Source organism: Eumetopias jubatus, unplaced genomic scaffold (genome assembly GCF_037043125.1).
Source record: "Eumetopias jubatus isolate StellerSeaLion01/CBP00866 unplaced genomic scaffold, mEumJub1_p1.0 scaffold_16, whole genome shotgun sequence".
Classification (NCBI taxonomy): domain Eukaryota; kingdom Metazoa; phylum Chordata; class Mammalia; order Carnivora; family Otariidae; genus Eumetopias; species Eumetopias jubatus.
The window spans coordinates 23,949,157-24,093,335 of NW_028274822.1; the positions used below are offsets into that span (position 1 = coordinate 23,949,157).

The 144,179-nt window shown below is 41.3% G+C and overlaps 2 protein-coding genes and 1 long non-coding RNA gene across 6 annotated transcripts; 2 read left to right on the plus strand and 1 right to left on the minus strand.

Annotated features, from left to right (window-relative positions):
* Positions 1 to 4,429: 4,429 nt before the first annotated feature.
* ME2 (malic enzyme 2) lies at positions 4,430 to 58,189 on the minus strand. Of its 3 annotated transcripts, XM_088019425.1 has the most exons (17): positions 57,995 to 58,189; positions 55,939 to 56,033; positions 50,552 to 50,671; positions 40,733 to 40,866; positions 36,344 to 36,493; positions 34,187 to 34,262; positions 32,940 to 33,101; positions 32,521 to 32,624; positions 30,584 to 30,693; positions 30,187 to 30,284; positions 29,760 to 29,873; positions 27,240 to 27,354; positions 24,813 to 24,955; positions 18,057 to 18,159; positions 9,852 to 9,922; positions 9,079 to 9,177; positions 4,430 to 5,341 (listed from the first exon to the last, which is right to left on the minus strand). In XM_088019425.1, exons 3-17 carry the CDS (start codon positions 50,657 to 50,659, stop codon positions 5,174 to 5,176), a joined length of 1,755 nt encoding a protein of 584 aa, XP_087875551.1. In that variant the 5' UTR covers positions 50,660 to 50,671; positions 55,939 to 56,033; positions 57,995 to 58,189; the 3' UTR covers positions 4,430 to 5,173. The 3 variants fall into 3 exon arrangements, with proteins under 3 accessions (XP_087875551.1, XP_027954215.1, XP_027954216.1); XM_028098414.2 differs by lacking the exon at positions 55,939 to 56,033; XM_028098415.2 differs by lacking the exon at positions 55,939 to 56,033 and having other exon boundaries at positions 57,983 to 58,189.
* Positions 58,190 to 58,626: 437 nt separating this feature from the next.
* Positions 58,627 to 91,633, plus strand: LOC114204938 (uncharacterized). Of its 2 annotated transcripts, XR_003608284.2 has the most exons (7): positions 58,627 to 58,716; positions 61,182 to 61,289; positions 61,715 to 61,804; positions 62,902 to 62,995; positions 65,376 to 65,431; positions 82,836 to 82,952; positions 88,194 to 91,633. It is a non-coding gene; the product is annotated as an uncharacterized LOC114204938 (long non-coding RNA). The 2 variants fall into 2 exon arrangements; XR_015766934.1 differs by lacking the exon at positions 65,376 to 65,431.
* A 1,543-nt stretch (positions 91,634 to 93,176) lies between these two features.
* Positions 93,177 to 117,714, plus strand: MRO (maestro). Its single transcript, XM_028098348.2, has 10 exons — positions 93,177 to 93,809; positions 95,101 to 95,346; positions 98,953 to 99,087; positions 103,460 to 103,569; positions 110,495 to 110,597; positions 112,190 to 112,336; positions 113,392 to 113,574; positions 116,018 to 116,173; positions 116,974 to 117,081; positions 117,441 to 117,714. Exons 5-10 carry the CDS (start codon positions 110,499 to 110,501, stop codon positions 117,492 to 117,494), a joined length of 747 nt encoding a protein of 248 aa, XP_027954149.1. The 5' UTR covers positions 93,177 to 93,809; positions 95,101 to 95,346; positions 98,953 to 99,087; positions 103,460 to 103,569; positions 110,495 to 110,498; the 3' UTR covers positions 117,495 to 117,714.
* The last annotated feature ends 26,465 nt before the right edge of the window (positions 117,715 to 144,179 follow it).

The following is a 144,179-nucleotide window of genomic DNA, read 5'->3' on the forward strand; positions in this document are numbered from 1 at the left end:
ACTCCACACCCAGCTTGGGACTTGAACTCACAATTTGAGATCAAGAGTTGCATGCTCTACCAGCAGCCAGCCAGGCACCCCAACTGTTCTTACTTTTTAATGGAAGAAGTTATATGTATGCATATAATACAAAAGCTATCATTGTATCAGAATATCATTGTATCAAGATAGGGAAATATATCTTACAATTCACATTGACATTGGCAGAGTCACAAGGTGTATAAGCATTATTGAAACTGGTTTGCACAGAAGTGATAGTAGTTGGTGGTTCTGGAAAGATTACCAAATCTAAAGATGTTAATAAACTGACTATTGAGAATCTTTGGTGTCATTTACCAAATTCAAAACCACACCTTTTATGTTTACAATCCAGTACTTAAAATGCTGCAGACTAATGAATAAAATAGGTTTATATTGTATTTGAGTTATAAATGGGAACAAAGTAAAAATCAAACTGCTAAAACACATTAAAAAGGACTTAAGCCTAATCTTAGAATAGGTGAAGACTTTTCATCTGAAATAACAATTCTTTAAGATCCAGAAAAAATCACCTGTCACAGAGGCCCTTCTTCCTTGAGAGGGGCTGAGGTTAAAGCGAGCCCTGGCTTTGCTACTCACCAGCTGGGATCTTGGGCAAAGCATTTAACCTCTCTGTGCCTGTGGTCTTCTCTGTAAAACAGGTGCAGTGACAGAAGGGGATTTGAGAATTAATTATGCTGATGCATATTAGATGCTTAGAACAAGGCCTGGTGCTATCCATAAAGTCTACTTTAGAATTATTTGCTAACTGTACATACCTACTATATTAGTGACAACTCAATGCCTCTCTAGGAATCAATTTACTAGAATATACGCTTAAAATTAGGAAAGGGAAAATAATTTTTCTAGGACATAAAAGGACATACTGAAAACTGGGAAATAGATACCCACAAGTTTTCCCTTTGTCATAAAACTTTAAAAAGTGTTCTGAATGTAGGGATAACTTCCCAAAGATAGAAGTGGCAAATAAGCTTTTATTTGGGAAAAAAACAAGATTAAATAGAAATACGAAAAAGTGTTTATTGGTAAAAACCTGTTACATAAATATACAAACCATCGAAAGTCATCTGACTTAATTCGTATACTTTACGTAACTAAACTATGAACACATTTCCATATTATATCATATCATGTTACTTTTCTCTTTGAGAGGCACAATTTTTCTTTTCCAAGAAAGGGAAAAAAATATTATTTTAAAATCTAATCACCAGTTTACTTGAGAAGCTCCTGGCAATAATTATGCAATAAGTAAGAGCCATGTCCTAATTAGGCCCTGTTGAATTTATTAAAATTTGAAACAAAGCATTGAGCTTTTTCTCTGCTAATATTAAAACATCCTCATTTCAGATGAGGGGGAAGTTTTCTGTACTCAAATTATCTTGAATATTTTAAATATTACTTCATTTAGTTTGGCTGTAGAGAATTTATTTCATTTTAACATTTAGATGCACATTAAAGTGCAAATCACACATTAATTGAGAACCAAAGTAGATAATGAATCTGTGTTTTCTATAAAGTCAGCAATGTGCCTGCACCTGAACATGTGTGGTCTTGTTTTAAATGGAAATATGATATTGGTGCTATTTCATTATTTATAATAGTTCCTTTAAATGGAATCCCAGTAGAGAGCTTTGATATTTACATGAATGTTCTTAAGTGTTATTTATGCTTGGCAGAGCTGATTCCATTTTGGTGAATCCACCAGAACCCTGGAACTGTTCAAGAATATGAAGTTCTCTTTGACGGATACTGAATGGGCTTGGGAAAAAAGCTACAGAACATCTGGATGAAGGCAAGGCTTTCCCACTCCCCTAACCCCTTTGGGCTTTCTCAGTTATCTGAAAGCAGTAAATAATGCTCCATGCCCCTTAATAATTATGCTTTGATCTTAATTCATTAGCAACTCCTTTGCAAAGGAGAATGCAGACTCTTATTTCTTCAGAAGCTGGTAATTTTAGAGAAAGAAAAGACAAAAGATAGGGTAAGTCATATTAAAAGACAACCAATAGAGAAGAAACAATTATCCATTTGATAGCTAACCTTTTCAAAAATGAAAACTGGTTGCTAGGTTTTACTTAATAAGTGAATTTAAAAACTATACTTGAGAACTGAACAGTATTCTAGTCATGTATTTTCAGAGAAATCTGTTTAAAAGTTCTGTATTTTTGTCCCTATAAACATCCCGTAAAAACTAGACATAAGAAAAACAGATGAAACCAATTCTATGTAAGAACATAATTTATCTCTTTCATATAAAGTATATGAGCACTAGACAAACTGCACACCGCACTCAGTACTCAATGCCTTCTCTGTGCAAGTAGCCTGGACACCACCTGGGAGCTGGTAAGAAATATAGACTCTCAGGCTCTACCCCAGACCCACTACATCACCAGGAGTAATCAGCTCTCCGAGTGATTCGGATGTCCACTTTAAGGCAGCGAATGAGAGGCAGGGGAAGTGTGCATCAGAATCCCCTGGGAACTTGCTGAAAATACACCTGCCAGCGCTCTGCTCCTGGGGGCCCAGAGGGCCTGGAAGGACGTAGAGGCATATGCATTTTAAAGAAGCTTCAGGGTGATTCTGAAGCAACTTCCTGGTTCAGAAACCATCCTTTAAAAAAGATTTTAACCAAAATCTTTAACATGTTTACCAAATGTTCAAGTCCATAAACCTTACCCCACAACTCATCCAGTCTCTTTCACACCATGGGTGGTGGTACCAGATGAGGACATGTGTTCTCAATTTCCCCTACTAAATAATTTCTGACAGACTAATCTTACAGAATCTCTTCTCTATTCGAAAGAATGAAAATTTCTCTCCATTGCTGTTTTTAAAAATAATTACCTTCTTGCTCGGTAAAACTTTCCGTAGATCTGAATGTTTGTTTCTTTTCCAATCTGATGCCATAATGCCACCAACCCCTTCCCACCATGCTGGTAGCTCCTGCCTATGTTCTTCAATTTTTTCTTCAATTTACATCCAACAGTTGTTACTTGGTTGGTAAAATACTGGTTGGTAAATAGCACGTGAGAATAGGTAGCTTTTAATAAATATACATTATATATAATATATATTAATAAATATTCTATTTATTATATATCTCATATAGTATGTATAAATATATCTTATTTCTCCAGATAAATATGGATTCATTAAAAGCCACCTATTCTCATGTGTTATTTACCAACCAGTTTATTACTGGTCTTATAAATATATATATATATATATATGATTTCTGTCTTATTTAATAAGCAGGCTATATGCCAGTTGGCTTTGCTTTTTTCCTTAAAATATAATTTCCATAAAGACCGTACCAGACATATTTACTAAGCAAACATCTTAGTAAAATTAACATTAACTCAGCATAAGCAAAAAACAAAATTTGTAATTATTATGCTTGTAATGTTAAACTAAAGTCAAGAGAGTATTTTTGGGGGTGATTTTGTTTTGACAAAGGTAACATGAAAAACATAAACCTTTCACTTTTAATTAAAAGAAACAAATAGCGACCTGATTGCTTATTTTATAAAACAGATTTATATAACAGACTTCTGACTTTACTCATCTGCTAAATGGATTAATCAATTGCATTTTAAAATACTCCAAATGGCAGTGCCATTTCAAGCCTTCTTAAAATGTTAAATTATATTCAAAATTAGTATGAATCAATCTCTACCTATACATAGAAGGACATATGAACATATAAATGATGCCCTTTTTCCCCTACAAAATATCACATCTAACATATCAAGGACTGTGGAGAGAAATACCAAATAATGTGCTTACACGTAGCTATGAATAACTTTTTGTAGTTAATCTTCTAGAATAAGCACTTAAAATAAGTTTTTGTTCCTTCAAAGCAATTATGTTAGGCACATTATCAAGTAATAGTACTAACTTTCCAAATACTTTTGGGTTTTCTTTTAGAACTCTCCAATACATAAGTCATAAGAAAACTGGTCACACTGGCCAATTGTTACCCGTTTTACTGGGATTAAAAATGGCATTTCCTGGTCTGTACACCTACCTTATTCATCCCCACTTAGCTCTAAATTAAATTTGGTGGTTTCAAAAAATTAAATTCATCTTCAGTGGAAAGAGTTGTCACTAATGGTATTCAAAGGAATGTATCATAAAGACATTCCAAAATTATCCAAGTAATAAAGAGCACCACTACTGGAATAGGGGGATAGCCTCTCTTGTTAAATATGCTTCATTCAGATGTGAAACAGGACTAATTTGTTAAAAGTCACATGATGTCAGTTATAATTTATACATTATATCCCCTCCTTTGAATCATCTAGGAATAAATAAAATGAAAATAGGTGTTTTTCATAATAAGCAAACCTAAATTTCTAGTTGGACAATAAAATCGCATTAATTGAAGCAATTAAATTTAAGATATTACCTTTATTAAATAAAAAAGTTACACTATGATTTTTATACACTGTTGAAAACAACGACTATTTTGTTTATTTCTCTAAAGACAGCAGTACTTCCCGTTTCTCTCTCATGATATTATAGTTAAGCCTCAGTTTAGGTCCAGAAAATAAATAACAGGGTAGATTTTTCGCATTTCTCTATATTTATCAACTGGAAAGGAATTTCAGAGCATGAAGATAAAATGAGGCTGAAATAAAAGAACTTTTAGATACTGACAGTTTGTCCTTATAATCTGGTTAAATTTGGCTTCTTAAAATTCTATGCTCATATCCACAGAAGTAAATTTCTATTTTAGTAGCCCTAAAAGAGCTGGGGAGAGAAGATTATTACTGTAGTAGTAAATAGCAAATACTTTGGCAAGCATGAACAATAGCACAAGTAAAGACATTTACAAATACATCTGTAACATCTCTTTGATGTGGTATGAGCTACAAATCAGAAGAAAAGCATTATGGTTATTTGATTGCAGAGTACTGGTGGGCATTCACAATGTAGCCAACATACTGATCCTCTATGGAAGTACAGATTCATGGAAAAAAAAAAAGTCAAGCAAAGCAGTGGGGGAGAACAAAACCGGAAAATACCACGAATTTGAGAACATTATCTCTTTTTTCTGTAAAAAAAAAAAAAAGAAAAGAAAAAAGGAGGGGTTTCCCTGAAGCATGGAAAGTATTTTTCAGTGGGTGTGCCTCTATTCAGTTATCAGGGGAGGGCTTAATGCAGATTCTGGCCAGTCATACACATCTGGCAGCAGGGAATCATATTCACTTCGCCATATTCTTTCTCTAATGTATTTGGCCTTGTCCTCAGGTTCTGGGTATCGGAAAGCCATTTTGTTAGCATACAGGTATTCTGTAACCTGAAAAATAAATAAGATGATTGCGTAGGCTCTGAGTATTGACCTGAGAGAAAAAGTACTATTAAAACCCACGGACATGAATTTAGAAGAATGACATTTTTCTTTTTTCAAATTAAAAAAAAATAACATTACTTTGACTCATTTCAAAACACTTGGAAACTATTAAAACTTGAAAGATAAAATAAAAATAATCTGCAATTTCACCATAAGTTTGATGTATTTTAAAACCCCTCCCCCCCATTATTGGCATTTCCTTAATATTTCAATCTAACAAACAATTTTAAGCTCTACTTTGTGTCAGTCAAATAGCCCTACTTGGGCGACCTGCCTAGCCCATGTCCTTCCCACACTTTCAAGTAGCATGTAGGAGAGTTTATTTCCTACCCACAGATGACTGGACTGGGGTGAAAACCTAACCTAATGTGAGCCAGGTGTTTTTGCTCTAGAATTTGGGTTAAGAGACACAGAAATTATTATAAATCAGGTGTTGGACACCAGAACTATAAGGTCAAGTAAAGTTAGGGCTGGCACCTACACACGGCAACTCGCCACCACCATCATGGAGTGCCAGGTATGTTCCATGTGTTTTACATGTACAGCTCATTTAATCCTCGCACAAATCCTATGAGGTAAGTACTGGTGGTATTATCCTCAGTTTACATAGGAGGACACCAAAGTATGAGAAGTTTAAGTAAGTAACTTGCCCAGAATAGTTAAATGAGAGCTGTGTCTCAAACCCAAAGCATTCAGATTATAGATCCCAGGGGCCGAAACAGTTAAGCCAGATTAATTTCTACTTCATTTGGCTTGAGTGGCTTTCCGATATTTGTAAGCAAGCCACACAAAGCATGACTGGTGATGAGGGTAAACCCTCTCTGAGCCTCAATTTTGATGTAAAATGAGATAGTATGGAAAGCTTCCTCACAGGATAGCAGAGTGCCTATTATATAGTAAATTCTCAAGTTATGATTTCATTTTAACTTAAAAAAAATACTGTAATGCATGATTAAAAAAATTCAAACAATCCTACTCCAATTCCCATTTTTTTTTTGAAGATTTATTTATTTATTTGAGAGCACGAGAATGAGAGAGAGAGAGAGCACATGAGAGGGGGGAGGGTCAGAGGGAGAAGTAGACTCCCCGCCGAGCAGGGAGCCCGACGCGGGACTCGATCCCAGGACCCTGGGATCATGACCTGAGCCGAAGGCAGTCGCCCAACCGACTGAGCCACCCAGGCGCCCCTCCAATTCCCATTTCAACTGGTGACGATTATGAAAGTTTATTTCAGCTTTCTAAGAAAAAATTGAACCAAAAAATGAAGGTTATTAAAAACAACCTTTCATCCCAGGGACTCAACCTTACTGTATTTTGTAATGAAAATGTGTTTCAGTTATTTTCTAGCCTATTAAGAAACATATTTGTACACACAGAAAAGGCTGGGGCAAAGCATGAGATCAGAGATGCTCACTGGCTGTGGGACGGAGTGAGGGACAGAAACAAAGCACCGCCTAGTCTCCTGATCCCTTGCTCTTAAAAAGGAAAACCTTAAGCCAATGAAGAAGGAGCAAATTCTCTACCCTGGGGAAGGGAGAAGAGGCATGATCCTGTGGCTACACTCCTGTACCAACCCCTAAGCACAGGTATCTCCTTCTATTTCATATGACCTTTCATCAGGACACACTGGTAATCTCCTAACTGACTGATATGTTCCAAAATCTGTCCCAAATGTAGTATGATTCTATCTAAGGCTGAGCTCTTTTCATCCTAGCTCTGGGCTCTAAAATCCTCAGCTGTTTTGCAGCAGTAAGGTATTTAGACTCCTTAGCCTGGCATTTGTGTGTCTGTACAAGCTGGCCTTCAGGTAACTTGCAAATCCCGTCTTATGCCATTTTCCTACCTATACTTTGGACTCCAGCTCAACTGGATTGGCTGTTATTTATTTATTTTTTTAAGATGTTATTTTAAAGTAATCTCTACACTCATCATGGGGCTCAAACTCATAACTCCAAGATGAAGAGTCACATGCTCCATTGATTGAGCCAGTCAGGTGCCCCTGGATTGGCTGTTCTTTCTTTCTTTCTTTCTTTTTTTTTTTAAAGATTATTTGAGTGAGAGAGAAAGCACGCAAGAGTGTGTGTGAGGTGGCGGGAGGGGCAGAGGGAGAGAATCTCAAGCAGACTCCCCACCAAGTGCAGGGCCTGATATGGAGCTTGATCTCATGACCCTGAGATCATGACCTGAGCCAAAATTAAGAGTCGGATGCTCAACCAAACTGACTAAGCCACATAGGCGCCCCTGGCTATTACTTCTTAAACATATCATCCTCTAATTCCCAACCTTTATTTAGTTTATGAGTGTTAAAATAATGCAACAATATTTATAGTCAAAGGGGTAAAATTTTATGATCATCAGCATACAGTCGAAAATGTGGTTGATAAATTCTACATCTAATCCTGATGTTTAAGAAAATCTTAGTAAACTAGGGATGAAGATTACTTCTTTAAAAAGATAAAAAAATATTTATTTCAACCAAAAGCCAGTATCACATTTAGTATTAAAATACAAGGATGCCCTTATCAACTCAGTTGCTTAAAACTGCTCTTAAAGGGGAAAAAAAGAGCAATACATAAAAAATGAAGAAAAAAATTATTTGCATATGATTCAAAACTCAAAATTCCAAGAGTTAATTAAAAGAGTTAAGACTGCTCAACAAACTAGTTATCAAGTAAATTCATAAAAATTAATACCTCCCCTATATGCCAGAAATGATAAGTGAGGAAACAGATATGGAAAGAAAAATCTTCATTTATTATAAAGAACAAAAAAATTTTAGAAAACAATGGAGCATGGAACACTACATCAAACACTAATGATGTACTGTATGGTGACTAACATAACATAATAAAATTAAATTAAATTAAAAAAAGATTTTAAATATCTAGGAAAATAAGTATTAAGCAACATAACCATGTTTAGAGAAGAAAACAACAAAATTATATTGAAAGACTTAAAAAAAGAAACAGACTGTGCTGAGTGGGAAGAGGTACTGGTGGGGAGGGAAGAGCCAGTCCCAAAGACTCAATTTCATTAATTTATAAGTCTGATAGTTTCATACATAGATGCAGGGTTTTCTTTGAATTTAAAAAATTGGTAGAAAAATTCATCTTAAAGAATGCACAGTTTAAACATATAAGAAAAAACTGAAAAACCATAATGGGAAACATATAGTTTCAAATAATACACATTATACATACCACAATAATTATTATTTAAGATTTATTTTTGAGTAATCTTTACACCAACTTACAACTCCCAGATCAAGTTGCACTCTCTACTGATTGAACCAGCCAGGCACCCACATACCACAATAATTTTAAAGGGTGTGTGGGTGCCCCCCCAGGGGCACCTGGGTGGCTCAGTCGGTTAAGTGTCTGTATTTGGCTCAGGTCATGATCTTGGGGTCCTGGGATCAAGCCCCGCACTGGGCTCCCTGCTCAGCTGGGAGTCTGCCTGAGATTCTCTCCCTCACCCTCTGCCCCTCCGCCTACTATCTTTCTATCTCTCAAATAAATAAATAAATCTTTAAAAAAATATTGTGGGTTATATTTTAGTAAGAAAATAGGTGATCGAAAATTTCTTTGCACCCTTGAAATGTTTCAAACTTTTCTCTAATAAACTTGTGTTACTTAAGGAAACATCATTAAAATTTATGTGAAAAGGTGTAAATTAATACTTACTTTAATAGCAATGTTAATAGAAACTTCCTGAATATCAGCAAGTGGTGGGTAAAGTCTCCCTTGAGCTAGCTCTTTCTCTGTCAATTGATTTGCCAGAGCCTGAAGAGAAAAACAGCATTTTATTTTTGACTGTTTAAATAACACAGAATAAGGACCTAATAAAATGGAAAAGGGGTTTGGGGAGCAGAAAATAATACAGGTAACATAATTCTTATCTTTAGCAGGAATATGCTTAAAGCACTGCAGAGATTAAAACTGTTCACCACTAAACAAGAAATAACCAGATTGAAAGGTTTATTGACATATTCTACTTAATACCTACAAAGTTTGGCATAATTACATCAGTTACTATGAAAATAAACATTAAAATCTGTATTAATATGAGTTCTTCAAAACTCACATTACAGTCTGGTGCTCAGACCAGCCCACTCCAAATAAACCAGTATTTGTCCATTAAAAAAATGAAGATGTTACATTTTATCTATGCTGTCACAATATATTACCTTCAGATATATATATACACACAACAGACACAGTATGTGTTATATATATGAAAGGATTCAGAGCTTAACATTCAAACATTTGAAAAATCACGATAAAAAATTAATCTTATGTAAAAGTAGACAGCCAAATCAAAAAAGCAACAGATGAATAACTTGCTTTCCATTCATAAGGCAGATTTAACCCCTTTTCTCTCTCTGCTTTTAATTAAAATCCACTCATCTTTATAATTCATCCTGATAAAAGAGCCAAACAACATTTAAAACATTTACCTTTGCAGCTTCTAGGAAAACATGGTCACTAATATGCCGGGTGTTACAGAGAATAACAGCTAAAGCCACACCTAACAAAACATTTTAAATAGTTTATTTAGTAAGGTCACTTTTCAAATTATAAAAGCAACCAAATCAATTCCTAGACTTAAAGCAAGTTAATGGTAACACTACCCCCCAGGCAGCCACCCCCCTCAAACAAAGCAGCCAAGAGAAAACAGAAATCTGAGAGTTAAAATCAAATGATCTTAGTTAACTGTTACAATTCTTATCTCCTAGAATAACTTTAGAAATATGAGATGGTTTTTCTCAATTTAGTCTTTACAATTAGCAAAATTACCATGCATACAATTCATCAACACTTGTTACAAGAAACATCAATTCCCAGCCCACCTTTAACCCTTCCACTTCTTGCTCTATAGATGGGCAGCTACTTTCAATTCTTTTAGCTGATTATTTTTATATTTCTCTCTCTCAAACAGCTTGCTTGTATGTCTCCTGATTGACGTCCTGTAGGAAATAAGTACTTGGCTTTCTTTCACATTTCCAGCCTCGTCCCTTCTTCCAGTATGGTTAGAGCACCATTTTGGCTGAATCAATCAGTAGTCAACGTCTATATTATTATGGCTTCATGAGTGTTACTCACAGCAGTGCCATTATTAACACCCTGTCATGACTAGTTCTCCCCTTCTGCATAACTTTTGGTTTTCCCTGAAGTTACTCTCCTGTCCTTATTTTACTTTTTCAGTACTTAAAATTATTTCACACTGAAACACTCATTCGATTGCCTGAATCATCCGGTATCTCAGTCACCTCATGTACTCTCTTCCTTCATCCTCTAGAAGAAACTCTGCTGCCGCTACAATCTGGTGCAGCTGCTCTCCATCCCAGATCTGGATCAGTCATCCTGGAAAATCCCTTATGTTCATGGGGATTCTCTTTGTTTCTTTCTGAGTTCACTTCCTAAATCCCACCTCTTCCTAGCTTTTTGTTACTCTCTCTTTTTGGTAGGACACGATTTCCTGTAGTGCCCCCCTTTCAGTTCCTTTTCTGAAGATGCCCCCCTTTATCACCACCTCCCCCCTTTTTTTACTACTTTCCACTTATTTGATAGTTTGGGTTTAGAATGCTAGTTTGGAAATAATTTCCCTTCAGAATTGTGAGGCATTATTTCAATACCTTCTAGCTGCCAGCATTGTTGGTAAGAAATCAGTGACAATTTGATTCCAGATCCTTTCCGGTGATTATCTTTTCACTGCATCTCTGTAAGTATTAGGATCCTTTCTCGTACCGAATATTCTGCAGTTTCCCAGTGATGTGCCTTGAGGTGCATGACTTTCACATACCACATCTGGCACTCAGTGGGAGGCCCTTCCTATCTAGAAACTTGGGTCTTTCAGTTTGGGGAAATGTTCATGATGTCTTTGACAGTTTTCTTCCTTTCACTTATCTGTTCTCTCCCTCTACAATTATTTTCTGATATTATACTTTCTGGACTAGTCCTCTAATTTTCTTCTTTTGTTTTCCATCCCTCGTTCTCTGCTTGTTTTTTAGGTGATTTTCCCAGCTTTTTTTTTTTTTTTATAATCCTTCTGCTATCAAACTTTTCATTTTCAAGAGCTCATTTTTGTTTTCTAATTAAAAAAAATTCTGTCTTGTTTCTGGAACATAATATTTTTGTCTCCATGAGGATATTGATAATTTTTAAACTTTCCTTCTCCCCACCTAATCCCTGCTTCTTCCTAAACAGCTTTTTAACTTGTTTATTTTAGTCTCTTTTATGAGATAAATTGTTCACATAAGAGACTTTCCTTTGCTGACCAGTAATCTTTGAGTATTTTTCATATGTAAGGGTTAGGAACTAAAAGAATGATTGGTAGCCATGAGCATGAGGGGGCTTGTCCACTCTGAGCATCACTGTGGTGACTTGGCTTTCCATCAGCCTACTTTTTGGCACCTCCTTCCTCAACTTTGTCTGGTGTCTTCCAGTCCAGAAATTCTCGGTTTTACAGTATTCAAAGAGTATCCCAACAGTCTTTGGCAAGAGTGGGGCAATACAGTTATCCACTTAATCAAGGATGAGAAGGAAATCAGGTGGTTAAGAGATTCCTTATTTTAATCCAGCCTCTAGATAATATATATATATTTCAGAAAACAGAGCATTTGTTCCATCTACAGTTAATATTAATATAGTTGCTTAAATGTTTGGGGCAAAATCTATTGTCCTCTTATATTTGTCTTGTCTATTTCATGTTCCTTCCTTTCCTCTTCATTCTTGACTGTTGGATTTTTTTTTAAAGTCATTTCATTTCCTCCCCCAACATTCTCTCATCACAGTTGGGAAGGTTTTCTAGTTTTCTAGTGGTTATCCTAAAGTTTATAACATGAACCCTTATGAAAACTCCATGGCAATCTCTAATTTACCCCCCCACAAAATCTTTTCACTCTGGCTGCATTCATAGTCTTCTCTTTGTTGTTGTTTGCTGAAGCCTCAGAACGATGTTCCTAAGTGTGGCCTTCCTTTTATTTATCCCACATGGATTTCACTGGGTTTCATGTCAATATTGTGTATTGACGTCACTGATCAGGTTCTAAGAAATACTCAACCGCGAAGCCTACAAATATTGCCTCTGCTTCATTCTCATGCTCATCTTCTGGGACTATACAATAAAGTATATCAATTAAAGGTATGTATCTGTTTTTCTATATTTTTCTCTTTTTTTGGTCTCTGGATCATTTCCTCTGACCTTACAGTTTAATTTCTTTAGTCTAATCTGCTATAAGCCTCATTCACTGAGTTCTTAAATTTATTTTATTTTTCAATTCTACAATTTAGTGTTCCTTGGCTGAATCTTTCAAGCTTGGCTTTTATCTCCATAAACACAATAAGCATATTTGTTTCATAGCATCTGTTTGATATCTAGAATTCCAGAGTTTTCTTGTTGTTTCTGATACTTTTGGCTTCTGCTGTCTTGTCTCTGTATGTGTGTCTTTTTTTTTTTTTAAAGATTTTATTTATTTATTCATGAGAGAGAGAGAGAGAGAGAGAGAGGCAGAGGGAGAAGCAGGCTCCCAGGAGCCCGATGCGGGACTTAATCCCAGGACCCTGGGATCATGACCTGAGCCGAAGGCAGACGCTTAACCATCTGAGCCACCCAGGCGCCCTCTGTATGTGTGTCTTTATCTTTTATTTTTTAACTGGGGGTGTATTTCAAAATTTGTGAAGGTAACTTGAAGAAAAGAATAGTGTTATCTTGTTCCACAGAAGATTTCTGTTTGCTTCTGCAAGTCACTTGTGGATGCTGGTAAGCCAGAACAAAGGCTTGAGGTTTTCTAGATCATCCCCGTGACAGTGCAAACTATACCCATATTCCAAGCTACAGCCTTTAGGGTTTCAGCCCACTAGTGGTTCACATAGCACCCCATTCTTGGCAGATGCCAGACTCTAATGCTTGCCCTCCTTCCAGGAAAAGCATGGTTTTACTGCTCAGCCACTTCTTGCTGAGAATACTTCCAGTGCAAAAGTCCTTCACATGCTGGTTTTCTGAGCTCTAGTCCTCTCCCTACTCTTGATCCAGAATTCCTGAGGATTTTATTAGTCAGTATCTTATTAGCCTTTGGACCCTTTTAAGGCTTTATTTTTGTTGTTACTTCACCCAGTTATAATTGCTGGACCAGGTAATTCAAACATTATCAGAGCCTTACATTTTTTTTTTATCAACAGACTTTTGGCCTCCTGCTTTAAAGTCCATTTTTACCTCTACTACCAAGTCATTTTTACATCTATATTTATAGTGCTGGTAATGGTTAATAATAAAGTTAGGACTTTGTAGTGTTGTATAAAAATAATCAGTTGCCAAGTTCCTTGTTCGTCAAATAAGATACAGAAAATGACTTTGTTAAAATCAGCAGAAAAGTATTCTTTTCCATGCTGTTATGCCTTATGCCACAGAAATATTGCTGGATAGAACAGATTGATTTTGAACATTATCAAGTTCTAGAAAGAGATCACTGGTGATGGGAGAGTTCCTATTACAGACACTAGGTCTCAAGAGCCAAGCATGTCTAGACATGAAACGGCTACATGGGAGGAAAAAGGAAAATTCATACACAAAAGCACTGGGATATTCACAGGCTAAAAGTCTTCTTTACTTTGACAACAGTTATAATGTGCTTGCTTGATGCTAGCCTACGTACACTAAAAATCTACCTGTCATGAAATCTTAGTTAGAGCCTACTGTCAGCTCTTTAGGGAAAGGCCCACAAGAAGACAAAGGAAATTCAGGCCAAATCCAACAGTCTTTCATTAAAATGAATGAATAACTAAGGATCACCAGAAATTTATAGAAAATGAACAGCACAATGGAAGAAATATTTAAAAGAATCTTAGCTCCCAGAAGAAACTCAAAAGAATCCTGCAACCTTTAAAAAAAAATAAAGGTGGCTATGAAAAAAGAGTGGCTTTAGGATAAGATAAAGGTATTGGGAATAAAAAAAATAGTATTTGAGCCTACTGAACTGATGATATGTGATATTAAGCAAATGTTAATTTCATGTGGTATGATACAAGTATTATGGTTATGTTTAATTTAAAAAATTACTTTTTTAGAGATACATACCAAAGTAGTTATGAATGAAATTATATGATGTCTCTGACTTGCTTTAAAATAACCCAGTGAGGAAGGAATGGGTAGGAAAATATGGTTACATGTTGGTAACTGCTGAAATGTGGGAGACTGGAACATGGGACTTCATTCTTTTCTCTGCTTTTGTGTATGTTTGAAAATTTTTATAATTAAGAAAAAGACTTTTTTGTTGTTTCTAGTTTTTATTTAAAGTAGGCTTCACGCTCACATATGGGGCTTGAATTCACAGCCCTAAGATCAAGAGTCGCATATTCTATGGACTGAGCCAGCCAGGCACCGCATAAAAAAAGACTTTTGAAACGTACACTAAAAGTGCTAAAAAACAGAACATATGAATGAATGAATGAATGCCACAGAACTCCCCCACATTACAGAATAAAAAAAGGCAGAATTGAAAGTGTGAAATAAAATTTACAAGTCAAGGACAACAGAGGTATTTGACCATGGTCTAACATAAGTTCCGTAAGAGAAAAACAGAAATAATGGAAGGAAAGAAATGAGAAAAAAAAAAGTTAAAAAAATCCTTTGGAAAAGAAGATATAGTGACCTGGCACCCCAACAGATATGCACAGTAAATGGAAATAAGCCCAAACCTGGATGCATCCTAGTAACCTTTTGGAAATCTAAAGATAAAGAGAAAAATTTAAATATTTTTAGGGAGAAAAAGCTAGTATGGATAAGGAAATGAGAATCTCAATGACATCAGATTTCTCACAGCAACACTAAAAGTGGAGAAATATTTTTAAAGATCTGAGGGAATGGGTTTTCAATCTACAAATCTCTACCCAACCAAACTATCAAGTGAGAAGACAAAATAAAGACATTTTTAAGATATGTGAAAACTCAGGAAGTTTTCATCCATGCTTAATAAAAACACTTTTTCAAAAGATGTGCTCCAGAAAAATGAGACCAAGATAGAGAGGAATAGCACCAAGATAGAAATAGCACATATACATAAGAGAGACCAACAACATGGGTCACAAGAAGTACTCTGCTGTGCGGGGCACCTGGGTGGTTCAGTCGGTTAAGCATGTGACTCTTGGTTTCAGCTCAGGTCACGATCTCAGGGTGATGAGACTGAGCACCGCATCAGGCTCCCTGCTCAGCTGAGAGTCTGCTTGGGATTCTCTCCCTCTGCTCCTCCCCTGATGCACACTTGTGCTCTCTCTCTCCTTCAAATAAATAAATAAATCTTAAAAAAAGAAAAAGTAGTCTGCTGTGGAGCAGGATCCAGAAGAAATGAAGAAATTAAAGAAAGATTCACTATACTTGATACTTGAAAGACTTTTACTTTGAGTTTTAAAAATTTTGTAATATAGAATTACATATTCTACTCTATTTATCAAATCATACTCCTGTTTAGATATAATATATAATCACGTAATTTCAGAATCAATCCATAGACAAAGCACAGAAAATAATAGAGCACAACGTATGTCCAAAATGTCCCAAAAATCCTCTCTACAATGTAGAAATATTGACTAACCAAAATTGAGAGATGGAATAAGAACAGATAAAGCTAAATACCAGATTTTTCAACAGTGGCAAGCTAATAACAACTGTCATAAGTTGCTATCAAAAGTTTTTTAGATATGTTATATAAAAAATAAAGGTACTACTAGGAAAACTAAAAATAGTAACACAAATTGAAAGGTAGAGAAGCAAGGTATTAGGAGGTATGTGTACACTATTATATTTAAAAGTGGGAAGTTCATACATATAGTCTATAGCTAGAATCAAGATAAGGGAAGACAAGTGTATCAGTCATGATGGTAAACCATCAGAAAAACTCAGAGCAAACCACTGACAGTGGTTATAACTGAGAAGTATAATAAGGAGGTACCAAGTGGGACACTTGGGCTGTTTCCATAGTTTGGCTATTGTAGATAATGCTGCTATAAACATCAAGAGGCATGTATCCCTTTGAATTAGTATTTTTGTATTTTTTGGGTAAATACCTAGTAGTGCAATTGCTAAATCATAGGGTAGTTCTATTTTTAACCTTTTGAGGAACCTCCATACTGTTCTCCAGAATGGCTGCACCAGTTTGCATTCCCACCAGCAGTGCAAGAGGGTTCCCCTTTCTCCACATCCTCACCAACACCTACTGTTTCTTGTGTTATTGATTTTAGCCATTCTGATAGGTGTGAGGTGATTATCTCATTATAGTTTTGACTTGTATTTCCCCGATGATCAGTGATGATGACCATCTCTTCACGTATCCATTGGCCATTTGTATGTCTTCTTTGGAAAAATGTCTGATTTATGTCTTTTGCCGATATTTTAATTGGATTATTTGGGTTTGGGGTGTTGAGTTTTATTAAGTTCTTTATATATTTTGGATACTAACCCTTTATCAGATATGTAATTTGCAAATATCTTCTCCCATTCTGTAGGTTGCCTATAGACTAATGAATGGATAAAGATGTGCTATAGGGCACCTGGGTGGCTCAGTCATTAAGCGTCTGCCTTTGGCTCAGGTCATGATCCCAGCATTTTGGGATCTAGCCCCGCATCAGGCTCCCTGCTCAGTGGGGAGCCTGCTTCTCCTTCTCCAGCTCCCCCGTGCTTGTGTTCCTGTTCTCGCTTTCTCTGTCAAATAAATAAAATCTTAAAAAAAAAAAAAGATGTGGTGTACACACACACACACACACACACAATGTAATATTACTCAGCCATAAAAAAAAAAATGAAATCTTGCCATTTGGGACAACATGGATGGAGCTAGAGTATTATCCTCAGCGAAAATAAGTCAGTCAGAGAAAGACAAATACCATATGATTTCACTCATATGTGGAATTTAAGAAATAAAACAAACGAGCAAAGGGAAAAGAGAGGGGCAAACCAAGAAACAGGCTCTTAACTATAGAGAACAAACTGATGGTTCCCAGAGGAGGGGTGGGTGGTGGGGATTAAGGTGGGCACTTGCCCTGATGGGCACTGGGTGTTATATGGAAGTGCTGAATTACTGTATTGTACACCTGAAACTAATATTACACTGTATGTTAACTGGAATTTATTTATTTATTTAAAGATTTTTTAATTTTATTTATTTATTTGACAGAGAGAGAGAGACAGCTGGAGAGGGAACACAAGTGGGGGACTGGGAGAGAGAGGCTGAGCAGGGAGCCCGATGCGGGGCTCGATCCCAGGACCCTGGGATCATGACCTGAGCTGAAGGCAGATGCTTAATGACTGAGCCACCCAGGTGCCCCACTAACTGGAATTTAAATAAAAACTTTAAAGAAAAGGAGGTACTGAAGGTGGAGATAAAGAGAATTAAATAATTTTATAACATTCTGTTCCTTTTATACTTTTATATACCATATACTATGTTATTTCTATAATAAAAACAAGTTTAATGAAAAAGATGAATAAACACATTTATAGGGAAAATAAAGCAAGCTGGATTTGCTGAATTCCTTGAGTTTCCCTAGACATTCGTATCAAAATTCTATAAATACTATTGTTCATTTTAATCTTAAATTCTATGTAATTTCGTTAAGTATTTTAAAGTAATTAACGAATACTCTTTAACATAAATAATGGTGGCACTTACCTGGAAAAATATACACATTGTTTCCTTGGCCTGGTGTAAAGAGTTGCCCGTTACTGAGTTTCACTGGCTCAAATGGACTGCCACTGGCAAACAAACATCTTCCCTGATAAGAAATGAAATAACCTCAATTTGTAACCTTTTTTTTTTTTTTTAAAGATTTTACTTATTTATTTGACAGAGAGAGACACAGCGAGAGAGGGAACACAAGCAGGGGGAGTGGGAGAGGGAGAAGCAGGCCTCCCACTGAGCAGGGAGCCCGATGCAGGGCTCCATCCCAGGACCCTGAGATCATGACCTGAGCTGAAGGCAGACGCCCAACTGACTGAGCCACCCAGGCGCCCCTCAATTTGTAACCTAATGTGGACTAACACTGAGGTGAATCAAAACAAAATTAAATCCTGTACTAAAAAAGACCAATATATTACTTGCAAACAGGCATAATTTACAATATAACATAATCCTTTCATTAAAATTCTTATCAGAATGAGCTTTTATGCATAGCACACAAATAAAATTGAAAACTGTCCATTAATAAACTAAAAAACCTCATGCTTCTAATTCCCTTAAAAAGCTTAAAATGTAGATGGGCCAACAAAAGCATCCCGAATAATAAAGATTGCTGTAAACATCTGTGAATGAAGGGGAACACATCAAAAATTAAACTGTGATCACTGACTATACATCTACTATTTTTGTCTCTGTACACCAGGTGCTTGGTATGTGTTCAGTTTAGCCTGCATAAAAAGTCTTATGAGATTATCATCTCCATCTCACTGATATAAAAAAAAAAATCTCAGAAAACTACAGCTTAGATTTCCAAGTACTCTGTAAAAAGTCACACATTACAATTGTAGAGGTTAAACTTGAATCCAGAATTTTTTTTATAATTCCAAAGCCCATGGTCTTTCTATCATGCTAATAATGCACCCCCGTAGGGCAGTTTACACAACAGATGTATGGTATAACCGCACTATTACCCCAGAAAAATACAGCATGTTGCCTTGTTGAAGAAAAGTAAGTCTCCAAATTTATTGTATCAATGTTAGTACTGTGCTCAACAATGGCATATAATGTTACTAGCATATTAGATATATTTTTTAAAAAAGATTTTATTTATTTATTTGAGAGAGAGAAAACAAGCGAGCACACAAGAGCCGGGGAGGATCAGCAGAAGAAGCAGACTCCCTGCTGAAAAGGGAGCCCCATGCGGGGCTTGATCCCAAGACCTTGAGATCATGACCTGAGCCAAAGGCAGACGCTTAAGCAACTAAGCCACCCAGGTGCTCCCATATTCAATATTTCTAAGAGAATTAGATACCTGTGAAATTGAAGAGGACCTGAAAGTAAATTTATAAATCCTTTATTTTTTTTTTAAAGATTTTATTTATTTGAGAGAGAGAGAGCAAGAGAGTACATAAGCCAGGGGAGCAGCAGAGGGAGAGGGAGAAGCAGGCTCACCGCTGAGCAGGGACCTAGGGCTCAATCCCAGGACCCTGGGATCATGACCTGAGCTGAAGGCAGATGCTTAACCAACTGAGCCACCCAGGTGCCCCTATAAATCCTCTGAATATCATTTCCCCGCCACAAATCTCATCTGTTCCACTCCTCCTTGGCAAAAAAACGCAAAGAGCAAGAAAACAGTAGTTCTCAAATAGGATAATCTATCTTGGAATACTTGAGGTATGACTAAAGTAACTTATGTTTCTTTTATTTTTTAATATTTACTTATTTATTTATTTTTAAAGATTTTATTTATTTATTTGAGAGAGAGAGAATGAGAGATAGAGAGCACGAGAGGGAAGAGGGTCAGAGGGAGAAGCCCCGCCAAGCAGAGAGCCCAATGTGGGACTTGATCCTGGGACTCCAGGATCATGACCTGAGCTGAAGGCAGTCGCTTAACCAACTGAGCCACCCAGGCGCCCTTTATTTATTTTTTTAAAAGATTTATTTATGTATTTTAGAGGGAGAGAGAGAGAGAGAGAGCAAGCGGGGGGAGGGGCAAAGGGAGAGGGAAAGCCAGTCTCAAGCAGACTTCACACTAAGCACAGAGCCCGACACTGGGCCCAATCCCACAACCCTGAGATCATGACCTAAGCTGAAGTCAAGCTTAACCGACCGAGCCACCCAGGCGCCCCAAAAGTAAGTCATGTTTAAACAGGTACCTGGATTAAGTAAGAGATGGTTTACAGAAAACTGAACTATCTCCACACAGTAGGATGGACAAACTGACATAGCATCTGAACACTGGACAGAATAATAATTGTTTAGACAATGCTTTGTCTTCTTTTCTCGAGATCTAAAAATGTGTATTATACCAAGGCTGATTATTCTTTGAAGTATAGTGGATCCTTGGCATTAGTGGATTTAACATTCAACAATGTGACCCTTTGGACCATCTGAAGGTCTACAATGTACATTACTACTTTTACAAGACATACTTTCAGTTTCAAAATGACACAAAGTGTAGAAGCTACCTACCTATGCTAGCGCTGGATCCAGGTGACTCTCCTGAAGCTACAGTGTCAGGTGGCTGTATCATTTTCTACAGAGAGCTCTGATCATTCTCTACCTGTTCTAAGCATAGTTTCACTTGTGATGAAATCGTGTTTCTTTGAAGATTAGAGTCAGTTCATGGTTAATGCCATATATCATTACAATGATAAAGCTTATAATAAGATTATTTTTGTGATACCACTAATTTTAATAGCTTTATAAAATGGCTTATACAATATAAGCTCTTTATAGGAAAAATGTTACATTCTCATGATATCAGTAAATTTGGAGATTTAGAAAGACCTTGGGTATCTTCTCTAGAATGGCAAGATTCTACAGCAGCTCATCTTCTCCAGGCTATTTTTTTTTTATTTTTTTTCTTTCATAGTCAACCTATAGTTTAAATGTGGCTGGATCTCAATTATAACCAAGTGTTCTCATGCTGAAGTTCAAGAATTTAAAAAAATATATATTTTTCTCACTAAGAAGCAGAGGATGTTAGAGTAACACCAAGACTTCTCTCTACTGAAAACAAAAGGGCACTAAAAATTTAAGAGGTGACTGCAAATACATGATTTATGCCATTATCTTATGTAACACTAAGAAGGAATTTATGTAAAATTAAGCTATGACACGATGATTTTTTATCATTTTTAGGAGATAATACAATATTGAGAAAAAATTTGCATATTAGAATTGATGGAATACAACATATCAAACTAGTCTCCTTGGAGGATTTTTATTCATTCCAATAATGCACAGCTCTTATAATAGTATTTATTCAAAAAAAAATTCTTAAATGTTTGGGCAGTCTTCTAGTGATATACTACTACTGCCCAAAACATTTACATTTTTTATATTTCTAAAATGCCAAAACCCACTGATACTTTGAGTATATTTATCAGTCATTGTATAAGACTAAGATTTAATTTGGAGACACAATAACCACTAGTTTTAAGTAGTAAAGACTGGTAAACAGGATACCCTACTTTGTAAAAAGATAAGACAGTATACTGAAGAGACTGATTTTTATTTATTTACTTTTTTGCTATCTGGATGCTGATTTTGTGGATGATTTCAAAGAAAAATATTTCAATAACTATTAGAAGTTTCAGTGATTACTGTAACTGTTGGAAACCAATAGTCGGGAGAATTTATTTTGACTAAACTGAGGGGCAATATGAAGTGAAAGGCATTTAGAAGGCATGTATGTTATCAAAATAAATTTTTTGGCAGTGAGAAAAAAGAATGCTAAAGACATAAGGAGCATGAATACTCAGTCTGGAAAGTTCTGAGAAGGTTCTGCTTTGGCACTCATCTAGGCTGTTTCACACCAATTCTCCCTCTGATAACAATGAGAGAAACTGGATAAAATATATTAAAAATATCTGTTAAGAAAGCAGCAGTGCTATCAAGATAGTGAGAGCTTGGGTGTGGGCGATGCAGAAGAATAGGAAAACAAGGTATGTGAGCCCAGCACTTGAAGCTTTCCCCCTCAAGGTGATTGCGGACTTCAAAAGCAGTATCTGTGCCCGAGAGCCTGAGCAACAAAGCTTTCAGGAGCCTTACAATGACACAGAGAGAAAAGTAAAGTTCAGGGGCTGCTGGGGATGATGGGTGCTAATAAATACCCCAGGACTTTTGATTTATGCCGAAGGGGTACACACTGGGAGAAAGGGTAAACTGTGGAAAAAGAGCAGGCACCCCATGGACTGCATCCTGATTAGATTATGGTGAGCTGCTCCAGACCAATACCCACCAGAGGAAAAGGGAAGAACCCTTCATCCAGAGCCTCAAAATACTGCTACAATTTTTCACCCATACCATCTAGCATTCAACAAGGAAACAAAAAACAAAAATAAAACTAGGCTTACAAAAATACAAAATGGCATAACCAAGAAAAAGAAAGACAGATAATAGAAATGGATTCCCAGAGAGTAAGGTATTTCTTGCTATCAGTCATTAACTTTATTTCTTTTTTAAAGATTTTATTTATTTATTTGAGAGAGAGAGAATGAGAGACAGAGAGCGTGAGAAGGAAGAGGGTCAGAGGGAGAAGCAGACCCCTGCTGAGCAGGAAGCCCGATGTGGGACTCGATCCCGGGACTCCAGGATCATGACCTGAGCTGAAGGCAGTCGCTTAACCAACTGAGCCACCCAGGCGCCCCAGACATTAACTTTAATCATGATTCATATATTTCAGAAATTATATAACAAGATAGAATATTTTAGCAGAGAACTATAAGCTAGGCAGAAAGATGAAATAAGTATTCTAAAAACACTGCTAAAAATTGTGAGGTGTGATAATGATACTGTGATTATATCTTTAAAAGAACTCTTAACTTTTTAGAGATACACTATAATATTTATAATGAAACGATATGATGTCTTGAGATCTGTTTCAAAATAACCCAGGATGGGTAGGATGTAGAAGGAACAAGATTGGTGAGCTGATAATTAGTACACCTGGTACTGGCATATGGGAGTTGATTAGACTCTTCTACCTCTGTATATGTTCAGAATTTTCCATAATAAAAGACGTTTTTAATACAGTGGGGACAAAAACATTTATCATAGATTTGTTACCTATTCTGAAGTACGTGACCTAATAATTATTCCTGCTGGGTATCACTGTAAATGAGCCTTTAAATATTACTTCCTGGGGCCACTTAAAGATCACTTACAAGAACAATAGAGAATGTGGTTACATTGTGGAGATTAAAAATATATCCCTACAGAACGGTAGGAAAAAAACCCACCTGTCCTAATGGTATATGAGCAGATAGTTGTAATTGGTATATAACCCTGTGGCAGTGTCAAAGAATTCAAAAGAAATAAATGTTTGTTTTTTTAAAAGATTTATTTATTTGACAGAGAGAGACAGCGAGAGCAGGAACACAAGCAGGGGGAGTGGGAGAGGGAGAAGCAGGCTTCCCGTGGAGCAGGGAGCCCGATGCGGGGCTCGATCCCAGGACCCTGGGATCATGACCTGAGCCGAAGGCAGATGCTTAACAACTGAGCCACCCAGGCGCCTCAAAAGAACGAAATCTTAAATGATTTGGATGAAAGTAAAAACTTGTTCCTGATAGCTGTCAGATGACTGAAAACAATGACCTTCCTAAAGACAAACACCGATGGTGAAGATATGTTTGAAGAGTAAAAAGAATTGTTTTATTAAATGTGAGGGCAAGGAAGCAGAATCGATTATTTCTATAATATGCCATTTAAGTCTGTGTCACTAATTAGAAAAATAGTCAAATCAAAATTCTACAAATGAAAAGTATAATAAAATTAAGAACCTAGCAATAGATTAGCATAGCTAAAGAGTATATGCAACTGGAAGATAAACCCAAAGAAAATCACCAGATTAAAATCCGGTATGCAGGGGCACCAGGACGGTTCAGTCGGTTAAGCGTCCAACTCTTGATTTCGGCTCAGGTCATGATCTCAGAGTTGTGGAATCAAGCCCTGCGTCAGGCTCTGTGCTCAGCATGGAGTCTGCTTGTCCCTCTCCCTCTGCTCCTCCCCCTGCTCTCTCTCTCTCAAATAAATAAATAAAAATCTTAAAAAAAAACACACACAGTATGCCAATAGGATGGAATATGCAGAAAGTAGTGTAGAGATGCATGAGATATGTGAACACGTCTGACACTCTACAACTGGAGACCCACAAGAGGAAGACAGAGAACGCAGCCAACTCAGGTATTTCCAAACACAGACCACAAAAGAGGGCATCAAGATACAGAGCTCTACAGTCCCAGATGGAATAAATACAAACACAACTATGCCCATTGTAGCAAAACCCAAGACAAAATGATGTATCAAAAGGAAAACAGAAGTCATGGGGCGCCTGGGTGGCTCAGTCGTTAAGTGTCTGCCTTCGGCTCAGGTCATGATCCCAGGGTCCTGGGATGGAGCCCCACATCAGGCTCTCTGCTCTGCAGGAAGCCTGCTTCTCCCTCTCCCACTCCCCTGCTTGTGTTCCTGCTCTCGCTGTGTCTCTCTCTGTCAAATAAATAAATAAGATCTTTAAAAAAATGCACAACAATAGCACACAAGACATGAAGGTGTTAACATGGAGATACAAGGTAATTATTTTCCAGAATCCATACATGCAATAGTTTATATCAGAACTTGATGATCCATGGGTGCATACTGTAATCTCTACAGGTGACCATGAAAAGAATTATGCGAGAATGTATAACTAAGGCTAACAGAAGGAAAACAATAGACACAACCAATTCATATAATTATTATTAGTACCTCTGTAAGTGTATATGCTTCCTCTGCCGTGCATTCAGCCATTGCTGTAGGATTGCTTAATGCAAATATTACAGGCCTTTCATTGATATCAGCCATGGCTTTGATTACACTAGGAGTGAAAAGTCGGCCAGCTCCTGCAACTCCTATAATAATAAGGGGGGAGAAAAGCAACTTCTTTACATGTACCATAAAACAATTCTTATCAACAGCATTTCTACAATAGGTTTAACACAACAAAAGCACAGATTTTGTATTGCTGAAAAAATGCCATGGGAACACAATCTCAAATCTGAAAAAAACAATAAAATGCTAAAAATTTTCACCAAAATATTTACTGTTTACCCCAAACATAGTAAATTGTAGGAAATAAAAAAAAGAGTATGACTATCTCCATCACTGTCTAATTAAGATAAAACTTGCTACAACATGAATGAACCTTGAGGACATTATGCTAAGTAAAATAAGCCTGTCACAAAAGGACAAATACTATATGATTCCATTTATATGAGATACCCAGAGTAGTTAAATTCATAAACACAAAAAGTAGAAGAGTGATAGTGAGGGGCTAGGGGAAAGTATTTGTTTAATGGGTACGGAGTTTCAGTTTTGCAAAATGAGTTTTGGAGACCAGCTGCACAACAATGTGAATGCGCTTAACCCTACCCAATTGTACACTTAAAAAGGGTTATGATATATGCAACTGATGAATTACTGAACTCTACATCTGAAACTAATGATGTACTATATGTTGGCTAATTGAATTTAAATTTTAAAAAAATGGTTATGAGGCAAATTTTATGTATATTTTACCACAATTAAAAATGAATTTTAAAAAGATAAAAACTTGCATCTCAAATGTTAAATTGTTAAACTCTAGTGTTCATTACAAAATAATAGGAATTCAGAAGGGATAAAAAAATCTTGACTAAAGCAATCTACTTTCTTGATGCAATTTAATGACCTTTTCTTAAGCTCCTACAATGCCTCAGACACTGCATTAGGCCATTGGAATATAAACATGAATACAATGCAGCTTATAGTTGAGAGAAAAACAAAGCAGAAAATGAGAAAACCTGTAACAGGTGCCAAGTATGCAGTGTTACAGAAGCATGAAGAATACTTAGCCCATGATGGGAATCTGGGGATAGCCAAGCAATACCTCATTTGAGTACTTTTCCAGTTCATCTAGTAAGAAGACTTATATTCAACAGTCAACATAATTAATTTTCAATTCCACTTTATAAACTGATATGTAATAAAAATACTGATCTAGAGGCTAGAGTTTTAGTGCTTGCTCTGTCACTCCTGGCTGTATGAAATATTCACAAATCTTGGGCAAGCTGTTTAACATCTCTGTGCTTGTTTTTCTTATGTAAAAAAGGAATTTATATTCAGTGTTTCTCCATGTAGAAGTGTGTGGACATATTTTTAGGAGTCTAGGAGTTCTAAAAGAATTAGACATTTTTAATTTTTGTTTCCTTGACCCTCCAGAGATACAATCAATGAGATTCCAAGGTTTTCATATTGAGTTTTGAGAGAAATTGACTGGGTGATCTTCAAGATGTCCTCTTACTACTCTAAGAAATTAAGAGTTCTAATCAATGAAGAAGCTAATGACCATAGAAACTTACTGTTTGTGACGGTTTTACTATTTAGCATTCAATAGGGCTTCTACAAGAAAGTGATAAAATTATTAAAAACTTATGGATTCAAATCTTACAGGTATATAGAAAATGAAATAGCTCCTCTTTTAAAGACTTTTACATTTTCTGGGGCACCTGGGTGGCTCAATTGGTTAAGCATCCGACTCTTGGTTTCAGCTCAGGTCATGATCTCAGGGTCCTGAGACTGAGCCCTGGGTCAGGCTCCGCACTCAGCGCGGAGTCAGCTTGTCCCTCTCTTCTTCCCACCCCTCCTACCTCCCTTACCCCCACCCCCGCACTCGCATGCCCTCTCTGTCTGTAAAATAAATAAATAAAATCTTTAAAAAAAATAAAGACTTTTACATTTTCTAGGGTGAACCCAATGCCATTTTGGCATATTCTGAAGTCAGCTATGCAATGTCTGACTCTCAAAACATACCAAAGCTTTCTGCTTTGTTGCCAATGCAAAGCTTTGACCCTGCATAGGACTTTCTTGGTTCAGTATGTCCTATGACCTTGGTCTTTTTCAGGTTTTGAGCACAGTAGTCACAGCAACTCTAAAAGCAAAGCATGATCAACTGCACACCTTCCCGCACTTAACAGTACAGGCAACATCTGTTAATTGAACTTTACACACTATGACCAAGATGCTATCACAGAAAAACACACTATATGCTGAAAGCTAGATAAAATAGGTCATTTCATTTTTAGTACTCCTGCATGGTAGTTATGACCAGCAACATACAGGTAAGTGATACAACGACTTGTCAACAACTCTACTTACCAATTATAGCTGAAGGCCTGAGTATATTTACTGCATCTTCAAAAGTATCAGGTATATTCCCCGGGGCTGAGTGAGCAAATGGTTCCTGATGACTCTCTATTTTAGCTTTCCGCCCCTGAATTTTTGGGAAAAATACAGTATTTTTTAGCAAATGCTTACTGAGGATTAATTGAAAAGACATCATTATGAGTCACATATTGTTTCTACACTAGGAATATCTTTTCATTCTCATTTACTTTCCTCTTCAGCCTCTATCTTCCAATTCTATCTTGCTGTGTCCACAAAACTCAGATATAAAACATAAATCCCGTCATAAGCAGAAACTTTCTAGTCCCTGTCAAAAACTCATTTGCTTTGTGAAGGGCTTCTAAATCCAATATGGCACAAAGGCTTAGAATCCCTTATCTGGGCTAGATGTAAAATACTTTCATATTTTATAAATGTATTATGGTAATATATCAAATATTATAAATCCCCCCACCATGGCACACCAAACTGAACAAAATTTAGTACACTAAGTACAAAAGGTCGAGACTACAAATACCCTCTCTGGTTTTGCTACCAGATAAGTTCAAGTCAATCAGATCTGTTACCAATTTCAAAAAAACTTTGGGATTTCAGAGCTTTTGGAATTTCTGAATTGAAGACAGACATCATGGACTTGTACTAGCAAGAGTTTTGAAACAAGAGGAACAGGGAATTCTGGTTCAAGATGGCTGAATGAAGAAATGTGCTTTCCTCCCGAAATCCTAAGCCAAAAACTATAAAAATTAAATCTTTATTAGTGTTTCAAGGCCAGGAGACATACCACTGACAAACTAGAACAGTGAAGAATTTCTCAACAATTTAAAGTGGTCAAAAATATATCAAATGCAAAAACCAAGCAGGCTGAGAAATCCATATCCTTATTTTGGCAAAACAGGAGACCCCACAGCAGAGGTGAATTTTTCCATCAGAACTCCAGGATAACCCCAGTTAAGAACTAGCGGGGTCTGGGAAAAGCAGCACACTATCATCAGCTGGATGGGAAGTTAATTAAAGGACTGACATATAGCCACAACAGATCCAGGTTCTCAGGACAGGGGCTTCTTATGCTTGCCCCCAGGAGGATCACAGCTCTCCAATATGCAGGTTCAACAGGAAACTCTAAAAGTCTCAAAAAGGAGGGCAGTGTTTGGGTCAGCAGGAGAGTCTAGACACCTAAAACCCATAGGTCAAGCTATTCACACACCCTAAAAGAAGAAAATACCCTGAACTTGCAGATATACAGGGATTCTCATTTGTGCTAGCCAACAGCACACTCATTCTAGACTTGACTTGTTACAAATATAAAAAAGAAACAAAAAAAAATTTGTGAAAACCAACACCACAAAAAGAAGCACCAAACTGTGTACCAGGAACAATATGTATTCTGCCAATAGCCTTCTAAAAGTACAAAGTTTATAATCTTTGTATCTTATATACAAGCAAATACAGTGGTTATAGCTCACTTGGAAGGCAGCCCAGCTGAATGGCCAAAAGCACAGGCTTCACACTCTGTTTGGATATGACCTTGGAAAAGTCACCTGCCCTTTTAGATCCTCAGTTTCCTTATTTGTAAAACTTCACAGAATTTTTGAGAAGATTAAATGAGATACCTGTAGTCTTATCACAATGGTCTGGTACATTTTAAACTACAATTTTAAATTATGTACAATTTAAGCACTCAAGACTTTTCATGCACACACTTTTTCATTTTATTTTCTGTACCAACAGTTGTGAGTACTAGTTAAGAAGAAAAGATTTCAGAACTGAAACAAAGTACATTGAAATAAGCTTGCTCCAAAGAGGTATATTTCAAGTAACAGCTGTATGTCATTATATACAGCAAAAAGACATCAGCGTTGTGTACTGGATTCAACTATGAAATGGTTTAACTATGAAATGGTTTACCTAACGTGTTACACAGTATAAGATAAAATGCATTTATTAAGCTACTAAAAATGGCAATCAATGCTAGGAAGGCAGGCAGGTGCAAAGGACACTAAATTAATCTGGGCTGGAAGCTCTTTCTTATCCATGAGCAGGCTTCAGGAAAAGGTCCGTGGATTTCTCTCACACTGTTACAAGGGATTAAGATCTCTAAATGGTTAAGGAATTTCTGCTCAAATGTTGGATGTCTTGCTAACGATTCAATTAGAAACTTCTGAGTTCCAATTAAAAACCTAGTTTTAGAAAGGTCAAATACAATCTTATTTATATGGTTACTTGATGTCTTAAGAGTCAGAGAACAAAGCAAGAAAGAATATGACTGGTGCCAACATGGAGATTATGACTTGAATATGAAGCAAGGGTCTATAAAAGACAAAAAGGAGACTGGAGGATTTCTGTTGAGAATATACTGGAAGGTCTCCAACTGATATAATCTAGATAGTTCAGTATGATACAATATTTTAAGAATTGATAATATTTTTAAAAAGTCAAACTAAAAGTATCATTGTAACAACATTCTTTTGCTTCTCCAAGATTTAAATAGCTTACCTTAAATAATAAACCAAACTTGTCAACCATCCAAATTTTCTTTTGTGCCTCTTCTTCTGAGACGCCATTTTCTACCATAGCCATAACTATGAGATTTGCAATTCCAAGAGCAGCCTGTCCAACAAAACATAAATTTAAAAAATAAAGACCAGGGTATAATACAATGCTTGAATTATTTTATATATGAGGATTATACGTTATGAGGAATATTTGGTTTATTCCCTAACAAATCATGCAAAAGTTGATTCTTTGTGATATTCTCTCTAAACATAGTATTATCTTTAAACATATTTTAAATTACCTACTTTACAACAGAGATTTTCACTTCATACAAGATCGCAACAAAATTAGAAGCTCATTATGTTGCATTTTTCCAATTCTAAAGGAGAGTTTTAGTTTTAAATTCTAAAAGCTTACAAAAACTTACCTCTCCTGCTCCAAGGAATAAGATTTTGTGTTCTGAGAATGATTTACCAATAACTTTTTGTGCTGCAAGAAGACCTGCTAGAGCTACTGCAGCTGTTCCTGTAAGAAAAATAATGATTTTTTAAAATGATTTTTTTATTTTGGGGAGAGAAAGAGAGCTCATGAATGGAGAGCAGGGGGAGGGCAGAAGGAAAGAATCTCAAGCAGACTCTCCACTGAGTGCAGAGCCCAATGACCCCAAGATTACGACCTGAGCTGAAATCAAGAGTTGGACGCTCAACCGACTGAGCCACCCAGGTGCCCCCCAAAATAAAGATTTTTTTTAAATAAAAAAAGGGCAGATTAAAAACATTTAAAGAAGGAGAGATAAAAAACCTAAGCTTTTCTTTTTGCTTTACCTTGAATATCATCATTGAAGGTACAATACTTTTCTCGATATTTTCTCAAGAACCTGAATGCATTATGATTTCCAAAGTCTTCAAACTGAATAAGTGTGTTCTGTCCATATCTAAAAACAGCAAAATCCATAATGGCTGTGTTGAAAATACCATTATTAAACAGCTTTCCTGTCTAATATTCCTTATGATCCCATTTAAAAATAATGTATCATGTTAGTCCATTTAAGGCCACCTGGCAATTTTCAGAGCCTGTGAAAACTGGAGTCGAAATGCAGAAATCTACTACTTATTCAGAAAAATTTATGGGGTGAATCTATGGGATATTAATTGGTATAAGCGATTTCCAAGTGCCTACAAGGTTGCCCAGCACATATAAGCATGAAATAACTTCCTAAGAAGAGATTTTTATCTGAGTCTCATAAAGTATATATTTGATATGTGTATTCTTATTATATTAGGAGTTAAACAGCAACACAGGAAAGTATATATTAAATAAGAGGTTAAAAAATAATTTCCGTAGGAGTTCACTGGCATTTTGATGAGCTGGGGTAAGGGAAGGCTTGAAAAGGAGGTAAGACTTTATTTGGGCCCTCAAAGAACAAAAAGTAAAGAGGCAGGAAGAAAAACAAGGTGTATTTTGGTGACCCTAAATTTTCAGCAGTCAGGCTATATATTTCAGGGTTTATATGAAAGGATAAGGAGAAGTTAGTTAAGGTAGGTTGGGGCCAGATACGGTAGACTCTTGAATGCAAAATTAGGGAATAGGGATTTTATTCTGTATCTGATATAGAATCACTGAAGGGCTTCAGGAAAGGAAAGACTCTCTTTAGGAAGGACAGACCTGCCAGTGATAATGCAGCATAGTCTGGTGTGTGGAGAAGCAGCTAGAAGGCTCCTATGGTATGGGAACAAGAAAATCTGAAGGAGAAGCCATGGGAAGTTAAAGGGACAATTATGAGACATTAGAATGAACAAACAGAACTTGATGAGGACCACCTGAGATGTTAAGGGAAAAGCTGTTCAAGTGCCAGGACAATCTGGATGACTAAGAAGATACTATTTGATTGTCCAAGGTAGGAAAGTGAGGGAAGGGAGGAGATGGCAATTTCTGGGAAGATGAAAGTTTAGTTTTAGATATGTCAGCTTTAACTCTGAAAAGGCATTAATTTTCTTAGTATGTTCTATGTACGAGCAATGTAAAAGGTAGGGCTGAGCTGGATCATAAAGAGCTTGGACTTGACCCTATGACAACAGGGAACCACTGAGAGATTTCAAGCAATAGAATGACATGATAAAGTGCACATTTTAAAAAGATTAACATAGAGGTAAAGTGAAGATGAAATGGAGAGGAGAGAAATTAGAGGCAGGTTTAGAAGCATCCCGGAGAAAGAGGATCTGCAGAAAGGCTGTGGCAATGGAAAAGAGATGTATCTCTAAGGCATTTAAGTGGTAGGACCATCTGGGTCTGAGGACTGATGGACTCTGGAGGAGGTTGACAGAGAAGGAGGAAGAGTCAAAGATAATATCAAGAGCAAAAGTTTTGGCCAGAGTGTGAATGTTGCTGCCATTAATAGAGAGGTTGGCTAAACAGAAGATGGGCAGTTTGCTAAGGGAAGGAGTTGTTTTGGACACAAATATGAAGGAACAACAGAATGTCTAGATGGAGGATTCTGCATGTTAGAACTGAATAGTGAGGGTCTGGCAGGAGCAGGGAATGCACACTTGCCACATGAGGTCAGACAACTCAGGAGAGCAAGGCAGAATACAAAGGGTGTCACCAGTCTCAGTACATCTAAGCAGGCAGGACAGAACCCAAGCTCTCAAAAATTTAATCTCCTTCTATGCATCTTCAAAAGAGATAAAAGAAAAACAAAACTCTGGTTCCTTTCTTTTATTAAAGACTCTTTCATTTACTCAAACTTAAAAAAAAAAAATACCTGTCAGTAATGGCTTTCATAAACTCATCAATCAGGTCATCATAACGTTGTGATCGATCTCTTTTCTGATATAAGCCCATGTAAAACGGATCTTTTAAGAGTGCCTATAAAATAGACCAAATGTAAAAATAAAATCATTTTGTTACCTAAGCAGCTTAAATATGTTCTATAGAACAAAAATTGCAAAATAAAAAAATTACTAATGTAATTTTTAAAACCTTACTACATTTCTTCAAGAAACTCTTAAGAGACTTAATTTACTATTATGTGTATAAATATAAAAAGCACAGTTTAAGACAAAGGCTAACTTTAATCACAAAATTTTCCCATCTTATATTATCTTCAAAAGAAGAATGTAGTAAAGCTTTCGTTTTTTAAATATAGGAGGAAGATCCAAGGGGGAAAATAGTTTTACTCACTGGATTATCGGTTCCTACATCAATACACACAGGCAGGCATCTATCAGGCCGTATTCCTGCACAGGCTGTATACAAACAAAGTTTTCCTACTGGGATTCCCATTCCATAGACACCCAGATCTCCAAGACCCAGAATTCTCTCTCCATCAGTCACCACAACAGCCTTAATTACAAAAATATATATATAAATTAAAAGTTGTCAAAAGTGGGGTACTAAAAAGCATTTGAAAAAAGATTGTTTATTTTCACTCTCATTTTTAAAAATAATATTGTTTCTTAACTACCAAAGTAAACCAACCAAGCATATTTAAAATTCTAGGATTTCTAGAATCTAGGTGTAAAATAAAGATGAACTAGATCTGATTTCCCTTTGTCTTTGATTTAGAAACAGAATGTTTCTGACTGGAGGATCAGCTTATATATCTTCACAAAAACTAAACTGGGGAGAGGCAGGCAAACTTCTGATAGAGATTAACCAGAAGAAAAAAACAAGGTTAGAAATGAACAATATGCTGCTCCCACATAATAACCTAGGCCAAACAAGAAACACCTTAACAACAGTGTGGGGAAAAGAGATATAAAATAAAAAAAAACCCTATCTTCAAGGTTTGAAGATGATACTATGAGTTTAATTATCTGGCTAAATTTTTTCTAGATTATTAGAACTCATGATTATTCATCAAAGATTATTTTGGTGAGGAAGACATGTTATAAAGGCAAGTAAGATTACTGCCTGTAACAAGCACTAAAGCCTGTCAAAAGATCTTAATCATTAAATTTTATTTTATGAAAGACAGCCAGATGGACCAGATTTATATTTATTACATTAAGAGTTTTATATTTGCTTAAGGATCTAAATCTATCTGAGATTTAGAAGAAAAAAGGTGTCATAAATCCTCTCACCACCCACCAAAATGAAAGTTTTTATGGCATTTTATTTTCTCTACCTAGAATAATATTAATAGAAACAGAAAAGCAATAGAGAGAAGGTAGGAAACACCAGTGGTATCAACAGTGACAGGTTCACCTGGTGAACTAACTCCCATTTCATTCCCAGAGTCGAACTCTGTACTGGTGACCCATCCTGCAATTATTACTATCATGATCTTCTCAGACCACAAAATCTGCATGTATGCAAGTGCAAAATAAATCAGAGCAACAATGAAAACTATTCTTGGAAATTCAGAGGTAACTTACAAAGAAGGAAAAAAAAGATTATGAAGAGGAAGGTTGTGCTATTAGTAGTACCTTAACATGATTTTCTGGCCAGTTATCCACAATTGATCTAACATGACCTCTGTCTGAGATTGAAATAAATAATCCCCTGCAACAGAACAAAAACACCTTTGCATTTCACAACAGTTTTTTGTTTTCTCCTAAGTTTTTGTTCATAACTGGAATATTTAGATATTTTAATAAAACATCAAGACACAGTATCATTTCAAAGCAGATTTGGCTAAATCACACTGGATTATTTTGAAATATTTTCAACTATTCCAAACTGTAGTTGCATTGCTCACACAGTAGCTGCAACAAAGATCATTATTAAATGACATGATCGTATTACCCAGGAAGAAACTCGATACACCTCCGGTAGAAAGCAGTATAAAAATAAACCACCAATGCAGGACAGCATAATAAAGCTATATAAACTAATATTAAAACTCACTAAAACTGAAAATTTGAAATTTGAAAGAGCAGGAAGGGAAAGAAGTATAGTAACTTCACACAAAAGAGGATGTCCTTGAAGCATTAGGAAAAAGTGAAAAGTTATTTTAAACACACTGTATACTGTTATCCAATTGAGATAAATCATCCAGAATTTTAAAAAGGAAGAGAGGAAGGAAGAAGGGGTGGGAGAGAAACATAGGTTGTAGAAAACAGGTTAGGTAGAGATGAAGGCCAACAGGCCCCCAGTGCCTTCAAACTGGTTCTTAAACTTAACTTTCTGATTGGTATCTCAACTTTGACATTACTATCCTAACTCAAATCAGTTTAAACAGTTTCTCAACCATAGGTGAATAATATAATCATCTGATGGGCTTTTTAAAAAAATGCCAGGAGTCCCATCCCCAAAGATTCTGATTTAACTCACCTGGATTTTAGATCAAGATTTACTGACCATTTTCTACGCAAAAAACACAGTACCTGCCCTCACCCCAAAGCCATGTTCTTTATGCTTCATGTCAGTTCTGAGCGCTGGGTACACATCAGAACTATACCAGGAACTTTTATGAAACACCTACATGGGGGCTCAACTCCAGACTGACTGAATCAGAATCTCTACAGGTGGGGCCCAGGCATAAATATATTTTTAAGTTTCTCCTTGTCCTTTAATCTGGATTGAGAACCACTATTCTGAATGAAAAAGAACTATAAAAGAGCTGAACAGCTGGGTTAACTTAACAAACTGTTTAACACACATTAACTGATGGCAGCACATAGAACAGTGTTCTCAAAGTTCCTTCCACGGAACACCTGCAATACCATCACCAACTGTATTCATTAAAATCCAGACCTCCACAACTTTCTCTTTTTCGTTAGAATCTTGGGAATGGGAAGGAGAGGAAGGTTGGCACGGATCAACATTTTAAGTCCCATAGGTGTTTTGTACACACATTAAAGTCTGTACTGGTGACCCATCTTGCAATGGGCTAGATGAGGGCATAGTGAAGATCAATGCTATAATGCGTTGTCTGAAGGTCTACATTTGTATCGATATGTAAGCAGGACATGGAAAGGTGTGAGGACTGTTGAAAATGCCAATAGGTTAGAGGAACGCAACAAGAAAACACAAATTAATCATAAGTTTACAAAGAATTGTCCCATCAGTTCCTCATCTGCCCTTCTCAGCTGCTCTTTAATAGGTGCTAGCATCCTTATTTTACGAGAAAACAGATTCAGAGGGAGAAAGTGACTTATGGAAAGACTTAAGTAGATGCCCATTCCCATACTCTTTCTATTTAAAATATTTGAGGTGCTAGAACTATTTGAATGAAAATCTGGAGAAGCTCAAAAAAAAGAACAACAGAAATTAAAGCCAACAAAAAAATTAGAATCTTTTAATGTGGGCAGACTGTCAAACTGACATTAATGATAACTCTGGAGAACCTGCCACCAAGATTAATAGTATCCCCCATTTTTGTACAGAAATGCACAGTTCTTCCACCAATCATAATAACTTGCAGAAGATTAGGAATGAATGCTGCCATTTCTACAAAAACAAGATATGAACAAGCTGGGTTTTTATTAACCCCTTTTTGTCCAATTTAAGCTTTTGTTAGGTGGGAAATGTGATTGACATAAGACTGTAATACATAAAGGAGAAATGTAAGAGGTATTAGGGAGTGCTATTTTTCCTATACAATAATCATTTACAAATATTTCTTTAAAAATAAGCCTTACTTAGGTCTTCTAAAGATGTGTCCATATTGGGAACAGGCAAGACCCACTGTTGGTGTATATACAATTGGCATCAGACTTTCAATATCATCTTGCAGAATTCTATAAAACAACTTCTCATTTCTTTCTTGTATTCCCATTATATAGATGTATCTGAAATTAAGCATAGTAAATAATGTCGACATCAGTCAGCATTTACACTCAAAGTTTTGGCCTTTAGAATTAGAAGTTATATGTAAACATCTAAAACTGAGGACTCCCCTTCCTACCAGAAAACAAAACCCTAAATTATCATTATTTAACACCAAGGACAAAAATTAACAAAAATAAAAATGGTCTTAAATGGTAGATGACGATAACAAAGAAGAGGAGGAGGAGGAGAACAGCAGAAACAACAGCTAACATTTACTGAGCCCTTACTGTGAGTCAGGCTCTGTACCAGGCACTAGAAATGCAAAGACTACCAGGAGACCACCCTACTCACAAGGAAATAACCTTTAAGGTGACTGACATGTAAATATGGAAGCAAAATAAAGTGGCATTCAATCAGAAAGGATGAATGCCCAACTTCTGCATCAACATGGATGGGACTGGAGGAGATGATGCTAAGTGAAATAAGCCAAGCAGAGAAAGTCAATTATCATATGGTTTCACTTATTTGTGGAACCTAAGGAATAGCACAGAGGACATTAGGAGAAGGAAGGGAAATATGAAGGGGGGGAATCGGAGGGGGAGATGAACCACGAGAGATGATGGACTCTGAGAAACAAACTGAGGGTTCTAGAGGGGAGGGGCTTGGGGGGTTGGGTATTAAGGAGAGCATGTACTGCATGGAGCACTGGGTGTTATACGAAAACAATGAATCGTGGATCACCACATCAAAAACTAATGATGTATGGTGACTAACATAACATAATAAAAAAACAAAAATGAATAAATAAAGTGGCACTCATTCAAGTATTTACTAAATACTATGTGCCAGGCACTATGTTGGACTCCCAGGATGTAAGAAGTGACCCCTGTCCTTGTGGAGTTAGAATCCAGTAGCTTAAACGCATTAGGTCTATACAGAGTGCAGAGGTACACAAAGGCAATGGTAAATTTGTATACATATATAAATAATGGCTTTTCAAGAAAAAAGTTTAGAAAACTGGGAAATGTTGACTTGAAAAAACCAATGACAGGGTGCCTGGCTGGCTCAGTCAGAAGAGTGTGTGACTCTTGATCTCAGGGTTGTGAGTTTGATGTTGGGTATAGAAAAATAAAATAAAATAAATGAACTTAAAAAAATAAGCTGTAGATGCTTCTACTATTAAAAAAGAAAGAAAGAAAAAGAAAAAAGCCAGTGATCATCCTGAATTAAATATGTGTAAAGCAGACTCATTACTTTTTACTCAAACTTGTCTCTCCTCCTATTATCATCTGACCGAATGGGAATCTGAGATCCCATTCCTGATTTCTTCCTCTCCCACTCTGTCTTACCCTAGTCTAATAAATCAACAAGACCTACAGTGTCCACATGCTAAATAATTTTCCAATATACCTATAACTCCCCTCCACCCTCACTCTGTCCAAGCCAACATCATTTCTCACTTGGGCTACCTCAAGAACTTTCTTTCTTTCTTTTTTTAGAGGTGGGGGCAGAGAGAGGAGAGAGAATCTTCAGCAGGCTCCACGCCAGCATGGAGCCTAACTCAGGGCTCAGTCTCACAACCCTGAGATCAGGAACTGAGCTGAAATCAAGAGGTAGACGCTTTACTGCCTGAGCCACCTAGGCGCCCCACCTTAAGAACTTTGCTCCCCTGCTCCAATCTATTCTTCTCTTAAAAAAATAACTCTGACCATTTCTATTCTCCTTGAATGCCTTCCAAACACCCATTAAATAGGCTTATGCTTCTAAAATAGTTCACAACACCTCTGCCTACTTTCTAGCCTCATCTTCCTACTGAAATTACTTCAGTTTCTCAAATGCACCACATCTCTTACCTTGGTGTTGCTACATACAAGGCACCCCTTGCCTGGAACACTCTCTATCCATGCACAGTCCCATACTTACACTCCCTGAATGAAACACAGGTGGCACACTCTCCCTTTCTGACCGTTCCCCTCCCCCACTACACATATCTACACAGATTTTCCTGTTTTCAGGTCCCTCAGCACCCTACTCTCCTACTACAATTCTCACTCCACTTCCTGACTTTGTCTTCCCTCCAGACTGGATGATACCATGAGCTAGGGACTATTGCCTTATATAAATCTGTATTTCCAGTAACTAGCAAAGTTAATGGAATATAAGTGGTAGGCAAATATTTGGTGAATAAGTAGGGAGAAGTGATTCTATTTATAAGAGGAATAATATTTCCTATGTAGCTACTGCAGGCAGAAATAATACCAGTAGCTTCACTTTCACCTTCATTTCACTTTGGTCACTCTTCTGAATGCTTCCCACTGGATCTTGTCCTCATCTAGGACTGTTACAGCTCAGAAATCTCGAATGCCACTAATGCAGTACTCTGATCATAACCCTCTCCCCTTTGGCTAGCTATACAATGCCCCACTTCACAGTTCTTAGGGAGATCTCTGGCATCTGGATCGCTTCATTTCCTCCTGTTCTATTAGGATCCCTCCTGGCCTCTCTTTTTTCCCCACTCTGGATCCCATGATCAAGCCTCTCACTCTCAACAAATCTTCACCACTGTGGAACACCCCCACACTTTTAGCACTGCACTACCCTGCCACAGCGTCAGTCTTTTCCAGCCATGAACCCCCTGAAGGCAAGGGCTGAATTTCTCATTTTTGTAGTTCTAGAGCTTAAAACAATGCCTGGCACATAAAAGCCCTGAATGAGTATTAGCTGAATGAATTAATGTAGCATCTTTGCCAGCCCAGCAAACCCCAAACCTGAATTACTGTTACATTTCACCTTTTCTGCGGAAAAATAACATTGCTGGGCAGAATGGCATCAATACAAATAAGATTATGCCACTAGGCCTTCCGGGCCTACCCATGCTTTAATCTGTCCTTGTTCAGCTTCACTTTTGGCTAAATGGCTGTTCTAAACATTTATCACTCTCCTTACCAATTCTATTTAACCTTGGTCCTTATAAATCTTAGCCACAAGCTTCATATTCTATATCATAGAGAGAATCAAGGTCATCAGGTGGGATGAGATCTCACAAGCTCTGCTCCACCACCCACATAGTTTACCCTTACCTGTGTCTGTATATTATCTTCAATTTTGCCTCAGAGAATGAGCTGTTCTTTTTTCTTGTTCAAGGCCAGCCTCTACCTCTGCACTCAACCCTATGCCCTGGACCTCTGTACTCAACCCAGTGCTATCTTTGCATTTGACCCTATGAGCTCTACTTTTGCAGTTGACCCTATGTCCCTTTCCATTCTCTGGGATCTTGTTCTATCAGTTACCCTTTCTTCTGGGCTCATTCCTCACAGCGCAAGCTCCTTCAACTTCCTTCTAGCCTGAAAAATACCACTCCCCACAAAATATAGTCCCCAAGCAGGACTATAAACCCAAGGCCTGCTTTACTTACTGTTCAGTGTCTTTCCTATCCCCTTACCTAACTTCTTGAAAAAGTCTGCATTTCCTTTCCTCTCAATCATTTCTCAGTCTATTGTGCTCTCTTCCTTTTGCCTCGACAGATCAAAGAAACCACTCTCACCTGTCATCAAACAATAATTTCCTGTACTTAACAAACCCAAAAGATATTTCTAATTCTGCATTCAGACTGATCCCTCTACACAGAATACCTTGCCCTTCTTTCTCCTTTTACCTGCCACCTGTAACATACTGTTTAAAACTCAGCTCAGGCATCACTTTCTCTAGGAAGCTTTAACGGACTCCCTAAGTTTGGCTAGGGGCTGAACTTTCAGAACATCCTCTGCATGTACCTTTTTGTCATTGTCCTGGCACATTGCAGTATCGAGTACAATGATGATCACAGTATAACTACTGATGAGCTCCTAGAAGGCAGGGCTGTGTGTTACTGGATTGGATGATATACTAAATGGTCACCTATCTTTTACCTACTTTACAACCTCAGTGGTTAGTACAGTGGCACACACAAAGTAGAGGATTAATAAAAGTTGTTGAACAGAAAGGGTACAAATCAGATGATAGCTTTTGCTTCTAACATTCCATTCAAGGCTGAAATGCTCTGTGATTTTAAGCTTAAAAAATAGATTTCTGCTAAATTTTAGAATAGTGAACGCAAGTATTCGGTGAAATAAAGGAAACATAATCATTATAATAGTTAACTGCCTAAAACACAAACTTTATTATAAGACTGCATATTTCTCATACAATAATAACCATTATGCTCCCAATTTTTCTGATCAGAGCATCAATAAATAACTAAACATCTAATCAACTCTTACTTTTCCAAAGGGCCATTCAATTTTTTCACATTTTTATGAAATCGTAAAGCTTGAATATCTTGTGTCTCAATTTTGGGAGGTAGAAGTCCTTGAAGACCAAGCATTTGTCGTTCTTGTAATGTAAATGCCATTCCCTAAAAAGGAGAAAAGGATGAAAAATTATTGCTTACTGAGGTTGCAATGGTGCTATCCTACAAAATGCAATTTAAATGTAAATTTTTTTTAATCAGTAAGGTATCATTTTGCCCAGGCTGTAAAAAATTTGTAAGACTGATCATCTCTAGTGTTGGTAAGGGTGTGGTGAAAGAGTTACTCTCACATACCATTGCTGGAAATGTAAACAGGTTTAAGTTTTTAGAAGACAACTTAAAAATATTCTTAAATTTTAATGTATATACACTACTTCTAGACAGCCATCTTAGAGAAATATTCATACATAAAATAAGGAGGCGTATACAAAAAGATTAGTTATAGTACTGTTTCTAGTTCTCTTGACTATTACAAACTAACTAAAAGTCCATCAATTACGGAACAGTTAAGGAACCTATGGTATTTCCATACCATGACACACCATACACTTAAACACAGATTTCCAATTATGTAGAAGTATCTCCCAGACACATAGTTAAGAAAAAAAAGCAAGCTGCAAATCAAACACACTCAGTGTTGACTATTATGTTCAGAAAACCCCCATAAAATACATATTATACACAGATGCCTGCATACATTAGAAATGAAATTAACAGAATACAGCTTGGAAGAACACAGACCAAACTGATGACAGAAGCTACCCTTAGCTAGAAAGAGGTGACATTGAGGTGAAGAGGGCAAAAGAAGCAATGATACTTAGGAAGAAATTAACATATGTCATAAGAAAATCTTTTCCAATTTCTGATATTCAGTTGTGTGTTTAATTCTTTTCATCCAACTGATGGTAGTGAAAATGCCAGAGTAAGGACTTCCCAAATCTTTTCCTCTATAAAAGCAATAAGAACACTGGCCAAGTGATCAGAATAAACTTCTTCAGAATTCTGGAAACTCACCAAAGGGTTCATTAATCAGGGAACATTCTATTCAAGAAAAACAGCTGAATTCTCAAAAGAACAGCAAGCTTCATGACATTTTTATTTGCCTTATTCCTATGCTTCCTTCCCCAGCTCCATAGTAGCCTAGAAAACAGCAATCACTATGAAGCAATCACTTTGAAAAACAGAGCCTGGCAGCTACTAGAGGGAGGCCAGAGATAATACTAAAGCCCCATACTCAGGAAATTTGTCATTATTTGACCTGTCTGGTGGTTCAGTGGAAGACCCCACTTGCAAGGCTATCTTTATTTAATCTGATTTGGAGTTCACCCAGTGTGAACAGCTTTTTCTCCAGAAGAGCTTGTTGAAAACAATCAGAGGTAATTATTTAACATGGCAGCTGCCTAAGGCAGTGGATAACAGCTGAGGCAAACAATAGACTAACCAAAAAGCTGAAAACGAAAAGCTGAAGAACAAAATGTCCACATGGTGAGTGAGAATTTGAAAAGCTTGACATATTCCTAAGAATCTAGACGGTCACCGTGAGCTATAGGCAAGTCCAGGAAAGATTTGGGAAGGCCCTTAGCTCCCACCTCTGGCTAACCTTGAGCCTCGGTGTAAGCAGGAAGCAAAGGCTGATGTGTAGTTGTAAACTGCCTGAGTCCTAAAGGCATGCCCCAACGTGTACACAGAGCCCTTAGGTATTTAAGTCTCCGTCTAGTCATTAGTTGACCAGTACTAAGCTAACAAAGCAGACTTTCGTGGGCATATCAAAACAAGAATAAAGACTTTAAAGAAGTCGTTCGATTATACTTTACACACATTGAACGAATTAGTTCAGAAATGTCACTAAATAGACAATAGCAATACAACAAACCCTGGAAGGAACATCTGGTTTCCAGAGCAGCCACATTATTGAATATGTCCAGTTTTCAACAAAAAATTGTAAGACATGCAAAAAGACAAAGTCTGGCTCACACACAGGAACAAGGGTAGTTAATAGAAACTGTCCCTGAGGAAGCTCAGACATTGTATTAACTAAGCAAAGACTTTAGTGATTTTAAATATATTCAAAGAACAAAAAGACACCACATCTAAAGAACTAAAGGGAAGTACAAGAATGATATCCCACTAACTACAGCATATCAATGAAAAGAACCAAATATAGAAATTCTGGAATTCAAAGTACAATAACCGAAATAAAAAAATTCAGAGGGGCTTAAGAGCAGATTTGAGCAGGTGGAAGAAAGGATCAGCAAACACAAGAAAAATCAATTGAGATTATCCAGTTTGAGAAACAGAAAGAAAAAGCAATGAGTAAATACGAACAGAGCCTCAGAGACCTGTGGGACACCATCAAGTGTGCCAACATATGCATAACAGGAGTCCCAGAAGGCAAGGAAAGAAAAGGATAGAAGAATATTTGAAGAAATAATGGCCAAAAGCTTCTCAAATTTGATGAGAAACATTACCCCTAGAAGAAACACAACTCCTAGAAGCTCAACAGCTCCAATCAGAAAAAAAACTCGAAGAGATCTACACCTAGGCACATCATATTCAAACTGTTAAAAGACAAAAGAAGAAACTTGAAAGCAGACAGAAGTCACTCATCATGTACAGGGGATCCTCAAAAAGATGAACAGCTAATTTCTTAACAGAAACCACAGAGGCCATAAGGCAATAGGATGACATATTAAAAGTGCTGAAAGAAAAAACTGTCTGCCAGGAATTTCTAAATCCTTACAAAATTATCCAAAAATGAAGAAGAAATTTAGATATTTTCAAATAAAAATAGAGAACTCGTTGTTGGCAGGCCTGTCTTACAAGGAATATCAAAGGGAGTCCTTCAGGCTGAAATAAAAACACTAGATAGTAACTCAAATCTACACGAAGAAATCAAGAACACAGGTAGGATCACCATATAGGTAAATATAAAAGTCGGTATCAATGTATTCTTTTTTGTTTGTGGCTCTTCGTCTCTCCTACCTGACTTAAAAGACAGCTACACACACACAGGCTACCTGGGTGGCTCAGTCATTAAGCGTCTGCCTTCGGCTCAGGTCATGATCCCAGGGTCCTGGGATCGAGCCCCGCATTGGGCTCCCTGTTCAGTGGGGAGCCTGCTTCTCCCTCTCCCACTCCCCCTGCTTGTGTTCCCTCTCTTGCTGTCTCTCTCTGTCAAAAAATAAATAAAATCTTAAAAAAAAAAGACAACTACACAAAGAAATAATTATAAATCTGTATTGATGGTCACACAATGTATAAACGTAATTTTTATGAAAAAGCAGACAAAAGGTTGGAAATATACAGGAACAGTTTTTATTTTTTATTTATTATTATTTTTAAAGATTTTTATTTATTTATTTGACAGAGAGAGACACAGCAAGAGAGGGAACACAAGCAGGGAGAGTGGGAGAGGGAGAAGCAGGCTTCCCGCTGAGCAGGGAGCCCAACGCAGGGCTCGATCCCAGGACCCTGGGATCATGACCTGAGCCAAAGGCAGATGCTTAACGGCTGAGCCACCCAGGCGCCCCTACAGGAACAGTTTTTATGTACTATTAAAATTAAGTTGGAATCAATCTGAATTTGACTGTTACAAAGATGGTAATTATAATTCCCAGGACAAACCACTAAGAAAAGAAATCAGAAAATGGCAGTAGAAGAAGTGACAAGGGAATTAAAATGGTATACTAGAAAATATCAATTTAACACAAAGGAAGGGAACAATGGAGAAAGAGAGGGATAAAAAAGATAAGACATTTAGAAAACCAACAGCAAAATGACAGACATAAATTGTATCTTATCAACCATTATATAATGTAAATGGATTAAAATCTATAATAAAAAGGCATGGATTGGCAAGATGGAGAACATGATCCAATTTTATGCCGTCTACAGGAGACACACTTTGATTCAAAACACAATTAGGTAGAAAGTAAAAGGATGGAAAAACATATACCATGTAAATAGTAATCCAAAGAGAGCTAGAATGGCTAAATTAATGACAAACAAAATAGATTGTGAAACACACATTGTTCATAGAGAAGGACATTTTATAATGGTAAAAGGGTCAATCCATTAAGAAGATGTAACAATTATATATGCATCTGTGAAAAAGGCCCAGAATACATGAAGCAAAATCTGACAGAATCCAAGGAAGAAAGACAAGTTGGAGACCTCAATACCTCACTTCCAATAATGGAGAAAACAACTACACAGAAAATCAGAAGAAAACAGAAGACCCGAACAACATTATAAAGCGACTAGACATGACAGACGTGTATGTCACACTCCACAAAACAGCAGCAGGATACGCATCCTTCAAACCAAGTGCCCATAAAATATTCTCCAGGACACACCACATATTAAACCATAAAACAAGTCTCAATAAATTTAAAAGGTTTTAAATCATCCAAAGTATGATCTCCAACCATAATGCAATGAGATTAAAAATCAATAATAGAAGGAAATAGAAAAATCAAAAATAGAAGGAATCTAGTATAGATTCACAAATACATGGATTTTAAACAACACACTCCTAAATGACCAACTGACCAAAGAAGAAATCACAAAGGAAATTAGAAGATACTTGGAGATGAATTAAGACATACATACCAAAACTTATGGGCATGCAGTGAAAGCAATGCCTCCTGGGAAATTTAGAGCTGTAAGTGTCCACATTAAAAAGGTAGAAAGATCTCAATTCAATAATCTAAACTTCCACCTTAAGAAACTAGTGGGGAAGAGAAAGAACAAACTAAACCTGAAGCAAAAAAGAAGGAAATACAAAAGATCAGAGTGAAAATAAATGAAATAGAAAACGGAAAAAACAACTGGAAAAATAAATCAGTGAACCCAAAAGTTGGTTCTTTCAAAAGATGTACCAAATTGACAAATCTTTAGCTATACTGGAAAAGGAGAAAAGGAAGGAGACTGAAATCACTAAATCTTTGCACCTCATGTTTCTCCTTATAATATTTCACCTGAGGCTGGGATATATAAAAGATGTAAAACCCAAACTGTCACCCTTACTTCCTTTTCCCACGCTAGTACAAGGCTAAAGTGGAAAAGCTAAACTTCATTCATTTTTTAAAATTATTCATTTATTTATTTAAGTAACCTCTGCACCCAATGCGGGGATGAACTCATGACCCTGAGATCAAGAGTCGAATGCTAAGCCAGCCAGGCGCCCCTCAACTTTAGATTTAAATGAACTGATTAGTTCACTTAAAGGTGATTTACTTACCCTACTGCCAAAGATAAACGAGTTGGCTACACAAGGTGTCACTGCCTATCTCCTACTTAGGTTTAAGGGATACTCAAAAGCGTTTTATTTGGGGTGCCTGGGTAGCTCAGTCAGTTGGATGTCCAACTCTTTAGATTTTACTATTTATTTTTTTAAAAGATTTTATTTATTTATTTGAGAGAGAGAGAGAATGAGAGATAGAGAGCACGAGAAGGAAGAGCGTCAGAGGGAGAAGCCGAGCAGGGAGCCCGACGCGGGACTCGATCCCGGGACTCCAGGATCATGACCTGAGCCGAAGGCAGCCGCCCAACCAACTGAGCCACCCAGGCGCCCCACTATTTATTTGTTGAGAGAGAGAGAAAGAGTGTGAGATCAGTGGGAAGGACAAAAGGAGCGGGAGCATCTCCAGCGGACTCTGAGCTGAGTGCGGAGCCCCACGCGGGGCTGCATCTCACGACCCTGAGATCATGACCTGAGCCTAAATCGAGAGTCAGATGCTTAACGGACTGAGCCACCCAGACGCCCCAGGTGTCCAACTCTTGATCTTGGCTTGGGTCTTGATCTCAGGGTCATGAGTTCAAGCCCCGTGTTGGGGGTGGAGCCTACTTAAAAAAAAAAAAGTTAAAAAAGAAAGCATTTTACTTATCATGGAGGGTAGAAGTTAAAATGATTTAAACAACAATTTTATATATTAAGTATTTATGTTAATAGTTGATCAAATGCTTAAATTTGCCTGGTATTAATAAGTGAAGCAACCCCCGCAAAGATGACATTAGCTTCAAATGAACGCCCTGATCAGTTCTTTAACAGCCCACTTCTCCTCTCTCCATCCGCCCCCCAGCCACCTGTCCCACCATGTCTGCCCTTTTCTCATCTATGCCACAGCAATACCCTCCCAATTAACATAGTGGAAGTGTGCCTCCTTCGGCTGATCCCGAAAGATCCCCTGAGCTATTTTCCTTTAGACACACCCAGTTTCTTCACATAAGCCAATATTGATAAAAATCCATTAACTAGATTTGAATGTATACGTAAAACACACTGGGAAGAAAGAAAAATCTCCTTCTATTTGTTTCCCTCCAAGTGCAGTCAGAATAAACTGTCAGGAATTAGGAAGTTACCAAATACGTACTTACAAAGCTGCTAACTAATAACTAATGATTCATAATGTCAAGACTGAAAATGATATTCAACAATAGCATCATGGCTAACTAAATTATAAAACATCCCCTGAAAGGAGTTACTCACACTTACATAGAATTTACAGTGCCTAAAGTAGCTTTATAATTTTCCTTTTTCTCCACAACAGTCTAGGTGAAGAAACTGGGATCCAAAGAGGTTATATCTACACTGAAGATTACAAGCCTGTAAGGGTCAAACTGGGTCTCTCTTCAGTCTCTGTGATTCTAAATCTACCTACTGGACTATTATGCAGCCATATATAGAAGGCTTATGAAGCATCATGGAGATTATTTATAATATACTCTTCCCAGTAGTAAAATGGCATATAAAATTGTATCCTATGATCTTCAAAGTAAATATACTTTTTTTTAAAGATTTTATTTATTTGTAAGAGAGAGAGAAAGCACGAGCAGGGGGAGCGGCAGGCAGAGCAGGCAGAGGGAGAAGCAGACTCCCTGCTGAGCAAGGAGCCCTATGTGGGACTTGATCCCAGGACCCTGGGATCATGACCTGAGTGGAAGGCAGTGACTTAACTGACTGAGCCACCCAGGTGTCCCAGTAAATATAATTTTAAGGGGATTTGGCAAAATAAAAACAGATGATAAACTGCAGGAATGTGATTTTTCTTTCTTTTATTAGTCATAATATAATTATTATTTATGCAAAAAATAAGAAAAATTTGAATTAGTTTACTATTAGAGATCTAGCCAGGGGAAGTTAAAATAAAAACAAACAAAACCCTCACAGAACTAAGAACCATAAAACCAGTGCTCCAGGTACAACTGGAAAGTGCATGCTTCCTACAGGAAAGAACGCAGAGCTGAGTTTCAAAAAATTATTTAGAGGCGCCTGGGTGGTTCAGTCGTTAAGCATCTGCCTTCGGCTCAGGTCATGATCCCGGGGTCCTGGGATCAAGCCCCACATCGGGCTCCAGCCCCACATCGGGCTCCCTGCTCAGTGGGAAGCCTGCTTCTCCCTCTCCCACTCCCCCTGCTTGTGTTCCCTCTCTCGCTGTGTCTCTGTCAAATAAATAAATAAAATCTTAAAACAAAAAAAACAAAAAAACAAAAAAATTATTTAAAAAGGTTACCAAATGAGCATGAGGAGAAAAGGGGAAACCCAATCTTCCACCTGCACAGCCTTTTGAACATTTCAAAATGCTGTATTACCGACATGATTTCAGTGAGAAAACTGAGGTCTGGAGAGGTTAAGTGAAGAGTGAATGTTTCATGGCTAGTAAATTCAAATTCACACCGAAACTCCTGCTTATAACCTAGCACAATGATGTCCATTCCTTTGAAGTGTAAGGACTTTTAAAAAATTTCATAAAGAATCTCATGTTCAAACCAGAATATGCAAATCTATAGGAAAACAGATTCGTGGTTGCCAAGGGGAAGGGGAGAGGGGGAAGGGGAAGGTAACTGCGGAATGGCTCCTGGGTTTCCATTTTAGGTGATGGAGGCACCACACTGAATGTACTTAATGTCACTGACCTCTACTCTTCTAAATTGTTACAACTGTAAACTGTACACTATTTACCACAATGAAAAAGCCTGACAGACACAGTAACAGGTCTGCCTTTAGTAGACAGTGATTATAGATAGAACATCTTAAAAGATTATAGACAATCTTAAAAGAATTCAATACTGCCTAAAACTACTATTTTATTAATCATAGCAGCAACATACTCTTAAAACATTAAGCCTACAATGTTTGAAGCACAAACCTGATTCCTTTTAAGTTCCCAAGGAGTTCATGACCCTCAAATCAGGAATCACTAGTCTATGTTCCTTCTTAAAAACAAACAACAAAAAACTCTTCTTGATGCTTAAGGGGTAATGAGGTAATCTTACAGATGCTATCCAACCTTAGAGATTTCAGAGGGCCAGAGCATTAGATTTTGTTTTCTTTACAGAAGTACCATAATGCATTTTAGACTACCCTCCTCCTTAAAATTAATTTGCCACTTAATGTACTTTATACATTTCTCACAATTCCCTCATAATACATTTTAAATAGTTTCTGTAAGGATAAAAATAAAATAAGAACAACAATTAGCAAATATTTACTATATCCGTGGCATTGTAAAAAATATAAAATTTTGAATGGTCCCTGCCCCAAAGGAACCTGAAATATAGTTAAGAAATATAAATTCATGAAAATTTAAATACCAACAATTACTTCAATGACAACTTAAGACATGAAAGGAAGCACACAGCAACAGATATTGATTACTTGCCATAGGAACAGGAAGATAAAAACTGCTACAGGGTTTCAGAGAAGGGAGCGATTATTCCAGTCTATGGTGTATGAAAAGGCTCTACAGGAGAACTGGATTTTGAATGAGCTGCATCTTGAAGAGCAAGCAAGATTTGGGGAAGCGAGGCAAAAACAAGAGAGGATTAGAATATCCCTCGTTAAGCTTCATTTAATTCACTACTGCCTGCTGAATTCTCATTCTGTCCAAGGTACCAAAAATGCACAGATAAGGCACTCTGGGTAACCCTTGGTCAATTTCCCTTTGTAGGCCTGAAATCCTTCAAAACATATCATACTGTACAATTAGTTATCCTCAACTCCCATCATGGGAAACAAGTGGGATTGGCAAATTTCTGATGACCGTTGTTTTAAAATAAATCACACCTTAATCTGAATGCATTATTCCCAAGAGGTAAATTTCACATATCACAATGAACTCAATGTATCCTCTTACAAGCTTTCCGTAAAGAAATCTCTTTCTAGAAGTATGTGTACTTACTAATTAATATCACCACTAGAAAATAGAGAGGGGCTTACCGATTGAACACAGCTTGGACATGGAATAAAGGCAAGACTAGATATCAATAAGGCCCATCACTTCTGCCCCAAGAGTATAAAGAGGGGGTCAGAAGTCTCTCCACTTTGAAGCAGTACTGTGAGATCAATGGACAAAAGCACTTGTGTGCAATGATTTGTGCCCAAAAAGCTGGGTGGAGGTATAGACATTAGATAAAATTTCATTTTACAATTTTAACCCCATCTTCCAAGGGTTCAATTGGATTTGAGCTGGGTAAATCTAAATATCCCACACTGGCCAAAAGTCCTGGCCAGATTGCTATACTAGGGATTTTTTTGAGCTGAAACTAGGAAACAAAGTCAATCTTTTTCTGGTTCTATAAGTTGTGAGGGGTGAAATGGGAGCCATAAAGCAGTCATGATTCTTGCCATGTGGAGAAAAGTGGAGAGTCATGCAGAAAAAGCACCGACCTCTGAACAGTTTTAGTATAAAGCTACAAAATAAAAAAAGTTCATACTTTATCAGTCTAAAATATATCAAACCTTTACCAGGAAGAGAGAAAATGTTATGTTAGTATTAATGTTACTAACCTTGTTTGTTCTTGGGTTCAACATGAGTGTCTTGCCTTTTTCTCTTATGTGCATATGACGACACACGAGAGTACAGGGCGTAGCAACTATTCTCAACCGGGACAACATCTTTCCTTTCACCTGGGGAAAAAGAAGCAAACAAAGGATGAGAAACATATAGAACTGCATGCACATCAGGTATCAGTTTTCAAAAGCAGATATAGAAAGCTTAATTTTCCACATTTGAAAAAGCTTTATTAAAGTACATTTATGTTTCTATAGGTTGTAACCGTTGTAAAAAAAAGGTAATAATTGGGCGAAGACACCGACTGACTTTTCCTGACAATACTCTAAGTCCCTAGTTAATAATCATTGCTATTTTGTGTATACTGTAGACTACAGTGTGCTAAACATTTATTCTTTTTTTTTTAAGATTTTATTTATTTATTTGACAGAGAGACACAGCGAGAGTGGGAACACAAGCAGGGGGAGTGGGAGAGGGAGAAGCAGGCTTCCCTCCGAGCAGGGAGCCTGATGCAGCGCTCGATCGATCCCAGGACCCTGGGATCACGACCCGAGCCGAAGGCAGACGCTTAACAACTGAGCCACCCACGTGCCCCTAAACATTTATTCTTTTTCTAAGCCACAAGTGTGGCAAGGCATGTATCTTCCAATTATGAGAGAAATAAGTAAGTTGAGAGATTAAGAAACAAGGTAACATCAGTAAACAAAGACATGCAGTCCATGTAAATGCATATGGGAGTTTAGGTTGAAGGTGGAAAAGTAAGTAACAGGAAAGCCTGCAGGATAAACATTCAGAGGAAGAGAAGCTATTCAAATTCTTAATCTAGCTGTACAATTTTAATGTACTAATAATAGTCAGCATTTAAATGTAATGTACTATTTTTTTGTTTTCAAAAAAACCTGTTATTTAATATTAAAAAACATGCAAATTGGCTAGAAAACATGTTTTTGCCCTTTCACGACCATCACAAACACACGGGAAGTTTTCCCAAAATGGAAAACTCTACATAACACATTACACATTAAATATTTAAAATGGGAATATAATAGATTCTTCTGCATATCAATTCTCCCACTCAAAATCACTTTGCAAAGCCCATTTATCTTAATCATTACAAATCACTGCAATTATCCTGCAGTAAGTTTTTTACTGGAATTTTTATTGGCTTAGAAATCAAGGTTTGTATACGGGGTGCAGCAAACCATTACAGTGGGATTGTTTTTTAAGTTAATTTTTATGGAAGTGAATTCACATAACAAAACTTGCCATTTTAAAGTGAACAATTCAGAGGGATTTAGAAAATCCATAATGTTGTACAATCCACCTCCACCTAGTTCTGAACCATCTTCACCATCCCAGAAGGAAACTCTACCCCATTAAACAGTTCTTCCCCTCCTCCAGTACCTGCAACCACCAACCTGCTTTCTATCTTTATGGATTTACCTATTCTGGATATTTCATATAAGTGTGGCCACAAAAACAAAAAATCTATCTGATTATAAGGACATCAAGAATCATGAGAGATGGGGACTGGGGTGGGAGGCTAGGACAGATGTTTAAAGGTACAAACTTGCAGTGAGAGTCCTAAGAAATAAAGCCTAAAGATATAATGCATAGTATAGTGAATACAGACAATAATACTGTATTATAATCATCAAACTTTCTAAGAGACTAGATCTTAATTGTTCCAACCACTAAAAAGAAATGATAACTACATAACATGAGAGGTGATAATTATCACTACAATGGCAATCATGTTACAATATATAAATATATCAAATTAATGTTATACACCTTAGATTTATACAATGTCATATGCCAACTATACTTCAATAATAATAATAATAAAGAATTATAAGGGATATACAACAAAATAATTGGGTCACTCTAAAAAGTCAGTGAAAGACAAACAGTAAGGAACTACTGTAATTTAAAGAAGACTGAACATACGACAACTAAATGCAAAACCTGAATTAAAAAAAATGCTATCAAGGACACTTATTGGGACAGCTGGCAAAACTGGAAGATATACTGTAGCTTAAATAAAAGTATTGTAAAATTTTCTGTATTTGATGATCATATGGAAGAGATATCCTTGTTCTGAAAACACAGTGAAGTATGAAGGGGCCAAGAAGTATGATGTATGCAACCAAAGCCTTTCAAATCATTTCAAAATAAATTTTAAAAAGATTGAAATGGTAGCATTGATTATGTGTTTGTGTGGTTCTTCCAGGAGAGAGCATTATTTGTCAAAATTAAAACTTTGGTACCAAAAGACTGGATTAGTATTGCAGTATATTGGTGAGGTGGGCAAATCTAAGATATAGTATGGAATACTTTTTACTTTAAATCAAAGACAATCTGAAAAAGTTTCATTTTGTAATCAGTACTTGTGGTATAATAAGAAATATATTTGGGGGGGGCTCCTGGGTGGCTCAGTCATTTAAATGTCCGACTCTTGATTTCCACTCAGGTCATGATCTCAGGGTCCTGAGGTCAAGCCCCAACACAGGCTCCAGTGGAAAGTCTGCTTGAGATTCTCTGCCTCTTGCTCTCCCTCTGCCCCCGCAAAAATAAACAAGTAAATAAAATCTTTAAAAAAAAAAGAAATATATTTGGTTTTTGTCCCTAGTTTCTGGCACAGAGCTCCTAAAAATCCTTGGAATTTCCTGAATGATAAGAGTATTTTTTGTTATTCATAAGAAGCCACTTTTGATCACATTTGAGTTTATGGTCCACCTAGGGTGGACTACTACAAAGCCTCAAGATAGAGCTGGTCACCAGCAAAACCAAGTGATTAGAGTAGGAAATTTCCGCCCCACTCCAGAACCTCCAGAAAGGGAAATGGGCAGGGCCTGAAAACTCTTTAATGAGGAGATCGGATGAGCTTTCATGTTGGTGAACACATAGAGGTGCTGGGGGGTGGCACACTCAGGGAGGACAAGGAAGCTCTATGTCTCCCCACCCCCCACTCCCATGAATACCTAGTTCTATGCATCCTTCCATCTGTCCCTGAGTTGTATCCTTTTATAATAAATCAGCAAATATAAGTAAAGTATTTCTCCGAGTTCTGTGTGCCGTTATAGCAAATCATCAAAACAGGAGGGGGTTGTGGGAAGCCTCAATTTATAGAGAGTTGGTCAGAAGTATGGGTCACAACCTGGGACTTGCAACGGGCATCTCAAGTAGGGGCAGTCTTTTGGGACTGAACCCTTAACCTATGCGATCTGAAGCTATCTCCGTATGGACAGTGTCAGAATTAAGTTAAATTAAAGCAAACCCAGTCAGCATCTGCTGAGAATTGGAGAACTGCTGGGTGTGGGGGAAAAAAATCCCATGTGTAGTGGCCAGAAGAATTGAAAATGTGAGTAAAGAAAATTCAAGTTTTTCCTTTCAGTTGTTAACTTAAGAGCATCATTCTAATATATGAAATCTATTTTCAACTCCTGGTTAAAGTTTTGCTTCTCTCCAATACCAAATTTAGTCTGTATAATGAAGATAACACCACTTGTCATATCGGCCTTATAGATAATTGTGATGATCAAATGAGACTATATGCAAAAAAGTATTATAATTACAGAATGTTTTATCACTGAAATGGCTAGTGATAGAGAGTAAAATAAAAGAGTAATTTTAATAGTGTCTTTAAAAGAGTGCTCGTAAGTTAAAAGAAATTAAAGAAAAAAAAATCTGCCAAAACTAGAACCAAGGACTAAGAGATAGACAGGGAAGCTGAAATACCAGTAATGAGAGGCAACAAAATAAAATGTTATGTTATGCAGGTAGGATGGAAGAACTCTAAGAATGAGTGAAGTAAATACAGGAACCAAAAGGCACGGCTTCTAATTTTTAATTAATATGTAAAATCAAGCTGCTTGCTTCCTTGACAGTTTCTGGGATACTGAGATATGCCTCTGGTTTCTCCCCCTGGTGTGTCATTCACATGGCGTTGCCCTGGAACTTACTCTCTGGTGTTTACAAACTAGACTGGGACAGAAACTGCTAGGCCACTGGTTGGGCTGCTGGAGACTACTCTCCCTGGCCCCCTACTTGGGGTTAAAGGTGGGCGATGCAAGGGAGACCGAAATTAGAGGTCATGACTGGATGCAATGAGCACAAGCTCTGCAGTCAGACTGGAGTTTGAATCTGGACTCAGCTCATCACCCCTTTGGATTCAGTTGTGTCACCCAGGCATTCCCAAATGGACTCTGATTTGGTGTTAGCCTGGAACACATTTTTCGCTGGTGTGTGGCCAAATAAGAAAGATTGGGACAATACAATATAGTCGTTCATAAAACAAAATTTATTGTTTTCCTGTTCTAATTATGATCTTCCTACCTTTTTGGTGATAAAAATTCTTTTCTTTTATGAAAGGATGGGGATGGTGGATTGCAATGTTCTTAAAAGGGTCCTTAATCTTGACAGATTTAAAAGTTGGCAGTCTATGTCTGGTTCCAATTGTCCCCCTATACACACCTGCCCATCAAGTCCAAAAGTCTGAGGACTGCCTTAGAAGTCAATGAAACAGGGGAGGGGAACTCTATTTTGCAGAGCTGTGTGTAGTAATGATGATATTTATAAAGTATCAAGCAATTAAGAGCTTTATCATCATCATAAAGAGCTTGACTACTTGATATGAAAGTTTATTCAATAAAATCCACATCCAGGCAGTTTAGCAGAGTAGTCAAAGGCAAGCTCTGGAATCAAACTACTGGACTTAAATCCTGGCTTGGCCAGTGCTAACTCTGATTTTGAATAAGTCTGTTGCAGTTTTCTCATCACTCAAATGGGAATGATAAACAACAGGACCTACTAATCAGGGACATTTTAAGATTTAAATTAGATAATCCATGTAAGATGCTTATCACAGTGCCCTCTAAGTGCTCTATAAATGTTAGTTTATCTAAGCACTGTTAGTAGAAACAGACTAAGGTGGTCAGAAGGTGTCTTCCGAATGCCTGTTAGTCTCTGCATCAACATCTTCTACTGTGAAATCCTTATTAAGAGGCTATAAGGATAGTCATGGTTAGCATTTATTTAAACTATTTCAAATCAAATCTCTAGGTCAGTAATGAGAATTTGGATGGTATACAGATCCAGGCAACATCAAATATCATTCTGAACAACATCTACAGAATCAATATAGTATTTTACATTACTTCTGAAATTTGTAAATACTGCTCAAAGGAAATATACAGCCATATAATCAAAATGGTGACTTTAAAATAAAAGTTAACTTTTTATAAAATAGATTTTTAGAAAACCAAATGTAGAGTGATTTTGATAGTATGGATTTTGCCCTCCTCCTAAAATTGATCCTCAGTAAACAACTATAGGTTTCAGTTATTATTTATGTTTTAAAGTATGACTGAATTTGGGGCACCTGGGTGGCTCTGTCGGTTAAGTGTCTGACTCTTGATTTCAGCTCAGGTTTCAATCTTAGGGTCGTGAGTTCAAGCTCCAAGTTGGGTGTGGATCCTACTTAAAAAATAAAATAAATAAAATATGACTAAGTTTGTCAATAATTCACCAACATAAATTAGAATTTTAGTTTAACTTAATATAAAAACTAATATAGTTTAAAATAGCTTATTGTTATAGGCAACTAAATACAAGTTATGCCTCAGCAGTATAGGAGTTAATTTGCAAAAGCAATTCTCAAATGGTAAATGAGTTTTTCTTTTATGAATTTTTAATGTGTTTCCATAACAACTGAATTATAAAAGACAAAAACATACATAAACAGCTTGTAAGGCTGAAACCTGTAAGCAGTTCTTTCTCAGGAGTAAGTACTGAGCAAGAGTATATTTAATTCTCAAGAGAATGAAGAACTACAAAAGCATAGCCCAACATTTCCTTAATATATGATAAAAGTTCTATCAGCATATCTGGGCTCTATGCCTAACTTTTAATTAAGTCTTTGTAATTACCATAAAAGAATCAAATACAGATTGCAAATCAAAGTTCAAAGCTAATTAAAGGTCCAACATTAGAAGACAAGAATTAAACTGTTTTTTCTGTATTTCTGCAAACCATGTAACATAGTAACATGTAACTCATTTAGTTTTAGTAGATACACAATAGATTATATATTCATCTATACTTTGTCAGTGTGTGGTGTGTGTATATATACACATACAAATAAACACATGGAGGAAGGTGGGGAGGGGGAAGTTGGGCAACTATTTCTTCTCTAACTTCCAGGATGCCTGGACACTGAAGAATAAATTCATGAGTAAAAGATGAAGATTAAAATTCATGAGTACAACACTGCAATTACTTTAACAACATGAACAATGCTTAAGGAGCAATAGAATTAAGAGAGGGCTGGAGCTGTTATGTTAAATTGCCTGAGTTCGAATCCAGACTTTGCCACCTAAAACCTGTGATCTTGTGCAAGTTACTTAACCTTCTTAAGCCTTAGTTTCTTCATTTGTTAAGTGGAAATAACAGGACCAACCTCAAAGAGTTATTTTGAGATGATTCATGTACAGAACAATGTCCAGCCCATAACTGACAATTAATACATCCTTTTATCGTTACCAACTGCAACACTAAAAGAAACAACAATGCTATTAACTATTCTGCTTAGAAGTGACTGCCACACGCATTAGGAAAATAAATCAAACAGATAAGGAGATAATGCATTTTGTAAGGAAGCACTACTGTTAAGATGTATTATTTTGATGATGCTTCTCATCAAAAGGCAACATGTTTTCTAAAACTGTTTTCGTAACCACGAAAGAAAGCCAATTCCAGGACCGCAAATGTTAACACCACCACACAAGCAGAGGTGGTTATCACCAGCGTCAAAGAAACACCTGCCAATTCTGGTCTATTTATGCCATTTCGCATGAACGGACAGAACTGTTCCAATCGCAGAACTTTCTAGTTTGTAGCAAACTTCCTTTAAAGAGAGGAACGAACGAACAAACGAACACACACACACAAAGCCTAACTCCTGTCATTAATTCATCCCTGCAGGAGCAGATGTGATAAAAGGTGTCAAGCCACAAAATCGGTCTTTAAAGGGCGCGGGAGGGAGCGACGCTCGTGGTCTGGAAGCCACTGGACCTCATTTCGGGGGCAGGAAGGGGGCCGCCCTGGAACCAGCGAATCTAGAAACGGGGAAGTCGAGCCCCAAAACCGTGCCCGGGAAAGAGCCGCGGACGCTCGTACTGGGGACCGCCGCGACCTGACCGCTCCCCCGCCCTCAGCCCGGGCTCGGGGCGTCGCTTCCCTTAACCTCGCCCCGCCCATCCGCCAAGCGGGTTTCTGCCCGCCGCACGCGCGAAAGCCGGCGGCGGGCCCGCAATCGGCTCGGCGGATCGGGCGGGAGGAGGCGGGCGCCCGCTCCCCTCCCGGAGCTCCCGCCCGGGCCCCTCCGCGCCAGGCCGCCTGCAACCGCGCGCTGCGCGGAGCCTTACCCGAAGTCTTACCCCGCGACAGGTGGTGCTGCGGTCAGAGAGGCAGCGGCCCTGCCGCCCACACGCGCGATGCTCAGCTGCGGCCGAGTCCGGTCCCCCTCTTCCCTGAGCTTCGCGGAACCGGCGCTAGCTCAGGTTCGGACAGGCATGGGCGGGCGATAGCCGGCGAGGGAGCCAGGCAGTCGGCGTAGTGAGCCAGCGAGCGGGGAGGCGGGCCGGCGCGGCCCGGGGCGGAGACTGACGGGCGCGCGGACCAATGCGGAGGCAGAAACCGGCCCGGGGGGCGGGGCTCCGGCCGCCACTTCGCGGCCGGCGCGGCTGGCGCGCCCGGGTTCCTTCCCCCCCACCAGGACCTTTCTTGATCTGGTTCTTTGAGGTTACTGTTTTGAGGACGAGCGCGCGCCAGTGCGGACGCGATCTCGAGGAATGCGAGAGGGGCCGGGTAGAGAAGGAGTCCGGAGACCCAGGCGACGCCCCGTTGTTCCACGAAAGGAGCAGGGGCTGGTTTAAGGCGGACCCCGCATCCCTCGGGTTGCCGGGGTACTCCAGGGGGATGGCAGCGCGTTCGCGCGAGAAGAGGTTCTGCGCAGGCGCGGGCGGGCCGGGGGGGAAATCCGTAGGTACCAGTCTCCCAGCCCCAGGAGGCGAGAGGAAACCTGGGAGTTTGGGTCCTTCGTGGGCAGCGAGCGGAGGCAGACAGAAGATGGAAGGAAGAGATTAAGAGCTGGATACAGGTCAGGTGGCTGGAGAAGCAGAAGAGGGGGGAGACGCAGGAAATGTGAGACCTCTGCACTTAAGGAACGCTTTCTATCTCTGAGCTATTTTTATGTGTCTAGGCCTCGATCTTCTGCAGAATTCTTTGCCACTCTCCTCACCTGCTGGCACAGTTACTGGCTCGCAGGGAATTTACTAATCTCTATCATCACAGTCACCATAAACAGATGTTCAATGTCCTCTCTCAGAAAAGCACTGCAACACTAAATTGTCATCTTGAAAGCACCAGGGACTGTACCTTAGTACCCCTTTACCCACTCACGGTTATGACATTGGAGGATTTTTCTTCACTTTTTTTCAGAAAAATCTTATCATCAAAAATTCTTTGCTGTAAATGAGTTTGTGTACTTTTAAAGTATGGTAATGCTAATTTTATTATTTTTTTAAGGTTTTGTTTTTAAGTAATCTCTACACCCAAAGTGGGGCTCAAACTCAACCCCTAGATCAAGAGTTGCATGCTCCACGGACTGAGTCAGCCAGGTGCCCCTTGTAATGATAAATTTAAAGTGAAGATGTAAAGGATACAAAAAGAGTCAAGGAGGATGGAACAAGAAAACGGAAAGTGATGGAAATGTAAAATAGAGAAAATTGAGTGGAAGTGGAGAAAAGTGAGTTGTCACTTCCTAAACGCTGACAATTACGGGAAATCTGGAGCAACTCCGCCACTGTGAGCATCAAAGGGCGGGCATGTTTGGGAACACTATAGTGTTAGATAGTTAGATGATAAATGATAGGTATGGCTGCTATAGTAACCACCACAGTAAAAGGACTGTAAATAAGCATCACCTAAGATAACCCTGCTCACCAGAAATTGTCAAGAACGTCAAACTGAATGAGGGAAACTTCAAAAAGTAAAAGTGTCATAAATGCTGCATTAGAAAGACAGTTTGTCCTACATTAGAATAGCCCTGGTCTGAAAAGTTGTCGAGAGCTATCATGGATGAAACTTATTTTGGTTAAACTGAGGTCATTTCATTCCTTAAATGAAATATTTGTTACTGTCAAGAAGGCAAACACTGCTATTTGGCTGGCCCACCCCAATTAATTTATCCTGAGTCACTTTGGTGATTGGTCTGAGGCTTCCTATCCAAGACAGTAACATATGGCTATTGAGCACTTGAAACGTTGCTAGTTTAAATTGAGATACACACTGAGTATGAAAACAATCCAAAAAAAAAAAGACTGTAAAATATGTATCTTGATTTTTAAAATATTGATAACCCGGGTGCCTGGGTGGCTCAGATGGTTAAGCGTCTGCCTTTGGCTCAGATCATGATCCCAGAGTCCTGGGATCGAGTCCCACATTGGGCTCCCTGCTCCTTGGGAGCCTGCTTCTCCCTCTGCCTCTCTCTCTCTCTCTCTCATGAATAAATAAAATCTTTTAAAAATAGAATAAAATATTGATCACCCATCAAAAACTTTTTGGATATTTTTGGTTAAATGAAATGTGTTATTGAAATTAATTTCCTCTCTTTTTTCCTTTTTTAACATGGCTATTAGAAAATGTAAAATTACATATGTAGCTCCCATTTGTGGCTTGCATTATATTTCAGTTGGACAGAGCTAGTCTAAGAGGACCCTGTTAAAGTCACATACATGGAAGCTGCTGGGTGGGACTTCTGGAAAGACTTTAAAAAATATACTCAACTGGCATGTACCTTTGGCTTTTTGCTTCATTCCACTTCTTGCCAGAAAAGTTTGAAGGCATGGCACCCATCATTGGACCGTAAGATGACAATCGAATGGATGAAGGCTTACACTCTAAGGATATTGGCAGGATTAAAGAACCTGGATCCCTAATAATATTATTGAGCCACATTCAGCCTTGGTTCCTAGCCTTATATTTCTTATTTTGTGAAATAAGCCTCTGTATAAATCAACTCAAATAGGGTTTTCTGTTGTTTGGGGCTAAAAATAATTTCTAACAAGTACTGTTAAAATACACAAAAATCTTGTTCCCTGCTGTAATATCTTAGTTTATACTTCTTTCTTTAGAACAGCTCATAACCCAAATGGAGGATATCAAACCTAAAGTAGTAGTAACAGTACTAGGAGTAATCATAATAATAGATTTTCCACACATCTGTTTTCAGTCATATGAGAAATTTACCACCAGTTACAGAGTAATGACCACGTCATCTAATCCAGGAGCTGTATCCTTCACTGCAGTTCTCCCCTGTAGAAACCAGAGAGGAAACTTTGGGAGGTTTTAGGCTTTATGTCTCTATCAATGATTACTCATGTTTTCCAATTACATTTGTTGTTTTCCTACCCTTGCATTGTCCAGATCAAGAATATAATATATGTAAGATGTCACCAAGTACCTGTTACGTGAAAGAACATGTTAATTGTTATATTAACTTTTCCATTTTGTATGTGTGTGTTGATGAAGAAAACTTTCTTGTTCAAATTTGTCTCATTTTAGGTTTTCCACTTTCTGGATGTTCCTTAAGAGAATGAAAGAACTTCTTCTTAAATGCAGGGTTCTCTCCAGTAAATGGAGTTACCAGACAGTCCTTGAGTAGAAATGCAGGTAAATAAGAAATGTAGCTCCAGGGGTGCCGGGGTGGCTCAGTTGGTTAGGCGTCTGCCTTTGGCTCAGGTCATGATTCCAGGGTCCTGGGATGAACCCACGTCAGGCTCCCTGCTCAGCGGGGCTTCTGCTTCTCCCTCTCCCTGCCACTCCCCCTGCTTGTGCTCTCTCTCTCTCTCTGTGTCAAATAAATAAAATCTTAAAAAAAATAACTGTAACTCCAAGCAGAAGATAGAGTATCCACCAATTAAATGTCCCATTTATGGATAACCTGGGAATGACAGAAGGAAGATTGTTGAGATTCCTGTGGGCATGTGTTTAGGTATAGTGGGGTATGTGTGCAAATTATCTGAACAAATGCCTCAGTTCTTTAATAGTTTTCTACTTTTGTTTTTTGTTTGTTTGCATCCTTATTTATATTGAAGGAAAGAGCACACTTTGGGAGTTTGAAACACTGGAGTTCTAGTACTCTCTTGCACTCTTTTAAAAAGTCACTCGACAGTTTCTCCTGTCAGGTAAGTGCTGTTAGACTTTCTCTACCTATTGCAAAGGTCACTGAAAGGAGGAAGTGTGATAAAAAATATACAACAGCTTTGTAAAGTCAAAGAGATACAAATACAAAGTATTCTCGTTCCTGTTCCCTTCCTGGCATATAGATGATGTTCAATAAATAATAATTAGCATTCATTGAGCACTTATTTGCTAAGCATTGTTCTAAGGTTCCTTCTGTATACACTAAAATCATTTAATTGTCTCAACAATACTGTGATGTGTAGGTATAATTAGTATTCCCATTTTACATATGGGAAATCTGAGGATTTAGAGGTTGATTCATCCAAGAAAAAAGGGATACAAACTTATGTTGTACAAACTCTGAATATTTTTGAATATTTTTATATACAGTTCAATGTCTTGGAAAGACCAGAAAAAAGTATTTGGATTGTTATGCCACTCCAACCCCCAACCTAGGAAGTAGGAAGGCCCTTCCCACTTAAGCTGTTTATTAAAATCATTTTCATAACTCAAGGACAAATTCTAAGCTCACCTCTTCAGTAAAGCCTGGTGTGATAGAATGTAAATACGCATTGGGATTACCTGGAACACTAAAAAAAAAAAAAAAAAAAAAGCCTATTCTATACTAATTAAATAAGAATCTTCTGGTATGGGACTCTAGCACCTGTGTTTCTTAATAATTCTCCTTTCTTTTTAATATACTTCTTATATAGTAAAACCGCCATAAGAGTGTAGGGGCTTATAAAAATTATTTCTCCCTGTATTCCTTTCAAGCCCTCACATATGATTAATGTTTGATTAATTATAGGCAGGTTTAGACATGTCAACATCTTCCTTGTTCCAGTGAAGGAGTTCTCAGAGTGTGATTCTAGATCGTCATCATCATAACCATTATCACCACCACCACCACCTGGGAACTTGTTAGAAATGCAACTACTTGGGCCCCACTGCAGACCCACTGAATCAGGAATTCTGGGGTTGGGGCCTAGCACTGTGTGTTTTGACAAACCCTCCAGTTGCTTTGGATACACACTCAAGTTTAAGAATCATTGTCTGATGCCATGCATTGATCAAGAATCTAATTTATGTTTTTGTGTAGAATTTCCTGCTCACTGGGAAACAAGGATGAAAAAGATACAATGCTTGCCCTCATGGAGTCTGCATTGTAATATGGACACAAAACATTTACTCATGTAAGTGTAATTTAATAAGCAATGAGTTGTTAAGTATTTACAGGTGAGGTGACGGGATCATGATGTCTTGGGGTTTTTTTTTTATTTTTCTTGGGAATGCTGCCTGGGTGGCTCAGTCAGTTAAGTGGCCAACTCCTGGTTTTGACTCAGGTTGTGATCTCAAGGGTCCAGAGATGTTACCCCGCATTGGGCTCCAGGTTCAGCACAGGGTCTACTAAGTTTCTCTTTCCCTCTCCCTTTGCCCCTCCCCCCACTCACTGTCTCTCTCTCTCTCTCTCTCTCTCTCTCTCTCTCTCTCTCTCTCTCCCTCTCCCTCTCCCTCTCCCCCTCTCCTCTCTCCCCTCCCTCTCTAAAATAAATAAATAAATAAATAAATCTTTAAAAAAATTATTCTAGGGAAAAAAATGGGGATTGATTAAACAAGATTGGCAAAATGCTATTATTAAGGTTGGGTGATATCTTTAAAGGAGTTTATTATACTGTATTCTTTATTTTTTGTATAATTGAACGTTTCATTATAAAAAAACTTTAAGGCAATATGTGAAAAATAAGCTCAAAATGCTGTAGTAGTTCAAAAGAAGCAACCACTTCTTATACTTGGATTACCTAGAAAGCTCTGTGGAGGACATGATAAGAGAGCAAGATTTGACTTACATAGAGAATTTCCTTAAGTAATATATTACCTACAAGTCCACAAACTCTTATCCATAACTTCAAATCCAAAGGTTTTTATTTGTAATTTTGGTGGTGCCAGAATTTATTTGATGGCAAATAAGAGTTGTTACAAAGCGATTTATGGCCTATATTTCCCCAACATAATGTAAATATTTGTATTTATATTATTCTTCTTACATACTTGTATATTACATATTCTTCAATAATTATTAATGTTTTTGTGAGGCACACTGCCCTAGATCCCACTGCAGGTAGTATATAACATACAGCATATGCTCCTTTAATGTCTTTTTTTTCCAAATTTTAATGTCTTTTCAAATCTAGAATTTTCTAAATTCTCAAGTCCAACTGCTTCTAAGGGTTTCATCCATTTGTATGATCCAAAAGTGCAATCCTTATGGTACAATACATTAGTGGACTGCTATGTATAGTTCTTAATTTCAATTTTGCTGGAATTAAGCAGATAATTTATCACAAATATTGCTTATTATAATATTCAAGCTAAATTTATTGTGAATGACAAAGAATGTTACAACATTTTACTTGGTGCTGTGAGCACAAAAATGACTGATTAGGTGAGTTATAAGAACTTAGCTTTTAAGGAGAAATTGTTGATGATGGAAGTCAATAAAGTGGTTAAGATTTATTTATTTGAGAGAGAGAGAGAGAGAGCATGAACCGGAGAGGCAGAAAGAGAGGGAGAGAGAATCTCAAGCAGACTCCGCACTGAGCGTGGAGGCTGTTGAGGGCCTCGATCTCATGACCCTGAGATCATGACCTAAGCCAAAATCAAGAGTCGGATGTTCAACTGACTGTGCCACCCAAGTGCCCCAAGTGGTTAGCTTGAATGGGGGGTTGGCTGAAAAGAGACAAGGGAACATTCTATACCTCAGTCTGGATGATGACTACACAGGTGTGTACATGTGTTAAAGTTCATCACACTTGAGTGCTTTACACACCTCACTGCATGAATTTTATATCTACCCCAACCAACATATAAAATAAACCATTTGCCTTGTGCATTGCTATTTCATTTTGGAATAAATGCCCCTGAAGTCGGTTGTGGATCCAGTACCTTCATTTTAGGCTTCTTCCTTGGTGTCCTCTACTGGGCCCTCTCAGAAAAAAGCAGGGGACCATTCCTGGCTGTCCAGAGTGTAGCTCACCAAGCCTTGCAGAGTTGTCAAAATGAGAGACAATATACAAGCCTGGAAAGAAGCAAGCTCTTCCATGAAAGATAGGTTACAAAGCAGGGGATCTGATAAAACAAGGTGCCAAGGCCCAAATTAATGGAAAAGTAGTAGGAGGAAATAGGACTAGGGCTTGGTTGCTAAACAAATAGAGAAGGACATGGGTGTGGATAAGTCTGTGTCAGTCCTGTGGTTTTAGGAGCTGTCTCAGCCTTTGCTATCTCAGGCTTTGTTCACAGGTGAGCTAGCCAAACCAGAGACAAAGCCTGAGATAGCAAAGGCTGAGACAGCTCCCAAAACCACAGGACTGACACAGAGAGGGCTGGAAGAGCAACAACATTGGCATCACAAGATTGTTAGAAAAATGAAATCTGGACTCCCACCCCAAACCTACTGCATCAGAATCCAACATGGCCAGGCGGTTCCATGCACGTTAACATTTGAGAAGCATGGAGAACCTCTGAAGTTCTAGATTCTGTGAATTCATGCTGCTGTGAATGAATTTTTATTTCTAGATATGGGATAATGAGAAACCCATGAAACTTTATCTTCAAGAAGTTCCTGTGCCAAGGTAAATATAGTTGTTCTTTCCTGCCCATACTGAGACTATGTTATGCTTAAACCATGAGCAGCACAATTTTATTCTTCATTCACTAGATATGTAGTTATGGTCTAGATAGCAGGTAGAATATTTGCACCAAATGGACTGTATGCAAAGTCTCTGTCTGATGTCAGGGGGAAAAAAAATCCCAGAAATGTTTGCCTTGATCACCAAATAGCATCCCTGGTATCTTGAGCATTACTTTACATATGGGTCCTTAATAGACCCTGAACACTTCGTAATTCTCAGACTACATGGGATGAAAATGTACCTCTGAGATTCTATATCTTGGGGGCAGTACTGGGACATTTTTCTACAAAGTTTTCAAGATTTGTGTGGCCAAGAGAGTAGCTGTAATAGATATGATAATTTAAGAAAACCATGAATTAATAAATTGGGTTTGATTATCCAATATATTTTCCTACTGAGCAATAAATGGTGGATTCTTTGGCACAAGGGATATCAGAATTCTAAAAACAGCTTTAATATTGTTAAGTTGAGTATTTCATATCTTTTAACATCAATAAGATATGGTCTAACCATAAGAGAAATCTCCCAGGCATGCCTTTCCTCCCTTTACTGTTTGACTTTAGACCTGCTAACTTTCTGAAATGTTTCTCAAAGTGAATCATCTCCCACACCAAGCAGCACTCCTCGGCTGGGCATTCTTCCACATGTCTTTTCCATGGCCATTGGTTACCTCATGAATGTCTGGGGACCCCAGCACCTCCCTGGAGGTTTGACTCAATGCTGATGGTTCACATTAGAACTTGGCCATCTTGGGGTCTGTACCAATTCCAGCGATTAATTGAAGCATCTTAATAGGCATCCAAAGGGGAGTAGAATATCTTTCCTTCATTTTACTTGAACCAAAAGTATATTGCACAGAAGAATATAGAATCAGGGACGCCTGGGTGGCTCAGTCAGTTGAGCATCTGCCTTCGGCTCGGGTCATGGTCCCAGAGTCCTGGGATCATCCCCAAGTTGGGTTCCCTGCTCAGTGAGGAGCCTGCTTCTCCCTCCACCTGCCACCCCCCCGCTTGTGCTCTCTCTCAAATAAATAAATAAATAAATAAATAAATAAATAAATAAATAAAATCTTCAAAAAAAAAGAATATAGAATAAAAGGTTAGTCCCAAACAACACAACCTTGGAAAAATTATATCTGGATTCCAGCTTATTAAGGGCATCAAATGGTGTAAACATAATCTCTTGTTCATATCTTTGTGCCTGCAACTAGAAATGATGAACCGTAGCTTTATTCCTACAATACAAGATCAGAGGTTCTTCATCTTCTTTTATGCAATGGACATCACCAACAGTCTGGTGAAGCCTATAGATTCTTCAGAATGTTTTTTTTAAATGCATAAAATAAAACATGTAGAACAACCAAAGAATCTAATTATAATAAAATTTCAAAATATTTTAAGATTTTATTTATTTATTTGAGATACAGAGTGAGAGAGAGAGAGAGAGAGAGAGCACAAGTTGGGGACAGAGGAGAGGAAGAAGCAGGCTCCCCGCTGAGCAGGGAGCCCGATGCAGGACTCAAGCCCAGGACTCCAAGATCATGACCTGAGCTGAAGGCAGATGCTTAACTGACTGAGCCACCCAGGTGCCCCAAAATATCTTTAAATCCCAAATTTCTGATATAGTAATACATGTACTACTTTATAATACATTAAATAAAAATCTAATGGTGGGCCTAATAACTAGTAATGATGAGTATAAATGGTATTTGAAAGTATCTGCAACAACTGTAAGGTGGTATAAAAAAATCTGTGGCTTCTGTTAATCCTAGCATTTTGTTGCTTTCATCCATAATTGAACAAAATGCTAAATTCCAGTTAGAGATAGTGAAAATAAACATATTTTTTCTCTTTTTTTAATTTTATTTTTCATTTATTTGAGAGAGAGAGAGCCAGAGAGCACAAGTGGGGGGAAGGGCAGAGGGAGAGGGAGTAGCAGACTCCTCACTGAGCAGGGAGCCCGACTTGGGACTCGCTCCCTGGACCCTGGGCCATGACTTGAGCCGAAGGCAGATGCTTAACCAACTGAGCCATCCAGGTGCCCCAACGTATTTTTCTCAATCCAAGTTCACCTACTACCTGTGGTTAAGAACCCCTTGTACTGGACTGTTTTTACCCAAGTTCAGCTAAGAAACTCCTTCTGTCTGTCAGCAATTTAGGAGTTTAGCTTCTGATACTGGAAAATAGTTTCCTGTAGCAGTTTGTTTTGTCAGATCTCCAGTTTCGAGGATATGCGGAGACATTCCCTGTCAACAGGTCTTTTGTGACTTACAGTAAATCCTACTCCATTTCAATTTATTGAGCTGTACCTGGGACAGTGCCCCCTGGGCTTTCCTGTGGCCCAGTGACTCAGCATTACGACACAAACTTGGGTTTACCTGGTTTGCTTGCAGGGGTTGCTCTCAACTTGAAAAGTGACCAAATCTCCCAGCCTCCCAGGTCGATAATTTAGGAAACTTCCCTTAGTCATCTTCTGTTCCTTGTTAGGAGGAATTTGTTCATGTCTCTCCTTGTGCCAGATACTGCTAGACATGTTAAGAACGTAATTTATTACTGACACTCTTTTTTTGTCTTTAAGATTTTTTATTTATTTATTTGACAGAGAGAGAGACAGTGAGAGAGGGAACACAAGCAGGGGGAGTGGGAGAGGGAGAAGCAGACTCCCCGCCGAGCAGGGAGCCCAATGCGGGGCTCTATCCCAGGACGCTGGGACCATGACCTGAGCTGAAGGCAGATGCTTAACAACTGAGCCACCCAGGCGCCCCCTGTGACCGACATTCTTACTCTTGGAGTAATTGTTCTAGAATACATTTTTAAAGCCTACCATGAGGATTTCTTTTTTAAAGATTTTATTTATTTATTTGACAGAGAGACACAGCGAGAGAGGGAACACAAGCAGGGGGAGTGGGAGAGGGAGAAGCAGGCCTCCCGCTGAGCAGGGAGCCCGATGCGGGGCTCGATCCCAGGACCCTGGGATCATGACCTGAGCTGAAGGCAGATGCTTAACGACTGAGCCACCCAGGTGCCCACAAGAGGATTTTTTTTAAAAAGAATTTTACAATTTTTTTCTTGGTAGAAAAATGTATCTTAGCTCCTTTTGTGAAGAAAAATGACTTGCTCATATTTTTTATTTCATTCATTCATTCTGAGTAAACATGAAAAGCAAGTATCATCCTTCTGTAAGTTTGGAAAGGGAATAGAATGTTATTTCACGCCAGCTGTGAAAATAACATTCAAAAAGCATTATGCCAACGGTGAGAAAAGGGAAATTGAACCGTTTGGTCATGAATTCAGCCCATTCTGTACATATTAGGGTGGAAAGGAGAAGTGAGAAGAAAATGTGAGAAGGAACATTCTGGTACTCATTTTACTCTATCCAAATGCGGGAGCTTGACTTGTCTCCATGGTGTTAAGCCCTTTCAACAAACAGCCTGCAGCTCTGCTTGCTCCTATGAAACCAGTCCCTTCCTTTTTTTTTTCTTAATTTAAATTCAATAACATATAATGCATTATTAGTTTCAGTGGTAGAGATCAGTGATTCATCAGTCTTATATAATACCCAGTGCTCATTACATCACATGCCCTCCTTACGGTCCATCACCCAGTTACCTGATCCGCCTACCCCTTCCCCTCCAACAACCCTCAGTTTGTTTCCTATGATTAAGAGTCTCTTACAGTTTATCTCCCTCTCTGATTTCATCTTGTTTTATTTTTCCCTCCCTTCCCTATACTCCTCTGTTTTGTTTCTTAAATTCCACATATGAGTGAGATCATATGATAATTGTCTTTCTCTGATTGCCTTATTTTGCTTAGCATAATACCCTCTAGTTCCATCCACATCATTGAAAATGGCAAGATTTCATTTTTGATGGCTGAGTAGTATTCCATTGTATTTCTATACCACATCTTCTTTATCCATTCATCTGTTGATGGACATCTGGGCTCTTTCCATAGTTTGGCTATTGTGGACATTGCTGCTATAAACATTGGTGTGCAGGTGCCCCTTCGGATCACTACATTTGTATCTTTGGGGTAAATACCTAATAGTGCGATTGCTGGGTCATAGGGTAGCTCTATTTTCAATTTTTTGAGGAACCTCCATGCTGTTTTCCAGAGTGGCTGCACCAGCTTGCAATCCCACCAACAGTATAAGAGCGTTCCCCTTTCCCTGCATCCTCACTAACATCTGTCATTTCCTGACTTGTTAATTTTAGCCATTCTGACCAGTGCGAGGTGGTATCTCATTAGGGAAACCAGTTCCTTCCTTATTGCTTATAATTCTGGCTTCCTTCTCCACAGCTTTATTAAAACTATGCAAAACTTACTCTTTTTTGGTGGAATTCAAACCATTTTTTTAAAAGATTTTATTTGTTTATTTAGAGAGAGCGCGGGGGGGCGGAGGGAACAGAGAGAAAGGAGAGAGATAATCTCAAGCAGACTCTGTGCTCAGCATGGAGCCAATGCGGGCCTCAATCCCATGACCCCAAGATCATGACCTGAGCCAAAACTAAGAGTCGGACGCTCCACCCACTGAGCCACCCAGACACCCAAACCCTTTTTTTAGTCCTCAGCTTCCTTATTCTTTGAGCAAAATTTGGCCCAGCTGGCCTTCCCTTCCTTCTTGAAACACTTCCTTTGGCATCCGTGGCACAATACTCTCGATCATGGGCCTCACATTTGCCATTTCTTCCTCCTGCTGCCCTGTAATGAAGGGTGATCCCCGAGGTTCAATACTAAACTCATCCATCATGAAGGCTTACAAGTCTGGGTCCTCTGCTGCGAATTTTCACCTTCGATCCTGGCCTTTCCTCCTCAAGTTTCCATTCATTCAGGAAACATTTTTAGAGTGCCTACTTGTTTTCAAATTGTCCCCACCCTGAAGGAGTGTTGAGGAAGTGGAGGGGGTGGCAGGTGAAAGACTGAAGAATGAAGAGAGGTGGGAGCAGACACCTGTACAGATAAAGATGTCAGGGCACTAGTAGAAATGAGTCTTCCACTGCGTAATGGGGATGTAGAGAAGAGACACCTAACTCATCTGGGATGGGGATGGGGCAACTTACTAATATTAACATTCACCCAACAAATAGTAGCAGGGACCTGCTATGGCCCAGTAGTAAAGCCAGGCACTAGACCGTGAGAGTGAGCAAGGCAGCCTTGGTCCTTGCTTCATGGAGCTTACAGTCTGACTAAATGGGAGAAAGAGACCTTAAACGAGTCATACAGTTTTATAATTGTGATAGGTGCCACAAAGAGGTAAGCACAAAGTGCCAGAGTGTTTAATAGGGAGATCTAATCTGGCTGAGAAATCGGTGAGGGCTTTCCTAAGGAAGTGACATTAAGCCGAGGCTGGAAGTTGCATAGAGGATATATAGGCAGAGCAAGGGAAGAGAAGGCTGGGTATATGATGACTCAGAGGGAGGAAAATTTGACAAAGGGCACAAGGTGATTTGCAGGCCCTTGTAGTTAAATAATGTAGCCTTTATCTTAAAAAAAAAAAAAAAAAGACCAATCACCCAGCAGTTTTTAAATAGGTGTTGACAAGATCAAATTTCCATTCAGGAAAGGTCAGTTTGGCTACAGGGGGATGATAGATTGGAGAGGGGCAGGGGTCAATGAGGGGGGAAGCTGTAGCAAACTTCTCGATGAAAGTTAGGGATGGGGAGGCCTGGGTGGCTCAGTCGGTGAGGTATTTGCCTTCGGCTCAGGTCATGATCCCAGGGCCCCTGGATGGAGTCCTGCATCAGGCTCCCTGCTCAGCGGGAAGCCTGCTTCTCCCTCTCCCTCTGCCTCTCCCCCTGCTTGTACGCTCCCTCTCTCTGTCAAATAAATAAATAAAATCTTAAAAAAAAAGTTAGGGATGGTTTGGTCTTGGGGGGGGCAATAGAGATTGGGAGAAACAGACATATTTGAGAACTCTGTGGGAAGGAGAAACTAGGGGGCCTGGTCATTGGATGGTGGTGGTGACAGAGAGGTATAGATAGAAAACTTCATAGGAGAAGCTGCTTTTGCAAGAAGGTAGAGGAATAATGGCCTAGAAGTACTGATCTGGGTGGGGGGGGCTGGAGTAGCATGTGGCCAGGCAGCGGGACTGAGCCGTTAAAGGGAGTCCAGTGGTGACTGTGGTTATGGTGGTGCTGCTGGGGGACCAGCCGCTGGAGGGGTGGAGATGCCGCGCTGCATGCCTCACCACTTGCCATACCTCATGACTTGAGTATTTTTTATCTGAGTGTTGGGGAGGATTTTGGGGGGAGGCATCTGACCTGAGTTTTAAAGGATGAGTGGGATTAGCTCAGAGGGAGTGTGAAGGAGGAACGGTTTCCCAGGCAGAGGGAACAGAATGGGAGAAACAGCATAGCTCAAGGGATTCAGAATTGCTAAAGCGGGCAACGGGGTGGGGAGGGGCAAGAGATGAGGCTGGAGAGAGGGCAGGGCCAGCCCAGGGAAGGACTCTTGGGAGCTACCGAAGGGTTTTATTTAAGAGAGGGGGAGACATAGTCGTTTTCGGATTTTGAGGCCATCATTTAGGCAGCCGTGTGAGTTTCAGGCAGGCAAGAAGAAAGTCTGACTGAACACTGAGGAGGTTGTGGAGTGGGCAGGGGGACCGAACGAAGGCCTGAGCTGGGACAGTGGTACAGATGGAGCAGAGGGGAGGGAGGGACTGCAGAAGTATTTGGGGGGTGAAGGAGCCAGTGAAGTGAGGAGGACCCCCCAGGCTTCTGGAGTAGCTCACTGGCAGAGGTGAAGCCATCAGCTGAGACAGAGAACGGAGGAGAAGAAGCAGGCTGAGGGGAAAGATAACAAGTCCAGTTTGTAGCCTGTTTCCTTCAAGAGCTACCAGGGTGCTTTCTAGCCGGTAACTGAAGAAACAGGGCCCCTGAAGTCGGTCAGAGGTCTGCATGGGTTGGGCGGATCTGGATGTCAGCACGCACAGGTGGTGGTTGGGACGGTGAGTGCTTACTCCCAGAAAACTGAGACCACTCCCAGGAAGTGGACTTAGCAGGAGTAGTGGACCCAGGGCGGAGTCCCGGCTGGTCATTTGTGCACTGTGTCTCAGCTGCCAGTCACCCTTCTACTGTGCTCTCAGAGGCCACAGCCAGAGTGGGCAAGTTGCTTCCTCCCCAGTCTCCCTTGCCGGGGGGATCCCCACTGGCTTCTGCTCACAGAACCACTAAGGGGAAACAGGAAAGCATGAGGAGGACAGAATGGACTTTCTTCCTGCTTCTAATTGTTATCATTGCCACTCAAGTCACAGAAGATGGCCACAGCACCAGTCTCAGTCTTCGCCATTCACTCCCAGCACCAGCCAAGGTGCCTCCCTTGGAGCTACCAGCTTCAACAGGCTGAGCGCCACGTGCGAGGGTCCAAGTACCGTGCAGCAGAGCAGGGGCTTCCCAAGAACTTCTAGTCACCAGGGTTGGTGGTGAGGGTCATCCTCACCTCTTCCTTTGCTCCCCGCCCTGTGGTAGGAGCAGGCAGTGACTGATCCCACAGTTACTGATTTGGGCTACCTCAACATTCCCCTTCTTACTCTTTCAGCTTCCCAATGTCTATGGAGCCAACAGTCTCCCTGACACCCTCTCTTTGGAAGGTGGCTTCTGTTTTTCTAGTTGGATGCTGACTGACACAGACCCCTCGGGCAGGCAGAGGGAGACCTTGGAAGGAGATGGAGAAGGTAGGAGAAGGAAGGCCACCAAAAGAACCGGGAGGGAGAATGAGGACCGTGTGTCGTGGAAACAGCGTAGCAGAGAGCTTCAGGAAGGAAGAAATGATAAACTCTTAAAAATGGAGCAGATGATATCCAGAAATACTGCTTCTGGGTATGCATCTGAAAGAAATGAAAACAGGGTCCCCAGGTGGTTTTGTCCACCTGTGTTCATAGCACACAAGTGTCCGTTAACAGATGAATGAATACACAGAATGTGGCCCACCCATACAGTGGGATATGATTCAGCTTTAGTGAGGAAGGACATTCTGGCACATGCGACAGCATGGATGAAACTTAAGGACATTATGCTGAGTGAAATAAGCCAGTCACAAAAAGACAAAAGGGTATCTAGTCAAACTCATAGAAACCAGAAAGTGGAAGGTGGTTGCCACGGACTGAGAGTGCAGCTCAGAGTTTCAGTTTTGTAAGTTGGTTACATAACAATGTGAATACACTTGACACTCTTAAACTTACACTTAAAGATAATTAAGACTGTAAATTCTATGTTGTGTGTATTTCACCGCAATAAAAAAGTAGAGCAGAGAGCTCCAGGAGAATAAAAATCATACGTTTCAATTAGGAGGGCATGTAAGCTCATACGAATGTAGCTTTATGAGCCAGTTGGGAGCGAAAGGCTGACTGTTGTTGGTTGAGGAGCAAGTGTGAGGTGAGGAAGTAGAGGCTGACTCTCTTCTGGGAAGTTTGGACAAGCAGGGGCAGAGAAGTTGGACAAGGGCTAAGAGGCCAGTGAGGTCAAGGGAGGTCAAGGAGGAGAAGGTGGAGAATGTTTAGAAGCTGAAAGAGAGGGTCCCACAGAGGAGGAGAGGTGACCTATGGTGCTGTGAAGAAGCAGAATCCTGAGGGAGCAGTGGAGGATGGGGCCTGGCCTTGGGCAGAAGGGATGGCTGATTCTCTGTTGTGGGAGGACAGGCAGGGAGGAGGGGTACGTACCGATACATGTACAGACAGCAGGGAAATGGGCAGAGCACACCTGATGATCTGGAGATTTTCTCTACAGTGTAGGAGGCAACAGGAGCCCTGAGCAGGGAGAGGATGGAGGGAAGTGCTGAGGGCCCAGGTGAGTCTGGAGACCACAGATCTGTAAGCATTCTCTGCAAGACTGAGAAATTTTCCTCTGGCAACTAGCTACGCATGAAGGTGGACGATAATACTGAGCCAAGCTTGGGGTGTTGTCTGAGAAATGCTACAGAAGGAAGGGGTGCAGGGGAATCAGAGGTGCTTTAGATGATCAGCCACAGAGTCTAGGGTGGTTTGGGGAGGTGGAGAAACCTGGAAGAACTAATAAAAGGTTGAAAGAAAAGAAAAAGATCAAGGGGCTGATATTTCCAAAAGGTCAAAGGTGTTTGTAATGGGTTTGAGAGAACTGGAAGCCGGGGAGCCTGGGGAGTCACAGGCAGAAAGCGGGGTGGGGGGGCGGAGCATTTGTCTGAGATGGTAGGATCGGTACGATCCAGGGGGAGAAATGCACCAGAGGTCACAGGCCCTGTGGGGGGGCTGTGTTTATGAGTTGGGATGGAAGGCCAGACTGAGCCAAGTCAGTAGAGAACATCTCTAACCTGATGGGTGTGTCAGTATGGCTCATATTTGTGGGTCCAACATCAAACACAGCATACTTCCCTCCGTGGGCCACTCCTCTCAACTGTGCCATTTCTGTAAATGCCACATCTCTCTAGATCCATAGTGTCATGAAGGAAACATGGGACTGGGGGTTAGGACAGCTGCATTCAAATTCTGCCCTGGCACTTATTAGCCAGAGACCGAAAGTGATTCTCTCGGCGTCTCTTATAGAACTTATCTCTGCCTGGTTGCTCTGAAGACCAAATTAAATGGGCATGTGAAAGCACCCAAGTGTTTATAGTTAGAAATCTAATAAATGCTCAATAGATAACAATGGAACCTGAATACGATTTTTCCTTCACCCCCTACATTGAATACATCACCAAGAAAGACCCCATCCCTGCTCTTTACAATGCCTTCCCGGCCCTTACGAATTGTCATCCCTGCTAACTGGTCACGTTTTTGTCTCCCTCCTCTTCCAGTGCTCATCATTCTTACAAATGGCTGCCTAACTTATCTCTCAAAAACAGCACTGTTATCATGTTATGCCCCCCTGTCAGGGTCGTGGAAGGAAGCGGTGAACTTCAAATCAAGAGTCTAGCAAACATGTTACTTCTTTCATTTTAGGTTCTTTGCTGGAATCTGGGGAGGTGCAGTGAAAAACCAGTTTTCACCAGGGCTAGTGAAAAGCCAGTATGAATCTCTGGAACCTATTAGTCCAGAAGGGGGCCTAGAATCTATCCCCTATCAAGATTTGTAGCTGGGACGTTATTGTTGGGGGTCCTGAAATATTTTCTTCACCTCTAGTGAACCTGCTCATTGTCCCTGTGTCTAACCCAACTGCTAGGGTACTTACTGTAAGGCTCAGAGGAGATAAGGGAGGTTCTGTAAAATCCAAAGTCCGGTCTTCTCTCTCCTCTTCTCCCTCCTTTATCCCTTTCCTACGTCAAGGTAGGATTTCACAGCCTGACTCCCCAGACTCTCCATGAGTTGACCTCGTTTTATTCTTTTCCTATTTTATTCCCAACCTAGATATTAATTTTCTTTTTCAGGTGTGTTAGTTTTTCCTTCCCCATTTGGGCTCCAGGCTCTTTTTTTTTTTTTTTTTTTTTTTACCTCCCAGAGATGCAACAGAGGTACTCACTCAGAATGTCTACTCACTGAGTGAATGAATGCCTACAAATCACAGCCTTAGAGCTAGAAAGAGCCTTATGGTTCCCTAAGTCTGATGTCCTTACCATTCTCTAGAGGTGCAGTGAGACTTGGACAAGTGAGTGAATGAGTCCCCTGAGGACCCACAGTGGGCAAGACCAGCTGGCTTGACGGTTGCGCCGGAACTCACCCTTCCACCTACCACACTGACAGGCCGGCCACCTGCCCACGAACTAGCTCTCTGTGGCATTGTGTGCGCAAAGCTGACCAAATCTCATTGTGTATTAATCAGCACCTTCATGGATGACTCACCAACTACTCAAGAGAATCATACCCCGGGGACTCAACACAAACCGTTCCCTCAACTTTGCAATGTTCTATATCTAATCTCTGCCCTCATTTGCTGGGGACTTTGACTGTGTTCCTCACCCATCTGGTTTCCTTCCCCCCCCGACACACAAGGAGTGCAAAGGAGAAAAGAAAAGAATACAAAGGAGTTGGTTCTTCACGTAGGAGTGTTCAGTAGGCACTACCCGGCTATCTGGACTAGAACTCACTTGGATTTGTGATTAAAATTCATCCCCATATGGATTAACCTCTGGACTGAGAGTATGATTACATTAGAAATGATTAACGTAATTTCCTGGCAAAATGTACATAAATTAAAAAAGGTGGTAAGTTGAAGTTGAGGCTATCTACCTATCAACAAAAAGTTGTTGACTAAAATCACCAATAGTGTATTGATGGATTTAACAAATATTAAGTAAATGTATATAGGGGAATGTGTGAGGCATTGAAAGGGATATAAAAATCAATACACTTTCCTTGACCTCTTGGAGTTTATATTTGGTGGAGAAGATAGAATGCATATACCAATTACTGTAATACTAAGTGAAAGGTGACAAGTGCTCGGGAGGAGGCGTGTGGGAGTGCCATGGCCCATGGCGTCCAGGGAGAGCGTTTCAGACAGGAAAAAGTTAGGAAGGTTTGTGTAGCAGGTGTCATTTTATCTGAGCCTTGAAAGAGAGCTAAAGGTTCTTGTTTGTTTTTAATAGACTTTATTTTTTTAGAACAGTTTTAGGGTGGCTGAGTTGGTTAAGCGTCTACCTCCGGCTCGGGTCATGATCCCGGGGTCCTGGGATCGAGCCCCGCATTGGGCTCCCTGCTCAGCAGAGAGCCTGCTCCTCCCTCTTCTCCCCACTTGTGCTCTCTCTCAAATAAATAAAATCTTAAAAAAAAAAAAAAAGAGCAGTTTTAGGTTCACAGCAAAATTGAGAGGAAGGTACAAAGAGTTCCCATATATGCCAATCCCTTCACCTGCACAGTCTCCGCCGTTATCAACTTTGTCCCCCAGCGTGGTACACTTGTTACGGTCAATGAGCCTACATCTATATCGACACATCACCAGCACCCGAGATCCATAGTTTAAGTTAGGGTTCATGCTTGGTGTGGACATTCTATGGACTCAGACAATAAATAACATGTATCCCCCATTATAGTACCATACAGAGTATTTTTGCTGCCCTAAAAATTCTCTGTGCTCTTGCCTATTCATCCTGCTCACCCCACCCCCCCTAATCTTGGCAAGCACTGATCTTTTTATGGTTTCCAAAGTTGGAATCATACAGCATGTGGCCTTTTCAGATTGGCTTCTTTCACTTAGTAACGTGCGTTTTAGTTTCCTCCATGCTTTTCATGGCTTAATAGTTCATTTCTTTTTAGTGCTAGATAGTGTTCCATCGTCTGGATGTACCAGTTTATTTACCCAGTCACCTACTGAAGAATGTCTTGGTTCCTTCCAAGTTTGGGCAATTATGAATAAAGCTGCTGTAAACATCCGCATGCAGGTTTTTGTGTGGATGATTGCTAGGGTTTTAATAGGTAGACATGCATTCCACACAGAGGTTGTTTAAAATCTTAGAGCTTGTTCCATTGGCAGGAATTTAGAGTATGAGACTGTAAGACTAGACTGGCAGGTTGGGAGCAAACGTGGAAGCTTTGACTACCATGCTAAGTAATTTTGTCTCTGCTCTATGAGCAATAGAGAGTTACTGGAAATTTGGGGGAGGCAGTAAGAGTAGTGATATGATCAAAGTGTGCTTTAGAAGTATCCTTCTAGAGTGATACCAGAAATCAGGTGACCAGTTAAGAGGGTAGAGTGAGAGCCTAGACTAGTTAAACCATGAAGAGGGCCAAACCCAGGACAATGGGATGGGAACAGAAAGGAAGGGATAGAGAATAGAGCCTTACAATTTTGAGAGAAAGAGGGAGGAGTTATTCTAAAGTTTTAAGACTAGTTGGTTTAAAAAAAAAAAGATGTTAAGAAAATGAGAAGTGATCTTTTTTGGTCAAGCAGAGTCCCAGAAACAGGAGAGTCTTAGAAATACAAACCGCCTGCTTGAGAGAGGGCAGCTCATCTGTTCTTGCACACTCCTGGGCTGAAGGTCAAGCTGGAAGGAAGGAGAATGGTGAGGTCTGGGGAGCTTTGCTTTTGGAAACAGAGACTGGAAGCCCCTTTAGGCTATGACCTTTTGAATTCTATAAACTATGTGTTGTTTACTTACAGTGAACTAATGTCTCCTGTGCCATGGGAGTAGCTATAAAACCCTTCCTAGGAAAAATGATTCAGTTTTCTTTGGCTTAATTTTGGCTTTGGTGACGACCCTGGAATGAGGAGGGGAACCCTGGCTTCATCCCTGGAGTTTGCAGCAAAGATGAGAGGAGATTCCAGCCTCTGAGTAAGCCCAGGAAAGAAAGAGCCTTGGGGGCTGGGTCATAGAAAGATCTGTGAGACTTCCTGACCTGGGCATAGGTATGTTTAGCAAGGACTGAGAAACCAGGAAGAAGAGCATACTTGATTTGTGAAGAGGTGATGGGGTTCCATTACGGACAACTTGAGTTTGAGGTGCTGGCTCCAGGAGGACAGTCTAGTCATGGGGAGCCAGACCTGGACTGATGGGCTCAGTGGTTGAAACCAAGCTAGGGACAAAGGAAAATAAGCTCTGGGTTGGGAGTGGTGGTCCGAGGAGCATTACGTGAGTGACATGACTTCTCAACCAATCAGAGACAGAGGGTTTGCCCAATGCCCCTGCTGACTCAGGCTAAGTTGATTTGTCAAGACAGTGTCCCAGGTTGGGGAGGAACAGCCTGGCATCATGAATACTGGCATAGGTTTCCTTGATAAAGAAGTAATTTGGCTGAACAAGATGTTCCAGTGATTTAGTTGTAGGAACAAATCTGTGCATTTGCAGTGGAGAAAAGTTTCTGCTTCAGTCAGTTGATTGCTCTCAGAGAGATGGTGCTTACATTCTAGGGAAGGAATTAATCTGTCTTGTTAGAGTTTAAGCCTGCCTGTGGTTATTGCATATTGCTACCTCTGACTTCTTTAAGGGCAGCAAGTACTCATTCATCAAGTGGACTGGAGAGTGACAGGTGAGGGAAGAAGGAAAGTCAGGCTATAAAGTATCACCCATAACGATAACATGTTCCCAGACAGGCCCCTCTGCCCCCCACCCCAACCCCAACCCCACCCTCTGCTCCTTGTTTGTTTAGACGTAATTCCTTTCATTGATGGGTTGGCTTTTAACTCAGATCACTTTTATTTTCATTTTCCCTTTGTCTTGAATATTCCCTTAAAGGTCTTTTCCATGTAGGAAGGCCTCTCCTGTATATAAAAGACTTCTTTTCCTTCTTCCTTTGCTTCATTCTTCCCTCAATTTACAGAGAATCTGTTTCCTGCAGGAAACTCTGCTAAATATGTTTGGCTTTACATGAACATTCAAAGACATAGTTCTTGACACCAAGAACTTAGCAATCAAATAGAGGAAATAAGACTTTCACATATTTTACCATAACACAAACGTAGAAGAAACTGGAAAGTAGTACCATAAGACATGGTTGAACACTGTAGAGGAAGTTCAAGAGATTTGTTTCTGACAGGAGAGATGGGGAAGACTTCCTGGAGGAGGGGACGTTTGCGTTGAGCCTTCGAAAAATGGAGACAATGTAAACATGCAAAAATAGGGCATTTTATCTGTGTTATGTCAAATGTATACACTTAGCCACATTCATGTTTCTCAGTCTCATTTCAGAGTGGATAAATCACCGATAAGGGATTTGTAAAAGGGAAACTTTAAAATGCTTATTTTAAAATAAGCATTTTAAAGCATAGCACAAGCAGAGAACTGCCTAGTTGTCAGCTGTCAGTTTGGATAACTACCTGATGGCGATGTAGTACAAAGAATGTACATATCTTTCTGATGGATAGATGGACCCAATTACCCTTACTTCTATTTAATATACCTTCCAATGCTGAAATTTTAGATTTTATCATCCTTACGGATGGTAAAATGGTGGATTTACTCATATCCCTATGTTGCAGTTGGGGAAGTTGGATTTATTATAACCTGGGTTACACAGAGGAATCAAAGTGGTAAGTCTGGATGACAACAGATATCAGTCTGTGACAAAGTTGTCCCTAGTCTGTGGTGGAATGAGAAAAATATGGAGGCTGCAATGAATTTGGTATTAAGCACAAGGATTATCTTCTATCCAGAGATTAAATTGCTGGTCTTAAAATGGCAAGTTAAAATGACATGATGGTAATAGTTGGTAGGATGGGGGTATTAAAAATAAAAAAACTTCTTCCTTGTCAAAATAAAAGGCTCTTAACCTTATGAAGAGTCCATAGAAAAACACTAGAGACAAGGGAATTTTACTGGCCTATGAAATCTTAAGACTAAATGCTCAAACTAATAAACTTGCTGCTTTAAGGAGCAGAGGGTTTGTTGTTGAATTCTCATTTTACACATGAGGAATCTGCGGCTCAGAAACAGCCAGTGGCTTGCCCAAAGTCACTTGTCCTTGTGTTTTTATATTTTCAAGTAGCCCTATTTATAGTGTTTCTGATCTGTGTGTAAGCGCTCATGATAAAAAAAAATTAAGTCAATGAGCTCTTATCAGATGGGGTATTTATAATAACCTCAAATTATGTATAGTAAGCTTTAAGAAATTTTTGACATTGATTCCTCTGGGTGTGCTATTTATTTATTTATTTTTTAAGATTTTATTTATTTGACAAAGAGAGGGAACACAAGCAGGGGGAGTGGGAGAGGGAGAAGCAGGCTTCCCGCCGAGGAGGGAGCCCAATGTGGGGCTCAATCCCAGGACGCTGGGATCATGACCTGAGCGGAAGGCAGATGCTTAACGACTGAGCCACCCAGGCGCCCCTGTGCTGCTATTTATAACTACTCATGAAATAACTGTGCTTTATTGTTCTGTACTCAAGGAAGATCTCAAGAGCTCACAAGATTAGGCAAAGCCTTGACCTGTCAAAATGCCCTTCCCGTGCTTTCTCACCTGTACAAAAGCAAAACATTCATACCACTCATTAACTAGTCTGCCCTAGTAATTATTTTGAAATGGGTGATATAACCTGTTTCATGGGCTTCAAAGTTTGTTGGTTCATTTGGTTGGAATTTACTTCTTGCCTCCTCTGTGTTACACACTGTGCCAGTTTACAATGGGGATCAGTAAGACCATCCTTGTCATCTAGGAGGTGAAAGTCTAATGGAGAAATCTCAGCGGTGGGTTATAGATGATGTTGGAGGTGCCAGAGGGCTGGCATTCTATGTGTTTGCACTGAGGAATGACTCAGTGAAGATGGCATTTCAGGGACATCTGTGAGTGATGTATGAAGCAGATGGGATGGAGAGGACCCAAGGGTAAGGGTTGTCATAATCAGCATGTGATAACTGAGCACCTGCCCTGGCTGAGGACAGAAGGGGGGACATGAGACTTTTCAAGGAAATAGTGCCTAGAAATTGATGACTTAGGGGAAAAGGGAGACAAGAAGAGTGAGTCAAAGATGCCCCAAGTTTTGGAATTTTAAGTGACTGAGAACTGGTGATAGCATTAGATAAGACAGAGGAGTTGGGAAGCAAGCCTCCACCTTGCTCCACCTGTTTGGGTCCTACTACTGCTTGCTTCTCCTGGGTGTGAATCTGGCTGTACTTTCAGGATCCTGTACGTCAGTGAATTCTTCTGAAAGCCAATCCATGCTGTTAATGGTAGCTTCTTTTTTTAAATCTTATTAGTAATAGGTAATTGCATCATAGAGAAGCAAAATGATCTTTGTAGACTGTGCATTATTCTTTTGGACTGCCTCGGTCAGGAGTCGACAAGGTATGCATTTGTTTTGGCTGGCAGGAGAGGCATACAGCCCGGGTGGAGGGAGGCAGGTAACTTTGCAGCATCCATGTCTCTTTCTAGAATGAGGGTGGTTCACATCTCTAGTTCTATTCTTGGACATGAAGAGCTGGAAATTTGGGTGTGTACTGTCTTGTCAAGCCAGAAGGCCCATGAATTGGAACAGGGCTGTAACAATAACTTTGACCATGCTCTGACTTTTGACTGAAGAGATATTGGGCCTGTTCCCAGATTTTAGGCCTGGAATATCCTCACACTGCCAAGTAAAGCCAGAGTGTGATGATACTTCTCTCTCACCGGTAGGCATTTGACTCTGATAATTGGGCTCCGCTCAGCCTTCAAACCACAGGCGATTCTAGGTTTACTATGTAATCCTATAACCCTTTGATGTGTCTTAAATGTTCTAAAATAGTTAAAGAAGGACAAAAAAAAAACCATAGCTGCTTTTATGACAATGCAGAATACATTATTCCTAATTTTTTTGAGGCCCTTAAATCTAGTAAACTAGGTTCCACAAAAAAGACATTAGCTTGGTTGAAAGGCACTCGCTTTCACTTTTACCAGAGTCTACCCCACCACATTGAGCTGTGAACAGTGTTTTCCGTAGCTTGTAACTTTTGTCTCCTATAATGCTTTCTGTTTTGGAAAACCCTACCACCCCAGAATTAACTTTACTAATTTGTTTTGTTTATTTATTTTATAGAACAGTCGTGTACTGGATGGGCATCTTCAAACTGCACAGTGATAATGCTTGAAATTTATGGCGCTAGAAGTTTGAAGGTAGCTGCTGAACACTGTGCTTGAAGTCACCTTAGTGAAAGTAAGTAAGAGTAACTAAACAGTCAAAAGTAACCAGCAATTTAGGGACTCACATAACTAGAAAGGAAATCCCCTTCTCCTTGTGTTTTGTTTTTTCAACCCAAGAACCATATAACCCATGACATACTTTGTCTTGACATTTCACATTGTCTTTTCTAAATAATGTAAATAAAACGAGTAGGTTTGTCTCTTCCAAGTGGGGATATTGTGGAGGCATTTCTGAACAATTTATATCCTAGTTATTTGCTGACATTCATGTTAGGAGCTAAACCTTAAGTATATGGGTGAAAAGCTAACACTTTTGACTTGGATAGCTCTTCGCTCTCTGAGAAGGGCATTCTGCACCTACTACTCAGGGATAATAAACATTATGCTAAAATATCAGGTAACATGCTGATGAACTAGAATAGAAGAAGCAAATATCTAGCAGCACAATCATACAGTTGGTTCAGCCATGAGATTTATTGACAGATGGAAACATTCTTGGGGATATTCTTACTTTGGCACTTAAAAAAATTAGTATAACTGAGCAAGTGACTGTCTAACAGTATCTCAAATTCCTACCTGGAGGAAGCCCTTTGGTTTTTCAGCTGGATTCTAGCCTTGCACTAATCTCTGGGTTTCAATGTCCTTAATTATGAAGAGACCTTTAGATCCTCCCTCTGCTGGTGGCAGGGAGTGGGGGAATGACTGTGAATGGGTATGGGATTTCTTTTGGGGGTGATGAAAATGTTCTAAATTTGATTTTGGTAATGGTTGTACAACTCTGAATATGTTAAAAACATTGAATTGTACACTTCAAGTAAGTGAATTTTATGGTACGTGTTATGGGCTGAATTATGTCCCTGTCAAAATGCATATGCTGAGTCCTTAACGGCCAGTACTTTCAGAATGTGACTGTATTTGGAGATAGAATCTTTAGAGGGGCAATTTAGTTAAAATGACATCCTGAGGACGGGCCCTAATCCGATATGACCAGTGTCCTTATAAGAAGAGATCAGGACACACACACACACGGAAGAGATTAGGACACAGACACCCACAAAGGGAAGACCAAGTGAAGACACAGGAAAACAGCCATCTTCAAGGCCAGGAGAGAGGCCTCTGAAGAAACAAATTCTGCTAACACCTTGATCTTGGACTTGCACCCTCCAGAATTGTGAAAAAATAAATTTCAGTTGTTAAAGCTACCCAGTCTTAGGGGCACCTGGGTGGCTCAGTTGGGTGCTCACCCAACAACTAACTCATGATTTAGGCTCGGGTTGTGATCTCAGGGTCCTGGGATCGAGCCCCCCACTCTCCTTGGGCTCTCCACTCAGCAGCAAGTCTGTTTCCCCCCTTCCCTCTCTGATCTCTCTCACTTTTCATGCTCTCTCAAATAAATAAATAAAATCTTAAAAAAGAAAAAAAAAAGCTATCCAGTCTGTGGTACCTTGCTATGTATGTGTGGTACCTGCAGTGGTTACTTTTATGTATCAGCTTGACTGGACAACAATGCCTTTATATTTGGTCAAATGTTATTTTGAACATTTCTGGGAAGGTGTTTTTTGGATGAGATTAACTTTTAAATCATTGGGCTTTGAGTACCCACCCTGGTGTGGGTGGTCCTCTTCCAATGAAAGCCTGAGGGGAACAAAGACTGACCTCCTTTGAGGGAGAAGGAATTCTGCCAGTAGACTGCCTTTTGGTTGTAACTCTTCCCTGGGTCTCCAGCCCACTTGTCAACTCTGCAGATTTTGGACTTGCACCTCCACAGTCATGTGAGCCAATTCCTTAAAATCAATCAATCAATCAATTTCTCTCCCTTTCTGTGCACACACACACACACACACACACACACACACACACACACCTGTTGTTTCTGTTTCTCTGGAGAACCCTGACTAATACATTGCCCTAGCAAGCTAATACCATATGTTTATTATATCTCAAGAAAGCTGTTAAAAAAAATCAGAAGGCTACATCCAAAATGTTAACAAGAATTCTTTGGTGGTAGGATTTGGAGTGTTTTAGGTTTATTTTTTGTTTAGCTTATTTGGACTTGCGATTTTTTGTGTGTGACTATGTTGTAGAGGCCGCTTTTAGGCAACAGGCTTGACCTATAGAAACTTGAGCAAGGCACAGGGTCCCCCCCAACGACCACCCAGCTGAACGCAAATAGGCTCAGTAAGTGACCTACCTTGAAATAGCCAGAGGCCCTAAGTAACCAAAGGGCTACTTACAACCACGCACAGTTACCATGGAAGGGAAAATTCCATAGGTTCCTATACTTCCCTCACTCCACCCTAACTGTGGCCTCTCACCACTGCCCTATCACACACAGTCTCTCCTTAGCTGTCCCACCTGCTGCTCTCTTGTGATGTAGTCAGCAAACTTTGATCTTTTTTTGTTCTGCCTTGGGTAAATTCTTTCACTGCCCACGGTGCTTGTCCCCGCCCAATTGGAGCCCCCCCCCCCACACATATGTTATCTGTATAGTAATTTGGGGAAAGATTTCCGTTGAGAAGAGTGTTTAGAAGCAAGGTTAGATACCACAGAACCCAGAGGACCTAGGGATCTGGTGGACCGCATCAAAATACCACTTACCACGAAGACGGGTGAACGGAAACCAAATTGCATCTGCTACAGTGAGAAAACCTCAGCATACAACAGAGTTCGCTTATAGTACAGCTGCTAAGGTTGCCCCCTGGAACATGAGTAACAGAGGAATTTCATTTTTCCGACCAACTCTGTGTTTCTGCCATTTTCAGTTATTCTTTCATTCCATCATCTAACAAGCCTTTTCTGAAGACCACCTGTGTCCAAGGGGTACAGGAAATCCCAGAGATTGAAAACAAACAAAACAGACTCATTTTATACTCTTGTGGAGGAGACACATGGTACAATGTGATGAGAGCTCCCACTGGGTAAGAGAGTTGTTAGTCCCCAAGGGAGGGGCTGCCAGCCCCTGAGAGGTGGGGGCAAGATGAGGCCTTTTAAAGTTAATTAGTATTACTCCATTTCATAGTTGAGTGAATGGAGGCTCAACGGGGTTAAGTAATTTGCCCAAATCTCTCAGGAATAAGAAAGGGGTGTGAATTGCATGTTCTTACCACTGTGCACAGTTCTGTGACTCTAATGTATTGTCATGTGGACAAGCAAATAAGTAGAATACATGGGAATATCTGAAGTAAGAACCCAGCTCTATATACTCTGTATCACTTGTCTCAGTCTAATTACCTTGTCCAACTCTTCCATCAGTTCTCATAAGTGCTACTAATAGTAACAACAATACTTAACATATATTGTTTCCTAGGTGCCAGTGCTTAGCATAGGTCCGCTCAATCAGTCCTCATTACAGCCCAACAAGGCAGGCTGTGGTATAGTCCCTATTTTATAGACAGGGAAACTGAGGCTCCAAGAGTGATGGGATGTTAAGTGACAAAGCTGGGATTTGACCCCAGATTAGATTCCAAGGACAAGTTTTTAACCATTTTGCTGCAGTGCCCAAAACCAGACAACTGACAGCTTAAAAAATCCTTGCCAGTTGCTGAATTTTTTAATTAGAAGAAAATTCTGCAGTGTAATTGATCTTCCAGATCACACAGGAATGATCAAAAATATCCTCTTCACTTTCTGAAGAGGAGCTCCTTAAGGGAGTTTCAGTGATTCTATTTCATCTAGAATATTTTTGTGTGGCTTCATCCATGAGTGGTCCACACTGAGGTTCTGGAACTCTGCGTTGCCCTGAGAAACAGACACTGGACTGCTGGGATGTTTGGATTTGGGACCAAGGGGACCCAAACGGACCCTTCTGCAGATTCTTTCCTGGTAGCAGCCTCAGGCGTTCCATTCCATGGAAGCCACCACTTCTCCTGCTCTCTGCTCTCCTCGCTTGAAGGCCTGGACTCTCCACAAAACAAACCAGGCAACATACACAGTGATGAGTCTCTGGAGAGGATTTATAAGGGATGGAAGAAAGGGCAAGCTGTGTTTCCTTGGACAGTTCTCCCGCGACTGCCTGTTGACTGGGATGCGGTTTTCCTGACTCAAGATGGGAGTGAGCTCACATGAGAGACAGGCACAGAGGTCCCCGGGACTCCGGGGCTCTGGGGAAGTTGAGGCAGAGTGGAGCAAGGAGAACCAGCCCACAGCCAAGGGTTTGATTGGGAACGAGGCTGAGATACACCCATATAGATCCACTAACCTTCAGTGTAAGGTGGATCTGGTTTAGGACATGAAAAGATGATTTTCAGAGTGTTGATTGTTTACTGTGAAAGCATTCACTCATTGCTTGTGTGCCAGGGGGCCCGAGAGTTCAGGAATGCAACGGTCTAAGGCTAACTGAGCCAAGCTTCAGGGCTTATGGTGATATGACGTTCAGGGGCAGAGTGGGGATGTGATAAGCCCCTGCTCCAGCAAGCACTCACACAGGCTGTGGCAGAAGCTGTGAAACCTTAGAACCCTGGTCCCTTATGGTGGGGCACAGGTGTGTACCTCTTTTGGAGCGGGGAGGATGGGAGAGGCTCTGAGAGTCTTTCCCAACCCCGTGGTTGCTCACACATCTATGGATCACTACAGTGCCATGCCCTCTGCCGGGTGGCAGTCAGGTCAGAAGCTATGTCTTAGTTGGCACTGCATTCTTAACACTTGATGCCTCTGCCACAAGGTGGCCTCCTTGTCCAAGGCAGGCAGAGGACTCGGGAACCTGCAGAAGGATCTACCACAGGCAGGCAGGGATATGGAAGAGTAGATGGTGCTGGGCCCAGATCTGGCAAGCTGTAGTCTCCTGGGCACAGCACAGGACCCTTTGGGGCTCATCTTGAGCACTGAGAACCGTGATGGCTCTGGGCAGCGGGGGCTCTGCCCACAGAGGGACAGTGAGGGTGTGGCTTCCAGAAAGAGCAAAGTCTCTGAGGGCAGTTCTGGTGGGGTGGGAAGTCATTGTAGCCAGAAAAGGTAAGCACTCAGCACCCAAGGCCTGTAAAAGGAGCACTGGGGACGGGAATCTGTGACATCATCTATGCCTGGGGCAAGGACATTGTGCAGACTGGCCCTGATTGATCTTGATGGAAGGGTTTGAACTGATGAGGATCTGAAGGCTCTGTTTGCTAAGGCCCCTTGCACCTCCTGTTTTCATAAGATCTTTTTTGACTATCATTTGGAGAATTTAGGGTCTATTTTATACAGCAGGCGGGGGTTAAGCCAGATTAAAGATTATGAGGTTGTCCCAGTAAAAGGAATAATTTTTTTTTTTTTTAAGTAGGCTCCACGCCCAGCATGGAGCTCAACGTGGAGCCCACCATGGGGCTTGAATTCAAGATCTGAGCTGAGATCAAGACCTGAACTGAGATCAAGAATCTGATGCTTAACCAACTGAGCCACCCAGGTGCCCCCAGTAAATGGAATAATTTATCCCTAAAGAAGAACATTTATGGAATCTGATTAACCTTTGAGAGCCTACTGATGTCCTGCATTTTCACAAAATTTAAATGAGGGTTTGCAACAGTCGATGTAGTGTACGCATTTAGTCTTAAAGTATTTGTTGAGTAAATACACAAATCAGTTCAATCCAAATCCATACAAATCAGTTCAATTCAACAAAGACTTGTTAGATAGCTAATAAGTGCCTTCATGGGGCCTGGAGTATAGTTCAGCGTCTTTAACTTTCTCACTGGGAGACAGTAAGAAATCTATTTTATGTTGTGGCTCAATACACACACCCCCACCACAACTGCAACATAAGCTTGTCTTACTAGGTGAAGTGCATTCTGATATGTTCTGTTTTATATGTATATATTCTACCTTTTTTAAGACCCACTGAATCGATTTTGTGACCTCTTAATGAGTCACAATCTGCAGTTTGGAAAAATACTAGTTGCTACATGAAGTTACTGAATTTTTTTTAGGATTTTATTTATTTATCTGAGAGAGAGAGAGCGAGCATGAGCAGGGTGAAGGGCAGAGGGAAAAGCAGACTCCCTACTGAGCAGGGAGCCTGATGCGGGACTCAATCCCAGGACTCCAGGATCATGACCTGAGCCGAAGGCAGACACTTACCCGACTGAGCCACCCAGGTGCCCCTAAAGTTACTGAATTTCTAATCTCATCTTCATTGAGCTAAAAGTTGAAAGGGTGAGTTCAGATGCTGATGATCACAAGGAGATGTCTCCTCACTTCCTAGTGTCATATGCGAGTGTATGTCGCAGGAGCCAAATGTCCAATAAGCAAAAAAAAAAAAAAAAAAAAAAAGGTGAGTGATTTCCCAGGAAATATCCCAGGAAACTGGGAAATAAATTTTTTTCCCTTGTCTGTCTTCCCACAAAATAGATCATGACAGGAATGATGAACAACAAATCTGTCATCCTTGAAAACGGAAAGACTGTCCCCTACCAACAAACCTTTAATTAAAAAGCTTATAACTTATGCAGTTGTTAACATCTGAATGAACCCCCCGAAAATAGTATCGATCCAGAAAATGCTGGTTCTGGAGAAGGTCTCTGATTGATGTTAATGACTCATAGTCGTAGAGTTTTGACTCTACCCCACCAAGAGCTGACCATTCCTGCCTTTCCCTTTCACATCTATCATTTCTCTCATAGCACCTGTGAAATCCTCTTCCTTCTACATTATTTGCTTACAAATCTGTCTCTGTCCCATATTATAAACTGTTGGTGGACAAACAATGGTTTCTTCTCCATCTTTATATTCTCGGAGTGGGACACAAAGTAAGTGCTTTGTATATGTTTGTGGAATCATTGAATGATGCTAGTTCAGATTGGTTGTAAAGGTATCAATAGGAAAAAATACAGATTAGTTAATTTACTGAAGAAAAATAAGCTGCAAAAAGAGAGTTGAAATTCTAACTGATCCTAACTTGGATAAGGTCAGAATGAGGTCATGGTACAAGTATTCTTTTTTTGAAAGATTTATTTATTTAAGAAAGAGTGCACATGTGTGCATGTGGGTGGCGGGGGGCGCAGAGGGAGAATCTCAAGCAGACTCCCCTCTGGGTGCAGATGAGTGCAGAGCTGGACTCTGGGCTCAATCTCATGACCCTGAGATCATGACCTGAGCTGAAATCAAGAGTCGGGAGGTTTAACCGACTGAGCCACCCAGGTGCCCCACAAGTATTCTTATATAAGAAGCATACACAATACACTTACAGTTCTTTTATGGAATTTTGAATCATAGGTCTCAGATCTGTGAGAAATCCCAAGAAATCATCTAATCCAGCTTTCTCCCTTTAAGGAATTGTGTTTTTTTTTTAATAGATAAAGCAAACATAGTAAAAGTTTGAGATTTATACAAGTTTCATCTTAATGATTAGATGTGTCTGAGAGGTCTATACCTGATGAAAGATATGGGTAACAAAAGGCAGGGAGCAACGCTTCACAGCCCTACACATGACCAACGCATCAGACCCTGTTACCAATGTCATATCTACCCCTCTCCTTCTTTGCTAAAAAAATTCTTGATGTTGTTCCTGGGGATGATCTGCCTTGGTCCTGTTGATGATTTATTTTTTGGCCTAAGAAAATTATGTAATCCATCTTTCCTTTCCAGATACTTGACTTTCTTGCCTCTGTTGCAGTTGAAAGAAGTGTCCGTGTGACTAGTTTGGGCCAAAAATAGATAGAGGAAGTATGCTGAGTCTCTTCTGGTAAGGATTTTGTTTCTCTGATGAAAAGAAAGATGTGGCTGGTGCCACTCTTTCCCATTCATCCAACCTTGGATGCGGAATGATACGTGGAGATGTGGTCACAGGCCCAGACAAGCAGATGAAGGACTGGTGTAATGACAGTGGCAGAGTAAGTGCAAAAATGAAATGGACTGAGGTCCTTGATGGCACACCTTAACCACTGAACCAATGCTAATAACCCCTATCTGAATGTTTGTGTTATGCAAAACAAACAAAATGAAACAAAAATAATCCTTGTTTGTTCCAGACACAGAGGATTGGATATAGCGTTACTTACAGCTAAAAGCATTCCTAATTTATGTGGCCTATCGATAAGGGATACATCAATGACCAGACCTTCTTAGTCCTATCAAAAACACTTAGCAGAACAAATGGAGAAAAGTTGTATTTATTTTAATGAAATGCTAATAAGGGAATTTGGGATTTGCAAAAGTAATTCATTTATGCCCACAGATCAATCCAAAACTACACACAGGTCATCCTTTAGGAATCACTAAAATGCACAGTGAAAAAACAAAAGACTCATGGAAAAAGGAACCAGTGTTTACTGTGTTTGCCACTGGCCTGGCTCTACACCACATGTCTTCACATGTAATCCTCACAAATCTCACAAGAGGTATTATTTTTTCTATTTCATGAATGATCAACCTGAGCTTTACAGCTACTAAAATAACTGGCCCAAGGTCACACAGAAAATTTTAGAGCCAGGAATTAGGTATAGAGAATTATTTTAATGATCTCCAAATGAATAAAATTTTATTCATTTTGTACTAAATTGAAGGGGATCTGAATTAGAGGAAAAAGTTCAATTAAAAAAATGTAAAGGAAATGGATTTTGATTACTTAGAATTATGTAATGTGGGGCGCCTGGGTGGCTCAGTCGTTAAGCGTCTGCATTCGTCTCAGGTCATGAGCCCTGCATCAGGGTCCCTGCTCGGCGGGAAGCCTGCTTCTCCCTCTCCCACTCCCCCTGCTTGCCGTTCCCTCTCTCTCTGTGTCACTCTCTGTCAAATAAATAAAATCTTAAAAAAAAAAGAAGTACTTACAGTATACTTCAATGAAGGTAATAAAAGTCTTAGCAGATTATCTTATGAATCTTGCTTTAATAAATAGATAAGATTTGTTTCTTAATAGTACACCGGTTGTTTTTTGGTAAAGGGTATACCAGACATACTTGAAGGTGCTCAAAAAATATTTGAGCTTTTAAGATATTTAACCCCCTCCCATTAAATTTGCTTGTATATTAATTGCTGCTATTTGTCAATGGTAAAAGTCAAACTTCAGATTCACCCTTGTCTCCGTAAGTTCCAAATTATGAGCGTCAATTAAGTTTTACTACATACAAAAGTATACTATCTGGATAAAAATGAGCATGTCTAAAGTGAAGAGACAGAAGCTAATTAGCTCAGGACACCACAGGAAATCTTTAAAATCGGCTTTCATCCTCTAGAACCATCTCTTACATAAAGCCTTGTTGACTGGTGCCATTGTGATGATGATCTTTAATGAATGAACCATGACAGGGAGGTTGAACCAAACAAATGCGATTAGCGCGATGGGGAGAGCCCGGGCTGCCCAGAGTAGGAGTAGGTCCGGGGGGAGATGGAATGAGTGCGGAAAACAGGCCATGGAGATAAGTTTGGAGAGAGAAAATGGGGCAGAGCCTGGAAAGTTTGGGTCATCAGTATGAGGATCCTGAACTTGATCTTGAAAAGTTCTGGAAGATTCTGGAGGATTAGTTGGAGTCACTTTGAGGGATAATGTGAAGTGCACAGAGAATGAAGTCAGAGAAATTCATTTTGATTCTTGAATCTATAAAAAACTTCTCAACAGCAGAGGCTTCATCTTTCATCTATATGGTATACGAATGCATATAAATCACATTATGTCCAAGGTATGCATTCAAAAATTTTCCTCAAAATTGTTCACTCAACCCAAACCAATGAAGGGACAATATTACAAAGAAACACATGCTCAAGGTTGAAGCAAGGCAATTCTGGAATTTTTGCAAACCTTCTTTGTAGGAGATTTCCAAGAACAAATTAGCAACAGTTGGGATGCGTTATGTGGTGGCAGTTGATCTGTACCCGGCATTCACTCTCAATCTGGTAATTTCATGATAATCCTAACTTTGGGTTCTGAACCCACTGAGGCAAAGAATAATAGAATGTGTGGTGGCAGAGACAACATCCAAGACAGAGGGTGAGCCATTCTTCTTTCTACCATTACCGGTTCAAATGAGTAACATCTGTACGGATACCCCTTCATCACTTTCTCTGTGGTCCAGGTCTGTATTTTAGGGAATCTAGCTGGCTGCCTGGCTGCCTGGCTACCTGGCTTGATTGATTATTTGGTGTTCCAATCCAACTTTATTTGTGGACACTGAAATTTGAGTTTCTTATAATTTTCATGAATCATAAAATGCTCTTTTTTTCACTACCTTCACCTGTTTTCCCTAGCCTCCCCCCCCCCCACCTCTGGCAACCACCACTCTGTCTCTGTTTCTATGAGTCTATTTTTTCAGATTCTGCATAGAAGCAAAAGGATACAGTATTTGTCTTTCTCTGTCTGATTTTTTTTTACTTGGCATCATGGCCTTAAGGTCCATCCATGTTGTTGCAAATGGCAGGGTTTCCTTTTTCCTTCAGATAAATACCCAGATATGAAATTGTTGGATCATATAGTCATTCTGTTTTTATTTTTTGTGGAACCTCTGTACTTTTAGAAAGCCCTAAAGTCAAAACTTAGAAGCAGATAAGAATCGATGATTCTTCATTTATATTTCCTTTAACGCAACTAACTCCCCATTAACTAATTTTAAAATCTCATTGATCTGACAGAATTTCAGTATTTGCCCAGCTATCCAGAAGCCCAGACACTGAGCAGTGTGTTTCTCTTCATTTACCCTCCAGCTACAACATCGCTGCCTTTCAAGTCACATCTCCTGAATGTTTGCCAGGACTTCCAAGTTTGAAATGTTCCTGGTTGATAGTGACTATTTGGATTGTAGCAGTAAAGTCACCGTGGACCAGAAAACCCTGCTGTGTTCTGTATTTAGCATGCGGTGCTCATTCTGATTTTTACACGTTTGAGGTAGAGGGGGGTGATGCCTGCATGTGCAAGGAGGAAGTAGAAGAGACACATCACAAAGGGCTTTGCTAAAATCTTCCAAGAAAGGTGAGGATTTTCCATTCAGTATTTTGAATTTGTTTACTTGAAATATTTTACCGGAGTTGCTATAACTCTAAGCTGCTTTGGCAAATCACACCATGAAGACAAATGTCGCATACAACAGGTCCTTTCTAGGAAACAGCAAGAAAAGGGAATGGCTACTCCCTAGTTCCAATGATTGGGCAAATTCAAACTTCAGCCATTAAATAAGTTCCAAAATGGATTTCACAGATGCTCAGGGTGGGGTTGATACTGGGTTAGTTTTGATAGAGAATCTCTTCCACGGCCTTGTATAAAGCAAATGCCACGAGTAAAATTATGCTAAGGGTCCCAGGCCACTAACTCCTCCAGGACACCATCATATCTGTACACTTAGATGACCACTGTGTGTGTGTGTGTGTGTGTGTGTGTGTGTGTGTGTGTGTGTATGTGGAGGGTTACAGTTTCCTACCCTGATGAAGTGGTGTGCCTTAGTAATACATGGGGAACGCTGCTTATAAAATTGGCCATGTCCAGTTCTATCCTACGCCACACTATCATGCTCAGTAAAGAGAAGATCTTGCTGTCATCGAGTTGCCCGACTTGAGCCAGGTGCCCAGTGTAATCCACTATCAGAAGCCATTCAGAAGCGCTGTTGCCCAAGAAGTGGCTGTGTTAGGTCTTTACCCAGTGACTATCTTGCATGCGGTGAAGAGAAAGCCTATTGTCATAACAATGTAACCACTCTACCCCCCCCCCCGCCCCCCGCTGCCCCAGGCCTCCCTACACACAAATGAAATTAGCGCTAAATTAAACGTCTGGGCGCCGGGGTGGCTCAGTCGTTAAGCATCTGCCTTCAGCTCAGGTCATGATCCCAGGGTCCTGGGATCGAGCCCCACATCGGGCTCCCTGCTCAGCGGAAAGCCTGCTTCTCCCTCCCCCACTCCCCTGCTTGTGTTCCCTCTCTCGCTGTGTCTCTCTGTCAAATAAATAAATAAAATCTTTAAAAAAAATTAAATGTCCATTTACTTAAGCTACTGTTGCGTTTGATTAGCTGCTGGGAAATACCAAAAAAAAAAAAAAGGCCTTTTTTTTTTTTTTTTTAAGCAAACGAACTCATTGTAATTCCTATTTTGCTTCTGTAGAGTTAAATTTGAGTATCATGAATGCCTCCAACCAATGCTGGCTTTTGTTAAAGTAAAAGAAACACCAAAAAACGTGCTGAAGATTGTAAAGATTCAGATAAATGGGGGAATCATTTGTTAAAAGCCCACGCTATGGACTGAGTGTTTGTGTTCCGCCCCCCTCTCCCCCCCAGAATTCCTATGTTGAAACCCTATCCCTAAATGCCTTTGGGAGGTGATGAGGTCCTGAGAGCGGAGCGGTCGGAATTAGGATTCGCGCCTTTGCAAGAAGAGACGGGCCGGAGCGCGCTCCCTCTGCCCTCCCCTATGTGAGCACACCGCAAGACAGCCGTCCGCAAACCAGGAAGCCAGCCCTCACCAGACACTGCATCCCCTGGCGCCTTGATCTTGGACTTCCAGCCTCCAGAATTGTGCAAAATGTATGTTTGTTGTTAAGCACCGCCCCCCCAAGTCTGTGGTCACTTGTTCTAGCTGCCTGAGGGGACTAGGGCCTAACCCACCCTGTGTAAACACTGTGCAGGGTGCCACAGGTTTGGAGTGACACTCCACAAAGGCTCACAACCCAGGGTTGGGGAGGTGGGTTCCTATGTAATAATTGGAATACAAATTGGTCAGTGATAAAGGCCATAGTGGGAGTGCACGTGCGTGGGAAGAAATGTATCAGGTTCTTGGGTCTGGGGCAGACTTTCCGTGTGGGGTTTGAACCAGACCGGGATGGCTTAGAGGAAGGGTTGCATAGCACTAGGCATGAAAAACAGACCCTGAGGGTAGACATGTTCAGGGAGGTGAAATGAGCTGAGTTGAGGGCGACTGTGTCAGTAAGTTGGGAGAAGGGCAGCGGAAGAGAAGAGGCGGCTATGTGGGAAGGTCAGGCGGCCAGATGGGAAGGTCAGGCGGCCAGGTGGGAGGGTCAGGCGGCCAGGTGGGAAGGTCAGGAGGCCATGTGGGAAGGTCAGGCGGCCAGGTGGCCAGGCTATAGGGCTGGCAGGCCAGACAAGGGTGAAACCAGGAGCCCTAGAGCTCAAAATTTGCTGAGGCCCTCCCTCTCAGGTGCCCACCTGCATCTGCATACACCCGAGAGGGAGAGTCTCCCAAAATTTTGACCCACATCTCTCTCCCCTTCCTTTAGCCCTGGCCCTGATTGTACTGAACAAACATCATAATGGACATTGGACATAAGAGCCCATGGCCTGGCAGCTTATGACCTCCCTGAGGGCAGGGATCATATATTTTTATCTGTAGAGTTACCTTTACATTCCCTTATGCACTAGCGTTGGGCTGAGAGCCTGGCACTGAGGAGACTCTCAATAAATCTCAATATTTATTGAATGAATAAATACTTGGTTAGTGACACAGGGCAACCAAGGCAAACATGGTAAACAAATAATTACTGGGGCTCTAAATAATCAATCTCCAAACAGAAACTCAGCAAGATATAAAAGGGTATTTCTTACATCAGTAATAAGAGAAGACCTTGCCCTGGAATCAGCTCAGTATTTAAGACCTATTTCCCAACGTGTAGAGAAACAAGAACGTGTGTAACTTATCATCAAAATATGTATAACTTGTAATCAGAATCAAGGTCTGGTACCCTTGACACTGGAACAAATGCATGATTCAAAATACAAAGCCCCAAAGTAAGAAATATTCTGTAAAATTTATAATATTTCAGTGTGCTCTCCTCCCACATCTGTTCCTGAAAGGAATTTTTTCCTTAAGAAATACAAATAGTTCTTTTTTTTTAAGATATCAAAGTCACTGTATTGTTAGATTTGAGATTGCTATGTTACTTAATTATATTAAATGTTATTTCTGCTCATCAAAGACAAAAATCTTCCTTTTCATCCTCTTTTTTTTTTTAAAAAAATAATGTATGTGCAGCCTAAATCAATATTCATTTGGGGGAGTAGATTCTTAACATAAAATTTGTGACAATGAATTCAGCTTTACTTTTATTCTAATAGGTTTAAAATTTCAGGAACAAATAGAAACCTAGAATTCTCTTTTCTCTAGGGATCAAAACCAAAGCGAGAAAGACAGTTAATCTCATTATTCTACCCCCACTTAGTCCCATATGATGAAGGAAGCACATGATGAGTAGCTTTCTAACAGATCCCTGGGCAACTCTGGAAGCACTGAGTTTACACTCAACTGGACCTGAATCAATAAAAGAAGATGAGATTCATGATACTCTTGTTCTATGATTAAATATATTAGTTGTCTAATAGAAACAAATTTCAAACAACTGAAAGGTGGAAGGGCCCTTAGAGAGCAAGGGCACGGAGAGGGCTCTGTTTCCCTGCTTCTCCACCAGCCTTCCTCCTTCCCTTCCTCAGCCCCTTTGCTAGAAACAAACAAAACCAAAAAACAGCAACTACAATAAAAAAAAACCCACCACCACCACCAACAACAACAAACAAAAAACCTCCCAAACAACCAAAATCCAAGAAACCGCAGTTTATTTTTTTAATGTATTCTGTAGGGAGATATGCACAGCAATTAAAAAACATTTCTTAAAATAAAATAAAAACAGAGAGGGAGGCAAACCATAAGACTCTTAAATATAGAAAACAAACTGAGGGTTGCTGGAGGGCTAAGGAGGGCACTTGTTGGGATAGCACCCAGTGTTATATGTAAGGGATGAATCCCTAAATTCTACTCCTGAAACCAGTACTACACTGTATGTTAACTAACTCCAATTTTAAAAAAATATAAAAAAAATTTTTTTAGATTTCTTTGATGGTTAAAAATGCAAGAAAAAAAAGATTAGTAACTTTCTAGTCTGATTATCCCTGTTGCTTTTTTAATCTGAAAGTAATAAATGCTTTTGGTAAGAAAATTCAAACGATGCAGAAAAGTATACATTTGAACTAAAAGCTTTCTCTCTTGCCCGGTTACTCTTCTCCTAGAAGACTCCTGTTAATGATTTCTTGAATGTATTTTGAGAAAAAAATGTATTTTGAGAAAAAATTGCTGATACAGCCAATTTTTTCTCAAAAGACATTCACATACATTGAATTATTAATATATTCTCTGTACCTTACTTTTTTCACTTAATAATATACCTCAAATATCTCTTTGAATCAGCATACATAGGACTTGTAGTGAGAGGCTGGGATCGTGGGATCAAAGACAGGATTATTGAAGTTCGTGGGCTATAGAGAAGCCATCCTATCAAGGCAGTCAACTGTCCCAATAACAGACTGGATTTCTAATGACGGAAGCACACATTTTCAAACACTTTTGGACATGGGCGCATTGTTCTGTTGGTAAAATTGTGTCTGAAATTGTGTCATAAAACGCGGACACTTTTGTCACTCAGTGGGATTCTACCGTAACTGTAAATACAATCCCGAGACTGTCAAGTTTAAGAAGAAGGAATATACTAAGCAATGTCCACAACAAACAGAAAATGGACACAAGGAAGGTAGGGGACAGGGGAGAGAAGAAAGGAACGGGAGGAAGGGAAGGAAGTTCTCCTGGAAGGAAGGCCACAGAGAATAAGAGTGGCCTGTAGAGGCAAGTGGCCAAATCCACAGAACGGCTAGCTGGTCAAAGCAGAAAGGAAGCCGAACGTGGAGTCTCCAGTCCCACCAACTGGCTTTGAGACTTCCAGGCAAGCCCCACTCACTCTGCCCGCCTCTTGGTTTCCTACTTGTCAAGGAGGCATGAGAATGACCCCCCGCCCCCCAGGACTTCGAGGACAACATGACACATAGCCTAAGAATGCTTTGGGCTGTTAAGAGCAGGGACAAAGTGACGCACAGTCTTACTGGTGGAGTGGATTTGGCCTCTCGTCGTACTAACTGTTGTTCCAATTCCCTTCCCAAGTAAGTACACGTAGCTTTCTCACGGGGCCCTTGGGAAAAGTAGGAAACTAACGTAAGAATCTTCAAAGTTTGCAAAACAGCATGGCCTGAAATGTATCTCTAGCAATTATCAGGGGGTAGATAGCCTCAAAAGGTCTTATTATGTATTTCCCTTTTGTGATAAAACTCGAACTCATTCTATGTTTCATATTCAAGGACAAAATGCAGCTTGGCCGGCCCCACGCTTGTTTAAAGGAGAGCGACGTTCCTGGGATTAGTTACATTCACCTTTCATCGGTATGAGCTGTGAGGAGAAGCCCGCCTCGCTGTGCAGCTCGCGGCCTAGCCCAGGTAAGACTGTACAGAACGCTTTCTGTATTCAACCGCTTCCATTAAACTCTACAGTTCTTCCATTGCTATAGATTTAACCAGTTAGGTTGGAAGACGTTTATGTACGTTTAGTCTTTTTTTAAAGATTTTATTTATTTATTTGAGAGAGAGAGAGAGAGAGAAAACGAGTGGGGGGGAGGGGCAGAGGCAGAGGGAGAAGCAGACTCCCCACTGAGCAGAGAGCCCGACGCAGGGCTCGATCCCAGGACCCTGAGATCATGACCTGAACTGAAGGCAGACGCTTAACCGACTGAGCCACCCAGGCGCCCCTCAACATCTAAATTCTTAAATTCAGCATTACCCTCTGCATTTTTAAGCATGTGCTGCAAAAACTCAGCGCTCTCTTGGGGCCACTGACCCTGTGTCTAGCCCCATTGTTTGGCCCGAGTCCTCCACCATTGTAATGATGCACTGGGCATGCACTGCTTCTGTAATGTGACATCTTTCAGAGACCTGGTGGCTTTTCAGATATGCATACCTTTGATCGTCTGGGCTGTTTCATGGATATTCCTAAAGTAAACACAGATTTGAACCTCTTGATTTGCATGGTTGGTAAGGGTTTTCTGGGTTAAGTGAGTAGAGAACCATTTTCAGAGATCATCTCAGGCTACGTAAGGAAGAGTTTGAACTTGTTCTTGCATCCCAGTACTAACAATACCTGTCAAGTATTAAAGTCAGGAAAACAGAAGCAGGGCACCCACACGGTGGGTTAGACAAGCAAATGGCTGACAGCAACTTTCTGCTCTTAGAGGTTGTCGAACTGGGGAGACTTCACTCCACTTCCCCCATCTGGGTATCAGGAGGCTCCTGCTTCCCTTTGCTAGAGCGTATTTGAAGCCGAGGAATGAACTTGCTGCTTCTCCCTATGGAATTTACTTTAGTCAAAGATTTGAGACAAAAAGACCATGGCTTTTATATGAAAGCAAAAGAGGTAGGAGAGTGGGAAGCAAACAGTGCTGAAGTTTGATAAGGGCTTCCCAAGGGATGTCGGCTTGCAGCAGGCAGCTTTGGACTCCGCCATTGCTGCAGGTGGCTTCTGGAAGAATCTGGAAAGTGTGAGGTTCCCTGGCTCATCCAGGTCATTCATCTGGGCTCCCAAACCCATGCCGCACCTGCCCCCTAGAATGCCTTTCTTCCCCGTCTCCCTCTGCTAACCTCTGTTTCCAGTAAGCCCTGATAGAGATGCTCCTTCCTTTACAAAGGACATCCTGATGGACTGGCCTTTGACTCCATGCTCCTTGTCAGCTCCCGTCTATGGCACTTAAAGATTCCTATAGACACACCAGACCAGGTCTCAACTCCTCTCTCGGTTGGTTCTCCTGGAAAGCATAGTCTGAGTGTTGTACCACCTGGAAAGCACTGTGCCTTGTTGAGAGTAGGATCTCCATAAACATTTGAAGAATGAACAATGGATGGACCAGAAGTGGGTATTCTCAATTTGTGACTGAGCAGGCAGCTGATTTTATTTCTTTTTGCATGTGAAAGTCAAGAGGGGGTTTGGCCTGAGCTGGAGGGATTTCCTAAAAGAAGATGAGAGGGAGGAAATGGAAAACCATCCCTTTTAGACAAGCTTCCTGCCTAGACAATGCACCATCACAGAAGAAGGGAACTCTGAAAATGCTCACACTGGACTAAAACCATTAGATTGGTGACGATTTGTCCTCATTTCCCAAGTCTAAAGGGAAAGTGGACTGTTGTTGATTGATTTAGTTCTGCCTGTTGCTCTTTTCATCAGTAATGCAGACCATGTAATTATCCTCTGATTTTTTTTAGTTACATCAGTCTTAGTAATGTACTTTTGCAGATAAGGAAATATTAATTGAGAATGAAAGTGGAGTTGTTAAACAATAAAATTAAATAATGATGGCGTGGGAAGGACATCGTGTCATCAGTACATCAATATGTTGCAATCAAATTATCAAAGAAACAACCTCTCTCCAATTCCTAGAAAAACGGTGCTGTGTCGTAAGGCCACGCTAGGAGAAGCTTAGCTCTGTTGGGCATCATGTCCTAATGTGGAATCTTCCCAAGTTTGTGCTGTGTCTGGAACTCTCTGGGGCTGTTAGCTCTGCCTGTACCCTTTGTGGGAAGTGTTTAATAGAGCTGGAGTCGCATCAGTGAGTTTCCTGGGCACCAATTCTTGTTCTGCCCGTGATCTTCTCTGTGGCTTTAAGCCAAACAGGGAGAACTTGTCTGCACTTTAATTTTCCCCTTTGGCAAGCGAGGAAGACAGTATTTATCTGTCAAATGTTTTAAAAACCGAATAGAAAAGAAACTTTAAACATAAGGGGTCATGCATCGTGTCAGCTGTGTTTCTGTCCAGGCAGTGGGTAAATTTCAGTCCTGGTTCCAGGGTGAGATTTGGCAGGGAATCTGCACACTTGCGGTGCAGATTTCCCTTCTCCAGACACCTCCATTGCCTGGTTTGATTTTATCTGGTTTTTGGTCATTCTGAGCACTCTATGGATTAGTTCACCATAAGAAAATATTCTCCCAAGTCTTATTCCCACTCCTGGTAGATAACCCAGCTCTGGTTTTACTGAGAAGATTAAGGTTCATTTGGAAGAATTAAACTTGCTCATCTTTCTCATTTGTGTGTTAATGTATCTCCATCTCTGTGGCTGCCTCCCAGTTTCAGACAAAAGGGGGGCCTCTCTCTCCCTCCTTTTCAGAGCTCACCCTTGCCCCTGTGTCCTGGACTGGCCTCCCCTGGGTTTGTTTGTTTTTTTCCCTCTTCCTCTTCCACTTTCCAGGACTTGAACTAGCCAGGTCTCCCTTGCAACTGCTTTCAAATGCGCCCAGCCTCCATTCTATCCTAAAAAGCACACAAGAACACCGGAACGCCTTTGCTTGACCTTGCTGTCTCTTCTAGTCTATTGCCTTCTTTTTCCAGCAAGACATCTCAATTTCCTCTTCCCAGAGGTTAGTGCAGCGGCTTCCTTTCTCTGTCACCGTTGAAATTGCGTTCTCAGAGGTCACCGTGGGGGCCCGGTGGGCCCAGGCCAAAGAGGACTTTGTGTTAGCCTCACCCTTCTTGCTTTCTCAAAAGCATCACTTTTCTTTCCGTCTAGTTTTTCTTTCACCCTTCCACTCTGACCTACTTCTCTGGTTACATTGTGTGTGCCCTAATTGTGTTTCCCAAAGTTGCCCACCACACAGCATCGTGGCTAAGAGTCTGAGCCCCAACATTAGCCTGTGGTTGAATTCTGACTCTGCCACCAATTAACTGCATGACGTTCGACAAGGTCATCTCCCAGTGCCTCAGTTTCCCCATCCTTAATACAGGGATCATAATAAGAGTACTTATCTTAGGTTTGTGGTAAGAATCAAACAAGATTGTTATATGAAAACAAACATCAAAAACTAATGATGTACTGTATGGTGACTAACATAACATAATACAATTAAATTAAAAAAAAAGAATCAAACGAGATGGTTTATGTAATATTTACTTCAATGTTTGGCACGTAGACATAGCCAGTAAACATTTTTCAGCATAACAATAAACTCCGAGAGCTTTGAAAATGTGACTTCTTTTGTCTTAGGACATATTGCCCACTTTGCCAAACACAAGGCCAGACAATAATTAATGATAAATGGATTTACGGGAAGTCCAGGGAGGGAGGGTGAGGGGAGGAAGGGAGGCCTCCAAATTGGCAAGTACAGTTAATTATTCCCAGGTTTTTGTTTTGTTTTGTTTTACCAATAAATCCACAGTTTTGTTGGGGGTTTAAGTCGGTCCTTTCAGCACCGATGGTGTTTGTTGAGCAGAAAGGGGAGTCAGCGTTAAAGCTGTAGCTGTTGGTGCACCAATCAGTCACAGAGAAGCTGCTTGGCCTGGAACGCAGTGTCCCATCCTTAGATTAAATACTGCTGGAACCGGATTAGGGAAGAAAGCCTTGCGGCGGCAGCTGCTCAGGAAGCCTGGAACCCGTCCATTGAGTGATGCTGCCATCTAGTGGCGTCATGGGGGAACCGCGCTGGGCTGAGCCCTTCATTTGGTGCAGGGGAAGAGCCTCGGAATTGCAGTCCTTGCTTTACGAAGTGTGGGTGAGACTCGGGCCGAAGGAAGAATAAGGGGAAAACACAGCAAGGGGAAGGGGGAACGACACCTCAGCACAGTTTGGGAAAGTAAAGGACACGAGTGATGCTTACAACCACTGAGAACAATCTCGTCGGAATTCGAGCGCGATTCCCTCCTCCACCCCAATACGGTCATCTAAACTTTGATTTCCGCACCGCCCCCCGGAATCTCACTTTCCAACACTCTGTGCTGACCCGTTATCCTGAACAGATCCTGTTTCACCCTCTCATTTCCCTTCTTCTACGTTAGGAATTCAGGGCTGGGAAAATTGAGCCTAGTCATCCCACCTGGCGACCACAGCGGATCTGGGACCCGGGCTCCAGCCGCACCTGCAGCAGCTGACCACGTGACGGGCGCAGGTAAGGGCCCGCTGCCCGGACAGCGGGCGGGAGGAGGCCCAGGTCGATGGGGGTTTCCCGGGCGGTTTTGGAATGTCACTCGGGTCGCTGACATCAGGGGCAGTTGACGTTCTCTTTGTAAAACTGAAGTGGGCAATGCCATGAAGCCAGTCTTTCTTCTCTTCACAAACTATGTCAGTCCACCTCTACCCAAGAGATGGATTATAGATCATTGTATCCAGGCATCAGAGAGCTTTAGGAAGGGGGGAGGGGGACTGAAGGCGAGATGTTGGTGCTTCAGACCGAAGCGTGGACACAGCGTGTCCTTCCCTGGTGAGCACGCAGGGAGCTTTCTGGGGACTGGACATCAGCCTTGCACACAGTGATACTGTGCACACAGAAGTACAGATGCTGGGCCTCCGCTCTGCCGTTTGTTACTGACGATTTGACTTGAGTCGTTTACATTGATTGCTCTAAGCGTCATCTCCCTCTTTCCTAAAATGGACATAATTAAACTGACCTCTCGAGATTACTGTGAATTAAATCCAACACAAGAAAAGCCTCTTATTTGGAAGACTGGGACTGGATTTGAGAGAGCTAATGGAAGAAGGTGGTTAAAGCAGAGAATCAGAGAAGAGGCTGCACGCCTCAAATATTTCACTTTAAAATATGGACTTTCCTGGTCTTTAAGGTAGGGCTGTGGTCTTTTTTTTTTCTAATATGGATCCACAAGCTGGTGGATCTTGAGGTGTCTTACATGAGGCACACACATCATCTGTGAGTTCTGGTTTTGGTTTCTTTCAGTGGAATGAGAGCTGAAAGGCACCTGGGGAGAACTATATAAAGTCACTTCTGGGCAGCCATTCAGATTCCAGTTATCGTTCCATGAAGACTTTCCAAACGTGTACTGTCCACACTGTTTCTAAGTAGACAGCAAGTTTTTAGCAGCTTCCCATTGTTGGATCGTTCCAAAACATTCCATTTTGCCTTCATAGAAATGACTTCCTTTCTTGGTATATTCATTTTTCATCAATTTCTAGACTGTTTAAATGCCACGATAACAAGTACAGGTGTCAGGAACTGGTTCTCGGTTAGCATAAAAGGAGAAGTAGGCGTGGGCACCACCAGCCACACGCACCGGTTGGTGCAGTTCACGGGGGGCCTGGAGAGTACAGTTCCCCTGGCAAGTTGGCTCAGCAGAGCTTAGCTGAAACAGCTTCTCCTGCAGTGTGTACTAAGTGCTAAATATGGTACCTAGCATACACGGTGCCCAATACTTGGTAGCTATTAATATTATTATGGTGATTAATAAGTTCAGTGTTGGGAGGGTTTTTAGAAATCTAACAGTTTTGGGGCACCTGGGTGGCTCAGTCGGTTAAGCAGATGACTCTTGATTTCAGCTCAGGTCATGATCTCAGGGTCCTGGGATCGAGCCCTGCATCAGGCTCCATGCCAGGCATGGAGCATGCTGGAGATTCTTTCTCTCCCTCTCCCCCTAAAAAAAAAAGAAATCTAACAGTTTCTTCCCCTTGTTTTACAGAAATGATCAAAGTGTTTTGTAATTTTGGCCTTCATAATATACCTTTTGGCTTCACTAAGTAAAAGGATTATTGACCCTAAACCTAATATTTTCAGTCAGAGGAATTTAAATTGACAGAGGTATTTGGGAGTCGGCCTAAAGCACAAAGCAGTTTTCTAGGTCACCCTAAATCCATGTCTTTTCAGGAAGACCAGGTAGAATCACAATATGGTGATGAAGACAAGCTCCAGGTTCTCAGAAATGGTGAAAACCAGGGACAAGGCATTGTTAGCACACCCAGGAAGGACTTCCCAGAGGAAGCAGAACATGATGAAGAATGTACACAGGAATGAATGAAACTATAAGCAGAGCCATGCCTTTGGCTTCAGAGTGGCCAGGTGGCCTCCCAGACTCAGTCACACCGGCCTGGGCACCTGGGATAACCTGATCAACCCGCCAGAAAAACCTAGTCCCTCAAAGCAAAGTGTGGGGGTGAGTGGGCTTGCAGCTGGGGTTAGGACACCTAAGAAATCTTTGAATCCATAGATTGTGTTTAAAATGCTCCTCTCTGAGATCCTGCACAGCAACAGATGGAAACTGTCCTTTTGTTTGATTGGATTGGGTCTAAAGGACTTAAGTTTTGGAAAAGAGAAGGAAGGAGGGCCCGTGGGTAGTGGGAGCTGTAAGCTCAAGAGCCACAGAGCTCCAGGTGAGGGGCTGTGGGACCCCTAAGTAACTTTTATGTGTTTCCTCTTTTAAGGAAACTTTTTATTTAAGAATAGGATCCAAGAAGAGTGTACAAATCATAGCCTGTGCAGCTCAATGTGATTTTTTTATCGAGAAAGAAATTCCAGGTGCTTCACGAACATATGTTGCCAATACCATGTCCTCTGCAAAGATTCTCTCCTCTCTTACCCGCTTGGCCCCAGCTGCTCCTCTGACTTCTGGGGCCTCTCCCGAAGTGTGCAGTACGCCAGTTCTGGAGTTACTTAAGTTCCACTGGAGAGGCAGTAAAAAAAAAAAAAATGCTGGGCTCAGGCCCTGTGCGCTCTGCGATTCTGACCCAGTACCGATGGGGTAGGGGTTTATGACAAGCCCTGCAGGGGATTCTAATGTCGGGGGCCCCGCCAGTGCTGTGGGAAATGCTTTGTTTTTCCTACGCCAGAAACGAACATGAGCCCTGACAAGCTGTACAATTGAACTAGATCCTAGTTTCCATCTGGTACTGAGGACGTAGGGTGGTAGGGAGCACTTCCAACAGAGGTGGTGAGCTAGAGGGGGAGCCCTGGGCAGGTTCCTAACCACATTCTGAATCTACCATGCAGAGCACTCAACCCTCATGGACTTAGCACTGCTTGAGAGCCTTCCATGACCTTAAACTTTCCACATGCCTTTAAAGAAGTGACAGGGCTGGATGCTTGGCTTCTGAAGCCTGGAGCAGATGTTTTGGATGGCTGAAGCCCTTACCTGCTATGCTAATCCTACAGGAGAAGTCCAGCATAATGAACGGGGAACCAGCTTTGCTTTCCTTCTCCATGGAGAGAAGCCTCTGATGTGATTTTCATGTCTCAGAACAGAGACACAAGCTGTTTTATAATGAGGCTTGTGCCTCCTTAGTAAGCAGCCCCCAGCTTGACCAACTTTGCTTCTTTTAAGCTCCCCTACCCACAGCCAGGTGCTCATCAACTCTGATCAGGAGCATTCAACCCAACGAGTGGCAGGTTCTACCGAAACAGAAGGCTGTGTGCAGAAAACCCCCAAATGAAACAGCCAAGCATGTTTGGCCTCAGTGTGAATTTTAAAATCCCTTCTGGAGAAGACCGGCATAGTAATAGCGTGGTTTCTTTCCCTTAATGCAGTGGTTTTCTAAGTGTGGTCCCCAGACCAGCAGCACCCCGGTGTGGATCTGGGGCCCTGCTTCAGACGTACAGAATCAGAAACTCTGGGGATCAGGGCTGGGAGTCTGTGCTATAACAAGTCCCCGGGGTGATTCTAGCACACGTGCAGTGTGAGAACCACTGGCTTAATGGAATGTAAAACTGATGGAATGCCTTTATTCAAACAAAGAAAATATTGCTAATCGGTGGGGGTGATTTTTTTCTGGGCTTTTATTTGAGATCCCCATTGCAGTAGTGAGGGGAGCTCTGCTGGCCAGAGATGAAGTAGAAATAGAGCCGAGGGGCTGGAGATGAAGAGGTGTTTCCATGGATCTCTCCAGTGTCTTCTGACCAAGAAAGCATATGGAAACCAGCAGGGGTGGAGAGGCAAGACAGTGGAGAAACCAAATCCCAGGGCACCTCCAGGTCAAACAGAGTCAAATGTTCCAAAGCACAGCTGTTTAAGAGCTGGGTTGTGTCAGCCACCTGTGTTTAAATAAGTTTGCAATTCAAGTACAGTAAGGAGGGTGGCCGACATGTCCAGGTTTGCCTGGGATGTCCCTGGTCTTAGCATTCAAAATCCCACGTCCCAGGAAACTCCTAAGGTCCAGGCTCCAGTGTGTGTTTTTCCCACACCACCAATCAAGTCTCCAATTCTCAGCAGATACCCACTGGATGTCCCATAATTCAGTTCAGTTTTGACACTATCTTCTTAGAGATAGTGTCAGATCCACAGGTTAGGGGCTCCGACCTACAAGGCAGTCCCCACTCCCTTTCCTTTAGATGTCAGTAGCAAGTCTGGGTTGTCACCCACCAGCTGTAGACTGGATGTTCCCGAAGCCCCCTCCTTGGGTTTGAGGAATTTGCCAGAACAGCTCACAGAAATCAGAGAAACATTTTACTTACTGAGTCACCAGTTTATTATAAAAGGATATAACTCAGGAAAAGCCAGAAGGGAGATGCATAGGGTGACATATGGGGAAAGGGCATAGAGATGCTATGCCCTGAATGTACAAATCTCCCCAGATCTCCACCTGTTCAACAACTCAGAAGCTCTCTGAACCCCCTCCTTTTGGGGTTTTGTTGAGGCTTCATTTTACCTAGGCACAATTGATTCAATCATTGACCATTGGTTGTTGAACTTCGTCTCCAGCCCCTCTGGCCTCCCAACAGGAGGGGAGGGGACTGAAGTTTCCAACCCTCATTCCCCTGGCAACCAGCTTCATCCTTTAGTGAGAAAGGGCTTTCTAAAGTCGCCTCATTAACATGACAAAAGACGCCTTGATCACTGTAATCACTTGGGAAATTCTAATGGGTTTAGGAGCGCTGTGCCAGGAACAGGGACAAAGACCAAGTATGTATTTATTATAAGTCACCGTATTGCAGGGCAAACCGAGGTGACTGGTCAGTACTCACCCTAGTTCAGTGACCGCCCACTGGAATTACTGGGTGAGCTTTTTTTTTTTTAATATTTTTTTTTTAAATTCATTTATTTGACAGAGAGAGGGAACACAAGCAGGGAGAGTGGGAGAGAGAAGCAGGCTTCCCGCCGAGCAGGGAGCCCTATGACCCTGGGATCATGACCTGAGCCCAAGGCAGATGCTTAACGACTGAGCCACCCAGGCGCACCCTGGGTGAGCTTTAAAATGACTTGATGCCAGGGCTCACCTCCAGAGATGGTGATAGACTTAGTCTCAGGCACGGCCAGGGCATCAGGAGATGGAAAGTTCCTCAGGTGACTTTACTGTGGCTAGGACAGGGAACCCATGCAGCTCCTTGCCTATCATTTTTCCTACTAAATTTTTTTTAACCAAAACAAAAGTCAATAGTTCTGATGAAGTTAGACTCCTACCATGTACCACATTCAAAAATGTACTCAAAATGGATCAACAGTCTAAATATAAGAGCTAAAACTGTAAAAAATCTTGGAAGAAAACATAGGGGGAAGTCTTCATGACTTTGGATCCGGCAATGGATTCTATTATCCTAGTTCAGACTTCTCCTAGTTCAGGCTCGTTTATACTAGTTTATACTAGTGTACCTCAACTCGGGCTGTAGATCAGAAATACTTTGTGAGCTATATTTATTTACAATATATATTTTAAATAATATATACATGTGGTGAAATTACAAAACTGTAGATATAAAAAAAAGTATGAAAAAGTAAGTGTTCTTCTTACCCTGGTTGCTCAGATTTCTACCCCACAGGCAGTTTTTGTTAAAATTTCTTGGTTATTCTTCCCTGTTCTATGCATGTGCAAGCATATATGTACATATATATTTCCCTTTCTCATACTAACAGTAGCATACTAATCTTCACTTTTCACTCAACAGTATGTTTTGGAGATCATTTTAGCATAGGTAGATCTGCCCAATATTCTTCTTTTTCCTTCCAAAAAATTATGTTTATTAACATATATTATCTATATAGATTTTTCTTTTTTTTAAAGTATTTTTTAGTGTTTTTTTTTTTTTGCCCAATATTCTTTTTAATTACAACACTGTGGCCATCTGTAGTTGTGTAGTTGTAATAGATAGGTCTAACTTATTTATATTAAATGACTAGTTACAATTAGTAAAGGACATTAGATTGTTCATTACAAAGTGGTAGGGCCTATCCTATCCGTATGTCTTTGAGTAGATGATGTACCAGTGTATCTGTGGGATGCAAGAATGGCTGAAAGATATGTGCATTTCACAATTAGAGGAGATGACATCAAGATCCCTTCTAAAATGCAGTACCAATTTACATTCCTGGACATCTTTTAAAAACACAGAGTTTCAGGCAACATTTTACTTTAACTCATGAGAATCTGTGTAGGTGGGGCCCAGAATCTTTATTTCATTTCTTTGGTGATTCTGGTACAAGAAGGCTCTTGGATGGAATGGGAACCATGGGACAGACCGTCTGGATGCCCCTGCTGCATTTCCTCCTGCTCTTTATCTTTTTTTAAATTTTTTATTGTTATGTTAATCACCATACATTACATCATTAGTTTTGGATATAGTGTTCCATGATTCATTGTTTGTGCATAACACCCAGTGCTCCACGCAGAACGTGCCCTCTTTAATACCCATCACCAGGCCAACCCATCCCCCCACCCCCCTCCCCTCTAGAACCCTCAGTTTGTTTTTCAGAATCCATCGTCTCTCATGGTTCGTCTCCCCCTCCGATTTCCCCCCCTTCATTCTTCCCCTCCTGCTATCTTCTTCTTTTTTTTTTCTTAATATGTACTGCATTATTTGTTTCAGAAGTACAGATCTGTGATTCAACAGTCTTGCACAATTCACACACTCGCCATAGCACATACCCTCCCCAATGTCTATCACCCAGCCACCCCATCCCTCCCACCCCCCCACCCCCCGCTCTTTATCTTTTGATGGGACTGTTCCATCTCCTCACCAACGGGACAGGCTCCTAAAGGACAGGCCTCTGGGATGTTGCTTCTTTATGTTCTTACCCTGGCATAGTGTTTTGTGTGACACTGCTTGTTGTGACAAGGCTTGGCAGAGGGTTTGTGGCTCACATGATGATTCTGTTTTCTTTTAGTTCCATGGATCAAACGCAGAGAGGAATCCTGGGCCAGCCCCTGCCGGTCCCCACCACCCAGCCCAAGAAGAAAAGGACATCAATGATGTCCTTCTTTTCCAAGGTCTGTCACAAAATATTATAAACAGAGGTCCCTCCCAACAACCACATGTAACAGTGTCTGGTCTGCATTAGTTGTGGTGGCTTGGCTGAGGTGCTTCTGAAAAAAGCTTAATGATACTTCTTATAACACGGACCAAATGCAAGATAAGATGGGAGGAATTTAACTTGCTGCTCACTTAATCATAAAGGTATAGAATGAACTGCAATGCATACTGAGAAATAAAGATGAGACCTGGTGATCATCCAAATTCCGAATAGGACTGTGGGTCCAGTCTGCAGCCCCTCGCTCCCCAGGATGGTGAGGAGGTGGTTTTTTTCCTGGATCTTGTCTGGATCCTGCATTGTCTTAGTTCTGATGTCGGCACATGTTGCTGTGTTGTGTGAAGCACAGAACACTGGGGCCTGCCTGGTCTCATAGGCTCACGACAGAGGTAACCCGCCCCTTGCCCTGCAGTGAGAGTTCCGTCCCTGAAGTAGCTTCCTTCATTGGCCACATTGGGTTTCCCAATTTGCATTACTTATGCGTTTCTTTTCCTAATCTTAGTTGCTCAGATGTATGCATTCTGGGGTGGGACATCCTTTAGGTGCCCTGAGATGTTTGTACATGTGGTTTGCTAGTTGGGTCAAATGCTGTTGAGAGGCTGATGAATCAAGTACTGAGAATTAACCCTTGGATTTAGCCACATCAACCTGACTGCAGAAGGTTCAAGAGATAATGGAGAGGCAAACTGGAGAAAACAAGTATAGACACATCTTTTAAGGTGTTTAGCTACAAGGTATAACAGAAAAGTGGGGAAGAGCTGGAGGAGTAAGAAGAGTTGGGGAAATGCTTTTCTTTGAGATGGAAGCAGCCGAGCATTTCTTGTCTGTGAAGGATCCCTGGTCTCAGCTCACATCAACTGTCTAAAGCCCCCTTTCTTTCTTTTTTTTTTTTAAATGATTTTATTTATTTATTTGACAGAGAGAGAGAGAGAGAGAGTGTGTGAAAAAGCACAAGCAGTGGGTGGGGAACCCAATGCAGGGCTCGATCCCAGGACCTGAGCATCATGACCTGAGCCCAAGACAGACGCTTAACTGACTGAGCCGCCCAGGCGCCCCGAAGCCCCCTTTCTTCTGAGCTCTAGCCCACCCTCAGTGATCCTAGAGTACCTGTCCCCACATTTCCCCCAACCTACCTCAACACCAGCCCTGCATTATTTGTTTCTCTTTCCTCTTCCATCCATTTTCTTCATGATGTACATCAAACTAATGTGTTTCCAGCAAAAATCAGGTGTCTTTAGGTGGAGAAAGATGGGCTAAGTTGAGCAGGCCACACAGGATTTTCTTTAGAGGGAGGGATTGGGGTTGGTATGGGTATGACTCTGAACGCTCCCCAAATCAGTGTGTATTTTTAAAGATTTTATTTATTTATTCATAAAAGACAGAGAGAGAGAGAGAGGCAGAGGGAGAAGCAGGCTCCCCGCGGAGCAGGGAGCCTGATGCAGGACTCGATCCCAGGACCCTGGGATCATGACCTGAGCCAAAGGCAGATGCTTAATCATCTGAGCCACCCAGGCGCCCCCCCAATCAATACATTTTTGACTTACTACCCAGGTCTCTTGGACACTGAGGTTTCAGAAGCGGGAGTCTCTGAAGAATGTGTTCTCCATCTTGGCAGAAAGAGCCCTGGACCCCAATGCTAAAAAGCGTCACATGGCAATGAGAGGCCTGGGAACCATGGCCTGTGAGACGCCAGACAAGGTAGGGGAGGAAAGTGGCACCTGGCCAGCCCTCATGGCCTGGAGTCTCAGACTGGGAGACAGCGCTTCATGTACCAGTTATCTGTTGCTGTGTGACAGATCACCACAGACCTAGCATTCATCCTCTTGAGGTTTCCTTGGGTTAGGGGTTTAGGTACGGCGTAGTCGGGTCCTCTGCTCAGGATCTCACAAGGCTACCATCAAGGTGTGGGCCAGACTGCATTCCTTTCTGAAGCCTGGGCTCCTCTTCTAAGCTTCTGTGGCCATTGGAAGAACACGGCTCCTTCCAGTTGTAGGACCGAGGTCCCTGCTCTCTAGCTGACTGGCCAGCTCCGCTCCTTGAGGCTGTTCTCTTAGAGCATGTGAACTTCCTTCTTCAAGGCCAACAGGAGAGCCTCTACCACTCATGTCTGCTCAAGCAGACTCTTACGTAATGTAATGTAACCATGGGAATGATATCCCATCACTGTCGTCAAATTCTAGAGATTAGAAGTAAAGTCACTGGTTCTTTCCACGCTCAATAGAAGGAGACTCTACAAGGGCATGACTCATTTGGAGTTATTTGGGGGTCATCATACCTCATTATTATCAGCCTTGGGGAACAGAGCTGCAGATGGGATTAACACACACCTGGACATCACCCTCTTGGGTGAATTTATTGATTTTTGAATACTTTATGCCTGTTTAGTAAAAGATGTTTTCCCCACCTCTGCTTTCAACATCTGTTGACTTCAGTAACCATTTCATCTCATCCCCGATAAAAGCATCTGCTATGCCCCAGATGTCTAGATCATCCAGCCCACCACACTCCTTGACGTGCCCTTCTGGCCTCATCTGCTCATAGACCAAGCTCCAGATTGCTCTTTCTGTTTTTCTTCCAAGACTGAGCTGGCTCTTGGGTCAGGTTAATGGAAGCATTTGTTATTTTAATGAGATTCGTTGCTGCCACGATCTCAGTCCAAGTCCTAGGTTATTGAACTATTAGAAGTGGGATTGCTCTTCAACGCACAGGGAACAATTTCTGGATTACTCATACTTTTCAAACTGTGTTAACAGGTGAGAAAGTACAAGAAAATTGTCCTAGATCTGCTGGTGCATGGCCTGTATGACCCTGTGAGTGCTGAAGTCATCCACGAGAGCATGAAGACTCTGACCATCATCTTGGGCAAGATCCAGGGGAAAAGTCTGGGCTCTTTCTTCGTAGACATCACTCTTCAGACCAGGACTTTGTTAGATGACGTAAGTGAGACAATTCAGAAGAATTCTGGGTTATTAAAGTTGAAGTGGGATGAGAAATGTGAGCCCTGGGTGGTGTGTGGCTCAGAGAACATCGTCTGTATTATTCACTTATTTATTAAGAAATCATTGAGAGGCTAGTATCGTACTGGGGTTTATGGAAGACATATAAAGAAGGAGGAGTTTTTGTTGTTATAGAGAAGTGAATATATATACACTGATGATGAAGATGGTGATGAAGATGATAGTGAAGATGATGATAACAGTGCCCTCATGTATTCAATACTTTGTTATGAATGTGACAATAACAGTACTTAGCATTTAGCGAGCCAGGCACGGTGCTAGGCAGTTTTCATGGGTTACCTCATAGAATCTTCTCAATAACCCTGTGAGGTAGGCACTATTATTATCTTCACTTTATAAAGGAGGAAACCAAGGCACAGAGAGGTTAAGGGACTTGCCCGAGATTCACAGAGCCTGTAAGCAGATATGAACCCAGGCTTTCTGACTATAGGACCTGTGCTCCTCACTGCCACGTGACAAGGCAGGCTAAGTAAAAAGTGCACTGATACGTTGTTTGCTCTGAAACTGTGGGGACTCTGAGATACCTTCCTTCCAAGCTAACCAGCTAGCCTGCTGCAGTTACACACACACACACACACACACACACACACACACACACACGCACACCCTCTAACAGAGAGATAATACCTGTAGAACAGGAAACAGACCTTTTATTTACTCACAAAGCACCTTGCGTGAGTTCCCCACACCGAATTCCCCAGCTGGACCTGCGCCACACGAGAGGAAAAGAAATCTTGAAATTATGAAACTTGGAGTTTACATAGGGCTTCTGGCCCATTTGCCTCTCCTCGCACTCAGAGAGACTGAGAGACCTTTGCTCTGGAATGCAAACCAGTCATCTCTGGTCTCTACTTTACCTCCCTGGAATATAAACAAATATCTCCAGGAAGATGTCTAGATCTCTCTGCAGGTGCTATCTTAATTTCCAGGACTTGTTTGCCATGCAATCACTTTTTTGTACCCAGATGGACTGTAATTTTTGACCAGAAAGCCCTGGTTGTATATAGTAACCTGGAAATAGTCATGGAGAGTTGTTTCCTGATGGTGTGTATCTAGTATAGCACCCTTGACTGCCTGTCATATGCTGTGTTCCCTGTCAGATGGTTGTCAGGCCCCTAGCAGGCCAGGCACCCATTTTATGTGTCTTGTACCTCTTATAGCCGTAGGGTACCACTGAATTGAATTACACACACACACACACGCGCGCGTGCATGCATGGATACGCACACACATTGGTAGAACAGTGAAGAAAGTGCAACAATAAAGCAATTTGTGTAAATGTCCCATGTGCTAAAAATTATTTTTCAATACTTCATGAAACAATCAGTGGTCTTTGGTCTTGCTGAGTGTCTGTGACCCCCAGTTCTAGGTGCTCCTTGCCCCTGAAGAGGCCCAGCCCAGCTCTGTTCCTTCTGGTTTGCCTGGAGATTTCAGGGGACCAGGAAACACTGATATAAAATCCCTGCACCAATAGTCAGGGGACTGGGTCCTACCCTGGTTCATGGTCACCTGACAGTGTGACTCCTGCAAGTCACTGAAATGCCCTGAGCCTTGGTGTCCTCATCAGGAAAGGGAGATACCTGGACCAGACCTCTCAGCTTGGAGAACAAGAAAGGACTGACCCCAATGAGACACATTCAGAGACAAATCAGCCAACCATACTAAAAGCAGAAAGAGTTTGCAGGGTGTCAGGGAAGAAACAATTGTTATTTCTACTACAGAAGGAGAAACTCAGACAAGAAGTGAAGAGTGCCCTTGTAGAAACACTGGGAATAATCAACAGGAGATGGGTCAAATGAATTACAGTGCAGCCACCCCAAATTCCTTTAGGTAGTGACATGGAAAGAGCTCCCAGATAGATTGGTGAAAAATCAAAGTACATAACAGTGGGATGGTGTGCTTCCATTTGTGTAAAAATGTGAGAAAGGACTATGTAATACATCTTTTATTCTCTTTTGTCTTAATTTTTTTGGAGGGATACACACAATATGTGTAACTTTGTTCATTCATGGGAGGGAAATTGAGTGGCAGGCAGAAAGGGGTAGGAAGGAGACTTACTTTTGTTAATAAAGCGATTTGGTTATTTTGAATTTTGAACCATACAAACATATTCTATCTCCGAGACATTGAATAATAAAGAACAGAGCTGCGAAGCTGGGATTAGCACCGTGACCCCCTGTCTAATTGTCTTGTCCTCTGAAGAAGATGGTTGTTGAAGACTGAGCCAGCTAAGAGCTTTAGACTGGATCTGGTGACCCACCCCCTACCATGCAACAAAGAACGATGACTGTGATGTTCTCTGATGCAGTGGCCTTTTGGTAACGACCTGGGTTTTGTTGTTTTGTTCATCGGGGACCCACAGGAGAATGACAACCTGAGATATTCAGCCTTCGTCTTGTTTGGGCAATTGGCGGCCTATGCCGGGCGGAAATGGAAGACATTTTTCACCAGTCAGGTCAAGCAGACTCAAGATTCCCTCCTGATACATTTACAGGACAGAAATCCCCAGGTTGCCAAGGTAAGTCTGTGACTCTCCCACCGATTGCATGAGAGCTCTGGGCCATTCCTAAAGGGAATTGTTGCACTGAGCCCCTAGACCCTCTGTTCCTGCCGCTTCCGTTAGGGATGCTGAGCAGTGTATCCACAGGAATCCTTGGAAAGGTGCCTGCCCGCTGTGTCATCTCTCTCCGAGCAAGAGTGCTATTTTCCATTTGCTCCTGCCCCACCTGCCCGATCAGTGCCTGCCAATGGTAGATAAATTCAGGTTACTGGAGTGTGGGGGCCAGAGAGGCACGGGTTTAATCTGTGGGGCAGTAGCCCACATAATGAGGACATGAACTCATGCCAGTTAGCTCCTTCACTGTGTAGATTTCCCACCCCTGGCTTCTCAATCCCCTACAGAGCTTTTGTTTTATTCTCAGAGAAAACATGTCCTAACAGAGTTGGATCAATGTCAGGCTTTCAAAACCACTGGGAGCAAGAGGTTCCACCAAACCACTTGTCTTTTTTAAATTAGTGCACACAAGAGGGAGACAGAGACAGAGAGAATTTGGAAATTTAGGAATTCAGAACTACTTTTGATGGGACAATAACCAGTGGTAAGCTATAAAGTGATGCTCTCCCTACCAGCCCCAACTTATAGACCTGGCCATTTTAGAAGCAAAATCCTTTAAGGTTGACATCTTCAAACTTTCTGGAAGTTACTTTCATACCCTCAGGGCCCCCGAGGCCACAGATTGGGTGCAGTGCTCTTCCTTGCTTGGATTCTAGAACTCTCTAATGTTTTTGACAATAAGATGGTAATATTATTTTTCTCAGGCTTGCAAAACAACATTTCGAGCCTGTTCTCCATATCTGAAAGAAAGAAAGGAAAACAGCTTCCAGACTGAAGAAGATCAAAGGAACCCTAAACTCTGCCGGCAGCTGGTGAGTGAGAGAGGGTGTAGAGAATTCTCCCAGAGGTCCCTGCCCTCCTGGTGTCAACCCAGAAGGTGGCCAGCCACATGAGGGAGTTATTCCCCATAAAATGCCTCAGGCCAATTGTGTTTCGATTGTAACTGACCCATCATGCAATGTAAATGACAAAACGCCCGGAGGATTATGCACAAAATCTATTGGCACTTCCAGTGTAGATCATTAGATGAACGCAGGCCATGATCTCCACCTCTGAGAATCTGAAGATTGATCGTCCTCACGCTCTGCCTTTGACAACTGTCTACTCGTTGTAGAGTCAAGGAGGTGTGTTGAACCTGTCCCTCACGTGCGCTTTTGCTGATTTCTTTCAGAGCCACTATCATCCAGAGCTCCTGCAGTTCCTCTATGCAAATAAGATTCTGTAAACACAGAGCAGCAGGGAAATTGTTCCAGTGAGCACCTTGCTGGGGGGCTGATATCCCCCCTCTTTTAACTCCTCGGATTCTTCTGCTTGCCTCTTGGGATTGTAATAGAAAATGGGATGCTGGGAGAACAATTGATGGCAATTGCATGGAATTGTATGATTCTATCCAAAGTAAATTCTAAATTGCTTTTATGTATCTCTTTTCCTCCCCATACAAATTTAATGAGAAGGTACATGCTTTGTTTAAAACATTGAAAGCATATGTAGATTCAGTACTTATTGCTCAGCTTTTTCCTTAAGTTCATCTGTTACCTTTTATTTTTTATTTTATTTTTAATTTCTGAGGTTCAGGAGAATATTACCTTAAGTTGTTATGTTTTTTTTTTTTTTTTAAATCTGCCATTGATACTTTGCAATTTGTGATGGATACCTTTTATTGGCAGGACCTATTTAAAGTTGGCCAAGGGACCAAGAAGGGGGTTTGGAGAGTATCTTTAGCGTCTCATAATCTTCAACAGTCATTGCCTCCAAGATCATTCCAAACACAAATTAATAAAGAGAAAGAAAAATCTGTAAAGCATGTGCTGAAAAACCTCAGGGTAATAGTAATGTATGGAATAATAAGTAACATTTATGGAAAATGTTTATTGGACACTAAGCGCTTTGCAAGTATTATTTAATACTTACAACAACCCTATAAGAAAGATACTATTATTATCCTCATTTTCCAGGTGAGAAAACTAAGGCACAGGGAAATTAACTAGCTTGCCCCAGATGACCTGGTGAGTGATGGAGCCGGAATTCCAGCCCAGACAGTCTGACTTCTGGAGCCTATATTCAATCACCATGTGATTCTGCTTCAATGTGGAGTAATTGACAGATAGCTAGAAACATAAAAAAAAAAAAAAAAAAAATTAAAAACTCCCTCAGCTTCTGCTCTATTCAACTCAATTACTTTTTGCTTTTATATGTACTAAATACACATTTTTATTAATTTAATTTGTGATCTAAGTATATATTTTTACTTGTCACCACTTGGCTAATTATATCAATTTTTTGGTGATCAATTCTATTTCTATGAGGGGTCGCATGGATCATGTAAAAAATTTCAAGAAAGGGAGCATGGGTGGCTCAGTCATTAAGCGTTTGCCTTCGGCTCAGGTCATGATCCCAGGGTCCTGGAATCGAGTCCCACGTCGGGCTCCCTGCTCAGCGGGAGGCCTGCTTCTCCCTCTCCCTCTCCCCCTGCTTGTGTTCCCTCTCTCTGTCAAATAAATAAATAAAATCTTTAAAAAAAATTTTTCAAGAAAAACCTCAGTCCTTTCCAACTTCCCTCTAACCAGTTTGCCTCCCAAACTTCTCCTATAGAAATTCTGATATTATCACCAAACTTGGCATTCAGGTCATACAGGACGACTGTGTCCAGTTTGGGAAATGGAAAACACAAGAGGGTCATAAATGCTGCAGAGAGATCTTCATGTTCTGAAAACTGGGAACTCCATCTTCTGCTCTAGCTCTCCAGAGATAGGACTGTGTAACAGAGATGAGGGGGTTGTCTCCTAGGGGAGACAAGAATATGGCGGATGGCAGAAGGGGGAGCAGGAACCAGGCATGAATGGGTTTTCTTTCTTCCTATTTTGAAGCTGGGGTACATGACCCAGGGGCCCTGGGGAATGACCCAGGCTCTGGAGCAGGTGGGATGGTTCTGAACTGAGAGCCCTCTCCCCCTTCCCAGATGTTGGCCTGTTTGAAACTCTTTTGCAAGGTCCCTTTAGAATCTGAGGCAGTTCTATTAAGGGATCAGTGAGTGGCCTGAGAAACAATTGCATTTTACCAGCATTCGAAAAATGCGGAGGTGGAGTGGGGCAGGCAGGTTATGTGCTCTCGAGTAGAAACATCTATGTACTTCATGCCCCTTAGTTGAATAAAATTGTGGAAGATGCTATTGAGTTGACTTTAAGATTTGTGGTAGACTGTTACTTGGGTGGCCTCCAGTAAATCATGCCTCCTGATATCCATGCCCTTGTGTAGACCTCTCCCGTTGCCTCTGGGCTGGCTTTGTGACCTGCGTCAACCATGAGAATGTGCTGAAAATACCACTATGCCAATTGTAGGCTACTCTTTAAGAGCCCTGGCAGCTTCCTGTTTTGTGCTTCAGGTGAAGCCAGCCGCCGTGTAAGAAGCCAGATTACCAGGAACAAAGAAGACTGTCTGAAACCACCATTTTGGAGGGAAGACCAAGCTAACTGCATGGAATGCCAAGTGGAGGAGAGCTGAGGAGCCCAATCCACAATGAAGTCTGAGGTCCAGACACGTGACCCAAGTTGGCCGTTCTAGCCAGACCCTGGCTGCACAAGCGACACAGCTGACACCAGCTGTCTCCATGAAGCCCCTCCCAAATTGCAAAATTGTAAGCAAGTTAATCAAATGATTGTTGTTTTAAATCACTAACTTCTGGGATAGTTTGTCACTCAGCAATAAGTAACTAAAAGAGGTTCCTTATCATTAATTTTGTTATTTGGCCAGTTTTGTTTTGCTCTTAATAAGTCCTCCTTGAGTTTAAACTTTATTTCTAGAAAGTTATACTATGATGGAATTCCGTGGTGAGAGCAGGGGATGCCTTGCTTTTGGACCACAAGCCCTGCCTTGTTTTCTTTTTGTATCTCACTGGGTGTATCACAGCACCCAGTGCATAGCAGATGATCCAGAAACATTTGCTGAATGACTAAATAGTTGCAAATTGTAGCGGGAACAGAGTCCAAACTAGTTTGCTACTCTGGGCTCTCAGCCATGGGCTCACACTCTTCCTTTCCAGCTTTTTCTTCTGTTACCCTTTTTGCTTTTGCCAAGCTTGGCTCCTCTCTCTTCTTTAAACACTTCTTGGTCTCTTATGCTCCTTTGCCTTTGCTCAGTCTGTTCCTTTTGCTTTGCATTCCCTCCCGCCCAGCCAGGCATACTCACAGGCATACCCAGACACACATTTCAGGTGTATATCTTATCCCTTCTCTAAGGGATCCCCTCAATCAGGAAAGAGCTCACATCTCTGAATTCCCAGAACATTCTAGCAGTCTTATGCCACTCAACATGTTTTATCTCATTTGCAAGATTTTAACCTACGTGTCTTCCCCCCCACACCCCCCACCCCCGTTCGAGTGAAGCTGCTGAAGGAAGGATCTTATCTTGTATAGCTTTGTATCTGTCACATGACCTCAAAGGTACTCAGTAGGTGCTTAGTAAATAAATGTGGATTGGGGAGAAAAAAATCAGGAAGTCATCTGAAGCTACTCCTCCTTGGGAGAAGCCCATTTTGTCAAATGAGGGCCATCATTTCTCTCCTCATAACCAATCTGCAGGTGACTTTTATGCTTGTGTACTTTAAGTACCCCTTTCCCCATAAGATGCCTGTTAATTTGCTAATATAAAGGTAAGGCTTTGACATTTCTTACTTTTAAACTCTAGATACACACCAGTTGAGTGAATTAAAGAAAGAAAAAGGAATGTTCAGGTGCTACCACGCTAAGTGCTCAGGGTAGAGATCCGCATAAAACTTGGTCCCTGCTTTCCCGTTGCCCACACGATGGGCCTTTCTTAAAGGGAAGGAGAAAGGGGAGAAAGACAAAGAAGGACGTTGAAAATCTAAGAGGTAATCGGTACTGGTACTCACTGTGAACAGAATCCAGTGGAATTCCAGTCCATAGAGTTGAGCTACAAAAAGCACAAATGCGTTTTACAAAGAGAGAAACAGTAGCTGTGTGGGACAGCTTGCAGATAGTGCTAGAAATAAGGCAAATACGTATTTATGCTTTTCTGCATTTTCCAAGTTTTCTGCCATAAGCATGTATTACTTTTGTAATCATAGAAAACATGCAAAAATGCTCTTTAAAATAAAAATGAAATGCTTATCGGTATGTAAAGTGGTATGCTTTGGAAAGCCTGGGATGGTTATTGCTCACTCTTGGTAGTACGTGTTTGCCTTTGTCCTTTTGTAACATTTTTGTTTTAGCCTATTGATGACAAATAAAATGACTTATGGTTGATTATCAGTGTATTTATGTTACTGAATTTACATTCTTTTCGTATAACCATAGTAGAATAAGTCTTTTGTTCCTGTTTTTATTTATGTGTTAAACATAAATAAAAGAGTGTTAAACACTCTTAGAAAAACCTTGGGTTCTAGAGAAACTCAATGCATCCAAGTTTACTGAAGACAGATGGTTTGATATCGCAAAGGCCCCTTTAAATTATCAAGTTAAGCAGACTCCCAAGCCTGACATACAAGATTCTTCATAATGGACACCAACTTACGATTTCCCTTGGCTCTTCCTAAATTCCTCCTACCTGGAATGCTTCACCCTCCATTTGCTTGTTTCTTTCCACCATTCCCTGGGCTGATTCCAAGTGTCCTTCTTTTTCAGAGGTAGAGCAGAGAAATCGGGAAGATGGGGCTTGGAGTCAAGCCCTCCTCGTTGTGAATCTGGCTTTGCCACTTACTGGTATAACCTTGGGTAAGGCAGCCTGCAAACCTCAGTTTGCTGATCAGTGAAATGAACGCAATAATCCCACCCATAGCATTGGTGTGCTACAAAGATTCAATTGTGTAGCATCGAACACTTTGCATAGTGCTTGGCACGTGGAAGATGCTCAGGAAATGTTAGTTAATTTTGCTCCTGACCCCCAACCAGTTCTCCAGGTCCTGTTTCTTCTCTTCTTGATGCTGCCCAGGTCTTCAGCGAGGTCCACTCTGGCTTTCAGTATGGGATCGGAGTGTCATCTTGATCTTCCCCAGTGAATGATTGTAGTCCTAGGGTCAGCTCTGCCTCTTGTTCCTCCCCAGGTCCGCAGGACTGTAGCGTTGAGCCTTGCCCACCACGGGTGTTCAATAAAGAATGATTGAATTTATGGAGTCACAAATACCGGTGCCTTGACCAAGCATGACACTGGCACCTCGTGGTCGGCTTTAGAATGGTCCGATACATTTTAATAAGAACGAGAATCATAACTGACTGAGAAGAGCAAGTTGTTCTTTCCCAGGGGGCTCTTACAGGGGTGTCATGAGTGTTCAGACCAGGAGTAGTGCCTTTTTATGCTCCAGAGCTGGCTTAAATGGGCTCTGTTCATTCCCTCCGAACAGCCCCAGTGGCTCCGTTAATAATTCTGTGTTGTATCTTTCGGGCAATCTCTTGTTAATAATTAACACCCCACCTTCTGTTTCTGAGTGTGATTACCGTAATCATACTCCTTTCAAGCTAATGGATTTCCTGCAGCATTTTGCAAATGTTAACCAGGTAATGGCCCAAATGTCTCCCCACAAGAAGACAGTGTTTTTCAGAAATGTAGATCAGAGAGTTAAAATGTCATTTCTTAAGCCATGCTGCTAGAGGCACATGCCGCTGCCTGGGCGAAAATATGATCCGAAATCCAATGCTTTTTGACACGCTCGCATGGACTGACTGCATCAGCAGGTGTAGCCTCCTTGGAGAAGGAAAGAAGCTCAGTCCCAAAGGTGACATCACGTGTGCTGGAAGGATGTGTGAGCTGGTGTCAGAAGACCTGGCTTTGCGCCAGTTATCTTCATCAAGTCACGTAACCTCTCCGAGCCTCAGGGTTTTTATCTGTAAAAGGGAGGAAGAAGCTACCACACAAGATCCTGGGACACTGAAGCCAGGCAGTGGGTGTAAACTGTGCAGTATTAGCCCGTGATGAGGTGTACATGGTAGCCACTCCTCAGTGGAGCCTATTTTTACAAGGGAACGAACGGGAAGAAGGAAGTACAGTATTAACACAGACCCCAATTTAGAAGCAAAACACAATCAATATTAAAAATCTTAAAAATATGAAAACAGTAAAATTAGGTATAATACATTGTTCTATATCAGGATGCTTCTCCAGATAACAAGTACCCCTGTCATAATGTGAGTTAGGATCACTTTACAAGTTTACATGTATCTATTTTATATAATTTAGTTACACCCAAACTTTTTTGATAAGGTATGAGGAGTAACATTCAAAAATTGTGGAAAACCTGGCACTCTTTCTTTGGACTACTCTAATAATGGCCTCACATTTAACTCAAGATATTTATGACTCTGTTAGGGAGAAATGAAAATCTTGATCTGTTTGGATTTAAAACTGGCCGAGTGACCATTTATTTACTAGCCCTTTACAAGCCTGAGGAGAGTAAACCCAGGGATCTGAGATTTTCTGACCAGCAGGAAAATCTACACAATCTGCAGAGTCTAGTATTAAATGCACTCAAAGCTAATGAACTCATTTTATGGCTTTAGTGAGCAGATTCAATTTCATAAACACAAATTGTATGACTTCAGAGAGCAAACACAATTTCCTATGTTAAATGGGGGTTACTTGTTTAGGTGGTTAGCCTATCTTACAAAAAGTATTGCTTCTCATTAACTATCAGTAAACAAAGAAAGAATTTTATCATGAAGATAATGGATTATGCACAGTTAAGTCTGTTTAACCTTAAAAGACCTTTGCCCTACCTGGATCTGTGTTCATACTTCAACATAACTCTTGGTTAACCTCCTTGCTCTTAGCTTTCCCAAGAAAAGGAAAGGCAGGCCCAGCATTTTGGATTTCACATGACTTTTTATTAAATCTGATTTAAACTTATATGTCAATAAATGAAGTCTGCCTGAGAAATCAAAGCCTGGTTATGTTCTGGTGTCCCCAGTGTTGGCTCAGGACTGTCCCCATCTGGCTTCAAGGAAGACCCTTCTCTTCTTTAGACTAGAGTGGGCAGGAGTCTGGGGTGGGAAGGATGGGTTATGTTCTAAGGGCCGTCCAGATCTTACCCTCTCTGCTTCTAAGTGTTTCTAGAGCTGAAGCCTCTAGTGTGGCCCGTGGCAGGCAGACCACGGCAGAGGGCTCAACTTCAGGTTTCTCTCCCCCTCAGAGTTCTTTAGTAAGAGATCATTAATGGTGATGTCTCTCAACTAATGAAAGCAACTGTTGCTTTCATTAGTTGAGAGACATCACCATTAAAAAACAATACTTTTTTTCACGGGTGGGCATAAAACAACCATTAAAAATAAACAACAACAACAACAACAAAAACCCAAACTGACAACCCCCTTGCCTCGTTTCTGGCTCACTCACCCACTCTCCTTCTGGCCCGTCCCTGGCTCCACTGAGTGGAATACATACAGCTTAGCGATATGTGATATCTTGTAGGAAAACATGGCGGGCAAGGCATCATATGTAGCTTACCGTAAGGGAGGGGTTGGTGAGGTTGGGATGTTCCTGCTGGGTATGTGTAGTGAGGTGATGGAAATTATTTCTGGCCTCAAAGCTTAACTCCTCCCTCCCCATGATGAACATAGCCACCCCCAGGGGCCCACCAGGCACCCTTCCTCGTTCTTTTGAATACGGCCCTCTCACTTGAGGTAAGCTCTGTCAGGGAACATTAATTATTCAGCTGAGCCTTCACACTTTTCTGCTGGGTTATTAGCTGTAGCCCATGACCTCTTACAGCAGGTTTGAAAGCTGCCTCAGGAACTCTGAGTACCTCCTGTGGCCCTGCCCTTTCCAAAACTATCCAATAGCGTGGCTTGTATTAGCCGGGGGCCCAAAATCTGCAAGTGTGGTCCATCAGGATCACTGTCCCCGGCCCCTCAGGCTTGCAGACTGTCATTTCTAACCAGATTGAAGCATATTGCTTTTCCTGACTTCTCTGACACTTCAACATTGCCAAATGCCATTAATTCCATAAACCTGTGCAGTGTGTGTGTGTGTGTGGGTGTGTGTGTGTGTGTGGGTGTGTGTGTGTGTGTGTGTGTGCACACACATAGAAAGTATGTTTGGGCAACTGCAGAGAGAAAAACTCTTCCAAGTACATACTACTTACCAAAGAACCTTGATTTCAAAGTGTGCTGGAAAAGTCAATGGAGCTGTTTATAAACCACCTCCATTCCACCACAACAGAGAGCCCAATGTAGACAGGGTTCTTTTTTTTTCTTTTTTTTTTTTTGTTTTTTTTTTCCTGAGGCACCTGAGATTTGACAACTAACCTTTGGGCTCTAGGGATCGATCAATCCCTTCTCTGATCCATCATTACAGTCTTAAGAATTCAGGGCCCACGGGGCGCCTGGGTGGCTCAGTCGTTAAGCGTCTGCCTTCGGCTCAGGTCATGACCCCGGGGTCCTGGGATCGAGCCCCGCATCGGGCTCCCTACTCGGCAGGAAGCCTGCTTCTCCCTCTCCCGCTCCCCCTGCTTGTGTTTCCTCTCTCACTGTCTCTCTCTCTGTCAAATAAATAAAATCTTTAAAAAAAAAAAAAAGAGAGAATTCAGGGCCCTTAGAGACCAGCCAGGTCCTTTGCATTCTTTTGGTCTCTTAAAGAAGTTGTCCTCTATTAAGATCTGCCCATCTTTTCCCGGACCTGCACTTGGAAGTGCTGCCTGATGGATTCTGCCTCCATGGCGTAATGGCTGCTCTGGAATGTTCCTCTGGGCGGGATTATGGCTAATGGACATGTCAGCAGGCAGCCTCAGCTGAACTGGGGGGAGAGGGGAAGGCATGTGTGAAGCACGCCTCACTTCTCTGTATGACTCTACAACACTCCTTCCTTCCTTCTTCTCCAAGTCCTGCTCACCAGGGGCCCTCGGGCCTGTGTATAAATACCCCTTGCAGCCCCTTAGCCTGCTGTCTTAGACCCCAGAGCCAGGCAGAGAATTTGTAGTGTGGGTCCCCTGCTCAGCATCAGGGGTGGCAGCAGCCCCATATGAATTTGAATTTGCTTTTCTTGTCCTAGCCTTGACTTCTCTCTGCTACGATCAATAACTAATCATTCCACATCCCATTTTGTGAGGACCCTGTTCTCTCTGACCTCCAAGGAGTCAGACTTGTTGGATCAACAATCCATGAGCACTGGTTGTTGGTAGTACTCTTCCCAGGGATATTTGCATTGTGTCCTGGGCCTCTAGGATGTGCCATCCAATATGGTAGCCACCAGCCACATATGACTACTGAATACTTTAAATATGGTTCATCTGAGGGGCGCCTGGGTGGCTCAGTCGGTTAAGCATCTGCCTTCGGCTCAGGTCATGATCCCAGGGTCCTGGGATCGAGCCCCGTATTGGGCTCCCTGCTGGGAGCCTCTCTCTCCCTCTGCCCCTGCCCTGCCCCCACTTGTGCTCTCTCTCTCCCAAATAAATAAAATCTTAAAAAAATTAAATAAATATGGTTCATCTGAATTAAGATGTGCTGTACATGTAAGACATACTGGATTTCAAACACCTAATATGTAAAAAAGAATGTAAACTATCTCATCTCAATGTTTTATACTGATTACACTTCCAATGACAATATTTTAGATATATTGAGGTAAATAAAAGATATTTTTTGAAATAAATTTCATTTGCTTCTTTTTAGTGTCTCTTAATATGGCTTCTAGGAAATTGAAAATGATCTATGTGGTTTGCATTTGTGGCTCACCTTCTCTTTCTCTCGGACCATGCTGCTCTAGTATGTGCTTTACAAGCCACGCAGGTAGGCAAGGTTTTTGAACCAGGGATTCCCCAGAAAGCACATTTTGGGACGGTCGCCTGCTTTCTCTAAGAGTAAGGGTTGCTCTGATGGGTATCAAGTGGGTTTGGGTTAACCAGCAGCCTCCTGTACAATAACTTATGAGGCCAGCAAGGAGGGAGGAAGTGACAGAGGGAAGTAAGCCATTGGCAGAGGCGAAAATTCCTGAACCTGGAGGAGACCGTTGTAGCGTGGCTCATGGTGGCCCTCCTCGGCTGGGAGGGCAAGGAGAGGTCCGAAAACTCAATTAATCTGTGCCTCTGCCTCTGGAGAAATACCAGCTAGGTCATTTTGGCCCCTGGGTGGTGAAGAGCCAGGCTGGGGCACCACTGCCCCTGGAAACTGCTCTGTGACCTTGGACGAGTCACTGGGGCTCATTTTGCTGACCTTAAATCAGTGGAGGTGTTATTACAGAACATTATTCTCTTACCCGTCGCAGGTTCGCCATCTTGGTGGTGTCCCCCAGAGTGACCAATCACCCCATTCTGCCTGGAACAAAGGGGTTTCCTGAGTCAGAGGACTTTCAGGGTTAGCCTGGGACAGTCAGGGTCACCCTGCCTCCAATGACTGAGCTGGGACTAGAAAGTAAATAGCTGCTGACTGGCCAATGTGGGGGCGGTGCACGGGAGGCGGTGAGTGGAGGAGCGGGGTGGGGGGAGGAATGAGACCACCATCCCCTTTTGTCTTCCCTTAGCTTCCCCTGGAGCAGCAACTGTCCCTGGGAAGGGGCACGGGAGTGGGGAGAGATTGTATTGGTTAGTGTTCTGGGTGATGCCTCTATTCCCACGCCTCTCTCTGCCCTCAGGCAGGTGGAGGCTGTCACCAGGGCGGCTTAGATCTGCCCGAGGCTCCTGCTCTGAGGAACTTACAAGAAATGGAATGTCTGCTCCTATAACCTCGGGCCCCAAATAGGATCATTTCAGAATCTAGTCTATCACGTTCACATGTGAAAATGATCATTCTCACTATGAAAAAAGGTAGGAACTTCTCTCAGCTTCCTCTCCTTAAATAGTGTATTTTCCCCATTCTGTTTCCACAGTACCCAGGGCGGGACAGTCCCCTTGCACGTCGATCCCTGCTGCTGGGTCCAGGCTGCATGCTGAGTTCCCAGGGTCCCGGGCAGAGTGTGATGTGGGCAGAAGCTTCTCAGCACCAGGATGGCAGCTTGGAGTTGCTCAGAGTTGGTTAAAATGGCATATTCCTGAAAATTCTGAATGAGTAGGTCAGAGGTGGGACCTGGGAGTCTGGGAGCATCTCAGGTGAGTCTGATGTGGTTTAGGAGTATGCTCTGCCAGACCAAACATTAGAATCACCTGTAGTGTCTTAAAAACTCAGGTGACCGGCTGCACCACAGACCTATGAAGTCAGACTTTCTAGGGGGAAGACCAGTGGTTTTTTTTGTTGTTGTTGTTTTGTTTTGTTTTTTAGAGATTTTATTTATTTATTTGACAGAGAGACACAGCAAGAGAGGGAACACAAGCAGGGGGAGCGGGCAAGGGAGAAGCAGGCTTCCTGCCAGGCAGGGAGCCCTATGCGGGGCTCCATCCCCAGGACCCTGGGACCATGACCTGAGCCGAAGGCAGACGCTTAACGCAACTGAGCCCCCCAGGCGCCCCCGGGGATCAGTGTTTTTTAAAAAGCTCTTCTGGTGCTTTTAAAGATATGAAAAGGTATTGATGAAGTGAAATAAACCAGAAAAAAAAAGACAAATACTGTATCATTCCATTTATGTGAGGAACCTAGAGTAGTCAAGTTCCTAAGGGTTGCCTGGGTCTGGGGAGAGGGGGAAATGGGGAGCCAGTGTTTAATGGGGAGAGAACTTCAGTTTGGGAAGATGAAGAAGTCCTGGAGATGGATGGTGGTGATGTTGCTCAACAATGTGAATTCGCTTAACACCACTGAACTGTATGCTTAAAAAATGGTTAAAATGGTAAATTTTATATTATGTGCATTTTACTACAATTTAGAAAAGGGAGTATTGAGTAAAATGTGACTTTCTTTTCCTTATCCCCTCATTCTCTTTCCCATAAAAATCGTATCACCAGTTTATTGAGTATCCTTCGAGGCATATTCTATGCATCTATAAACACATGAATAAATATCTGTGTAAATCTACACACTTCGGTTCAAATGAAAACATTACACTGTACGACCCACTACCTTTTTTACCTAACAACAAACCTTGAAGATATTTTCCCATTAGAACATAGTAAACAGCCTCATTACCAAAAGAAATTCATGGTGTTCTGTGGGTGGTTGTGCTATGATTTATTTAACCAGTCTCCTAATGATGAGCATCGAGGATTTCCTTCCTCTTCCGTTACTACAAATTACATTGCAATACACATCCTTGTCATTGCATCCACGTACAATTACGTCTATAGAATACATACTTGGAAGTTGAATTGTTGGGTGAAAGCATCCGTGCATTTAAAATTTTGACAGGTATTGCCAAGTTACTCTTTGTAGAGGCTGTACTAATGGGCATCCTCATGTGCAACGGATAGGGAAGGGTCTGTGTTTGTCCACTTGCTCACTGACATGATGAATTATCAGACTTTTAAAAAAATATTTTATTTATCTATTTGACAGAGAGAGAGACAGTGAGAGCAGGAACACAAGCAAGGGGAGTGTGAGAGGGAGGAGCAGGCTTCCCGCCAAGCAAGGAGCCCGATGCAGGGCTCGATCCCAGGACCCTGGGATCATGACCTGAGCCGAAGGCAGACGCTTAACGACTGAGCCACCCAGGCGCCCTGAATTATCAGACTTTTTGATTTCTGCCAGTCTCGTAGTAAAAAATGACATCTCCGTGCAGTTTTATTTTTCATTTCCCTTAGTTGTGAGACAGGACCTCTTTCTGATGACTTATGGACACATCCGAGATGAAGTGGTCAGCTAATAAGGGAACTATCTTTGGGTGGGCAAGGTATTAAAGATCTCTCCAGGCACCCTGAGCAGGCAGCTCTTTGTCTACATAAAGGGCAGGCCATCTCTGATCCAGGAGGGATGGTGGACGGCCGTCTCTGCTCCAGGAGGGATGGTGGACGTTCTGGTGAACTGGACAGCACCCCATTAGGTCTTCGTGGATGAAATTAGACCACCCGAGACAAGGGGACACCTTTTGCCCAGTCTGATGTTTACCACCCGCCAGGGGAGAGGAACCTTCTTGCTGAGGAGTCCATCTGGCCCTGGGATGATTGTAGGACAGGGTGTTGGAGGGTTTCCTCTTCAGAACCGAAAGCTGGGGGGTAGAAGCCCAACGTATTGCTTGCAAAGGAGGAAGGCGGGCACTATAAATTGGGAGCGTTACATCTTTGCAATTTCCTCAGGTTCTCCGTAGAGACCAGCAATACACGTGGAAAAGGGTGTGAACTTATCTTTTTTTTTTTTTAAAGATTTTTATTTATGTATTGAGAGAGAGAGAATGGTAGAGAGAGAGCATGAGAGGGAAGAAGTTCAGAGGGAGAAGCAGACTCCCTGCTGAGCAGGGAGCCCAATGCAGGACTCGATCCCGGGACTCCAGGATCATGACCTGAGCCGAAGGCAGTCGCTTAACCAGCTGAGCCACCCCGGCGCCCCAGCATGAACTTATCTTTCAAGCAGTGAGCAGAGGAACATGGGTGTCTGCAGGGTCACGTGGGAGAGGGGGGCAGGCTGAGACCCAGGAGCCTGCTGCGTGGGAGGACAGAGCGTATAGGAAGACCAGTGTGTGTGTGAAGTGGCAGGAGGACAGCAAGGGGCAGTGCTACCTTCACGACCCCTGGTAGTTCAGCTCCCAGAACATCTCAGGACCCGGCTCTGCACACACAGCAAGAGGAGGCTGCCCAGCTCACTTCGCTCCAGCCAGCGGTGCCATGCGCCCCCTTAGGCAGAGGGAGTAAACCAAAGCTGCTCGGTGACCAGAGGAGGGCGACAACATCCTGCCTTTTGACTCTGTAAGAGCCATTCTTCCGTCAGGGCAAAGAATGGTTTAGGATTTCCAGGCCATTGAAAGGTTTTGTTCTTCTGCTGCAGTTGAGGGGGGGTGGGGGAGGTATCGCTCTTCACAGCACCGGCAAGAAATGTCTTTCTTTCAGGTCTCCAGACTTTCAAGAAGAATCTCTTGAAGCCTTTTGATGTGCTTGGTTGGTAACTGAGGGTCACTCTGCCTTGGTATGTGGGAGCCACAGGTGCACTTCAGGACTGATAAGGTACCCCTGCCCTGTGTGCACACCCTCCCCCCTAGACCTGGACCGCCCCACGGAAAGCACCTCTCCCTGTTTTCTGGGACTGGCTCCTTTCCCTCTGTCTGCAGAGCCCCTTTCCCTTTGTTGGTTTTTTAGTGGTAATACTCCTATAACATGGAACTCACCATTGAGATCATTTTCAAGTATACAATCCTGTGACAGTCAGTACATGCACCACGTTATATAATCACCACCACTATCTAGCTCCAGAACTTTCATCCCGGTGATGGAGAGCCCTATACCCTTTAAGCAGCCACTCCCATTTCCCCTCCCTCTCAGCCCTGGGCAACCACTAATCTATTTTCTGTCTCTATGGATTTACCTATTCTGGACATTTTATATAAATAGAATCGTGCCATACACACACACACACACACACACACACACACACACACACACACACACACGGTCTTTTGTGTCTGGCTTCTTCTGCTCAGCATAGTGTTTTTGAGGTTCATCAATGCTGTAGCATTGTTATGATTTTGTGAAGTTAACACCTGTTAAGTGGAGCCCAGGATGCCCATGGTGAGCCCCATTTCGACACCACAGGAGAAATTGAAGTAGAGCAATTTATTACTCACAGGTCCTGGAGGAAGTACACAGCACGCCTCCAGGGACCACACGAGGAGGTCAAGGCAGAGTGCAGAGAAGGGCAGGCCTGAGCCACAGGCCTCTGTTAGGGTCTATGGGTGGTGGGCTTTGGGGTTCCTAAGCATGGGCTGGATTGCTCAGTTTAACCCCCCAAAGCATGGTTTTGGTAAGCCCATGGGGATCTCATCTAAGAGCTACATAAGGTACACAGGTACTCGGAAGCAGGACAGACTGCTGATCCCAAAGGCTGTTGCAGAAATCCTATCAGGAACTTTCATGTTCTCATGACTCTGCAGGCTGCTATCAAGTGCACGGGCTTGCATGAAGGGGCTAGTGTCGGTTTGAGGTCCCCGAAGGATGCTTGGCCAAACAAAATGTGTGCCAAGGCTGCAATACTATGGCGTGGTTTAGCTAAACTCCTGACAAGCATGCACTAGGACTTCATTCCTTTTTATGGCTGGATAGTATTCTATTGCATGGGAGTACCATAGTTGGTTTACCCATTCATCTGTTGATGAATATCTAGGTTGTTTCCATCTTTTGGCCATTGTGAATAATGCTGCGATGAACGTTGGTATACAAGTATCTGAGTCCCTGCTTTCAATCTTTTGGGTATATACCTAGGAGTGCAGTTGCTGAGTTAACCTGGTAATTCTCTGTTTAACTTTTGGAGGAATTGCCCAGCTATTTTCCATAGTGGCTTACCATTTTACATTCTTACCAACAATATATGAGAGTCTCAATTTCTCCATATCTTCATCAACATTTGTCCTTTTTGTATTATTATTGTTATTATTGGTAACATTATTATTATGTCTGTCCTGGCGGGGGTGAAGGGCCTTCTGTTGTGGCTCTGATTATATTTCCCTAATGACAACTGGTGGTGAGCATATTTCATGTGCTGGTTTCATTTGTATACCGTAGGAAGTTAATAATGGGAGAGAATGAAGGGGAGAAAAGGGAGTATGTGGGAACTTCAGTTCTTTTGTAAAGTTAAAACTGCTCTAAGAAATAGTTCAGTTAGGGGCGCCTGGGTGGCTCAGTCGTTAAGCGTCTGCCTTCGGCTCAGGTCATGATCCCAGGGTCCTGGGATGAGCCCCGCATCGGGCTCCCTGCTCAGCAGGAAGCCGGCTTCTCCCTCTCCCACTCCCCCTGCTTGTGTTCCCTCTCTCGCTGTGTCTGTTTCTGTCAAAATAAATAAATAAAATCTTAAAAAAAAAAGAAAAAGAGTTCAATGAAAAAAATTTAAAAATCTCAACAGCAGGGCACCTGGGTGGCTCAGTTGGTTAAGTGTCAGACTCTTGATTTCAGCTCAGGTCTTGATCTCAGGGTGGTGTTTAAGCTCTGTGTTTGCTCCACATTGGGCATGGAGCCTACTTAAAAAAAAAAAAAAAAAAAACTCAACAGAAAAAAAAATTTTGTCTGAAGATGTTGAAAGGTAAGATTAACCCTGAAACTGCCTCATCTCTAGAGTTCTTGTTGTAAGAAAATAAATAATTGTTTATTATTTTTAATTGGTCTTCTCTCGCCTGCAGTGGAGAACATCCTTATTCATGTATGAATATAATTAGCCCATTTTATACATAAGTCAACTGAGGTTAAGAGAGATTCAACTACTTGTCCAAGAACACAGAGCTAGAAAGTGGTATGGCTGGGCTTCCAACCTGGTTTTCCTAACTCCTAATGCTCCATAGTCTTTCAATCTAATGTGTACTTTCCTTGAGTGTGGGCCGGACATGTGATTTGCTTTTAGCCAATAGAATGTGGCAAATGTGTTAGGGAGACTCTCGTTGCTGGCTTGATGAAGTATGTGGCCATGTTGGAGAGGCAAGGAATTGCAGAAGGCCTTTAGAATGTGAGGGTGGCCTCCAGTGGACAGCAAGCAAAAGTCTGGGTCTTCAGTCATATACCTCAACAGCAGAATGAGTGTGCAAACAAATTCTTCCCCAATTGAGCCTCTATGAGAATGCAGCCCAGTTAATGCATTGATTACAGCCTTGTGACCCCAAGCAGAGGATCCCATCTGGACGCCTGACCCATAGAAATTGGGAGGTAATAAATGGATGATGTTTTAAGGTATTGAGTTTTGGTGTAGCTGTTATGCAGCTATAGAAAACTATTAGCACTATGCCTTGTATGAGCCGTATTTTGATTCTCTGTAATTATCTAAATTGTGTTTTACAAATCTTGACATTGATGCAAATGTTAGACTTATGTTTCAGATGGGTAAATAATGATCCTGGAATAAAACAGTTCGCTAGCCAGAGTTCTTTTCTTTTTGTTTTGAATTACAGGAAAACACAAAAAGAAATGTGTGTCATTTGAACAGAGCATAATTCAATTGTCTTTCTTGAGACCTTGTGTCAATCTGATTAGCAAGCAAATTGTTTTTTCTTCTGGCTCCCTGGGCTGTAAATATTCTCTATCTTCTAACTCTTTTTTCCAGAAGGGATTTACTACACAAAATAACAAAGGACTTTTGGATTCAAACGATGTGTTTCACGTTTCTCTTTTAATGAAAAGCTTATCTCATTTTAAAGATACCTATGCTTCTGATTTTATATTCCTCTTTCTAAAATAGAGACTTATTTATGCTGATTCCATAGATTTCATATAGGCAACTCCTGTTAACGGCTCTCCACCAGACAAAGTGTAAAGTCTCCATTATCATGAAAATATAAGCTCAGAAGCAGGCTGCAGGGAAGAATTATAATTTCCTAGCCTGGTCGCCCCAGCTTACAGGTTTGATTTACAAAAGTGGGCTGCCTTTATTTTTATCATTTTATTTATTTGTTTATATTGAACTATAGTTGACACACAATGTTACATTTGTTTCTGGAAAGGGGGGCTTTCTTTAAACCTAGGGCCAGGTGGATGGACAGAACATCCAGGCCAACTCCAGGCCCAAATCTAGACCATAATATTAAAACTAGCCAAGAACTCTGGTTTTGAGTTATGAGCATGTGTAACTGACTAGAAATGGGCCGGAGGTCTATTACATTTTAAGGAAGTTTTATTGCCAAAGAATCCCAGAGCTAGCAGACAATCGCTAGGTTAGACATCAAATTGCTCACAAAGAATAGGCTGTTGAACCTGCAGGATCCTCAGAAAGGACATTCTTTGCAATGCCCACCTGAGAAGTGGTCATGAAAGACAAGCTTCAAGGGAAATCTTCGGGAAGCAGAACTGAGGGCAGCCAAACTGGGCTGCTAGGGAGTCCCTGCTATTTCTATTCCAGTGGGCCCCATGTATGGTTTACCTTTCTCTCTTTTCCACATGGGAGTTTGTATGGCAGGTATCCTGTTCTCATTCACCACTGGGTTTTGGCCATACTGGGGTAGGTTGCTTATTCTTTGGTCATTGACCCTCCACCAAGGTCTCTTGGAGGATTGTTTATCTCTCAGACATCCTGGATTTGGAGGTGGATGAAGCAACTGGCTCATTCTTTTGGGGAGGGACTGAGCATACAGCATATGACCTGAGCTTATCAGAAAGTATGCTTATGAGAAGAAAGACATAAAATGAGATCAGGTAGCCAAGGAGTGAACTATACTGGAAAATTTCTGGTTGTCTCTCTGGCTTCTAGGTCTTCCTTCGCTCTTCCCAATAGTCTCAATTTCCACTGACGATCCAGATGCTTCTGGGCTAAGCTCTTCTGAACTCTTCTGAACGTTCCTCCCCACTGGCCAGAGGAATTGGTTTTGACTGGTGAAGTCACTCTCATCAGAAGGCTTCTCGGGACTTCTGTGGAGAGTCTGGACTTCGATGATCTTTTTTGCTTTCCACAATGTGGTATACAGATCTGAAGCCCAAAATGGTGGCTGCCATCTTGTTTTCATGAAAGAAGCCAGTCTGCAATGAAACTGGCACATCAAGGGGAACATGGCTAAGAGAGTGACAGATAACTAGAGCCTAATCCTGATCAAACCATGCCTGAAATCCTTCTGCCTTGGGGTGTTCTAGTTATAGAAGCTTATAAATTCCCCTAGAGTTTAAGAGAATGTGCATTGCATTTTCAGTTATTTGCAGCAAAAAGCATCCTCATTGGCACGAGAGGTCTGGCTGCTACCACAGGTCTGGGAGGAAAGTCCAGGATTTCAGAAAACCTACAAAGCTGGAAGGGCAATGTAAGTGGTTTTATAGGCAACAGGTAAGTCTAAGGAAGTCAACTGAAGTAGGCAGGGCCACACAGGGCCCAAGAGGTCAAAGGATTGGTCAGAATTCCATTACAGAGAAGATAGTAAAGGTGAGATTTGCTCTTTCTAGAGACATAGGTTCTACTTTTTTTTTTCTCAAGATTTATTTATTGGGGCGCCTGGGTGGCTCAGTTGGTTAAGCGGCTGCCTTCGGCTCGGGTCGTGATCCCAGGGTCCTGGGATGGAGCCCCGCATCGGGCTCTCTGCTCGGCGGGGAGCCTGCTTCTCTCTCTCCCTCTGCCTGCTGCTCTGCCTACTTGTGCTTTCTCTCTCTGTCAAATAAATAAATAAAATCTTAAAAAAAACAAGATTTATTTATTTATTTTAGAGAGAGCGAGTGAGCATGACTGGGAGGATGGGCAGAGGGAGAGGGAGAGAATCTCAAGCAGACCGCCTGCTGAGTACAGAGCTCACAGGGCTCAATCCCATGACCCTGAGGTCATGACCTGAGCCAAAACCTGAGTAGGATGCTTAACCAACTGAGCCACCCAGCTGTTCCTAGTCAGGCTCTACTTTAATTAAGAACAAGCTGGTGGGGGTCTGAGTGAGGGCCCTTGGCTGAGGAGGAGAACTCTCACCTTGGTTGTTGGAGATAGGTGAGAACAAGTGCCACTCATCACCAAATGTCTCACAACCTTGTTTTCACAGTGGTTCTTTTTTTTTTTAAAGATTTTATTTATTTATTTGACAGAGACACAGCGAGAGAGGGAACACAAGCAGGGGGAGCGGGAGAGGGAGAGGGAGAAGCAGGCTTCCCGCAGAGCAGGGAAGAGCCCCACCCTACATGGGGCTCGATCTCAGGACCCTGGGACCATGACCTGAGCTGAAGGCAGATGCTTAATGACTAAGCCACGCAGGCGCCCCTTCACAGTGGTTCTTCCAAATTCTTTATAACCTAATCTTCATAAAGACCATGTCAAGGCACTACTCTACCAGTCCCCCACTCTTCTCTTTCCCCATCCTGCCCCTTCCTCTGTCTAAGATTATCCCTTTGGACTGAGAGGTGAGTTAATGGGAGTGATAAAGAAATATCTTGCACCATCTTTTGGAGGCTGAAAGTGTTCGTGACTATTATAACTAGAACCTGGTCCCTTCTAGTAACAGATAATTTGGCATGGCTTTCCAGACACTGGAACACAACCCTGGGCTTATAGACCCACTGCGTGTCCTTGAATCCTTAGCACACTGCTGCCTTGGGGCTTTTGTACTTGCTGTCTCCTCAGCCTGGAATACTGTGCCCCACCTGCCCACAGAGCTGCACCTTCTCTTCCTCAGGATGACTTGATTAGGAAGACAGACCACTTAAAATAAAACAGCACCTCCTATCTCCAGTTGCCAGCACTTTCGAGCCTCACTGCCTTCTTTATTTTTGTCTAATATTTGCCATCTTCTGCATATTACACTGTTTATTGTCTATCTCCCTGCCTTAGAATGGAGGACAGAGACTGTCACTTTTTTTCAGTGTTGTACCTTGGGTACCCACACAAGGGCCTGATGTTCAATAAATACTTACTTGAATGATTTAATCTACAGTTAGGAAAACTGAATTTTTTAAAGTTTTATTTAAGTAATCTCTACAGTCAACGTGGGGCTTGAACTCACGACCCCGAGATCAAGTGTCACATGCTCTTCCAACCGAGCCAGCCAGGCGCCCCAGGAACATTGAATTTTTTCAAGACACACAAGGGAAGAAAAAGAGTGTGCGTTTTAAAGAGTTGTTTTTTGTTCTTTTTTTTTTAAATACTGATTGGTTAATTGATTGATTGACCGACTGATCTTTCTGTTCTCAATGCAGTGATCAGGAATTTTGGCTGAGTGGGGTTCTGGCTCCAATTCTCTTGAGTGTGGAACAGCCTAAAAGGCTGGAATAATGGGGTGTTAGGAGATAAGAGAAGAGATGCTGGAACTTTGTCCTGACAGAGGTGGGGTGAGTATAACTAATAGCCAGGCACCCAATTCCCCGGAGCACAATGGGAGTATGGCATTGTCGTGAGGTGATTTACCAAGACACAGTGGAGGGCAAGGTCCCAGAAAGAAGAGAGAGCCTAAGGAAGAGTCTGCATACAGGATGGCACAGAATGCAACATTATGGGAAGAATCAGTTAAGAAAAATCTTGGAAATAAAACTAAAGATATGTCAAATGATGGGATGATGAATTTGGAAAGTGTCCTAGAAAGTACAGCAACCAAAGAGCAATGAGGAAGTAAAGATAAAATAAAGGACCCTTCCAGGAGGCTGACATCTAATAGCCACTCTAGAAAGAGAGATCCGAGAGAACAGGAAGAAAGGACTTACCCAATAATGCAACAATATTGACCAGAAGGGAAGTAAGTAAGTGTCAGATTAAAAGTGCTCAGCAAGAGCCTAGGTGATCAATGGGGGAGGGGCGATCCATATGAAGGCATGCCACTGTAAAATATTATAACAGCAGGGATAAAAGAAAATCCTATAAACTACCAGTGAAAGGAGAAAAAAAACCCAGCAACAACAGGCCAGCTGCAGAGCGTCGACTAGCCTGAAACTTCCCTGCAGCTCGAAGCTGCAGGACACTTGAGAACTTTCCCCTCAAAATTCTGTGAGAAAATTGCTTCCGATCCGGAGTTCTGGGCCCAGACACTATTGATTGAGTATGAAAATCAAGAAAGACATTTTGGGACATGCAGATTATTTTATTTTATTTTTTTTAAGATTTTGTTTATTTATTTGAGATAGAGAGCAAGAATGAGAGAGAGAGAGAGAGAGAGAGAGAACATGAGCAGGGGATAGGGCAGAGGGAGAGGGAGAAGCACACTCCCCGCTGAGCAGGGAGCCCAACATGACCCAGGGATCATGACCTGAGCTGAAGGCAGCTGCTTAACTGACCGAGCCACCCAGGCGCCCCATACAGATTGTTTTTAAAAATTAACCTCCTGCAAAAGGTCATTAGTACTGCTCAACAAGTATTTCTGTCTCCAGGAACTTCTCTTTCCCCTTTGAGTTGCTGTGGCCATGAAATATTGCACCTTCTGTAGGTGTCCCACAGTCCTGGGATATTCTGTTCTCTTTTCTTTCTTTCTTTCTTTCTTTCTTTCTTTCTTTCTTCTTTCTTTCTTTCTTTCTTTCTTTCTTTCTTTCTTTCTTTCTTTCTTTCTTTCTTTCTTTCTTTCTTTCTTTCTTTCTTTTCTTTCTTTCTTTCTTTCTTCTTTCTTTCTTTCTTTCTTTCTTCTTTCTTTCTTTCTTTCTTTTTTCTTTCTTTCTTTCTTTCTTTCTTTCTTTCTTTCTTTCTTTCTTTCTTTCTTTCTTTCTTTCTTTCTTTCTTTTTTTTTTCAGTCTTTGTTCTCTTTGCTTTTCAGTTTTGGAGGTTTCTGTTGAGATATCCTCAAGCTCGGAAATTGTTTCCCAGGTTGTGTCCAGTCTACTAACAAGACCATCAAAGGCATTCTTTATTTGTTACAATATTTTTTATCTCTAGTATTTCTTTTCGTGTTCTTTCTTAGGATTTCCATCTCTCTGCTTACGTTACCCATCTGTTCTTGCATGCTGTCTGCTTCATCCTTAGAGGCCTTAGCACATTCATCATCGTTGTTTCAAATTCCCGGTCTGATAAATCCCACATCCCTGCTGGGTCTGGAGATCCAACTCCAGAGAGAGGAGAAGGGTGATGTATGAGGATGATAGCCAGGCAGCAGGTCTAGAGAGTCAAGAATGTTGGTGCAGAATAGGGAGCTCTAGGAGGGACCCCAAGGAGAAAATGGACCCAACAATTTATCTGATAAAATGGTTTGGCGGTATAGAAATTTTGAATGAGAGATGTATTTTATAGAGTGGTTGGAGTTTGTGGGGAAATTTAGCCACAAGGTTAAGAAAATGATTGAATTTTAAAGAGAGACAATTATTAACTCCAAGAAAAACAAAATATCAGAAAGGAAATGTAATAATAGAATACCACTTAGCTCAGCAATATACACTGTCAGAGTGATAAATTCTAAATATGGACTTAATTCCAAATCATAATTTCATTGGGGTGGAAGGGGCAGAAAGGGATGTGCTATGAGATCTTAAATTTTGTTTTTAAAGATTTTATTTATTTGAGAGAGAGAGTGCGCATGAGCAGGGAGGGTGGGGAGGGGCAGAGGGAGAGGCAGAAACAGACTCCCTGCTGAGCAGGGAGTCCCCTGCAGGGCTGGATCCCAGGACCCCAAGGTCATGACCTGAGCCCAAGTCAGACACTTAACTCACTGAGCCACCCAGGCACCCCTCAAATTTTTATATACTGTAATAAGAAGTCAATAGATAATGTTTAAAGTTGCTAAGCCCAGAGAAAGCAGTGGAACTGTATTAGACATGGTAGACAGATAATAAATATTGGCCATAATCATTATTATTTCTACTACTAATAGCTGTCTTTAATATAGGAGGTTGTGAAGGTGTTGTCAAGTGGCTTATCACATTTCTGGTGCCCTGTGGCTCATGCACTCCTGGTGGTTGTCCTAGGGATTGCTCAGTGGTCAGTGGTGTTGCTGTTATGATTATCTTCCCATTCACAAAGTATGGTTCACAGGAAGGGATCCAGGGACCCAGATAGTTCAGAAAAGATGGGTGTGCGCGCCTCTATATTGTCCCCATCCCTGGGTGTGGCTCAGTTGTAACTCAAAAGGATATGACTTTGGAGGTGTTTCCCAAGGAGGTGTTTCCCAAGAATGGAAACCCATTCTCCTATTTAAAAAACTTGAGCTGACCTTTGAGCAGAATGAGAGTCTTTAGGAGATCACATTTGCTGGGCAGAATTGAAACCAAGGGGTGAACTGAATGTCACCTTCTCGAGGCCCCATCGGACACTTGAGGGCCACAGGAATGTGTGTGCGGTAACCTAGAGATGTAGAACAAAAGCAGCAACAATGAGATTCCCGTAAAGGCATGACGACTTGTAACTCCCACAGTGCCTCGTGAGTACTTGAACGGGTCCTGCCAAGTGGATATTGTGTCCGCCTTGAGCCCATGTCCAGCTGTCAACAGTGGTAGATCTGAGAGACCAGGACAAATTGTTAGTTGTGCCAGAAGGGGCAGAATGAGGATGTGATGAGAAGGAGCAAGGATAGTTCTGCTGGGTCCAGAACTGCCCCCAGGAGCAGGAAGGCTTGGCAGTAGGGGCACTTGGGTTCCCTGAGAGCTGGATTTCCCTCCTGGGAGGTAAATTGAGTGTTACCTGACTTGAATGGCCAAGCAGGCCTCTCCTTGGTTTGGAGGATGAAACCCAAGTGCTCTGAGAAGCCTCCAGAATCAACCCAACTGCCAGGTGGTCTGTGTCAAATTCAAAGATGTGGTCCCCTCTCCAAACCTGGAGCCCCAGGAGTCCTCCAGTCCCGATTACCTCCAGACAGCCCTCGCAGTGGGGGCCCTGGGCTCTGTGCACTGAAAGCTGGCTGGGGAAAGGTGAGGTAACCTAGAGAGATCTTCAAGAGAGGCATTGGCTCCCCTCAACCTCCCTGTGCTTTCTTCACCTGTATTTATTTGTATGGTCAGAGCCTAGTTCCAAAGAAATCAAGGTGGATTAGCCATCTTGACGGACATCTGCTCAGTTGTCACCCTTCTATCCAGCCACGGCCGTCTATTTCTGTGTGGCATGGCTGTCGGTGCCTTGGAAGTGGCCACTTTGCCCCCTGCTTGATCTTTTGTTTAGATTCATGTCAGTAAGTAAGAGGTATTTTACTGTTGAAGAATGAGACACAGGCTGGGGGCCCGGGGCGGGGGGAGGGAGAGCCCAGGTAATTCAGGCGCTGACATAGCAATATTTGCCTTGGTCAGCCAGATTCTAACATGCGGCTTCTTTGCTTCATTACTTCCAGAGACCAGAGAGAGGGTCTTTTGGTTCGAAGAGCTTTAGAGGCAGAGAGCTCTCTGAAGCTTTTAATATAATTTATTCTGACATAATTTAATATATGCTTTCCTTTTAATATAAATAAAACCCAAATACACAATGTTTGCCAACATTGCACTGATTTTCTTTCTTAAAGAGGTTTTAACTATTCCCTGTAAGGACCCAACTTCTCGATTCATTACTTATTTTTCACCTGGAAATTTCTTATGGCAACAGTGAAAGTGGGTGCTCATCTGATAATATTTCTTCAAGAAGTCAACGTCGGGGTGCCTGGGTGGCTTGGTTAAGAGACCGACTCTTGATTTCTGCTCAGGTCATGATCTCAGGGTCAAGGGATAGAACCCCCACCTTAGGCTCTGCACTTAGCGGGGAGTCTGCTTCTCTCCTTCTCCCTCTCCCTCTGCCCCTCCACTCTCTCTCTAAAATAAGTAAATAAATCTTTAAAAAATCTTAAAAGGGTCATCTGGGTGACTCAGTCATTAAGCGTCTGCTTTCGGCTCAGGTCATGATCCCAGGGTCCTGGGATCGAGCCCTGTATTGGGCTCCCTGCTCAGCGGGAAGCCTGCTTCTCCCCCTCCCACTCCCCCTGCTTGTGTTCCCTCTCTCGCTGTGTCTCTCTCTGTCAAATACATAAATAAAATCTTAAAAAAATATATTAAAAAAAATCAACTTCTCTCCTGTCATTCGTATGACCTTGGAGGTTATGACTAGTGGGCCAGGTACAGTCAGAGAGATCTGCAGAATCCAATCAAATGTCATTTTGATGGGTTCAAATGGATTCATGGACCACAGGGAGACAATGAAAAGAATTCATAATAGAATCAAGTAAATAGTCAAGTGGCTACCAGCCTAACTGTGACTTAGGTACAGTCATTCAGCTTAAGAATGAGGTCATGTGTAACTTGAATTCAAGCAACTTAGTAAGATCACCCTGTCAAATTATGGTTAATGTTAATCTGTTAGAAGCACTTTACAAATAAATGCATATTGTAAGAAAAATTATCCCTTTAGCTATATTCCTAATATTAAGAAAACTGGGTCAATCCTTTTGAGTTAGTTTGAGCCAGACAAATAATGTCATGGTGAATTTATATGTCACCAAGATTGTTGGGAAATATCAACTTCCTGTGACAAATGTAGCTTATAACTCCAAGTGAACAAACACCATTTTGTACCATAAACATTCTCCCAAATGTAGTTACATATTAGTCTTAAGATTGTAAGTCAAAATCCTTGAACTATAAGAATAAAACTTTCAGTACTTTTTAGCAAACTAGACAGGATTTTAACTCTGATGACAAGATGCAGAAAGTGGATAGAATTAGCTTACATTATTTGTTCACAGGTGTGTAAATATTCACTATTATTTCTTCTACCTAATAAGATTTAATGGTTACCTCAAGACTTGCTTCTTCAGAGCACCTGTGTCAACAATCTGCAGTTTTTCCAGGATTCTTCTTTAGCAACAGCTAACTGGGTCTTAGAGATTCTGCTGCCTCCCACATTTTCTAGCCAAAGCTGAATGAAAGAATTTGTGGTGTACAATCTGTTTCACAATCCCATTCGGAAAACATGGACTCAGACTCACATTGGCGCCATGATTAGGGAAGATGGCTCTGTTTCTCCTTGTCCTGGGGAATGACAATTCCTGTTCTTAGATCCTGCCACAGTCTCTGGTCAACTTGCAAAATGGCTAACTTAAAGAAAACCTCAAGAGTTTGCTCGGAAATCCTCTAATTGATTAGAATTACTTCATTGTTCCCTTAGTGGATGTTATAGATTGAATTGTATCTTCCAAAAAAAGATCAATTCAATGCCTAATTTCTAGTACCTCAGAATATGATCTTATTTGGAATCAGAGTCTTTGCAGATTTATCCGGGTGAAGATGAGGTCATTATGGTGGACCCTAATTCAATATGAGCTGTAACCTTATAAAAAGGGGAAACTTGGACAGACACATGCAGGAGGAAGATGATGTGAAGACACAGGGAGGCAATGTGAAGGTGGAGGCGAAGATGGATGAAGGCAGCTGCAAGCCAAAGAGCTCTAAGGATTGCTAGGTGCCACCAGAAGCTAGGAAGAGGCAAGGAAGTGTTCCACCCAGAGTCTCAGGGGAATGACAGCCCGGCCAACACCCTGATTTTAGACTTCTAGCCTCCAGAAATGGAAGAGGGTACATTTCCATTGTTTTAAGGCACCCAGTTTGTCGGACTTCGTTATGGCAGCTCTAGTGGGTCCTTTAAACCTGAGGATGATGCAGAATTGAGAACAG

What these genes read in the sequence shown, in the direction of transcription:
- ME2 (XM_028098414.2), bottom strand. Translation starts at nt 50,659, where the DNA reads ATGTTGTCCCGGTTGAGAATAGTTGCTACGCCCTGTACTCTCGTGTGT. An exon ending in AAGCATATACACTTACAGAG is followed by an intron (nt 18,160 to 24,812) that starts GTACTAATAATA and finishes ATTTCTTATCAG; the next exon opens with GGAAGATGTTTGTTTGCCAG. An exon ending in TTTTCCTAGAAGCTGCAAAG is followed by an intron (nt 9,178 to 9,851) that starts GTAAATGTTTTA and finishes TTTTCTCTTCAG; the next exon opens with GCTCTGGCAAATCAATTGAC.
- MRO (XM_028098348.2), top strand. Translation starts at nt 110,499, where the DNA reads ATGGATCAAACGCAGAGAGGAATCCTGGGCCAGCCCCTGCCGGTCCCC. An exon ending in CCTGTGAGACGCCAGACAAG is followed by an intron (nt 112,337 to 113,391) that starts GTAGGGGAGGAA and finishes CTGTGTTAACAG; the next exon opens with GTGAGAAAGTACAAGAAAAT. An exon ending in GAAATCCCCAGGTTGCCAAG is followed by an intron (nt 116,174 to 116,973) that starts GTAAGTCTGTGA and finishes TATTTTTCTCAG; the next exon opens with GCTTGCAAAACAACATTTCG.